A 144,179-nucleotide genomic window follows, 5' to 3' on the forward strand; every position below is an offset into this window, starting at 1 on the left:
CTATGACCCTCCTCCAAGCCTCAGTTAGGTACTGTGCCCGGACGAGCGTACACAATAAGGAAGGATTTTGAATCCCGGGTAAGACTCATACCAGCCACACCAATCACACCGTACAACTCGTGATATGAAACACAGTTAACAGTATGAAACAATAGAGCCTCTCAACAGATGGCTCAACAATAACCCGATTTAGTTAACAATAACTATGTACAAGTATTGCAGATAAACCGCACTTGGGATGGGCGCCCAGCATCCACTACGGACTACGAGAAATAGAATTACCGGTGAGTAAATTCTTATTTTCTCTAACGTCCTAGTGGATGCTGGGAACTCCGTAAGGACCATGGGGATTATACCAAAGCTCCCAAACGGGCGGGAGAGTGCGGATGACTCTGCAGCACTGAATGAGAGAACTCCAGGTCCTCCTCAGCCAGGGTATCAAATTTGTAGAATTTTGCAAACGTGTTTGCCCCTGACCAAGTAGCTGCTCGGCAAAGTTGTAAAGCCGAGACCTCTCGGGCAGCCGCCCAAGATGAGCCCACCTTCCTTGTGGAATGGGCATTGACAGATTTTGGCTGTGGCAGGCCTGCCACAGTATGTGCAAGCTGAATTGTACTACAAATCCAACGAGCAATAGTCTGCTTAGAAGCAGGAGCACCCAGCTTGTTAGGTGCATATAGGATAAACAGCGAGTCAGATTTTCTGACTCTAGCCGTTCTGGAAACATATATTTTCAGGGCCCTGACAACGTCTAGCAACTTGGAGTCCTCCAAGTCCCTAGTAGCCTAGGCACCACAATAGGCTGGTTCAGGTGAAACGCTGACACCACCTTTGGGAGAAACTGGGGACGAGTCCTCAATTCTGCCCTATCCATATGGAAAATCAAATAAGGGCTTTTACAAGACAAAGCCGCCAACTTTGATACTCGCCTGGCAGAAGCCAAGGCCAATAACATAACCACCTTCCACGTGAGATATTTCAGATCCACGGTTTTTAGTGGTTCAAACCAATGTGATTTTAAGAAACTCAACACCACGTTGAGATCCCAAGGTGCCACAGGAGGCACAAACGGGGGCTGACTCTGCAGCACTCCTTTTATAAATGTCTGAACTTCAGGTACTGAAGCTAGTTCTTTTTGAAAGAAAATCGACAGAGCCGAGATCTGTACCTTAATGGAACCCAATTTAAGGCCCATAGTCACTCCTGCTTGCAGGAAATGCAGAAATCGACCTAGTTGAAATTCCTCTGTTGGGGCCCTTTCGGCCTCACACCGTGCAACATATTTTCGCCATATGCGGTGATAATGAGTTGCTGTAACCTCTTTCCTGGCTTTAGTAAGCGTAGGAATGACTTCCTCCGGAATGCCCTTTTCCTTCAGGATCCGGGGTTCAACCGCCATGCCGACAAACGCAGCCGCGGTAAGTCTTGGAACAGACAGGGCCCCTGCTGCCGCAGGTCCTGTCTGAGTGGCAGAGGCCATGGGTACTCTGATATAATTCTTGAAGTTCTGGGTACCAAGCTCTTCTTGGCCATCCACGAGTATCGTTCTTACTCCTCGCCTTCTTATTATTCTCAGTACCTTTGGTATGAGAGGCAGAGGGGAGAACACATAAACCGACTGGTACACCCACGGTGTTACCAGAGCGTCCATAGCTATTGCCTGAGGGTCCCTTGACCCGGTGCAATATCTTTTATAGCTTTTTGTTGAGGCGGGACGCCATCATGTCCACCTGTGGCCTTTCCCAATGGTGTACAATCCTATTGGAAGACTTCTGGAGGAAGTCCCCATTCTCCCGGGTGGAGGTCGTGTCTGTTGAGAAGATCTGCTTCCCAGTTGTCCACTCCGGGAATGAACACTGCTGACAGTGCTAACACACGATTTTCCGCCTATCGGAGAATCCTTGTGGCTTCTGCCATCGCCATCCTGCTTCTTGTGCCGCCCTGTTGGTTTACATGGGCGACTGCCGTGATGTTGTCTGATTGGATCAGTACCGGCTGGTTTTGAAGCAGAGGCCTTGCCGGCCTCAGGGCATTGTAAATGGCCCTCAGGTCCAGAATATTTATGTGTAGGGAAATAACCTGACTTGACCAAAGTCCCTGGAAATTTCATCCCTGTGTGACTGCCTCCCAGCCTCAAAGGCTGGAATCCATGGTCACTAGGACCTAGTCCTGTATGCCGAACCTGCGGCCCTCTTGAAGATGGGCACTCTGCAGCCACCACAGTAGAGATACCCTGGTCCTTGGAGACAGGGTTATCAGCCTATGCATCGGAAGATGCGATCCGGACCACTTGTCCAACAGGTCCCTCTGAAAAGTTCTTGTATGGAACCTGCCTAATGGGATTGCTTCGTAGGAAGCTACCATTTTTCCCAGGACTCGCGTGCAATGATGCACCGCTACCTATTTTGGCTTCAGGAGGTCTCTGACTAGAGATGACAACTCCTTGGCTTTCTCCTCCAGGAGAAACACTATTTCTGGTTTATGTCCAGAACCATCCCCAGGAACAGTAGACGTGTCATAGGAACCAGCTGTGACTTTGGACTGTTTAGAATCCAACCATGCTGTTGTAGCACTTTCCAAAATAGTGCTACCCCGACTACCAACTGCTCCTTGGACCTCGCCCTTATAACGAGATTGTCCAAGTACGGGATAATTACAACTCCCTTTTTTTGAAGGAGTATCAACATTTCAGCCATTACCTTGATAAAACACCCTCGGTGCCATGTACAGTCCAAACGGCAGTGTCTGGACTTGGTAATGGTAATCCTGTACCACAAATCTGAGGTACTCCTGGCGAGGATGGTAAATGGGGACATGCAGGTAAGCATCCTTGATGTCCCAGGATACCATGTAATCCCCCTCGTCCAGGCTTGGAATAACCGCCCTGAGCGATTCCATCTTGAACTTGAATTTTTGTGTTCAAGGATTTTAAATATAAAATGGGTCACACCGAACCATGCGGTTTCGGTACCCCGACCCGTGTGGAATAGTAACCCCGTCCTTGTTGAAGTAGGGGCACCTTGAGTATTACCTGCTGGGAATACCGCTTATTAATTGCCTCTAGCACAGCCTCCCTGCCTGAGGGAGTTGTCAGCAAGGCATATTTTAGGAAACGGCTGGGGGGAGACATCTCGAATTCCAGCTTGTACCCCTGAAATACTACTTGAAAGAAACAGGGATCAACCTGTGAGCGAGCCCACTAATTGCTGAAATTTTTGAGACGGCCCCCCACCGTACCTGGCTACACCTGTGGAGCACCCGCGTCATGGTGTGGCCTCACAGGAGGCGGGGGAAGAATCTTGATTCTGGGAACAGGCTGACTGGTGCAGCTTTTTTCCCTCTACCCTTGTCTCTGTACAGAAAGGAAGCGCCATTTGACCCGCTTGCTTTTCTGAAGCCGAAAGGACTGTACCTTTGTCTGTGAGGAAACCTGAGGTAAAATTATTTCTTCCCAGCAGTTGCTGTGGATACGAGGTCCCAGAGACCATCCCCAAATAATTCCTCACCCTTATAAGGCTCTCTATGCGCTTTTTAAGTCAGCATCACCTGTCCAGTGACAGGTCTCTAATACCCTCCTGACAGAATGGACATTACATTTATTTTGGATGCCAGTCGGCAAAATATCCCTCTGTGCATCCCCCATATATAAGACGACGTCTTTAATATGTTTTTATGTTTGCCAACTAGTATCCCTGTTTGACAGGGTCACCGACCACGCTGCAGCAGCACTATCTGCAGGTCTCAGTTTAGTACCTGAGTGTGTAAATACAGACTTCAGGATAACCTCCTGTTTTTTATCAACAGGTACCTATTAAAGTGGCCGTATCCTAAGACGGCAGTGCCACCTTTTTTGACAAACGTGTGAGCGCCTTATCCACCCTAGGGGATATCTCCCAGCGTAACTTATCCACCTGGCGGGAAAGGGTACGCCATCAGTAACTTTTTATAAATTACCAGTTTCTTAACGGGGGAACCCACGCTTTCACACACTTCATTTATTCATCTGATGGGGGAACAAAACACTGCCTGTTTTTTCTCCCCAAACCTAAAACCCATTTTTAGAGGTGCTTGGGTTAAAGTCAGAAATGTATAACACATTTTTTATTGCCGGGATCACGTCACGGATGTTCCTAGTGGATTGTGTATATGTCTCCACCTTGTCGACACTGGAGTCAGACTCCGTGTCGACATCTGTGTCTGCCATCTGAGAGAGCGGGCGTTTTTGAGCCCCTGATGGCCTTTGAGACGCCTGGGCAGGCGCGGGCTGCGAAGCCGGCTGTCCCACAGCTGTTACGTCATCCACCCTTTTATGTAAGGAGTTGACACTGTCGGTTAATACCTTTCACCTATCCATCCACTCTGGTGTCGGCCCCACAGGGGGCGACATCACATATATCGGCCTCTGTTCTGTCACCATATAAGCCTCCTCATTCAACATGTCGACACAGCCGTACCGACACACCGCAGACACACAGGGAATGCTCTAAACGAGGACAGGACCCACAAAAGCCCTTTGGGGGGACAGAGTAAGAGTATGCCAGCACACACCAGAGCGCTATATATATATACAGGGACTAACTGAGTTATGTCCCTAATAGCTTTTATATAATATACTGTATACAGTGCCAATTTTAATGCCCCCCCTCTCTTTTCCCTCTTACTGTACTGTAGAATTGCAGGGAAGAGCCAGGGAGCTTCCCTCCAGCCGAGCTGTGAGGGAAAAATGGCGCCAGTGTGCTGAGGAGATAGGCTCCGCCCCTTTTTCGCGGCCTATTCTCCCGTTTTTTATGGAATTCTGGCAGGGGTATTTACCTCATATATAGCCCCTGGGGCCATATATTGAGGTATTTTAGCCAGCCAAGGTGTTTTTATTGCTGCCTCAGGGCGCCCCCCCCCAGCGCCCTGCACCCTCAGTGACCGGAGTGTGAAGTGTGTGAGAGGAGCAATGGCGCACAGCTGCAGTGCTGTGCGCTACCTTGGTGAAGACAGTCTTCATGCCGCCGATTTTCCGGACCATCTTCTTGCTTCTGGCTCTGTAAGGGGGACGGCGGCGCGGCTCCGGGACCGAACATCAAGGCTGGGCCTGCGGTCGATCCCTCTGGAGCTAATGGTGTCCAGTAGCCTAAGAAGCCCAATCCGGCTGCAAGCAGGCGAGTTCGCTTCTTCTCCCCTTAGTCCCTCGCTGCAGTGAGCCTGTTGCCAGCAAATCTCACTGAAAATAACAAATTCTAAGACTATAACTTTCTAAGAGCTCAGGAGAGCCCCTAGTGTGCATCCAACCACGGCCGGGCACGAAATCTAACAGAGGCTTGGAGGAGGGTCATAGTGGGAGGAGCCAGTGCACACCAGGTAGTCTAAGATCTTTCTAGAGTGCCCAGCCTCCTTCGGAGCCCGCTATTCCCCATGGTCCTTACGGAGTTCCCAGCATCCACTAGGACGTTAGAGAAATATTATTAATATCGCCAAATAAGTGCCCCCCCTCTCTGTTTTTACCCTGTTTCTGTAGTGCAGTGCTGGGGAGAGCCTGGGAGCCTTCCTAGCAGCGGAGCTGTGTAGGAAAATGGCGCTGTGTGCTGAGGAGAATAGGCCCCCCCCCTTTTCGGCGGGCTTCTTCTCCCGTTTTTCTGACAACCTGGCAGGGGTTAAATACATCCATATAGCCCCAGAGGCTATATGTGATGTATTTTTAGCCAGAATAGGTACTTTCATTGCTGCCCAGGGCGCCCCCCCCAGCGCCCTGCACCCTCAGTGACCGTTGGTGTGAAGTGTGCCGAGAGCAATGGCGCACAGCTGCAGTGCTGTGCGCTACCTCATGAAGACTGAGAAGTCTTCAGCCGCCGGTTTCTGGACCTCTTCTCTCTTCGGCATCTGCAAGGGGGTCGGCGGCGCGGCTCCGGTGACCCATCCAGGCTGTACCTGTGATCGTCCCTCTGGAGCTAGTGTCCAGTAGCCTAAGAAGCCAATCCATCCTGCACGCAGGTGAGTTCACTTCTTCTCCCCTAAGTCCCTCGTTGCAGTGAGCCTGTTGCCAGCAGGACTCACTGAAAATAAAAAACCTAACAAACTTTTTCTAAGCAGCTTTTTAGGAGAGCCACCTAGATTGCACCCTGCTCGGACGGGCACAAAAACCTAACTGAGGCTTGGAGGAGGGTCATAGGGGGAGGAGCCAGTACACACCACCTAGTGGTCAAACTTTTAATTTTGTGCCCTGTCTCCTGCGGAGCCGCTATTCCCCATGGTCCTGACGGAGTCCCCAGCATCCACTTAGGACGTCAGAGAAATAACATGTGCAGAGTGAGTTAGATTTGGGTGGGTTATTTTGTTTCTGTGCAGGGTAAATACTGGCTGCTTTATTTTTACACTGCAATTTAGATTGCAGATTGAACACACCACACCCAAATCTAACTCTCTCTGCACGTTATATCTGCCTCCCCTGCATTGCACATGGTTTTGCCCAGCTGCTAACAAAGTTCCTATTGCGATCAACTCAGAATTACCCTCACTGTCTAAACGACATGTAGAATACTTAAGTGTCCTGTAAATGCACAGCGCTGATGATGCAGGCGGCTTTACGGGGGAGGCATCACCCAGCAGTCCCAGAATCAGCGCAGCTGTGTGTAATGGCGCCCAAACGCTGACAGGGAGTGAGGGAGACAGAGATGCAGCTCCAGGATGGGAACATTTACTCTAAATAGCGCCCAGGGGCTGGGGGAGGAGCTACAGGCCAGAGCCTTATGCCATTGCTGGACTTCACCACCGGGTGCTGCAGGCCATAATAAAATGGATTATAGCCTAATCTGACCTGTGCCCTTGCCCTAGTGGTCTAGTGGGGTCCCTGTACAAACAGTGTCCACGCCAGCGTGCGCGGCCCGTCTCCTAATGGACACGTCAGATCGCAATTTCCAGCAGATCCCGCCTGGGGGACCCTCTTACCTGATCCCTGAGTGCGGCCACGCGATCCCGGAGAACTTCGGTTAGTGTGTGCGCCCTGGGTGAAGAACCGGAGCCTCCACTGTGAGTACCCAGCAACCAGGTACGCGGGAGTATACAGCGCCGCTGGGGGAGGTGATGGAGCTGCAGCAGGAGATATCAGAATGATATCTAGCACTAGAGTGCCTCTGCTGCAGCCCTTGAAGTCTTCTATCTTTAATATAGCTCTTCTTAGGGCTGCTGGAGCAGCCCTGCCTGTTAGCTGCCTGCACTGCAGGCACCAACTTACAAACTAAGCTCCTGTGCACGGAGGCGGGGTTATAGAGGCGGCGGCGCCGAGCATCTTGGGAACAGTTAAAGCTTTTAGCCTGTTGGTGCCACGGATCAAGATCCTACTCTACACCCCGATGTTATTCCCTGTGGAATACAGTGTACCCCGCTGCAGAAAAGAAGCTGCGATTGGCCATTTGTTCCATGTTGTTGACGATATTGCCAGCATGGTATAGGTTACGCCAGCTTGTAGACATCCAAGCAGCTACATGTTGATAAACACAGAGTAGTGATGCGAGACTGGTGCAGGAGGATTGTGGCCTCAGATAGAACTGTATGTGAAACACAAGTTCATACATCTAGCTTATTAAGAATGCTGCCCGTGGGTGTGGGGTGTCCTGTAAGAGCTGGGCACAGGAACAGTAAGAAGTGCAGCAATATCCCATGGGCATCAGAAACCCAATGACCAGGAGCAGGACAGTAAATTCCCACGGTGAGTTTCCCGCACTCTATCTGCCATATACTTCAGTACCATAATGCTCCACCTGCAGAAACGTTCCTGCATTGTCAGAGTGTAAATGCACAGATGGGGATCAGCAGCAGGCAGAAGAGCCATTATACATTACACTCAGCCGCATCTATGGTTCTATGGACGGCAATACCAAACATGAAAAATATTCTAAACCTGCCCCATTTCTTGCATAGGACAGTGTTGTACGTAATGTGAGAAATGAGAACGCTGACCATGGCTTGATGGAAAACCTTATATCACCCAGTTCTGTATCGGTGCCGTCACCTTCTCCTGACATAATATTCTGTGTGTTACACTTGTGCTGCAACCGATGTTCTTTAATAACTCTCTTGATTACATATGGCATTTTGCTTTCCCTTCGTTTTCATTTCTGCACCCCATCTATACATGCAAAACCCCAAAATATTCTAGGCTGGCCAGTGTTAGATGCCATTAATGGAGACTGAAAATAAATACAGACTCCATTTGGACTAACCACCTTCATTTAATCTAAAAACTGGATGGGATTAATTTTACATGTACGTTTAGCGGTGCATGCCTGATCAGATGCAATAGTATGTACTGTTCGGTATGGGGTGTTCGGTTTTTGCAAAGAAACACACTGCATACCATTTTCCTTCCTAAAAAGCTACAGGTAAGTACATAAGCATCACATCATGTTGCCTTTCTCCATCTCCTCTTTTCAGTCTCTCCATTTCAGTTCAATGTTATGAACACAGAATATCTGCTCTATAACAGGTTCCGTTCTTGTCAGTTCTTTCACAACTCAACAAAAACAGCCGTTACCAAAAAGGATAAAACTCGGAGTTCCGTTGCCAGGGATACTAGCTTTAGTAATATTTACATCCAGATAGTGCGCACCATCCAGAACCAGAAACTGCATCAATCAGACCAACTGCAGAAATGTTTCTATATGCTTATAGGGCCTCATTCAGATGTGGCTGCAAAGCAACCGAACTACATAAGTCGGTCAATGTTTTCATACTGTGCATACATCTGAGCCGCACTGCGCACATGCAGCGTTTAAATTGCTATGGCTGGCGCAACAAAGGCTTAGCCGCAGAGTGAGTGACAACAAGACAGCGTTTGGGGGTGATAACGGGGAGTTCTTGGGCAAACACAGGAGGGTCATGGCCATTCAGATGCTGTTTTCTGGGCATGCATAAATTAGCAGTTGTGATCAGATTCGAAAGGACAGCGTTCTGCGTTCCTGGAAAACAGCTCAGCCTGCGCGTCTACAGAAGCATTCAGACTCTGAGTCATGACCCTGTATTCGGCAATGGTATAGGTATTTCTGCAGTTGTAAGCCATCGGATGGAAAGGATTAGATAGCAGTGGGCACCCCTATGCGCAGGTCAGCTTCTGCCCATATTAGCATATAGTCGTAATTGCGGACAGCAAAAAATAGCAACACCAAACGCATCTACAACCATATCTGAATGAGGCCCATTATGCCGTCATAGGAAGGCGATACGCCAAACTCAGTGTTACACTATTCCCCGTGCACATTGTCATTAGGACACAAACCAATAATAAAAGGAATATAAGCAGAGGAGAGCAACAAAGGTAACTACAGTAAGCGGCAAGCACTGCACTCACACCTACTATCTCCATTGACACATTGCACTGTTCTATACCAAGAATTTATCTTATAACGACTCTCAATTATTACATTATGTGCGCTTACATACAAGACCTCTACATTGTGATTTTCAACATACAGATTGATAACCTAATAAGAGCCAACCACAGGACTTAAACAGGTTTTTTTATTGAAAAACATAAAAATTATTCTCAAAAAGCAAAAAAACATATTTAACAAGCCAACAACAAAAACAGGGCAGAGCAATAGAAACTTGCACCCGTGACGGCAGCTTGATGAAATCCTGGAAGAATCCATAACAGTATTTTTCAGCTTGGTGGGATGATAATTAACTCCGCCTGTGGTTATTACACCTGTTTCCTACCTACAGATTCCCCCGTGTGGACAGGTTTAATGATGACGGCACCAGAGGACAGCTATGAAATCAGAGTTTGGCCAGGGATGTGCAGAAGTGGTGATGTATTGTTAGGAAGAGGAGGAGGCGGCGGCATCACACCAAACCCCACTCATTCCATAGAGACCTGATAGAAGACACTTCCTTCTTCATTCCCAGACTGAGCTCTCGGAATGACTACAATACAGCAAGATACCAAAGTGGGAATTTAACAGAGCAGCCCTTCACTCTCCCAGGCAGGCACCTAGAGGCTGAATAGAGCCACTGGATTTTACAAAGTACTGCTGTGTTGGTCCAAAAGTCACAAATCTTCCCATTACATAACCACGTCATCCACTGTGCATCTTCCCCTGTTATTTGGCGCCCAAGCAGTCAACAATGCCGCTACTCTTAATCCCGTCAAAGAAAAAGAAGTTATTGTGTGGTGTATCTCTTTGAGACAGGGCCTGGAGGTGGAGAGATAAATACTAGGTCACTAAAAACACACGGTCATATGTTATGTATTTATTCTGTGCATGTGTGATCTTACCTTCACTATCTCCTGTCCCAAAACTCCTCCCACTACGGCACAGACAGGCGCCATTTCAGAAAAGCAATAGCTGGAGAAAAAGATTACAGAAGGTTATGCATGTATTATGGTATAATTAAATGATTAAGTCACGTAGCAGTAATAACTACCATGGGAGTAGGATTTACAAGACTTATGGCGCTAAATGCATCCTCTCTGTACAGTACAAATAACATCACATATCTGGTCTTTCTTTACTCTCACACCCTCCTGACCCTTGGCCAACATTGCTGGGTGATCATATCATACAACCCACTAAGAACCTAGCAATCTGGTGGACCATTATGCAACAGGTTGTATCTATCCTTGTGTATCAATGCCTATTTCCCTATAGATTGTAAGCTTGCGAGCAGGGCCCTCCTACCTCTATGTCTGTCTGTCTTTGCCCAGTTTTGTTCTATTACTGTTGTTCTTATTGTAAAGTGCAACAAAAATAGGATTTTAGTACCTACCGGTAAATCCTTTTCTCCTAGTCCGTACAGGATGCTGGGGACTCCAAAAGGACCATGGGGTATAGACGGGATCCGCAGGAGCTTGGGCACACTGAAGAGACTAACTGGGTGTGAACTGGCTCCTCCCTCTATGCCCCTCCTCCAGACCTCAGTTATAGGAACTGTGCCCAGGAGAGACGGACATTTCGAGGAAAGGAATTTTGTTTAAACTAAGGGCTACAACATACCAGCCCACACCACAAACATACCGTACAACCGGAGTAACAGTAAAACAGATAACAGTATGAATTTAACTGCAGCAACCAGCTAAAACCACAAATACACAACCTGTGTGTAAACCAATGCAACTAATAAGAACACACTGCAAGCAACCGTCCGCACTGGGATGGGCGCCCAGCATCCTCTACGGACTAGGAGAAAATAGGATTTTACTTACCGGTAAATCTATTTCTCGTAGTCCGTAGAGGATGCTGGGGACTCCGTAAGGACCATGGGGAATAGACGGGCTCTGCAGGAGATAGGGCACTTTAAGAAAGCTTTGGATTCTGGGTGTGCACTGGCTCCTCCCTCTATGTCCCTCCTCCAGACCTCAGTTAGAGAAACTGTGCCCAGAGGATATGAACAGTACGAGGAAAGGATTAATGTAAATTAAGGGCGAGATTCATACCAGCCACACCGTATAACTTGTGATAAACTACCCAGTTAACAGTATGAACAAGTAACATAGCCTCGGTTCAAGACCGACCAACTATAACATAACCCTTATGTAAGCAATAACTATATACAAGTCTTGCAGAAGAAGTCCGCACTTGGGACGGGCGCCCAGCATCCTCTACGGACTACGAGAAATAGATTTACCGGTAAGTAAAATCCTATTTTCTCTAACGTCCTAGAGGATGCTGGGGACTTTGTAAGGACCATGGGGATTATACCAAAGCTCCCAAACGGGCGGGAGAGTGCGGATGACTCTGCAGCACCGATTGAGCAAACAGGAGGTCCTCCTCAGCCAGGGTATCAAACTTATAGAACTTTGCAAAGGTGTTTGACCCCGACCAAGTAGCAGCTCGGCACAGTTGTAGTGCCGAGACCCGTCGGGCAGCCGCCCAAGAAGAGCCCACCTTCCTAGTGGAATGGGCCTTAACCGATTTAGGCAATGGCAATCCTGCCGTAGAATGCGCCTGCTGAATCGTGTTACAGATCCAGCGAGCAATTGTCTGCTTTGAAGCAGGAGCGCCAACCTTGTTGGCCGCATACAGAACAAACAGAGCTTCAGTCTTCCTGATCCTAGCTGTTCTGGTCACGTAAATCTTCAAAGCTCTGACCACATCCAGGGACTCCGAGTCCTCCAAGTCCCGTGTAGCCACGGGCACGACAATAGGTTGGTTCATATGAAAAGATGAGACCACCTTGGACAGAAATTGAGGACGAGTCCTCAACTCTGCCCTATCCACGTGAAAAATCAGGTATGGGCTTTTATATGATAAAGCCGCTAATTCCGAAACACGCCTTGCAGAAGCTAAGGCCAACAACATGACCACTTTCCAAGTGAGGTATTTCAACTCCACTGTTTTGAGTGGTTCAAACCAAGGTGACTTGAGGAAACTTAATACCACGTTAAGATCCCAAGAAGCCACCGGAGGTACAAAGGGAGGCTGAATATGCAGCACTCCCTTCACAAAAGTCTGTACTTCAGGAAGAGAAGCCAATTCTCTTTGAAAGAAAATGGATAAGGCCGAAATTTGGACCTTTATGGACCCTAATTTTAGGCCCAAATACACTCCCGTTTGAAGGAATTGAAGCAGACGGCCCAAATGGAACTCCTCCGTAGGAGCAGCTCTGGCCTCACACCAAGAAACATATTTCCGCCATATACGGTGATAATGTTTCGATGTCACATCCTTCCTAGCCTTGATCAGGGTAGGAATGACCTCCTCCGGAATCCCTTTTTCAGCTAGGATCCGGCGTTCAACCGCCATGCCGTCAAACGCAGCCGCGGTAAAAGTCTTGGAACAGACAGGGCCCCTGCTGCAGCAGGTCCTGCCTTAGAGGAAGAGGCCACGGATCTTCTGTGAGCAACTCTTGCAGATCCGGATACCAAGTCCTCCTTGGTCAATCTGGAACACTGAGAATTGTTCTGACCCTTCTTAGTCTTATTAATCTCAACACCTGGGGTATGAGAGGCAGAGCAGGAAACACATAGACCGTTCTGAACACTGATGGTGTCACCAGAGCGTCTACCGCTACCGCCTGAGGGTCTCTTGACCTGGCGCAATACCTCTTTAGCTTTTTGTTGAGACGGGACACCATCATGTCTATTTGAGGCAGTCCGCACCGATCCACGATCTGTGTGAAGACTTCTTGATGAAGCCCCCACTCTCCCGGATGCAGGTCGTGCCTGCTGAGGAAGTCCGCCTCCCAGTTGTCCACCCCTGGGATGAACACTGCTGATGGCCTTACGCCCAGCGTAGAATCCTGGTCGCCTCTGCCATGGCCACTCTGCTCCTTGTGCCGCCTTGGCGGTTTACATGAGCCACTGCCGTGATATTGTCCGACTGAATCAGAACCGGTTTGTTCTGAAGCCACTCCTCCGCCTGGCGTAGGGCGTTGTAAATGGCCCTTAACTCCAGGACATTGATGTGGAGACAAGTCTCTAGGCTTGACCAAAGATCTTGGAAATTTCTTCCCAGTGCGACAGCCCCCCAACCTCGGAGGCTCGCGTCCGTGGTCACCAGGATCCAATCCTGAATGCCGAACCTGCGACCCTCTAGGAGGTGAGCAATGTGCAGCCACCACAGGAGAGATACCCTGGCCCTGGGAGACAGGGTGATCCGTTTCTGCATATGTAGATGGGAACCGGACCATTTGTCCAATAGGTCCCATTGGAAAGTCCTCGCATGGAACCTGCCGAAGGGGACGGCCTCGTACGAAGCCACCATCTTCCCCAGAACCTTTGTGCAATGATGCACCGAAACCTTTTTTGGCTTTAAAAGGTTCCTGACCAGGGCTATGAGCTCCTGAGCCTTCTCCACCGGAAGAAAAACTATTTTTTGGTCTGTGTCTAGAATCAGGCCCAAAAAGGTCCGACGCGTTGCAGGTACTAGCTGGGATTTCGGTAAATTAAGAATCCAGCCGTGCATCTGCAACGTCTTCACGGACAGAGACACGCTGTCCAGCAACTTCTCCCGAGATCTCGCCTTTATAAGGAGATCGTCCAAGTATGGGATAATTGTGACTCCCTGCTTGCGCAGGAGCACCATCATTTCCGCCATTACCTTGGTGAAAATTCTCGGGGCCGTGGAAAGACCAAACGGTAACGTCTGAAATTGGTAGTGACAATCCTGTACTGCAAATCTCAGAAACGCCTGGTGAGGGGGGAAAATCGGAACATGAAGGTACGCATCCTTTATGTCCAGGGACACCATCCAATCCCCTCCCTCCAGGCTGGCGATGACCATTCTGAGCGATTCCATTTTGAACTTGAACCTCTTCAAGTACAGGTTCAGGGATTTTAGATTTAGAATGGGTCTGACCGAACCGTCCGGTTTCGGTACCACAAACAGGGATGAATAATAACCCTCTCCTTGCTGGAGATGAGGAACCTTGATTATCACCTGTTGAATGTACAATTTGTGAATTGCCGCTAACACTAGCTCCCTCTCTGACGGGGAAGCCGGCAGAGCCGATTTGAAAAACCTGCGAGGGGGCATGTCTTCGAATTCCAGTCTGTATCCCTGGGAAACAATCTCTATTGCCCAGGGATCCACCTGTGATTGAACCCAAACGTGGCTGAAAAGACGAAGACGTGCCCCCACTTGATCTGACCCCGGAGAGCCCCAGCGTCATGCTGTGGACTTTGCGGAAGTAGGGGAGGACTTCTGCTCCTGGGAACTAGCTGAGTGCAGCTTTTTTCCCTTGCCTTTACCTCTGGCAACGAAGGACGATCCTCGTACCTTCTTGTTTTTATTGGAACGAAAGGACTGCATTTGATAATGTGGTACCTTCTTAGAATGCTGCGGGGGAACATAAGGCAAAAAATTTGATTTACCGGCCGTAGCAGTAGAGACTAGGTCCCTCTCGGACCTAGTCTCTACTGCTACGGCCGGTAAATCGAATTTTTTGCCTTCTCCAAACAACTCCTCCCCCTTGTAAGGCAATGACTCCATATGCCGCTTTGAGTCGGCGTCTCCCGTCCACTGTCGTGTCCACAACAGCCGCCTAGCAGAAATAGACATAGCGTTTATTCTAGAGCTTAGTAAACAAATGTCTCTCTGAGTATCCCTCATATACAAGGCAGCATCTCTGATATGCTCCATGGTCATTAGAATGGTATCCCTATCTAAGGTGTCCATCTCCGTAGATAAGGAGTCTGCCCATGCCACGACAGCACTACAAACCCAGGCCGACGCCATGGCCGGCCTAACTATAGTTCCTGAATGTGTGTAAATGTGCTTCATGGTAATTTCCTGCTTTGTCAGCGCCTTGTCTACTTTAGGCGCAGATTCCCATCGTATCCCATCCTTCTGTGGAAAAGGATACGCCATGAGAATCCTTTTGGGAACATGGAGTCTCCTATCCGGAGATTCCCAAGCCTTCTCGCATAATTTGCTTAGCTCAAATGAGGACGGAAACGTGACCTCAGGCCTTTTCCTCTTTATACATGTGAACCCTCGTGTCAGGGACAGGGGGTTCCTCCGTGATATGCAAAACCTCTTTTATGGCAATAATCATGTACCTAATACCTTTTGCCACCTTCGGCTGTAATTTTGCATCCTCACAGTCGACACTAGAGTCAGTATCTGTGTTAGTATCTGTGTCAGCGACCTGGGATATGGGGCGCTTTTGAGACCCTGAAGGTCCTGGCACCACAGGGACAGGCACGGACTGGCAACCTGACTGATCCCTAGCTTCAGCTTTGTCTAATCTTTTATGCAGGAGATTTACATTTGCATTCAAGACATGCAGCATATCCAACCAGTCCGGTGTCGGCGTTGCCAACGGCGACCTGGCATTCAAGCACTCCCCCTCCACATTAAGCGAGCCTTCCTCATCAAACATGTCGACACACACGTACCAACACACTGCACACACCCAGGGAAACTTTTTCTGAAGACAGTATCCCCTGAAAGGCCCTTTGGAGAGACAGAGAGAGAGTATGCCAATACACACCCCAGCGCAACAACCTGGAGACCAACACAGAATGCTTTTCCCCAGCAGCGCTGTATTATACTTTATCCGCCAATTATGTGCCCCCCCCCCCCCCCTCTCTTTTTAAACTCCCTTCACCGTGTGTAAGCAGGGGAGAGTCCGGGGAGCTTCCTCTCAGCGTTCTGTGGAGAGAGAAATGGCGCTGGTGAGTGCTGAGGGAGAAGCCCCGCCCCCTTGGCGGCGGGCTTCTGTCCCGCTCAAAATCGTGTAAAATGGCGGGGGCTCAATTATATACATGTACAGTGCCCAGCTGTACATGTATATACCTATTTGCCATCTAAGAGGTGTTATTATTGCTGCCCAGGGCGCCCCCCCCTGCGCCCTGCACCCATACAGTGACCGGAGTGTGTGAGGTGATGTGGAGAAATGACGCACAGCTGCAGTGCTGTGCGTTACCTCTGTGAAGCTGAAGGCTTCTGCCGCCTGAGACGTCTTCTTGCTTCTGTTCTTCTGGCTCTGTGAGGAGAACGGCGGCGTGGCTCCGGGGGTGGATGCACAGGACGAACCTGTGTTCACCCCCTCTGAAGCTAATGGTGTCCAGTAGCCAAGGAAGCAGATCCTATCAGTTAAGTAGGTCTGCCCCTCTCTCCTCAGTCCCTCGATGCAGGGAGCCTGTTGCCAGCAGTGCTCCCTGTGAAAAAGTAAAAATCCAAACAAAAATGCTTTCTGTAGCAAAGAACTCAAGAGAGCTCCCTGCAGTGCGCCCTTCATCCTCTGGGCACAGTGTAAAACTGAGGTCTGGAGGAGGGACATAGAGGGAGGAGCCAGTGCACACCCAGAATCCAAAGCTTTCTTAAAGTGCCCTATCTCCTGCGGAGCCCGTCTATTCCCCATGGTCCTTACGGAGTCCCCAGCATCCTCTAGGACGTTAGAGAGAAGGATTTACCGGTAGGTACTAAAATCCTATTTTCTCTTACGTCCTAGAGGATGCTGAGAACTCCAAAAGGACCATGGGGTCTATACCAAAGCTGCAACACGGGCGGGAGAGTGCGGACGACTCTGCAGCACCGACTGAGCCAACATGAGGTCCTCCTCAGCCAGGGTATCAAACTTGTAAAACTTAGCAAAGGTGTTTGAACCCGACCACGTAGCTGCTCGGCAAAGCTGAAGTACCGAGACCCCTCGGGCAGCCACCCAAGATGAGCCCACCTTCCTGGTAGAATGGGTCTTCACTGACTTCGGCACCGGTAGCCCAGCAGAAGAATGAGCTTGCTGAATCGTACTACAAATCCAGCGTGCAATAGTCTGCTTCGAAGCAGGATGACCAATCTTGTTGGAAGCATACAGGACAAACAGCGCCTCTGTTTTCCTGGCCACCGCCGTTCTGGCGACGTAGATCTTCAAAGCTCTCACAACATCAAGAGACTTTGGAACTGCCACAGCATCTGTAGCCACAGGAACCACAATAGGTTGGTTAATGTGAAATGAAGAAACCACCTTTGGCAGAAATTGTTGACGAGTCCTCAATTTCGCCCTATCCGAATGGAAGATCAAGTACGGACTCTTGTGTGACAAGGCTGCCAACTCAGACACCCGCCTGGCAGACGCCAGAACTAACAACATGACCACCTTCCAAGTGAGACATTTTAACCCAACCTTACGTAAAGGTTAAAACCAGGAAGACATAAGAAACTGTAAGACCACGTCAATGTCCCATGGTGCCACCGGGGGCACAAACGGAGGATGGATATGCATCACTCCCTTCACAAAAGTTTGAACCTCAGGGAGAACCGCCAATTCCTTCTGAAAGAAGATAGATAAAGCCGAAATCTGCACCTTGATGGAACCCAATTTCAGGCCGGCATCTACGCCTGCCTGAAAAAAATGGAGAAACCGACCCAAGTGAAATTCTTCCGCAGGAGCAGCTTTAGTCTCACACCACGAAACATACTTTCTCCAAATACGGTGATAATGTTTCGCCGTAACTTCCTTCCTCGCCTTAAAGAGAGTGGGAATGACCTCCCCGGGAATACCTTTGCGAGCTAAGATTTGGAGCTCAACTTCCATGCTGTCAAACGCAGCCGCGGTAAGTCTGGAAACACGCATGGTCCCTGCAATAATAGGTCCTCCCTTAGAGGAAGTGGCCAAGGATCTTCCACAAGTAATTCCTGAAGATCTGGATACCAGGCCCTTCTTGGCCAATCTGGAACAACAAGAATCGATTGCACTCTTGCTCGTCGAATGATTCCCAGCACCTTTGGAATGAGAGGAAGCGGAGGGAACACATACACTGACTGAAAGACCTACGACTTCTTTCTTCTGGCTTCTGTGAGGGGGGTGACGGCGTGGCTCCGGGAACAAGCAGCTAGGCGCACCAAGTGATCGAACCCTCTGGAGCTAATGGTGTCCAGTAGCCGAGAAGCAGATCCCTTAAACTAAGAAGAAGTAGGTCCTGCTTCTCTCCCCTCACTCCCACGATGCAGGGAGCCTGTAGCCAGCAGGTCTCCCTGAAAATAAAAAACCTAACAAAAGTCTTTTCTAGAGAAACTCAGGACAGTTCCCCTAGTGAGTGTCCAGTCAGTCCTGGGCACAAAGTCTAACTGAGGTCTGGAGGAGGGGCATAGAGGGAGGAGCCAGTTCACACCCAGTTAAAGTCTTTTCAGTGTGCCCAAGCTCCTGCGGATCCCGTCTATACCCCATGGTCCTTTTGGAGTCCCCAGCATCCTCTAGGACGTAAGAGAAATATGCTGCGCTATATAAGAAACTGCTAATAAATAAAAAATAAATGGTTAAACCTCTAACCAGGGTTTCCCAAACTCGGTCAGTACAGGTTTTACGGCTATCCCTACTTGTACACAGAAGGTATAAGCAAATTGACTGAGGTACTAGTTAAGTCACCTGTGCTTAAGAATGGATATCCTTAAAACCTGGATTGTTAGGGTGCCTTGAGGATGGAATTTGGGAACCACTATCTTATCCCATAACCTGCGGCAGCCTTTGGCCAATAATTAATGCAATGTGTTATTACCATTTGTCTTGCTGTTCCCGGGGCCCTTGTTTGTGGGGAGATTACATATGTACAGCTGGACACAATTACTGGTATTTTAGCTGCGAGTGACACTTTACGCCCGATGCACACAGCTGGTATGAGCAGAGGATCTCTTATGTGAGACATTATTACCATATAATATTACTGTCTGCAAATCGGCACCATCCTCAGAAATCGTGGGTTTAGAAACAAGGTAACCATGCTTTGCGATGCATTGTACCACAAAGAATTCCTAGTGTACGCGAGTACACCTGGCCAATAAATCTGATTCTGAGAATAACTATATACAGTCATCTCGAAATATATACATTAGACAAACACAAATGGAAAATAAAACACATATATACATACATACATACATACATACATACATACATACATACACATACACTAGTTACCAGCCCGTGAAAATGACAGAGCTACTTGGAGCCAGGGCTCTGTCGTGCTAAGGTGTGTAGGTAAATGTGTGAGTGTGCCTGAACGGAGCAACACTTGAATTGCTCCGTCGGGCGCCATCTAGTGGCTGCCGGCACACCATAGATGAGAGGAGCAGCGTTGGCCTTTTATTGTATAGGATTACAGGTTGAGTATCCCTTATCCAAAATGCTTGGGACCAGAGGTATTTGGGATATCGGATTATTACGTATCTCCTATATATTTGCCTTAATTTGTGACTCTGTGCTCGTAACGCTGGGCGGAGTCACAGAGCTGGGCGGAGTCAACTGCATCTGCTGCAGGGAGCTACCCCATACCCAGCGCCAGCAGCAGTCAGGTGCAAGACCCTACCTTACAGTATAGGAGGTGAGGATGGCCACTAGCGGCCGGCTGCTGTGCCTGTCCCCCCCCCCTCCCTCCCTCCCCAAATCACCTGTGACAGCGGGCTGTGTGCTGTGCAGAGCGGGGGCCGAAAAGGGGGCGGAGCTATGGCGTCACGAGGGGCGGAGCTACACGGAATAGAGGGGCGGAACTACACGGGACCAGACGCTGAACAGTGGTGGAATCAGCATTGCAGTGACGGCCAGCCAGACTTGGTAAGTGGAGGGTGAGAGAGAAATGTGTGTGTGTGTGTGTGTGTGTGTGTGTGTGTGTGTGTGTGTGTGTGTGTGTGTGTGTGTATATATATATATATATATATATATATAGTGTGTGTGTGTGTGTGTAGTGGTGTGTGTGTGTGTGTGTGTGTGTGTGTATATATATGGTGGGGTGTGTGTGTTTGTATATATGTGTGAATTGTGTGTGTGTGAGGTATGTCTGTGTGTGCGCACTTTATGGACGCCACTGCTGGGGGGGCCATTACATGCAAGGACGCTACTACTATAGGGGGGGCATTACGTATAAGGACGCTACTACTATAGGGGGGGCATTACGTATAAGGACGCTACTACTATAGGGGGGGCATTACGTATAAGGACGCTACTACTATAGGGGGGGCATTACGTATAAGGACGCTACTACTATAGGGGGGGCATTACGTATAAGGACGCTACTACTATAGGGGGGCATTACGTACAAGGACGCTACTACTATAGGGGGGGCATTACGTATAAGGACGCTACTACTATAGGGGGGGCATTACATATAAGGACGCTACTACTATAGGGGGGGCATTACGTATAAGGACGCTACTACTATAGGGGGGGCATTACGTATAAGGACGCTACTACTATAGGGGGGGCATTACGTATAAGGACGCTACTACTATAGGGCGGGCATTACGTATAAGGACGCTACTACTATAGGGGTGCATTACGTATAAGGACGCTACTACTATAGGGGGGCATTACGTATAAGGACGCTACTACTGTGGGGGGCATTACGTATAAGGACGCTACTACTATGGGGGGGCATTACGTATAAGGACGCTACTACTATGGGGGGGCATTACGTATAAGGACGCTACTACTCTAGGGGGGGCATTACGTATAAGGACGCTACTACTATAGGGGGACATTACGTATAAGGAGGCTACTAATACTGGGGGGCATTACACATAAGGACGCTACTACTGGGGGGGGGCATTATGTATAAGGACTCTATTACTTCTGGGGGGCATTATGTATAAGGACGGTGCTACTACTACTGGGAGGGCATTACATGTAAGGATGCTACTACTACTGGGGGGGCATTATGTATAAGGACGGTACTACTACTGGGGGCACATTATGTATAAGGATGCTACTACTACAGGGGTGGCATTACGTATAAGGACGCTACTATTACTGTTGGGGGGCATTACATATAACTGCTACTACTACTGGGGGGCATTACGTATAAGGACGCTACTACTACGGGTGGGGCATTACGTATAAGGATGCTACTATTACTGTTGTGGGGCATTACATATAACTGCTACTACTACTGGGGGGGCATTATGTATAAGGACACTACTACTATTGGGGGGGCATTATGTATTAGGACGCTACTACTACTGGGGGGGCATTATGTATAAGGATGCTACTACTACTGGGGGGGCATTATGTATAAGGATGCTACTACTACTGGGGGGGCATTATGTATAAGGATGCTACTAATACTGTTGGGGAGCATTACATATAACTGCTACTACTACTGGGGGGGCATTATGTATAAGGACACTACTACTATTGGGGGGGGCATTACGTATATGGACGCTACTACTATGGGTGGGGCATTACGTATAAGGACGCTACTACTACGGGTGGGGCATTACGTATAAGATGAATAAGATTGTGCTACATTGTGGCGTAATTTTAAATGGGGGTACTACTGTGTGGCCATGCCCCTTAGTTGTGAGACCACACCACTTTTCCCGATGCACAACAAAGGAATATGGGAGGGCGCAAAATTCATAGTTTGCAGGGGGGCGCCGAACACCCTAGCACCGGCCCTGGCCACCAGTAGCAAAAGTACACCACGGCCACTGACACTATCTGCAGGGAGGGGAACAGCGCTGATATGGAGGGTACTTGCAGGCAGCGAGTCGCCGCCCGCAGCTCCTCTCCCACCTACACACCATACCTGCCGCCTGACACCCACACCCCAGGGAGAGGGCGCTAGCTCAGGCACCGCTAGATCAGCATCTGCAGCATACAGACAAGGGCTGCCATGCTCAGCGGCAAGCGGTGCGGAGCATGTGCAGCGGGACAGCGCCAGGACGGGACACGCACTAATCAACATTGCTGCTGGGCCGGAGCTCCCTCCGTCTGCAGCCTAAGGACGCGCGCCGCACCTCTCCAGGGAAACACCATGCCTGCCCGCCCACAGGGCTCCGGACGCTTACCTATGCTCCGCGATCACAGCAGCTGACGCTGCCATGCAGGATGGAGGAATGACGCCCGTCAGACGGGGCGGACAGTGTGCGGCGGAACGGGGCCAGGAGGGAATGCTGACCACGACCCATTGCTGCTGGGTCTGAGCTCCCTCCCTCTGCAGTCACCATCTCACAGCAGCAGCCTGGAGGTTAGTGGCCACCACGACCCGCACATCCTTACCTCACACATACCTCACATATACCTCACCAGAGGCGTAACTAGGGTAGGGCGAGTGGGGCACGTGCCCTGGGCGCCCTGGCAGGCCCAGGAGAGGGGGGCGCCGCCGGCGTCCAGGGCATCATGCCCCACTCGCCCCGTTAACCCTAAATGTGAGGGGAGGAGAGAGCGCAGCGTCTCTCCCTCCCCTCACCGCCGCTGGGAGCACTAGCAGCGCTGCTGGCCGTGTCCGGTCTCCGGCGCTAGCCAATCAGGGCTTGCGGACCGGCTCCTGATTGGCTGCCGGTCCGCGAGCTCTGATTGGCTAGCGAACCGGCGCCAGACAGCCGCCGGCGTCCAGAGACCTGGAGCAGCAAGGGGAAGGAGAGGCGCTGCGCTCTCCTCCCCTCACAAGAGGTTAGTGACGGGGGTCCGGCGGCGGCACGGGGGGCCTGGCACTGTGGGGCATGTAACAGGCACTGTGGGGCATTGTATCCAGCACTGTGGGGCACTGTAACTGGCACTGTGGGGCACTGTAACTGGCACTGTGGGGCACTGTAACTGGCACTGTGGGGTATGTAACTGGCACTGTGGGGCATTTTATCCAGCACTGTGGGGCACTGTAACTGGCACTGTGGGGCATGTATCTGGCACTGTGGGGCATGTATCTGGCACTGTGGGGCATGTATCTGGCACTGTGGGGCATGTATCCGGCACTGTGGGGCATGTATCCGGCACCGTGGGGCATGTATCCGGCACCGTGGGGCATGTGTCCGGCACTGAGTGGGGCATTGTATCCGGCACTGAGTGGGGCATTGTATCCGGCACTGAGTGGGGCATTGTATCCGGCACTGAGTGGGGCATTGTATCCGGCACTGAGTGGGGCATTGTATCCGGCACTGAGTGGGGCAATGTATCCGGCACTGAGTGGGGCAATGTATCCGGCACTGAGTGGGGCAATGTAACTGGCACCGTGGGGCAATGTATCTGGCACCGTGGGGCAATGTATCTGGCACCGTGGGGCAATGTATCTGGCACCGTGGGGCAATGTAACTGGCACTGTGGGCCATTTTCAGTGGCCACACCCCTTCTGGTGTGTGGCCACGCCCATTTTTTCGCAGCGCCCCTGGACCCCTCCCCATCCCCCGCCCCTCCACCACCCGTGGCACCCCTACCCACTGCGCCTTCGGACCCCCTACCCCACCCGCAGTGTCTTCCAAACCCCTCCCCCATCTGTAGCAGCCCCTCCCCCATCCGCCACACCCCGCATCTGGCTCTCCCCCGCCCGCTGCACCTTTGGATCCCCTACCCCACCCACGCAGCAGGCCCTTCCCAATCCGCATCGCCTACACCATTCGCAACAGCGCCGCACCCGCCACTCCCCCACCCATGTTACCCCCGCATCCACCCCTCCACCACCCACCGTGCCCCCTGGACACCTCCCCCATCCACTGCACACCCGCACCCACCCCTTACCCATCTGCAGCGCCTTCGGAACCCCTCCTCCATCCGCAACAGCCCTGCAGCTGCCATCCCCCACTTGCAACACCCCTGCTCCTACCCCACTCACAGTGCCTTCATACCCCCTCCCCCATCCGGGGTCCCCACTCCCCAAACCCCTTCCTGTTGCAAGGGACTACGCCCCCTCCACCATCGGACGCCCTATCATTGTGCAATATTCAAACACTAACAAAACTAGGAATGCAGGTAATACTCCATATATTGAACCCCAGAAAGGCGTGCAGGGGTTAAGGGGGCGTAGCCCCTTCCGACGGTGTGAAGAGCGCCCGTAGGGCGCGATGAAGCACCTAGTTTTGGAATAATTGCAAACCATAATGAGATATCATGGTGATGGGACCCAAGTCTAAGCACAGAATGCATTTATGTTTCATATACACCTTATACACACAGCCTGAAGGTCATTTTAGCCAATATTTCTAACAACTTTGTGCATTAAACAAAGTGTGTGTACATTCACACAATTCATTTATGTTTCATATACACCTTATACACACAGCCTGAAGGTCATTTAATACAATATTTTTAATTATTTTGTGTATTAAACAAGGTTTGAGTACATTGAGCCATCAGAAAACAAAGGTTTCACTATCTCACACTCACTCAAAAAATTCTGTATTTCGGAATATTTGGATATGGGATACTCAACCTGTATAACTTTTGCTCACATTAGCTATAATTCACATATCTGAACAATTGCTGAGTGCCCCCGTCGTAAGATGGCAGATGGTAATGACGGGTGTTCACCAACATGAACACAGCAGGACCATCAGTAGCAGGCCAGGGGCCTGGGGACTAGGAGGTTCTGCATCCCAATAGCTGGAACTCTGCATTCACTGCAAAGTCTGTAAAACAATCATGATCCAACCAGCATGTCTGTATTACACATTGGTTGGCAACTGGGCAACGCAATAATGTGCAAGTGTCACACAGACATCGGGATGTAATGGAGTTCGAGATTGCCAGAGGTGTGGTATGCTAATGCCACTACACTGCCCTTCCCTGGTGTACATCCAGGCAGCTGTATGTGCAAGGACTGAGGGGCCCAATGCAAGCCTCCATCAGTGGTATATCTGTGACTGTATGCTAATGCCACTACACTGCCCTTCCCTGGTGTACATCCAGGCAGCTGTATGTGCAAGGACTGAGGGGCCCAATGCCAGCCTCCATCAGTGGTATATCTGTGACTGTATGCTACTGCCACTACACTGCTCTTCCCTGGTGTACATCCAGGCAGCTGTATGTGCAAGGACTGAGGGGCCCACTGCCAGCCTCCATCAGTGGTATATCTGTGACTGTATGCTACTGCCACTACACTGCCCTTCCCCTGGTGTACATCCAGGCAGCTGTATGTGCATGGACTGAGGGGCCCACTGCCAGCCTCCATCAGTGGTATATCTGTGACTGTATGCTACTGCCACTACATTGCCCTTCCCCTGGTGTACATCCAGGCAGCTGTATGTGCATGGACTGAGGGGCCCACTGCCAGCCTCCATCAGTGGTATATCTGTGACTGTATGCTACTGCCACTACATTGCCCTTCCCCTGGTGTACATCCAGGCAGCTGTATGTGCATGGACTGAGGGGCCCACTGCCAGCCTCCATCAGTGGTATATCTGTGACTGTATGCTACTGCCACTACACTGCCCTTCCCCTTGTGTACATCCAGGCAGCTGTATGTGCATGGACTGAGGGGCCCACTGCCAGCCTCCATCAGTGGTATATCTGTGACTGTATGCTACTGCCCTTCCCTGGTGTACATCCAGGCAGCTGTATGTGCATGGACTGAGGTGCCCACTGCCAGCCTCCATCAGTGGTATATCTGTGACTGTATGCTAATGCCACTACACTGCCCTTCCCTGGTGTACATCCAGGCAGCTGTATGTGCATGGACTGAGGGGCCCACTGCCAGCCTCCATCAGTGGTATATCTGTGACTGTATGCTTCTGCTACTACACTGCCCTTCCCCTTGTGTACATCCAGGCAGCTGTATGTGCATGGACTGAGGGGCCCACTGCCAGCCTCCATCAGTGGTATATCTGTGACTGTATGCTACTGCCACTACACTGCTCTTCCTTGGTGTACATCCAGGCAGCTGTGTGTGCAAGGACTGAGGGGCCCACTGCCAGCCTCCATCAGTGGTATATCTGTGACTGTATGTTACTGCCACTACACTGCTCTTCCCTGGTGTACATCCAGGCAGCTGTATGTGCATGGACTGAGGGGCCCACTGCCAGCCTCCATCAGTGGTATATCTGTGACTGTATGCTACTGCCACTACACTGCCCTTCTCTGGTGTACATCCAGGCAGCTGTATGTGCAAGGACTGAGGGGCCCACTGCCAGCCTCCATCAGTGGTATATCTGTGACTGTATGCTACTGCCACTACACTGCCCTTCCCTGGTGTACATCCAGGCAGCTGTATGTGCATGGACTGAGGGGCCCACTGCCAGCCTCCATCAGTGGTATATCTGTGACTGTATGCTACTGCCACGACACTGCCCTTCCCCTGGTGTACATCCAGGCAGCTGTATGTGCATGGACTGAGGGGCCAATTGCCAGCCTCCATCACTGGTATATCTGTGACTGTATGCTACTGCCACTACACTGCCCTTCTCTGGTGTACATCCAGGCAGCTGTATGTGCAAGGACTGAGGGGCACACTGCCAGCCTCCATCAGTGGCATATCTGTGACTGTATGCTACTGCCACTACACTGCTCTTCCCTGGTGTACATCCAGGCAGCTGTATGTGCAAGGACTGAGGGGCCCACTGCTAGCCTCCATCAGTGGTATATCTGTGACTGTATGCTACTGCCACTACACTGCCCTTCCCCTGGTGTACATCCAGGCAGCTGTATGTGCATGGACTGAGGGGCCCACTGCCAGCCTCCATCAGTGGTATATCTGTGACTGTATGCTACTGCCACTACACTGCCCTTCTCTGGTGTACATCCAGGCAGCTGTATGTGCAAGGACTGAGGGGCACACTGCCAGCCTCCATCAGTGGTATATCTGTGACTGTATGCTACTGCCACTACACTGCTCTTCCCTGGTGTACATCCAGGCAGCTGTATGTGCAAGGACTGAGGGGCCCACTGCCAGCCTCCATCAGTGGTATATCTGTGACTGTATGCTACTGCCACTACACTGCTCTTCCCTGGTGTACATCCAGGCAGCTGTATGTGCAAGGACTGAGGGGCCCACTGCCAGCCTCCATCAGTGGTATATCTGTGACTGTATGCTACTGCCACTACACTGCCCTTCCCTGGTGTACATCCAGGCAGCTGTATGTGCATGGACTGAGGGGCCCACTGCCAGCCTCCATCAGTGGTATATCTGTGACTGTATGCTACTGCCACGACACTGCCCTTCCCCTGGTGTACATCCAGGCAGCTGTATGTGCATGGACTGAGGGGCCCACTGCCAGCCTCCATCAGTGGTATATCTGTGACTGTATGCTACTGCCACTACACTGCTCTTCCCTGGTGTACATCCAGGCAGCTGTATGTGCAAGGACTGAGGGGCCCACTGCCAGCCTCCATCAGTGGTATATCTGTGACTGTATTCTACTGCCACTACACTGCCCTTCCCTGGTGTACATCCAGGCAGCTGTATGTGCATGGACTGAGGGGCCCACTGCCAGCCTCCATCAGTGGTATATCTGTGACTGTATGCTACTGCCACGACACTGCCCTTCCCCTGGTGTACATCCAGGCAGCTGTATGTGCATGGACTGAGGGGCCCAATGCCAGCCTCCATCAGTGGTATATCTGTGACTGTATGCTACTGCCACTACACTGCCCTTCTCTGGTGTACATCCAGGCAGCTGTATGTGCAAGGACTGAGGGGCACACTGCCAGCCTCCATCAGTGGCATATCTGTGACTGTATGCTACTGCCACTACACTGCTCTTCCCTGGTGTACATCCAGGCAGCTGTATGTGCAAGGACTGAGGGGCCCACTGCCAGCCTCCATCAGTGGTATATCTGTGACTGTATGCTACTGCCACTACACTGCCCTTCCCTGGTGTACATCCAGGCAGCTGTATGTGCATGGACTGAGGGGCCCACTGCCAGCCTCCATCAGTGGTATATCTGTGACTGTATGCTACTGCCACTACACTGCCCTTCTCTGGTGTACATCCAGGCAGCTGTATGTGCAAGGACTGAGGGGCACACTGCCAGCCTCCATCAGTGGTATATCTGTGACTGTATGCTACTGCCACTACACTGCTCTTCCCTGGTGTACATCCAGGCAGCTGTATGTGCAAGGACTGAGGGGCCCACTGCCAGCCTCCATCAGTGGTATATCTGTGACTGTATGCTACTGCCACTACACTGCTCTTCCCTGGTGTACATCCAGGCAGCTGTATGTGCAAGGACTGAGGGGCCCACTGCCAGCCTCCATCAGTGGTATATCTGTGACTGTATGCTACTGCCACTACACTGCCCTTCCCTGGTGTACATCCAGGCAGCTGTATGTGCATGGACTGAGGGGCCCACTGCCAGCCTCCATCAGTGGTATATCTGTGACTGTATGCTACTGCCACGACACTGCCCTTCCCCTGGTGTACATCCAGGCAGCTGTATGTGCATGGACTGAGGGGCCCACTGCCAGCCTCCATCAGTGGTATATCTGTGACTGTATGCTACTGCCACTACACTGCCCTTCTCTGGTGTACATCCAGGCAGCTGTATGTGCAAGGACTGAGGGGCACACTGCCAGCCTCCATCAGTGGTATATCTGTGACTGTATGCTACTGCCACTACACTGCTCTTCCCTGGTGTACATCCAGGCAGCTGTATGTGCAAGGACTGAGGGGCCCACTGCCAGCCTCCATCAGTGGTATATCTGTGACTGTATGCTACTGCCACTACACTGCTCTTCCCTGGTGTACATCCAGGCAGCTGTATGTGCATGGACTGAGGGGCACACTGCCAGCCTCCATCAGTGGTATATCTGTGACTGTATGCTACTGCCACTACACTGCTCTTCCCTGGTGTACATCCAGGCAGCTGTATGTGCAAGGACTGAGGGGCCCACTGCCAGCCTCCATCAGTGGTATATCTGTGACTGTATGCTACTGCCACTACACTGCTCTTCCCTGGTGTACATCCAGGCAGCTGTATGTGCAAGGACTGAGGGGCCCACTGCCAGCCTCCATCAGTGGTATATCTGTGACTGTATGCTACTGCCACTACACTGCCCTTCCCCTTGTGTACATCCAGGCAGCTGTATGTGCATGGACTGAGGGGCCCACTGCCAGCCTCCATCAGTGGTATATCTGTGACTGTATGCTACTGCCACTACACTGCCCTTCCCCTGGTGTACATCCAGGCAGCTGTATGTGCATGGACTGAGGGGCCCACTGCCAGCCTCCATCAGTGGTATATCTGTGACTGTATGCTACTGCCACTACATTGCCCTTCCCCTGGTGTACATCCAGGCAGCTGTATGTGCATGGACTGAGGGGCCCACTGCCAGCCTCCATCAGTGGTATATCAGTGACTGTATGCTACTGCCACTACATTGCCCTTCCCCTGGTGTACATCCAGGCAGCTGTATGTGCATGGACTGAGGGGCCCACTGCCAGCCTCCATCAGTGGTATATCTGTGACTGTATGCTACTGCCACTACACTGCCCTTCCCCTGGTGTACATCCAGGCAGCTGTATGTGCATGGACTGAGGGGTTCACTGCCAGCCTCCATCAGTGGTATATCTGTGACTGTATGCTACTGCCACTACACTGCCCTTCCCCTGGTGTACATTCAGGCAGCTGTTTGTGCATGGACTGAGGGGCCCACTGCCAGCCTCCATCAGTGGTATATCTGTGACTGTATGCTACTGCCACTACATTGCCCTTCCCCTGGTGTACATCCAGGCAGCTGTATGTGCATGGACTGAGGGGCCCACTGCCAGCCTCCATCAGTGGTATATCAGTGACTGTATGCTACTGCCACTACATTGCCCTTCCCCTGGTGTACATCCAGGCAGCTGTATGTGCATGGACTGAGGGGCCCACTGCCAGCCTCCATCAGTGGTATATCTGTGACTGTATGCTACTGCCACTACACTGCCCTTCCCCTGGTGTACATCCAGGCAGCTGTATGTGCATGGACTGAGGGGTTCACTGCCAGCCTCCATCAGTGGTATATCTGTGACTGTATGCTACTGCCACTACACTGCCCTTCCCCTGGTGTACATTCAGGCAGCTGTTTGTGCATGGACTGAGGGGCCCACTGCCAGCCTCCATCAGTGGTATATCTGTGACAGTATGCTACTGCCACTACACTGCTCTTCCCTGGTGTACATCCAGGCAGCTGTATGTGCAAGGACTCAGGGGCCCACTGCCAGCCTCCATCAGTGGTATATCTGTGACTCTATGCTACTGCCACTACACTGCCCTTCCCCTTGTGTACATCCAGGCAGCTGTATGTGCATGGACTGAGGGGCCCACTGCCAGCCTCCATCAGTGGTATATCTGTGACTGTATGCTACTGCCACTACACTGCTCTTCCCTGGTGTACATCCAGGCAGCTGTATGTGCATGGACTGAGGGGCCCACTGCCAGCCTCCATCAGTGGTATATCTGTGACTGTATGCTACTGCCACTACACTGCTCTTCCCTGGTGTACATCCAGGCAGCTGTATGTGCATGGACTGAGGGGCCCACTGCCAGCCTCCATCAGTGGTATATCTGTGACTGTATGCTACTGCCACTACACTGCCCTTCCCCTGGTGTACATCCAGGCAGCTGTATGTGCATGGACTGAGGGGCCCACTGCCAGCCTCCATCAGTGGTATATCTGTGACTGTATGCTACTGCCCTTCCCTGGTGTACATCCAGGCAGCTGTATGTGCATAGACTGAGGTGCCCACTGCCAGCCTCCATCAGTGGTATATCTGTGACTGTATGCTAATGCCACTACACTGCCCTTCCCTGGTGTACATCCAGGCAGCTGTATGTGCATGGACTGAGGGGCCCACTGCCAGCCTCCATCAGTGGTATATCTGTGACTGTATGCTTCTGCTACTACACTGCCCCTTCCCCTTGTGTACATCCAGGCAGCTGTATGTGCAAGGACTGAGGGGCCCACTGCCAGCCTCCATCAGTGGTATATCTGTGACTGTATGTTACTGCCACTACACTGCTCTTCCCTGGTGTACATCCAGGCAGCTGTATGTGCATGGACTGAGGGGCCCACTGCCAGCCTCCATCAGTGGTATATCTGTGACTGTATGCTACTGCCACTACACTGCCCTTCCCTGGTGTACATCCAGGCAGCTGTATGTGCATGGACTGAGGGGCCCACTGCCAGCCTCCATCAGTGGTATATCTGTGACTGTATGCTACTGCCACGACACTGCCCTTCCCCTTGTGTACATCCAGGCAGCTGTATGTGCATGGACTGAGGGGCCCACTGCCAGCCTCCATCAGTGGTATATCTGTGACTGTATGCTACTGCCACTACACTGCCCTTCTCTGGTGTACATCCAGGCAGCTGTATGTGCAAGGACTGAGGGGCCCACTGCCAGCCTCCATCAGTGGTATATCTGTGACTGTATGCTACTGCCACTACACTGCTCTTCCCTGGTGTACATCCAGGCAGCTGTATGTGCAAGGACTGAGGGGCCCACTGCCAGCCTCCATCAGTGGTATATCTGTGACTGTATGCTACTGCCACTACACTGCTCTTCCCTGGTGTACATCCAGGCAGCTGTATGTGCATGGACTGAGGGGCCCACTGCCAGCCTCCATCAGTGGTATATCTGTGACTGTATGCTACTGCCACGACACTGCCCTTCCCCTTGTGTACATCCAGGCAGCTGTATGTGCATGGACTGAGGGGCCCACTGCCAGCCTCCATCAGTGGTATATCTGTGACTGTATGCTACTGCCACTACACTGCCCTTCTCTGGTGTACATCCAGGCAGCTGTATGTGCAAGGACTGAGGGGCACACTGCCAGCCTCCATCAGTGGTATATCTGTGACTGTATGCTACTGCCACTACACTGCTCTTCCCTGGTGTACATCCAGGCAGCTGTATGTGCAAGGACTGAGGGGCCCACTGCCAGCCTCCATCAGTGGTATATCTGTGACTGTATGCTACTGCCACTACACTGCTCTTCCCTGGTGTACATCCAGGCAGCTGTATGTGCAAGGACTGAGGGGCCCACTGCCAGCCTCCATCAGTGGTATATCTGTGACTGTATGCTACTGCCACTACACTGCTCTTCCCTGGTGTACATCCAGGCAGCTGTATGTGCATGGACTGAGGGGCCCACTGCCAGCCTCCATCAGTGGTATATCTGTGACTGTATGCTACTGCCACGACACTGCCCTTCCCCTTGTGTACATCCAGGCAGCTGTATGTGCATGGACTGAGGGGCCCACTGCCAGCCTCCATCAGTGGTATATCTGTGACTGTATGCTACTGCCACTACACTGCCCTTCTCTGGTGTACATCCAGGCAGCTGTATGTGCAAGGACTGAGGGGCACACTGCCAGCCTCCATCAGTGGTATATCTGTGACTGTATGCTACTGCCACTACACTGCTCTTCCCTGGTGTACATCCAGGCAGCTGTATGTGCAAGGACTGAGGGGCCCACTGCCAGCCTCCATCAGTGGTATATCTGTGACTGTATGCTACTGCCACTACACTGCTCTTCCCTGGTGTACATCCAGGCAGCTGTATGTGCAAGGACTGAGGGGCCCACTGCCAGCCTCCATCAGTGGTATATCTGTGACTGTATGCTACTGCCACTACACTGCTCTTCCCTGGTGTACATCCAGGCAGCTGTATGTGCAAGGACTGAGGGGCCCACTGCCAGCCTCCATCAACGCTGAAACACTAGTTGGTGCGTCTTTAGACACGTTATTGGAGCATCATGGAAACGTGCACCAGCACTATGGTAGGGGCAGTATCTCCATCTGGGTATAGCCTGGGGAGCAGTGAGCATCTGTCGGCAACCACTTTCAGCGACACTTTCATAATTCGGACCGTCTCTGTGCAGTCAGCAAGGCAGCTCATCGTCACCTCAATACATTATACATACACTTCTGTATGTGTGTGTCTGAAATCGCTTCTGCAACTCTGTACGAACGTAATTGGGACATATGCGCAGTGCGACTTAGAAGCACGCAAAGTAAAATAAATAAAATAGCTCATCTAGATCAGACCATGGTAGTGCGTGCTATCCAGAATCCACAGCAGACCTGGGCTTCCTGCGGCGTCATTTGTGTCCTTCACTTCCAGCAGAGCTCCCGATTCAGAGGTGGGCGCAACATCCATGTTGTACGCTGCGGAGCTATGTTGGCACTGCGCATGTGTGAGAAGGCGCACTGTGCCGTGGTGGTCTTGCGGCAGTTGCAGTGAGGACTGTTTCGCAAAGTGAACGACAAACAAGAACAGTCTGTGGGAGTACGACTGCAATCCTGTACATAGTTACATTGTTTCTGGCGTCCTTCTGTTATGCTGCGCGTGCACAGGGTCACTCGGAAAGGCTAAATATAGACGACGTGCGTCCAACGGTTGAGTCTTCGTATACAAGCTGCGGATTTCAGTTGCCACCGGTGTGCGTCTCCGTACAAAACATGGCGGCTGCCATGTTAGTACATTATCGCGCAGCCGTTCCGTACTGAATTGCAACTGCAAAGCCACTGGCGTCCATATCCGAATCAGGCCCACAGCAACGGACAGGGCCGGAGGACAATCTCATTTAGGGGTCTATTCATGAAGCAGTGAAAAGTGTGGAGAAGTGATCCAGTGGAGAAGTTGCCCATGGCAACCAATCAGCTGCTACGAGTCATTTTATAGAAGTCACTTGACAAATGTTACTTCAACACTGATTGGTTGCCATGGGCAACTTCTCCTGTGGCTCACTTCTCCACTCGTTTTACGGCTTCATGAATAGACCCCATAGAAACAAACCGAACCTGTTTCAGATATGCTTTAGTTTGCATGCATACGTGTAACGTCAGTGTTTACCTTGCAAAGTCTTCTGCCAGCATATCAGGGTTCACTCCCAGAGAGTCCAGCAGGTCATTGCGGATCTGCAGCAACAGATCACAGTCCTCCTGGAAAGTGTTAGGCTGAGGGTCTCTTCCCTTGTCAGTGCGGAACTTCATTATCACTGGGGGGGAGACAGGGAGGGTGAAATCATTAGGCTGTAGGCAGGTTACCAGCATATACAGATGTCAGGGCGGGTGAGCACTAGAAGCGCAGACACATCCCCACGGGGAAAGGGTGACCTCAGTGATAAAGGGACACAAGACCACATTGTTACTGGAATTAGACGGATCAGAAACAGAACGCGTCCCACTACAAGAGCTGTATGTTGTGCTTGGAACTGGTGATTGTTTTCAGCATATACCAGACGGTAAACATAAAACTACGGCTAGGAAAGATCACCCATTTTCTACTGCAGATATAACCAGGGTGATGACAGACTGACAGATAAGGAAATACACAATAAATACAGTTCAGAGGAACATAAAGGTGAATAAAGCAGCTTGCGTTTCTATTCCTCTCTCCTGCACTGCCCCCTGCTGGCCACAGGGAAACTGGCAACACAAATGCTGATGATACACAGAGATTTCATACTAAGCCCTACATTATTTATGAACAGTTTCTTATATTGCACAGCAAACTCCATTGTGCTTTACAAATGGAAACTGATAAGATAAAAAAAAACACTTCGAAAGAACAGTAAAAAAAAAGAAAAAAAAAGCAAGACTGGGTAATAACAGATAGTCAGAGGTAGGACATTTCGCTGGTTAATGTACCAGATCTACAAATAGATTCAGTATGGTATCACGATGGACGGAATGCGGGCGGTCAGAATCCAGACAGCCCCTCCAAAAGTACCTTAACCCTACCTTGTGGGTGCCTAACCCTCCCTTCCCCACTTGGTGGCTAACCCTAACATCCCCTTCCAAGTACCTAACCCTAAACCCCCCTTCCCGGTATCTAACCATAACCTTCTCGTCCCTGCACCCTAACCTCACCCCCACCACTGCGTTTTATTCACTGCAGAATCATACTTGGAAAGTATTTGGCAATGCAGTACTCATTCATTTTAAAAGCTGGCCACAAACATTTGTAAAGTAAAAATAAGAATTTACTCACCGGTAATTCTATTTCTCGTAGTCCGTAGTGGATGCTGGGTACTCCGTAAGGACCATGGGGAATAGACCGTCTCCGCAGAGACTGGGCACTCTTTAAAGAAAGATTAGGTACTACATCTGGTGTGCACTGGCTCCCTCCCTCTATGCCCCTCCTCCAGACCTCAGTTAGGGAAACTGTGCCCGGAAGAGCTGACATTACTAGGAAAGGATTTGGAATCCAGGGTAAGACTCATACCAGCCACACCAATCACACCGTACAACTTGTGATAAGTATACCCAGTTAACAGTATGAACAATAGCTGAGCCTCATTTAACTATATACAAGTATTGCAGAAGTCCGCACTTGGGACGGGCTCCCAGCATCCACTACGGACTACGAGAAATAGAATTACCGGTGAGTAAATTCTTATTTTCTCTGACGTCCTAGTGGATGCTGGGTACTCCGTAAGGACCATGGGGATTATACCAAAGCTCCCAAACGGGCGGGAGAGTGTGGATGACTCTGCAGCACCGAATGAGCAAACTCAAGGTCCTCCTCAGCCAGGGTATCAAACTTGTAGAATTTTGCAAACGTGTTTGACCCCGACCAGGTAGCAGCTCGGCAAAGTTGTAAAGCCGAGACCCCTCGGGCAGCCGCCCAAGAAGAGCCCCCTTCCTCGTGGAATGGGCTTTTACTGATTTAGGATGCGGCAGTCCAGCCGCAGAATGTGCAAGTTGAATCGTGCTACAGATCCAGCGAGCAATAGTCTGCTTAGAAGCAGGAGCACCCAGCTTGTTGGGTGCATGCAGGATAAACAGCGAGTCAGTATTTCTGACTCTAGCCGTCCTGGAAACATAGATTTTCAGGGCCCAGACTACGTCCCGCAACTTGGAATCCTCCAAGTCCCGAGTAGCCGCAGGCACCACAATAGGTTGGTTCAAATGAAACGCTGATACCACCTTAGGGAGAAATTGGGGACGAATCCTCAATTCTGCACTGTCCATATGGAAGATCAGATAGGGGCTTTTACATGACAAAGCCGCCAATTCTGACACACGCCTAGCCGAAGCCAAAAACATGACCACTTTCCACGTGAGATACTTCAACTCCACGGTCTGAAGTGGCTCAAAACAATGTGATTTTAGGAAATCCAACACTACGTTGAGATCCCCAGGTGCCACTGGAGGCACAAAAGGGGGCTGAATATACGGCACTCCCTTAACAACGTCTGAACTTCAGGTAGCGTCTTTCCTAGCCTTTAACAGCGTAGGAATCACTTCATCTGGAACGCCCTTTTCCGTTAGGATCCGGCGTTCAACTGCCAAGCCTTCAAACGCAGCCGCGGTAAGTCTTGGAACAGACAGGGCCCCTGCAGTAACAGGTCCTGTCTGAGAGACAGAGGCCATGGGTCCTCCGAGATCATTTCTTGTAGTTCTGAGTACCAAGTTCTTCTTGGCCAATCCGGAACTACGAGTATAGTTCTTACTCCTCTCTTACTTACTATCCTCAGTACCTTGGGTATGAGAGGAAGAGGAGGGAACACATAAACCGACTGATACACCCACGGTGTCACTAGTGCGTCCACAGCTATCGCCTGAGGGTCTCTTGACCTGTCGCAATTCTTTTTTAACTTTTTGTTGAGGCGGGACGCCATCATGTCCACCTGTGGCCGTTCCCAACGGTTCACAATCTGCGTGAAGACTTCTGGATGAAGTCCCCACTCTCCCGGGTGGAGGTCGTGCCTGCTGAGGAAGTCTGCTTCCTAGTTTTCCACACCCGGAATGAACACTGCTGACAGTGTTAGCACGTGATACTCCACCCATCGGAGAATCCTTGTGGCTACTGCAAACGCCATCCTGCTTCTTGTGCCGCCTTGTCGGTTTACATGGGCGACAGCCGTGATGTTGTCTGACTGAATCAGCACCGGCTGGTTTTGAAGCAGGGGTTCTGCTTGACTTAGGGCATTGTAAATGGCCCTTAGGTCCAGAATATTTATGTGTAGGGAAGTCTCCTGACTCGACCATTGTCCTTGGAAGTTTCTTCCCTGAGTGACTGCTCCCCAACCTCGGAGGCTTGCATCCGTGGTCACCAGGACCCAGTCCTGAATGCCGAATCTGCGGCCCTCGAGAAGATGAGCACTCTGCAGCCACCACAGCAGAGACACCCTGGCCCTCGGGGACAGGGTGATCAGCCGATGCATCTGAAGATGCGATCCTCACTTGTCTAACAGGTCCCACTGAAAGTTCCTTGCATGGAACCTGCCGAAGGGAATTGCTTCGTAAGAAGCTACCATCTTTTCCAGGACTCGCGTGCAATGATGCACCGACACCTGTTTTGGTTTCAGGAGGTCTCTGACCAGAGATGACAACTCCTTGGCCTTCTCCTCCGGGAGAAACACCTTCTTCTGTTCTGTGTCCAGAAACATGCCCAATATCAGCAGACGCGTCGTAGGAACCCGCTGCGACTTTGGGATATTCAGAATCCAGCCGTGCTGTTGTAGCACTTCCTGAGATAGTGCTACTCCGATCAACGACTGCTCCTTGGACCTCGCCTTTATAAGGAGATCGTCCAAGTACGGGATAATTATAACTCCCGTCTTTCGAAGGAGTATCATCATTTTGGCCATTACCTTGGAACACACCCTCGGTGCCGTGGACAGACCAAACGGCAACGTCTGGAATTGGTAATGGCAGTTCTGTACCACAACCTTGAGGTACTCCTGGTGAGGTGGGTAAATGGAGACATGTAGGTAAGCATCCATGATGTCCAGTGACACCATAATATCCCCCTCTTCCAGGCTTGCAATAACCGCCCTGAGCGATTCTATTTTGAACTTGAACTTCCTTATATAAGTGTTCAAGGATTTCAAATTTAGAATGGGTCTCACCGAACCGTCTGGTTTCGGTATCACAAACATTGTGGAATAGTAACCTCGTCCCTGTTGAAGGAGAGGAACTTTGATTATCACCTGCTGGAGGTACAGCTTGTGAATTGCCGCCAGTACTACCTCCCTTTCCTTGGGAGTAGCAGGCAAGGCTGATTTGAGGTAACGGCGAGGGGGAGACGTCTCGAACTCCAGCTTGTATCCCTGAGATACCTGTAGAGCCCAGAGATCCACCTGTGAGCGAACCCACTGGTCGCTGAAGTTCCGGAGACGGGCCCCCACCACACCTGGCTCCACCTGTGGAGCCCCAGCGTCATGCGGTGGACTTAGTGGAAGCAGGGGAGGATATTTGTTCCTGGGAACTGGCTGTCTGGTGCAGCTTTTTCCCCTCTACCCCTGCCTCTGGGCAGAAAGGACGCGCCTCTGACCCGCTTGCCTTTCTGAGGCCGAAAGGACTGTACTTGATAATACGGTGCTTTCTTAGGCTGTGAGGGGACCAGAGGTAAAAAAAGTCGACTTCCCAGCTGTTGCTGTGGACACGAGGTCCGAGAGACCGTCCCCAAACAATTCCTCACCCTTATAAAGCAAAACTTCCATGTGCCTTTTAGAATCAGCATCACCTGTCCACTGCCGAGTCCATAATACTCTCCTGGCAGAAATGGACATTGCATTAATTCTAGATGCCAGCCGGCAAATGTCCCTCTGTGCATCTCTCATATATAAGACTACGTCTTTAATATGCTCTATAGTTAGCAAAATAGTATCTCTGTCAAGGGAATCAATGTTATCTGACAGGGAATCAGACCATGCTGCTGCAGCACTACACATCCATGCTGAAGCAATAGCAGGTCTCAGTATAGTACCTGAGTGTGTATACACAGACTTCAGGATAGCCTCCTGCTTTCTATCTGCAGGCTCCTTTAAGGCGGCCGTATCCTGAGACGGCAGTGCCACCTTTTTTGATAAGCGTGTGAGCGCCTTGTCCACCCTAGGGGATGTCTCCCAGCGTAACCTATCCGTTGGCGGGAAAGGGTACGCCATTAGTAACCGCTTAGAAATCACTAGTTTCTTATCTGTAGTGTATACTGCAGGGGAGAGCCTGGGGAGCGTCCTTCCAGCTGAGCTGTGAAGAGAAAATGGCGCTGGCTGTGCTGAGGAAGATAGCCCTGCCCCTTCAGCGACGGGCTTCTCCCGCTTTTTATAATGTTAATGGCGGGGGTTTTTGCACATATACAGTGTTATACACTGTATTATGTGCTTTTTGTGCCAAAAGGTATACAACTTGCAGCCCAGGGCGCCCGCCCGCCCCCCCCCCCCCCCCCCCCCAGCGCCCTGCACCCACCAGTGACCGGAGCGTGTGGTGTGCTGTCGGAGCAATGGCGCACAGCTGCAGTGCTGTGCGCTACCTTATTGAAGACCGGAGTCTTCAGCTGCCGATTTTCTCCCGGAATCTTCCGTCTTCTGGCTCTGCAAGGGGGACGGCGGCGCGGCTCCGGGAACGGACGATCAAGGTCGGGCCCTGTGTTCGATCCCTCTGGAGCTAATGGTGTCCAGTAGCCTTAGAAGCACAAGCTAGCTGCAAGCAGGTAGGTTTGCTTCTCTCCCCTAAGTCCCTCGTAGCAGTGAGTCTGTTGCCAGCAGATCTCACTGAAAATAAAAAACCTAACAAATACTTTCTTTATAGTGAACTCAGGAGAGCCCACTAAGTGCATCCAGCTCAGGCCAGGCACAGATTCTAACTGAGGTCTGGAGGAGGGGCATAGAGGGAGGAGCCAGTGCACACCAGATGTAGTACCTAATCTTTCTTTAAAGAGTGCCCAGTCTCCTGCGGAGCCCGTCTATTCCCCATGGTCCTTACGGAGTACCCAGCATCCACTAGGATGTCAGAGAAAGTAACATTTAAATACATTAATGCTGGTTGCTGCATGTAATGTCATCACTGCGTGCACTGCCGTCTATAACCACCGCAGGCACTGCCATCACTGCTGTATATAACCACTGTGTGCACTGCCATCACTGCTGTCTATAACCACTGCGTGCACTGCCATCACTGCTGTCTATAACCACTGCGTGCACTGCCATCACTGCGGTCTATAACCACTGCGTCCACTGCCATCATTGCATCCCTGCTGTCTATAACCACTGTGTGCACTGCCATCACTGCTGTCTATAAACACTGCGTGCACTGCTTTATATAACCACTGCGTGCACTGCCATCACTGCTGTCTATAACCACTGCGTGCACTGCCATCACTGCACCCCTGTTGTCTAACACCACTGTGTGCACTGCCATCACTGCATCCGTGCGGTCTATGGGCCTAATTCAGACCTGTTCGCTGTTGTATGGATCTCAATGCGCACGCGCAAGGATAAACTGCGAAAGAATGGTCCGAAAATTTAGAACGATAAGTGTACGCAAGGTGACTGACAGGAAGTGGACGTTTGTGGGTGGTAACAGACCATTTTCTGGGAGTGTCAGGAAAAACACAGGCGTTCCCAAGCGTTTTCAGGGAGGGTGTGTGGCGTCAGCTCCGGCCCCAATCAGCCCGTTTGTATGGCACTTTAGGAGTAAGTCCTGGGCTGCGCAGACTGGAAAAAAAATCACTCGATGGTGAATGAGTTGCAAACGGATTTGCAGATGTCCGCTCTCTGGCAAATTTTCCACACGGCGTACACATGCATTCACACACTTGCTCGGGGTGGGTTTTCTCTGTCTGTGGGCGATGGCTATCTGATTGCATGAGCGGGGGCCATGCTGCATTCGGCAGCACGGCATCATTAACGACATCTTCTTACACGTTCAAAAGATCTGGGGATGTCGTTAGCGACCCACGGGTGCGCCCATAGTCATTGTCATCGTTCATACACCCCTAACAATTTGAACAAGTGGTTGTTCCCATCGTCTGGGAACGCCCACATCATTAGTCAAATCTATCCGTGTGTATGCAACGTTAGGTGGCAGGAAATCCATATGTAGCATATGACAGAATAGGATTTAATTACCTACCGGTAAATTATTTCTCGTAGTCCGTAGAGGATGCTGGGGTCCACATTAGTACCATGGGGTATAGACGGGTCCACTAGGAGCCACTGGCACTTTAAGAGTTTAATAGTGTGAGCTGGCTCCTCCCTCTATGCCCCTCGTACAAGACTCAGTCTAGAAACTGTGCCCGAGGAGACTGACAACTTCGAGAGAAGGATTTTACACAGATAGTGGCGAGATTCACACCAGCTCACACAAACAAGGCAAACCAAGCTAATTAGCTTCAAAACTCAGCAACAGCTGAATAACATTACTGAACCCAGTAACAACGCAGTACTTAACTAAGAACAAAGTAGTACTGAATCAAGTAACCACTGCAGGATAACGAAGCACTGGGCGGGCGCCCAGCATCCTCTACGGACTACGATTAAAGGATTTACCGGTAGGTAATTAAAATCCTATTTTCTCTTACGTCCTAGAGGATGCTGGGGTCCACATCAGTACCATGGGGATGTACCAAAGCTCCCAGAACAGGAGGGAGAGCGCAGAGGCTCCTGCAGAACTGATTGACCAAACTTAAGGTCCTCAGAGGCCAAAGTATCGAACCTGTAGAATTTTGCAAACGTGTTCGACCCAGACCAAGTAGTCGCTCAGCAAAGCTTCAAAGCAGAGACACCCCGGGCAGCCGCCCAGGAAGAACCCACCTTACGAGTAGAGTGGGCCTTAACAGAGTTTGGACACGGCAGTCCTGCCATAGAATACGCATGCTGGATAGTGAACCTGATCCAGCGAGAGATCGTCTGCTTAGAAGCAGGACACCCAAGTTTCTTGGGATCATACAGGACAAACAGAGTCCAATTTTCTGTGAGGAGCAGTCCTCTTCACATAAATTTTCAGAGCCCTTACAACATCCAAGGACTTTGACGGAATTGAGTAGTCAGTAGCGACTGGCACCACAATAGGTTGGTTGATATGAAAAGCCGACACAACCTTTAGAAGGAACTGCTGACGTGTCCGGAGCTCAGCTCTATCTTCATGGAAGATCAAGTAGGGACTTTTACAAGACAAAGCCCCCAACTCAGACACATGTCTAGCAGAAACCAAGGCCAACAAAGTGACAGCCTTCCATGTGAGAAACTTGACCTCAACCTCCTGTAGAGGTTCAAACCAGTCCGACAGGAGGAACTGCAACACCACGTTAAGATCCCAGGGTGCCATAGGCGCCATAAAGGGAGGCTGGATGTGCAAAACCCCTTTCAAAACAGTCTGAACCTCAGGGAGGGACGGCAGCTGTTTCTGGAAGGAAGTGGATAAGGCCAAAATCTGAACCTTTACGGATCACAAACGCAGGCCCATATCCACACCTGCTTGCAGGAAGAGGAGAAACCGTCCCAGTTGAAACTCCACCGTAGGAATCTTCTTGGATTCACACCAAGACACATACTTTTTCCAAATGCAATGGTAATGTTTAGACGTAACTCCTTTCCTAGCCTGTAGGAATAACCGTGTTCGGAATACCCTTCCGAGCTAATATCTGGCGTTCAACCTCCATGCCGTCAAACGTAGCCGCGGTAAGTCTTGATAAGCAAACGGCTCCTATTGTAGAAGATCCTTACGAAGAGGAAGAGGCTTTGGATTTTCCAGCAGTAGATCCAGCAGATCCGCGTACCAAGCCCTCCTTGGCAAGTCCGGAGCAATGAGGATTGCCTGAACTTTTGTACTCATTATGAGTTTTAGAACTCTTGGAATGAGTGGAAGTGGAAGAAACACGTACACAGACTGGAACACCCACGAAGTTACTAGGGCGTCCACCGCCACTGCTTGTGGGTCTCTCGACCTGGAGCAGTACCTCTGAAGTTTCTTGTTGAGACGTGAGGCCATCATGTCTATTTGAGGTACGCCCCAACGACTGGTCCCCTCCATGAACACCTCCAGATGGAGGCCCCATTCTCCTGGATGGAGATCGTGCCTGCTGGGGAAGTCCGCTTCCCAGTAGTGCACTCCCGGAATGAAGATCGCTGAAAATGCCGAGTGCCTTTCTGCCCAGAGGAGGATTCTTGTTACTTCTGACATTGCAGCTCTGTTCTTCGTTCCGCCCTGTCGGTTTATGTAGGCCACCGTCGTTACATTGTCCGACCGCACTTGAATGACGTGATTTTGCAGAAGTTGTGCGGCTTGTAGAAGACCATTGTACACGGCTCTTAGCTCCAGGATGTTTATTGGAAGAAGGGATTCCCGACTTGACCACCTCTCTTGGAAGGTTTCCCCTTGGGCGACTGCACCTCAACCTCTGAGACTCGCATCCATGGTCAGAAGGATCCAGTTCTGAACCCCGAACCTGTGGCCCTCCAGAAGGTGAGGCAGTTGCAGCCACCAGAGGAGTGAAATCCTTGCTTTTGGCGACAGACGTATCCTCTGGTGCATGTGTAGGTGAGATCCCAACCACTTGTCTAGGAGATCCAGTTAGAATAATAGAGCCTGAAATCTTCCGCACTGTACAGCCTCGTAAGAGGCAACCATCTTCCCCAGAAGGCGAATGCACTGATTAACAGACACCCGGGTTGGCTTCAGGACATCCCGGACCACTGTTTGAATCACCAATGCTTTCTCCTCCGGTAGAAACACTCTCTGTGTCGAGGATCATTCTCAGGAACGACAATCTCCTTGTCGGCTCCAAATGTGACTTCGGAAGGTTCAGGATCCAACCGTGCTCCCTGAGTAGATGAGCCGTGAGAGCAATGGACTAACAACTTCTCCCTGGACGATGCCTTTATCAGCAAGGCGTCCAGATATGGAATTATGTTCACCTCCTGTCTGCGGAGAACCATCATCTCTGCCATCACCTTTGTGAACACGCTCAGTGCCGTGGAGAGGCCGAATGGCAGCGCCTGGAACCGATAGTGACAGTCCAACAGTGCAAATCTGAGATAAGCCTGGTATGGCGGCCAAATCGGAATGTGGAGGTACGCATCCTTGATATCCAGGGATACCAGAAACTCCCCCTCCTCCAGACTTGAGATCACCGCTCTCAGAGACTCCATTCTGAATTTGAACTCCCACAGATAAGGGTTTAACGATTTCAAGTTCAAAATCGGTCTGACCGAACCATCTGGTTTCGGTACCACGAAAAGGTTTGAATAATACCCTTTGGTTTGCATATGAGGTGGAACAGGGACAATGACCTGTGACTTTTCCAATTTTTGGATGGCGTTCTGTAGGATAGCCCTGTCTGCCAGCAAAACTGGCAAGACTAATTTGAAGAATCGGTCCGGCGGAAGTGCTTGAAACTCCAGTCTGTAGCCCTGGGACACAATATCCTGTACCCAGGGATCCAGGCCGGACGACACCCAGACGTGGCTGAAACGTCTGAGCCTCGCACCCATCAGCCCATCTTCCAGGCTTCGCGGACCACCATCATGCTGAGGATTTTGAGGAACCAGAAGCCGGTTTCTGGTCCTGGGAGCTTGCGGGTGCAGGCTTTTTGAATTTTGCAAGTCCACCTCTAAAGAAGGCTTGGACTTTGTCTTAGCGGTCCGAAAGGACTGCGATGTAGATGAAGAAAAGGGTTTCTTTGTAGAAGGTGCAGCTGAGTGAAGAAAAGGTGACATACCCACGGTTTCCGTGGAAATCCACGCATCCAGCGCTTCCCCAAATAGAGCCTGACCTGTGTAGGGTAGGTACTCCACACTTCTCCTGGATACCGCGTCTGCAGACCTTTGGCGTAGCCAGAGACCCCTGCGAGCTGAGACAGACATGGAAGACACCCTTGCAGTCAGCTAACCCATGTCCTTCATGGATTCCACCATGAACCCCGCAGAATCCTGTATGTTACGTAAAAACAGTTCAATGTCACTTCTATCCATTGAATCCAAATCCTCAAGTAACGTGCCTGACCACTTTACTATAGATTTAAAAATCCATACACAGGCAATAGTGGGCTGCAATGCCACCCCTGAAGCAGTGTATATGGATTTGAGCGTAGTGTCAATCTTACGATCCGCCGGTTCTTTTAACGCGGTAGACTCAGGGACAGGTAAAACCACCTTCTTCGACAGTCTGGAAACAGATGCGTCAACTATGGGTGGGTTTTCCAATTTTTTTTCTATCCTCCCAGGGAAGGGAAAGGCAACCAAAACCCTTTTGGGGATCTGGAATTTTTTTCTCTGGGTTCTCCCAGGATTTTTCAAATAAAGCGTTTAATTCTTTAGACACAGGAAAGTTTAGCGAGGCTCTTATTGTCTGTGAAGTAAGCCTCCTCAACCTGCTCAGGAGTTGTCAGAAATGTTTAACACATCTCTAATAGCCTCAATCATGAGCTGCACCCCCTTAGCCAGGAATGCCGCCCCCTCAGCACATCCCCATCACCATATACTGTGTCAGAGTCAGTATCCGTGTCATCTTGCATAATCTGGGCAAGTGCACGTTTTTGTGGGTATATGCTAGGGGATTTTGAAGGAATAGGGACAGAACCTGACCAAACTGCCATAGACTTCTTTAATACCCGAGTTTCAGTCTCAGTATGAGCAACCCTAGTAGAGATCTGAGAGGTTCCCTGGACATGGCTATGTGAGAAACAAACACACACACACAGGAAAATGTCAGACACAGTTTCCCCCCAAGTATGCCACAAAGAAACACAGAACTTGGAGCCAGCACACACACAGCGCTTCCAAATGTAAATATATTCAACTACCTGGCGCTGACTGTGTACCTTAATAAACTACACAGTAATTTTACAGCCTCCTCACCTTCTACAACCCCCTGGTACCGAACAGGATACCTGGAGTTGCTTGGAGGGACAGCCTTCCCTGTCAGCGTCTCTGTACTGGATCTGCAGGCAGGAAAATGGCGCTGAAGGCTGCTGGGTCCGCTCTGAGGAGAAGCTTCGCCCCCTGAACATGGCGCTGCTTCCCACACTTTACATCCTTATACTGGCCTGAAGTATGGTGCAGGCAGCGTTACCGAGGTCCCTGACAGCGTGAGTGACCAGTGTAGGGCATAGGCGCTGGTTCAGGGCGCCCTCATAGCGCCGCACAGTGTACCGTCGAGCCTCCGGAGCGCAGTTAATACCGCGCTCCCACCCTGTCGCCGCCATCTTCACACCGGCTCCCCGCTTGTCAGGGGGGCCGGTGACTCACTCGCCACCGGAATCTTCTGGTTGTTATGGGGTGGCGGCATGCTGCGGGAGTGAGCGGTCGCCTGGGGCGGCTAACGATCATCACCCTCAGAAGCTCAGTGTTCTGTCAGCGGAGATAGTGGTTCGAACCCCTCAGGGCGGACACTACTCCCCCCCTAAGTCCCACGAAGCAGGGAGGCAGCCTGCCTGTGCCTAACTCACTCTTAGAAAAAAATAAAAACTAAAGAAGCTCTAGGAACTCCCCTAGCTGTGACCAACTCCTCCGGACACATTTTCTAAACAGAGTCTGGTAGGAGGGGCATAGAGGGAGGAACCAGCCCACACTATTAAACTATTAAAGTGCCAGGGGCTCCTAGTGGACCTGTCTATACCCCATAGTACTAATGTGGACCCCAGCATCCTCTAGGACATAAGAGAAAAATAAGTTCCATACAAATTGTATTTTCCAGACAGTACAGAGGGCTGTGTATCCGAAACAAGAGGGTCCCTCTGACCATGCAATTATGTTGCACTCAATCTTCTGTCATCTCAGCGCTATCATTCTGCTTAACTTAGCCAAACGATGTGTAATTCCCCATTACCTAATATACACCAGGATGCATTTCTCAGTTGATTCGGTGACTGGCACTTACCAGCTCTACCTAGACCCTTCCAGTTCGGCATCGAGGGCGATCTTTAAACGCACATTGTTAAGAGCTGAATCTTATAACAGTGATCTCTTGTTATATAACTATTGTTCCCATTAAGCTGTGCTACATAAGCGATTTTTAATTGCTGTGTAGAACGATTATCTCTTTCAATTACTCAATGTTCGGAAAAGCGAATAATTGCTAATCCCAGGAGATGTTAGCGGATTCTGGTCAGGAAACACTCATTGGAAATTAAAAGGAAGTCTTCATTTTTCTCTGGATCATTAATCTTAAAAAGATCAACCGCAAAAAACGGAACTGAATGCCACGGCTTTGGCTTTACTGCACACGATTTAAATATCCTGTGATCTCCCATGCTATGGAAGCACTCCCTGACCAGCTGCCTAGGATTAGAAAGTCATGGCCCTGTTAATCTATGGATAAGAATGACTGCCTAAAGTTTATGTAATAAGGTGCGTCTCAGAAAACAAGGGATCATCATGTAGTGAGATGACCCCAACATACGGCCTGATATAGAGATCTATGCGGATGCCTTCACAGCTGCGCCAAAATATGCATTTTACGCTGCCACCGGGAGATTTGTATGGAGACAAAACAATAAAATAAATTCAGTGTACAGAATAGGCATTGTGTCTCATATTGTTTCTAATGAGTTGTGCTTCACTAGTGATCACTGATCGCTTTAATACTGATGCGTGAAAAGAGGAGAAAGTGTCCTCATCAGGTAACCAGGAAATACGGGATTACAAATCCCAGGCATTATGTGACGTAGACAAATACAGTGGCATAACATAACAGATACAGGTTACCCTTAGGGTCAACTTAAACCCAAAATTGAAATAAAAAGTAGATGCTGCAAGTGTGAGACAAATGTTGGGAACAGCATAAAACATGACAAGATAAAAGAAAAAAAAAAAAAACAGAAAGAAAACAGGATACGTTTACATATAAAAACACACAAGCACCTGTTGTCTCAATATTTCCACGTGTAAAACAAATTCCATATTTCAGCCTGCAGCCTCTTTACATTCCTGCTACATGCGCATCTGTTCCGTGGCCAGACAATATTCATTGTTACAGAACAGGTTAAAAAAAATTCCTTTCCAGGACACAGACCCGAAGCTAATAAAGAAAACGTGTAGGCTGGTAGGGAGTGGTGGCATCTGTTCCACAACTTCCCCTAAGGCTTGGGTGACCACAGTGTAAGGGGATCTGCAAATAACACTGCTTTATCGGGCTCGCCTTACCAGCGAGTGCTATTCCCTTCTCCCCATCTCATGCACCGTACATCACTGCCTGATCCTAATACTCTCTGTATACCACGTGTAGCTGGCACCTTATTATTTTATATGAATCTATAGAACGCACAAGGGCCCTCATTCCGAGTTGTTCGCTCGCTAGCCGCTTTTCGCAGCAGTGCACACGCTAAGCCGCTGCCTACTGGGAGTGAATCTTAGCTTAGCAAAATTGCGAACGAAAGATTCTCAAAATTGCGATTAGAAATTTCTTAGCAGTTTCTGAGTAGCTCGAGACTTACTCTGCCATTGCGATCAGTTCAGTCAGTTTCGTTCCTGGTTTGACGTCACAAACACGGGTGGTCTTCAGTATGCCGGCGGTCGGGCTCCCGGCGACCAGCATACCGGCGCCGGGAGCCCGACAGCCGGCATACCGACACTTATTCTCCCTCGTGGGGGTCCACGACCCCCCTGGAGGGAGAATAAAATAGTGTGGCGAGGGGCTCATTTGCGCTCGCCACACTGTTGGTAAGCCGGCGGCCTGCTTCCCGGCGCCAGTATGCTGGTCGCCGGGAGATTGTAGTGAACCCCACAAACACACCCAGCGTTCGCCCAGGCACTCCCCCATTTCTCCAGCCACTCCCGCGTTTTTCCCAGAAACGGTAGCGTTTTTTCACACACTCCCATAAAACGGCCAGTTTCCACCCAGAAACACCCACTTCCTGTCAATCACATTACGATCACCAGAACGAAGAAAAAACCTCGTAATGCCGTGAGTAAAATACCAAACTTCTTAGCAAATTTACTTGGCGCAGTCGCAGTGCGAACATTGCGCATGCGCAATTAGCGGAAAATCGCTGCGATGCGAAGAAAATTACCGAACGAACAACTCGGAATGAGGGCCAATGTGTTCATCCGCCCATAAGAACAATCATTCGGAAATGCTGCACACATTTCGTGTGACCTGCGCATTTCTGTGACTCCTGGTGCCAGGTAGGCACATTTTAACACAAGCTAACACTAGAGGCACAGAACGGCTAAACTTGCTGGTGACAGTATACAGACCATGCATAGCCAGAGATGGAAAGGAATGCACATAGTCAGGACCCCGCCCGCAGGTCACAGCCAGCAGAGGAAGGCGAGAATAGCACAGCAGGTGCATACCGCACCCTAAGGGCGCCCTCAGGCCTCCCTGCTGTCCAGCTGCTGCGTGGGGGGTGAGTGTGCCCAAAACAAAGGCAGCAGACAGGAAGTTTTATAAATAAGGGCAACTATTAGGAAGTGGAAGGACCCTCCTAGCATCACACATTTTAAAGAGCTGCAGAAATTAGGCAGGAATCCCCATTAACAGAAACCTGAGCCCGGCCAAATGTCAATCATACAAATACATACAGAAAACAGAGAGGGGCCAGGTCTGAGTCAGACGGCTCTTTTCTCGCACGCAAATATAGAGCGTTAGCACACAGCTCATGTGCATCTTTGTATTGGACTGAGATATGCAGAGTCAGACGGATCTTTACCGGATCTTGCTTTGCGTCAAACGGGCACTATGGGGGTGACAACACCACAATCGCACACAACTGTTCTATGTTGTGAGAGAGTCAAGGGAATATCATAGCTGCGTAATTCTGAGTCATGCATATGGATAAAGGAAGCCGGTCGCAGGCGGATTTCTGTCACCTAACAGTGGGTAGGTGCATCTGCCGGTACTAATGGTGACAGCTGCGGCTGTAGACAAAATAACAGTGGGCGGAGCAGCTTCCTGCTTGAAGCCGCAAGGATGCTCATATTAGCCCTGCGGAAACTGCCATTAGCATTAAATAGTACAAGAGGCTCCTGCAGCATCACACATACACAGCAGACTCAGAATCAGTCACATGGCGTGACAGGCCAGATACAGCGCAGGCCAAGGAATCTGGAAAAAAAATAAAAAAATAAGAATTTACTTACCGATAATTCTATTTCTCGTAGTCCGTAGTGGATGCTGGGAACTCCGTAAGGACCATGGGGAATAGCGGCTCCGCAGGAGACTGGGCACAAAAGTAAAGCTTTAGGACTACCTGGTGTGCACTGGCTCCTCCCCCCATGACCCTCCTCCAAGCCTCAGTTAGGATACTGTGCCCGGACGAGCGTACACAATAAGGAAGGATTTTGAATCCCGGGTAAGACTCATACCAGTCACACCAATCACACCGTACAACCTGTGATCTGAACCCAGTTAACAGCATGATAACAGAGGAGCCTCTGAAAAGATGGCTCACAACAATAATAACCCGATTTTTGTAACAATAACTATGTACAAGTATTGCAGACAATCCGCACTTGGGATGGGCGCCCAGCATCCACTACGGACTACGAGAAATAAAATTATCGGTAAGTAAATTCTTATTTTCTCTGACGTCCTAGTGGATGCTGGGAACTCCGTAAGGACCATGGGGATTATACCAAAGCTCCCAAACGGGCGGGAGAGTGCGGATGACTCTGCAGCACCGAATGAGAGAACTCCAGGTCCTCCTCAGCCAGGGTATCAAATTTGTAGAATTTAGCAAACGTGTTTGCTCCTGACTAAGTAGCTGCTCTGCAAAGTTGTAAAGCCGAGACCCCTCGGGCAGCCGCCCAAGATGAGCCCACCTTCCTTGTGGAATGGGCTTTTACAGATTTTGGCTGTGGCAGGCCTGCCACAGAATGTGCAAGCTGAATTGTACTACAAATCCAACGAGCAATAGTCTGCTTAGAAGCAGGAGCACCCAGCTTGTTGGGTGCATACAGGATAAACAGCGAGTCAGATTTTCTGACTCCAGCCGTCCTGGAAACATATATTTTCAGGGCCCTGACTACGTCCAGCAACTTGAAGTCCTCCAAGTCCCTAGTAGCCGCAGGTACCACAATAGGCTGGTTCAAGTGAAACGCTGAAACCACCTTAGGGAGAAATTGAGGACGAGTCCTCAATTCTGCCCTGTCCGTATGAAAAATTAGGTAAGGGCTTTTATAGGATAAAGCCGCCAATTCTGAGACACGCCTGGCTGAAGCCAGGGCCAACATGTGATTTTAGGAACCCCAAAACTACATTGAGATCCCAAGGTGCCACTGGAGGCACAAAAGGAGGCTGTATATGCAGTACCCCCTTGACAAACGTCTGAACTTCAGGAACTGAAGCCAGTTCTTTCTGGAAGAAAATCGACAGGGCCGAAATTTGAACCTTAATGGACCCTAATTTTAGGCCCATAGATAGTCCTGTTTGCAGGAAATGCAGGAAACGACCCAGTTGAAATTCCTCTGTAGGGGCCTTCCTGGCCTCGCACCACGCAACATATTTACGCCAAATACGGTGATAATGCTGTACGGTTACATCCTTCCTGGCTTTGATCAGGGTAGGGATGACTTCCTCCGGAATGCTTTTTTCCTTCAGGATCCGGCGTTCAACCGCCATGCCGTCACACGCAGCCGCGGTAAGTCTTGGAACAGACAGGGTCCCTGCTGGAGCAGGTCCCTTCTTAGAGGTAGAGGCCACGGGTCCTCTGTGAGCATCTCTTGAAGTTCCGGGTACCAAGTCCTTCTTGGCCAATCCGGAGCCACGAGTATAGTCCTTACTCCTCTCCTTCTTATGATTCTCAGTACCTTGGGTATGAGAGGCAGAGGAGGGAACACATACACTGACTGGTACACCCACGGTGTTACCAGAGCGTCCACAGCTATTGCCTGAGGGTCCCTTGACCTGGCGCAATACCTGTCTAGTTTTTTGTTGAGGCGGGACGCCATCATGTCCACCTTTGGTTTTTCCCAACGGTTCACAATCATGTGGAAGACTTCTGGGTGAAGTCCCCACTCTCCCGGGTGGAGGTCGTGTCTGCTGAGGAAGTCTGCTTCCCAGTTGTCCACTCCCGGAATGAACACTGCTGACAGTGCTATCACATGATTTTCCGCCCAGCTAAGAATCCTTGCAACTTCTGCCATTGCCCTCCTGCTTCTTGTGCCGCCCTGTCTGTTTACGTGGGCGACTGCCGTGATGTTGTCTGACTGGATCAGCACCGGCTGACCTTGAAGCAGAGGTCTTGCTAGGCTTAGAGCATTGTAGATGGCCCTTAGCTCCAGGATATTTATGTGAAGTGATGTCTCCAGGCTTGACCACAAGCCCTGGAAATTCCTTCCCTGTGTGACTGCTCCCCAGCCTCTCAGGCTGGCATCCGTGGTCACCAGGACCCAGTCCTGAATGCCGAATCTGCGGCCCTCTAGAAGATGAGCACTCTGCAACCACCACAGGAGAGACACCCTTGTCCTTGGTGACAAGAGTATCCGCTGATGCATCTGAAGATGCGACCCGGACCATTTGTCTAGCAGATCCCACTGGAAGGTTCTTGCGTGGAATCTGCCGAATGGGATTGCTTCGTAAGAAGCCACCATCTTTCCCAGGACCCTTGTGCATTGATGCACTGAGACTTGGCCTGGTTTTAGGAGATTTCTGACTAGTTCGGATAACTCCCTGGCTTTCTCCTCCGGGAGAAACACCTTTTTCTGGACTGTGTCCAGGATCATCCCTAGGAATAGAAGTCGTGTCGTCGGGATCAGCTGTGATTTTGGAATATTGAGACTCCAACCGTGCTGGCGCAGCACTATCTGAGATAGTGCTACCCCGACTTCCAACTGTTCCCTGGATCTTGTCCTTATCAGGAGATCGTCCAAGTAAGGGATAACTAAAACTCCCTTCCTTCGAAGGAGTATCATCATTTCGGCCATTACCTTGGTAAAGACCCGGGGTGCCGTGGACAATCCAAACGGCAGCGTCTGAAACTGAGTGACAGTTCTGTACCACAAACCTGAGGTACCCTTGGTGAGAAGGGTAAATTGGGACATGTAGGTAAGCATCTTTGATGTCCAGAGACACCATTAGTCCCCTTCTTCCAGGTTTGCAATCACTGCTCTGAGTGACTCCATCTTGAATTTGAACCTTTGTATGTAAGTGTTCAAGGATTTTAGGTTTAAAATTGGTCTCCCCGAGCCGTCCGGCTTCGGTACCACAAATAGTGTGGAATAGTACCCCTTTCCGTGTTGTAGGAGGGGTACCTTGATTATCACCTGCTGGGAATACAGCTTGTGAATGGCTTCCAATACTGCCTCCCTGTCTGAGGGAGACGTCTGTAAAGCAGACTTTAGAAAACGGCGAGGGGGAGACATCTCGAATTCCAATTTGTACCCCTGAGATACCACCTGAAGGATCCAGGGGTCCACTTGCGAGTGGGCCCACTGCGCACTGAACTTCTTGAGACGGGCCCCCACCGTGCCTGAGTCCGCTTGTAAAGCCCCAGCGTCATGCTGAGGACTTTGCGGAGGCGGGAGAGGGCTTTTGCTCCTGGGAACTGGCTGTTTGTTGCAGCCTTTTCCCTCTCCCTCTGCCACGGGACAGAAATGAGGCGCCTTTTGCCCGCTTGCCCTTATGGGGCCGAAAGGACTGCGCCTGATAATACGGCGTCTTCTTAGGTTGAGAAGCTACCTGGGGTAAAAATGTGGATTTTCCAGCAGTTGCCGTGGCTACCAGGTCTGATAGACCTACCCCAAATAACTCCTCCCCCTTATAAGGCAATACTTCCATGTGCCTTTTAGAATCCGCATCACCTGACCACTGCCGCGTCCATAAACCTCTTCTTGCAGAAATGGACAGATGCGCTAACTCTTGATGCCAGTCGGCAAATATCCCTCTGTGCATCACGCATATATAGAAATGCATCCTTCAAATGCTCTATCGTCAGTAATATACTGTCCCTATCTAGGGTATCAATATTTTCCGTCAGGGAATCCGACCACGCCAGGCCCGCACTGCACATCCAGGCTGAGGCGATTGCTGGTCGCAGTATAACACCCGTGTGAGTGTATATACATTTCAGGATATTCTCCAGCTTTCTATCGGCAGGTTCCTTTAGGGCGGCCGTATCAGGAGAGGGTAGTGCTACCTGTTTAGACAAGCGTGTGAGCGCTTTATCCACCCTAGGGGGTGTTTCCCAACGTGCCCTATCCTCTGGCGGGAAAGGGTACGATGCCAATAACCTTTTAGGAATTATCAGTTTTTTATCGGGGGAAACCCACGCCTCATCACACACTTCATTTAATTCCTCGGATACAGGAAAAACTACAGGCAGTTTTTTTTTCTCACCAAACATAATACCCTTTTTAGTGGTACTTGTATTATCAGAAATATGCAATACATTTTTCATTGCTTTAATCATGTAACGTGTGGCCCTAGTGGAAGTCACGTTTGTCTCCTCATCATCGACACTGGAGTCAGTATCCGTGTCTGTGTCTGCCATTTGAGGTAACGGGCGTTTTAAAGCCCCTGATGGCGTTTGAGACCCCTGGACAGGCACAAGCTGAGTAGCCGGCTGTCTCATGTCGTCAACTGTCTGTCATAAAGAGCTGACACTGTCACGCAATTCCTTCCATAAGCTCATCCACTCAGGTGTCGACTCCCTAGGGGGTGACAACTCTATAATAGGCAATTGCTCCGCCTCCATCTCATTTTCCTCCTCAAACATGTCGACACAATCGTACCGACACACCGCACACACACAGGGAATGCTCTGATAGAGGACAGGACCCCACTAGCCCTTTGGGGAGACAGAGGGAGAGTATGCCAGCACACACCAGAGCGCTATATATAGACAGGAATACCACTATAAAATGTGCTTTTCCCTTTATAGCTGCTGTTAGTATCAAAACTGCGCCAAATTAGTGCCCCCCTCTCTTTTTTACCCTTTTCTGTAGTGCAGGACTGCAGGGGAGAGTCAGGGAGACGTCCTTCCAGCGGAGCTGTGATGGAAAATGGCGCCCGTGTGCTGAGGAGATAGGCTCCGCCCCCTTCTCGGCGGCCTTTTCTCCCGCTTTTTGGTGAGTTCTGGCAGGGGTTAAAATACATCCATATAGCCCTGGGGGTTATATGTGGTGTATTTATGCCAGCCAAGGTGTTTACATTGATGCTCAGGGCGCCCCCCCCTAGCGCCCTGCACCCTCAGTGACCGAAGTGTGAAGTGTGCCTGAGTAACAATGGCGCACAGCTGCAGTGCTGTGCGCTACCTTGTTGAAGACTGATGTCTTCTGCCGCCGATTTTTCCGGACCTCTTCTTGCTTCTGGCTCTGTAAGGGGGCCGGCGGCGCGGCTCTGGGACCGAGCTCCGAGGCTGGGCCTGTGTTCGGTCCCTCTGGAGCTAATGGTGTCCAGTAGCCTAAGAAGCCCAAGCTGGCTGCAAGCAGGCAGGTTTGCTTCTTCTCCCCTTAGTCCCTCGATGCAGTGAGCCTGTTGCCAGCAGGTCTCACTGAAAATAAAAAACCTAAAACTAAACTTTCACTAAGAAGCTCAGGAGAGCCCCTAGTGTGCACCCTTCTCGGCCGGGCACAAAAATCTAACTGAGGCTTGGAGGAGGGTCATAGGGGGAGGAGCCAGTGCACACCAGGTAGTCCTAAAGCTTTACTTTTGTGCCCAGTCTCCTGCGGAGCCGCTATTCCCCATGGTCCTTACGGAGTTCCCAGCATCCACTAGGACGTCAGAGAAAAAGCCTCAGCAAACTACTGGGACTTCCGCCCTTGGACTCACTCAGAGGGTCTGCCCAGCCGCAGTTCCCATCATCCTTTCTCCATGAATGTTACAGGAAATCCAAATTTTCCCGTTTGAATAGCTTCCATGTCACAGAGTTACCTGCATGTTAGATGGAGACTGCTGTCCAGCAACTTTGGTGTTTCATTCCAGGCCATCACGCAAAGCAGCCCCCATGCACTACCAGCCCCAGCTCCCCCCAGCTCCACAGTCATAATAGGTCCGGTTTCTTATACTGGGCCACAGCTTACTTTCAGCAGACTAGTACATGTGGGAGGGTGCGGGCACCACTCTTTTTCCAGGGAGACTTGTCAATAAAAGGATAATAACATCAACAACAAAGATATGAAGAAATTAAACTTTCACAGTTATTTTGTACAGCCATACAATATTTTATATTAAACTGCAAATTTGCATATGTTCCTACCGCACTCACGGAAAGCACACAAGATATGAAATAACTAAAAACAAAGCACCATGCAACTGAGCATCAAACAGCGGGCAACCACTTATAGGGAGGAATTCAACTGCCAGCAACTTGTTTGCCCAGGGGAATTTGCATGATACCCACTGCAGCGAGCAAATTTGAACAAAAGGGGTGCGAATCGGGCTGCCGCAATGGCAATTCACTCCCTACGTCCACAAATGAATTCCTCCCATAAACCAAGACAAGAATGCACAATGCTCTCCGCCAATAAAGAAAAGAAAAGAAAAAAAAAAAAACACTGCAAAGGTCTTAAAAAGCAAAGCACAATTGAGTGTTTAAATCAAAAACTGCAAGACACATCCAGCAGTCTGAAATGAAATACTCAATGGCTGCTGAGGTGGGCCAAAAAGCTGAAACAGCAAAGCATAGCATGATCCAAAACCAGCATGTTAGTCATTCCCATCTTTTAACATTCACTTGTGTGTTTATTTTGTGCTCAGAGCATGTGTTACTTACGAGACTGCAAATCAGTCACCAAGACATATTAAGCAGTAGGTTTTTTTCCTTCAGTCCTTCCTCTGCACATAAAATATGCTATCTTAGCCAATCAATCAACTTATACCTAGGCATGGGATATTTAGTTCTAGACCAATCCCCCCTCTTCTTGCCCCCCCTAAAAATTGATTTATTAATACAACGGTACAAGCAATACTAATGGGCAAAACCATGTGCACTGCAGGGGGGGCAGATAATGTGCAGAGAGAGTTAGATTTGGGTGGGGTGTGTTTAAACTGAAATCTAAATTGCAGTGTGAAAATAAAGCAGCCAGTATTTACCCTGCACAGAAACAATATAACCCACCCAAATCGAACGCTCTCTCTCTCTGCACGTTATATCTGCCCCCAGCCCCCTGCAGTGCACATGGTTTTGCCCATTAGAGAACAAATTTGCTGCTGTGATCAGGTCCGAGTTAGGCCCATAGTCCCACAGGCTGAGTCTTATGACCATTACTATGACCATTAATACTAGTAAACAACTCCAGCTACTAATACAAGGTTAACTATGAAACATGGAGAGTTACTGAACTGAATGATCCCTAATGTTCGCTTAGTGAATCAGAACCCAGCAGCCCCCCCATCAGCCTTCCTTCTATACAGAGCCCCAAGCTAGCAGGCACTGCGTTGGGAAGGGTTGGCGGCTAGTAGGTACGTAAGAGAAGACATTACTACCTTGCAAGAGGAAGAAGTCAGCTGGAGTTTTCTTGAGCGCAGCTTTTGCTTTTTCGCCGTTCCAGTCAATTTCCAAGACGTCCTTCAACTGGCAGAACTCTATTTTCTGACAAGGACAAAAGCAGAGAAGTTTGGAGTCGCAGTGGGAATGTTTCTCAGAGAAAAGTTGAACTTACTGTCATTCCAACCACCCGCCTCCCTCCTTTCCACGCACCCCCACCCCCCCTCCGAGCGCTTTAAAACATTTAGACAGCGAGAGGAACATTGATTGGGGCCGCTGCAATGTCACTTGTGGATAATGAGACTGAGTGTTCCAGCTGCTAAGGACATCGTGCTCTACTTTCCCAGCAAACTTTTTTTGTTTTTTTCTAACTTTACTCACCTAGAATTTTTATTGTGTGTGACAAATTCCTGGACAGTACAACACTGCCTTATACATCACCTCGGCATCCCAACACTTACAGCAAAGGGAGCTCCGCACATTGCTTACCGATTATACAACTCCACTACCACTGTGTACAAGTCGTTTACCACAGAGGAGGGGTCCTAGGGTCATGGTTATTCAGAAGTATTCTTGTGTCAGGAGAAGAATTAGGCAAACACAAGTACAACTGCCATAATATAGTGTTGCATTTTAGAAAACTCCATCTTCACCACATATAAAACAGACGGATGCCTAAGGAATGTAATTTATCAGGATATACACGGTCGAGTCACATTGTTATGACCTCCTCCTACATTTGACGTCGGCCGCACGTAGCCCATGAAGTAAGTCACGTGTAGTGAGCGGTCTTTATGGGTATGTAAGGTGTGCAATAGGCCGTCAGGCACACATCACTCATTGCGGTCATGGGTAAAAGGGGCGATTTATCAGAGTTACAAAAAGGGATGATAATCATCGGCATTCGGGCCAAGGATGGCAGAATTTCTGAAACAGCGCAGATAGTGAACATTGCGAATAACAGACATGGACAAACTGTGGAGCACCACGTGCCATTGGTGTGAGAGACGAACGTCGCTACGAAGATGCATGAGAGCTGACAGACACGCTACAGTGGAGCAACTCACAGTCAAAATGAACCTGGGGGCTACCAGACGTGTGTCTAAAGTGAAAGTTCAGCCCATCTAGCTGCTGTCCGTGCGGCACGCGGCGGTGATTTGACTGTATAGTAATTCTGTGACCTACTCTGTCTCCTGGGTTCCTCCCACCCCTAGGAGGCTGTGCAGCAGGGAATAGGACACCTGTGTGTGATGGAAACTTACTGGTAATGCAAACTTCCCACAAAATCACTTCATGCGGTTCTACCGCATTGTATATGAAATGGGTTGTGTAGAGGGGTGTAGTACAGTATGCCGGCTCCCGGCGACCAGAATACCAACGCCGGGAGCCCGACCGCCAGCATACCGGCAGCGTGGCGAGCGCTAAGGAGCCCCTTGCGGGAGAATAGCTGTCGGTATGCCGGGTGTCGGAATTCCGGCGCCGGTATGTGCGCCGGGATCCCGACATTCGGCATACTGAAGACCACCCGTGTAGAGAATGCCGGGGTCAGAATACAGGCAGGGGAAGTATACTTACTGTCCCCAAATGTTCTCCTAACCCTCCCTCCCCACAGTCTAAACCTAACCTCCCCCTCCCCACTACCATGGCTTATCTCTCCAGTGCCCTGGTACTTGCATGTTCGACATCCTGGCGGTCGGTATCCCGGCACCAGGCAGGTGACCCTATTCAGGATGCTGGTGTCGGCATTCCGAGTAGTGTCAGGATCCCGGTGTCTGTATTTCGTCTGCCGGGATCTTGACTGGATCGCATTTGAAATGTATTTCTAACCAGCCAACAGAAGTTAACAATACCTGCAGGCAACAGGACAATAAACCCTACCTCTCAATCTTACTGCTTAGGCATTAGCATTACCCCAGAGTTGTCCTTTGCACCAAATATTCTGTACCCAAATCATGTTATACACATCTAAGAAACACAGCCAGAATATGCCAATATCTTACATAAGACACTACTAAAACTTAATTTTTACACTCATTACCTCCTGCATTAATTACTGCAATAGTCTCCTTACCGGCTTTCCCCTTAACAGACGTTTACTCCTACAATCTATTCATCAGACCAGTTTGCTTTATATGGAAAAACTATTATTCACTATATTATATTTAACATATTTAGGGTGGGATGTATTAAGATACATCGCCGCCCCTCGCAGCGACACTAATATTCGATTAGCATCGCAAAGCGATGACAGAGGCTCCCTGCAATACCTGTGAGAAAGTTTGCAGGGGGTCTCTGTGGGGTCTGTCACCTCGCAGCCCCGGGAGGTGACGTGTGCTGGGAGGCCCCAGGCTCCTCCTCCTCCCCCTTGCAGCCGGAAGGAGACATGGCTGTGATGCGGAGGAGGTGGAGGATCATGGAGCTGCACCGGGATGCTGCCTAGACACAGGTGAGGGAGGGCGCGGGGGAAGGGGAGGCGGCAGGTGTGGCGGTGTGAAAGAATCCCATAGGCTTCTATAGGGTATTGCCATAAAAAGAAGCAGATACACTCAGCGTTGAAAACCCGGCAGCGAGGCTATAGTACATAAAAAAATGCGGTAAACCCCCTGAAAACGGGGGTTTTACTGAATTTTCCCTTTAGTACATCCCACCCTTGGCGTTTATCAGCCATGAAGCTCTCCAACTGTTGTGAAACTACAGATCCCAGCATGCCCTATCAGAGTTTTGCTATTAAGGAATGCTAAAACTGTGGCAGTGCTTGCTGGGATGTGTAGTAAGTTTCACACCAGCTGGAGAGCCACAAGTTGGCCAGGACTGCTACAGAAGAGCTATGCTTGCAGGGAGATGGGTAACGGGACAATGTGAACCATCTTATGAGAACTGTATATGAAGATCTGCGAATCCCACAAGACGCTGTGCACATTAGATAGACGTGTACCTTAGGTTTACGGGCTCATTCTTTACACAACGCTGACCTAATCCTGAAGTTTCCCACACAACAATGGCTCCTCTGTCCCAGCTAATATCAGCCCCCAGGAAGAGTGACCTTTTGACTTGAACTCTGTGGATTTAAGTACTTTGGACCTAGACAGTCTGTGAACTCCATACATCTTTACAAACAGTTCTACTTGAAACTAAATGAAACCTTATTCTGGATGACAGTCGCCTGGAGGAAAGGCTGCACAAACTTTGTTCTCTGCGACCCTGAACACACCTTACTGGGAAAGGTGAACTGATGTCATCACTAATGACACTTGCAAGATTAAGGTCAAGATGAACTATAAATGAAGCTTTTCAACAGGATACAGACAGAAGGGAATCACCGCCGACCACAGTAATAATTGCACCCTCTCATTAGGCTGTGAAATGACAATAGTAAAGAATATATATATATATATTACAAATCACTTTGCCCGTCAAAATCTGTGACTTTTACTTTATTGCAAGCATAAGACTTTCAGTTTCCTCAAAATAAAGTATTAAGAAAGATTACATAAGCGACTCAATGCATCAAAGCCGCATAAGTATCCATTACCTACGCTTCAGGTTTCTTGCCAGTCCTTTCACAAATCATTATCCCCTTTTCAAAATTGCTTTAGAGGTTACAAAACATGGCTGCCAGTCAGACTCATTTCCTCGGTCATGTGAAGGCAGAGGAAAAGGGGAATGAGGGGCATCTCTTACAGTACTTTGGGCAGAGCTCAGATAGGATTTGCAAAGCCTCTGCTCATTGCATCATGGGCCTGATTCATACTGTGTTTGAATGCAAACTGAATGGTTTGCATACAAACACAAAGTTTGGAGTCCGCCCAGGCATGATAATCATTATGCGCAGAAAGGGTCTCGCAATGTCGCTCACAGCCACATGATTGACATCAGCTGCAGCGTTTGGGCGGCGGCACAGTTTTTCAAAATTTTAGCGTGTCGCACCCATTTTGAAGACATGACGGTCCAGGGTCTACATTGTTGGTTGGCCGGTGCCTGTAAAAATCCTCAGACGCAGCACTTGGATACTTGTTAATGCTAACGGGAGGCGTCAAGCTCCTACAGACGCCTCCTGCTGCATTAGAATATTAAATGGACGGAATTGCACAGACGCTTCCATGCAGCTGTGCAATTCCATGGAAACATGTACCATGTGACTGGTTGTCATGGTAGTCAGTGAAGAATTATAAATTATTACAAGCAGCCTAAAGAAACAAACTAAGGGTAAATGGTAAATATCAAGTTATTTCTAATAGCCTGCCACAGCGATTTATAGGCCTGAGTCAGAGTTGTACGCAATGCCTATGTGTACGGAAATTATTGGGCGACCTCGTAGGCATCACAGACACAATGCGCATGCGCGACAATTAACTAGCGACAATGGATGCAGAGAGTATTTATTTGCAAAGTGATTAGTGGGCATTGACAGTTTGTGGGAGGTCATAAGGAGGCGCTGCAAAAATGCAGGCATGTCACAACCTTTTGCAGGGGCAGCCTGCGACTGCACTCCCAAACATGGCACCAGCCTCTCCGTTCCCTACGGACTTCATCACGTCCATAGTTACTCAGGACTGAGACAATCCAATGATCCGCGACTGAGGCGGTGTCTTTGTACGCAGTTGCTTGGATCTGTGAAGCCGCCGTTGGGAGCCTCCATACAAATCCTGCAGCTGAGATATTTGCACTGGATCTGCATAGGGTATCGCAGCTGAATGCATTAGCATACAACACTGAATCAGGCTCTATGCCAACACACATTTTTTCATGGGATTGCAACTTTTACAAAGGTTATTTGCACACTGGGGGGGTATCTATTACACAGACAGGGGTCCATCCCTATGCGGCCCCAGTACTGTCAGGCACCTAAAGCCAAAACTCATGCGAGCTGCAAAATGACATAAGGGCCGAGATCTATAGCACTTCTCGAAATGCTGCCCAATCAGGAGCTGGTGTTCTATCCGTGCATCCATGTTCTACACTTACACATGCAGTTCTAACCAGCTTCAATGCAACTAACCAAATCAAGTGGATTCTGCTTTAGTTACATGGCAAAACCTGTGCAGACCCCCCCAGGGGAGAAACCCCAAACTGCGTAAGATTCTCCTAGACACACAGACACGTCTCACCCAATATTTGTCTCTTTAGAAAAGAAGGGAGACTTAAATCTCATGAAAAAACATAAAATATAACATTCAGTTTCTCCGTCATTATTTAGGTCACTCGGTACAAATTACAAGACTTTCTACTTGAACGCTCCACATTTGTAATTATCTTTAACAACATTGTTACATGGTGTAATAAAGCGCAGCGCTACCACACTAAATGCCCTAAGCATGCCCCTCTATGTGTTCTAATCCTGTCACTCCGGAAAACCCTGCACCCTGCATGGCTAACACTAGTGAGTATGATACGCTCCACAGGACCGTCAGTCTTCTCAAGTGCGCTAGTACCGAGGGAGGTAGGACCCCGCTGAGACATTAAGCTAAATTGCAAAATGTTCAGACACTATTGTGTTCTTCCAGGCTGTGCATTTGCTCACCAGTAGGGAATAAAACACACATCCCCCAAAGCATTTTCTAATTTAAATATGTCACTTTGCAAAGTCTGTCAAGTAAAAAAACGAACTCCCATTTGCAACACTTAAGCGTTTGCAAGCACCTAAGGCATCCTAATTTATGTCAGTGAGGAATAAATTAATGCAGGGGGCGGGACTGCTCCTAGCACCACCAGAAGATTACACAATGATGTCACCATACAGTATACCTTTCCTGCAGTCTACAGAGAAGGGAAAAGCGCAGTATGCAAGCAGTATACATTTCTCTCTCCCATCTCTAATCTGCAAGAAATGAACAGCTTCACGTGAAATATCAATACTTCAGGATTAATATCTAGAATCGCCGTGACAAAGATTTCTGTATTTATTTTTAAAACAATTATTTTCTGGCTGGATAAATACTTTAAGGGCTGCTGGGTCAGTTCTTGAGCAAGATATGATGAACGTTGCTTCCCGACAATTATTACAGAGGTGTCGGCTCAGCCTAAAAGATAGCAGGCCGGTATGCGCGGGTAATGCAAGTTCCGACACCTGCAGCTGTCGAAATGCCCATACAGCACAACAAGGACAGAGCTGTACCTGGCTGTGGTGGCTACCGGCTCTGGACTGCGCTGGGGATCTCGCGTGAGTAGCGAGATCCCGTGCTACTCACGCGTGGGATCTCCCCGAGATCCCTTCCTGCTTCTCCTCAGTAGTGAGGCGAAGCAGGAAGTGTTATAGCTGCACTATGCATGCCGTTATAATGCATCTGTCCCAAATGGCGGTACTCAAATGATATATTACTCCCTCTCTCCTTTCTAAAATGATCCCAGTTATCGTGCATATCGCGCCCATAGTAATCAGGTTTAGCTGCGTAAAGGATTGGGCACCGGGGTAGTGAGCTGAAATGATACCATTCCCCACAGCAGAAACAGAACAGGTGTGGAAGGAGGTGGAAAGAATTGAATACTGCTTTATCCGTCTCCACTTTATCTCCTGTTAAGTACATTTGGGCCTCACTCTCTTGGCGCACACCAGGGATATCAACATGTGGCCCTCCAGCTGCTGTGGAACTACATATCCCAGCATTCCAATTGTAAAGCGCAACGGAACTTGCTGCGCTATATAAGAAACAGTTAATACAACAATACTAATAATAAATGGCCTGCACAAATTTTGGTATTAGGGCATGATAAACCTGTGGCAGGGCATGCTGGTATGTTCAGTCCCCCCCATGTTGAACACCCCCCAGAGTAGACATCATGGCTGATGCAGAGCAGTATGAAAGTCTGGAGAATGTATTTTGCGGCTCTCGATACGGGCGATGCAATGTCATACCTAACTCCAACGCACCACCCCTTGTGGCATAAGGGGCTGTAACGAGACACCTGAAGTTCAGAGGCGGTGTGCAGAGTTATACGTATGCCCAATTACGTAAGTATTCAGATGAATGCACCAGCCCTATGTGCACTGACAGTAATGAAGGCTATTAAACCAAGCACACAGACATGGGTGGTGCGGCTGTAGAGAAATACACTGCTCAAAAAAATAAAGGGAACACTAAAATAACACATCCTATATCTGAATGAATGAAATGTTCTTATGAAATACTTTGTTCTTTACATAGTTGAATGTGCTGACAACAAAATCACACAAAAATGATCAATGGAAATCAAATTTATTAACCCATGGAGGTCTGGATTTGGAGTCACCCTCAAAATTAAAGTGGAAAAACACACTACAGGCTGATCCAACTTTGATGTAATGTCCTTAAAACAAGTCAAAATGAGGCTCAGTAGTGTGTGTGGCCTCCACGTGCCTGAATGACCTCCCTACAATGCCTGGGCATGCTCCTGATGAGGTGGCGGATGGTCTCCTGAGGGATGTCCTCCCAGACCTGGACTAAAGCATCCGCCAACTCCTGGACAGTCTGTGGTGCAATGTAGCGTTGGTGGATGGAGCGAGACATGATGTCCCAGATGTGCCCAATTGGATTCAGGTCTGGGGAACGGGCGGGCCAGTCCATAGCATCAATGTCTTCGTCTTGTAGGTACTGCTGACACACTCCAGCCACATGAGGTCTAGCATTGTCTTGCATTAGGAGGAACCCAGGGCCAACCGCACAAGCATAGGGTCTCACATGGGGTCTGAGGATCTCATCTCGGTACCTAATGGCAGTCAGGCTACCTCTGGCGAGCACATGGAGGGCTGTGCGGCCCCGCAAAGAAATGCCACCCCACACCATTACTGACCCACTGCCAAACCGGTCAGGCTGGAGGATGTTGCAGGCAGCAGAACGTTCTCCTTGGCGTCTCCAGACTCTGTCACATGTGCTCAGTGAGAACCTGCTTTCATCTGTGAAGAGCACAGGGCGCCAGTGGCGAATTTGCCAATCTTGGTGTTCTCTGGCAAATGCCAAACGTCCTGCACGGTGTTGGGCTGTAAACACATCCCCCACCTGTGGACGTCGGGTCCTCATACCACCCTCATGGAGTCTGTTTCTGATCGTTTGAGTAGACACATGCGCATTTGTGGCTTGCTGGAGGTAATTTTGCAGGGCTCTGGCAGTGCTCCTCCTGTTCCTCCTTGCACAAAGGCGGAGGTAGCGGTCCTGCTGCTGGGTTTTTGCCCTCCTACGGCCTCCTCCACGTCTCCTGATGTACTGGCCTGCCTCCTGGTAGCGCCTCTATGCTCTGGACACTACGCTGACAGACACAGCAAACCTTCTTGCCACAGCTCGCATTGATGTGCCATCCTGGATGAGCTGCACTACCTGACCCACATGTGTGGGTTGTAGGGAGGTCATACAGGCACGTGGAGGCCACACACACTACTGAGCCTCATTTTGACTTGTTTTAAGGACATTACATCAAAGTTGGATCAGCATGTAGTGTGATTTTCCACTTTAATTTTGAGGGTGACTCCAAATCCAGACCTCCATGGGTTAATAAATTTGATAATTTTTGTGTGTTTTAGTTGTCAGCACATTCAACTATGTAAAGAACAAAGGCCCTCATTCCGAGTTGTTCGCTCGGTATTTTTCATCGCATCGCAGTGAGAATTCTCTTAGTGCGCATGCGTAATGTTCGCACTGCGCATGCGTCAAGTAACTTTACTAAGAAGAAAGTAATTTTACTCACGGCTTTTTCGTCGCTCCGGAGAACGCATTGTGATTGACAGGAAATGGGTGTTACTGGGCGGATGTACGGCGTTTTAGGGGCGTGTGGCAGGAAACGCTACCGTTTCCGGAAAAAACGCAGGCGTGTCTGGAGAAACGGTGGGAGTGCTTGGGCGAACGCTGGGTGTGTTTATGACGTCAGCCGGGACCGAAAAGCACTGAATTGATCGCACAGGCAGAGTAAGTCTGGAGTTACTCAGAAACTGCTAACTCGGTTTTGATCGCAATATTGCGAATACATCGGTCGCACATTTAAGATGTTTAGATTCACTCCCAGTAGGCGGCGGCTTAGCGTGTGTAACTCTGCTATAATCGCCTTGCGAGCGAACAACTCGGAATGAGGGCCAAAGTATTTAATAAGAATATTTCATTCATTCAGATCTAGGATGTGTTATTTTAGTGTTCCCTTTATTTTCTTGAGCAGTGTATATACATCCAAATCTCCATATTTGTTTACATGCACTTAACAAGGAAGCTATTATGTGTCTTTCATTCAACTCTGCATTGTCCCCAATTTGTTCCTGTGGGATGCGTTTAGCATCCTGGTGATCGGGATGCCAGCAGTCATGTGACCGACACAGAAAATCCTGATACCACTCGGGAGACCGGCGCCGGAACACCAAAAGACTGAAAGTAAGTATTGGGGTTCTAGTTAGGTCCTGGGGTGTGGGGGAGGGGTTAGGTTTAAGCACTAGGGGGGACGGGACAGGACTTCCCCCTCTGATAACGGGATCTTCATTGTCGGGATGCCGCTGTCGGTCATGTGATAGCCGGCATCCCAATCACCGGTATTTAATACTGAACCCGCTCCCGTAGTATTGGTAACAAGTCGGACATGCATTTAATGAGCAGATTGAGTGAATCCTATTGGTTGGGTGTTTGGGGTTTATAGTGCAGGTATGGCTGGAAACTGAACCTTGCAGGATACCACATTCAATAATCATCCGCCATCTAGAATTTCCATTCATATGAAACACTGCAATCGGTGACGTCTACAACAAAGCCATCAAATACAGAACTGTCCGGGAAACAGCCCCCTTTGTGCAGCCAATGTCCAAAGCAAAGCCTGCTCTTATATTTATTGGTTACCTTCTTTATCATTGTGCTCTCTGCAGAATCTAGTTTTGATTTTTTATTTTCTGGACCATCTTCAACCTCCCGACTGGCTTTAGTTACTTTTATCTTCTCCCTGAAACAATTTTTTTTTTATTAATAGGATTATACGATATAATATTTTGTCACAGGCATTCACAACCCCCCAAATCTTCCAAAATATGAAGTAGTGCTGACCATAACATACATTACTTTTGGAAACACCGCATGGGAAGAAAGAGCAGCTGCACCCAGATGTTGCTATAGACAGGGGCTAAAACCTGGCCACACGCGTTGCAATATCCTTCCCGGCATCCGGCAGTAGGACTGATATTGCATTCTCTCCAGCAGAAATAAGCAACCGTACTGTAGAATAATTAGAGGAAAGCCAGAAGGGTCGTCTGACAACTACCAGCCCCTGGTGATGGCAAACGTGATGCAGTCTTAACAGTAATAGAGTCACTCTGCTGTCAGGGGGAGGAGTAACAGGGCCAGATTGTGACTGGCCAATCAGATCTTGCAGAGTTACATAGGGCAATGATAACTAGTTACATCTGAAAGAAATAAAGGAAAACTACATTTGCTTTTGTCAACTGTATCCAGTCTTAAAAACAATAGATCAATAAGGAAATATACACGGTCTATGTGCCATCCACTTAATTCTAAGTTACAGCATGGAGAGCGTAGGGCTCCATTCCTACAGTATAGAAATGTAAACACGTTTCGCACAATGCTGTGCCAACACTCAGGATGGAATAAATTAACAAGAGCTTATTTGTATTGAAGGTGTCAGTAATCACAGCGGAAGGTGAAGTTACATAGGGCTGTATCACGGGACCAGACTGTGAACAGCTTATGTCAATAGTTACAACACATTTGGGTCTAAAGTTCCGGCTTACGGTCATTAGGCCGACCACTATTGGTCGACATGCATTAGGTCGACATGGAAAAAGATCAACATGAGTTTTTCACAATCCCCCCCCCATTTTTTTTTACTTTTTCATACTTTATGATCCACGTACACTACGATTGGGAATAGTAACCTGTGCCGAGCGCAGCCGTAGCAGAGTGAGGCCCCTTGCCCAAAGCATGGCAAGCTAACACTGCGCACTAATTGGGGTTCCCCATCGCTTTCCGAAGAAAACGACACCAAAAAAAGTAAAAACAAAACTCATGTCGACCTTTTTCCCATGTCGAACTAGTACATGTCAACCTAGTGACCATGTCGACCAATAGTGGTCAACCTAATAACTGTCGACCAAAGTCTTGTCGACCTAATGAACCATACCCGAAATTTCCTCATGTCTGACCTCCACACGGACACACATGCCATTCTGGGCCTAATTTACAATTAGTAGCACTTGGACATGCTGGGAAGGAGTTCCAATACTGGAGACTTGTACCACACAGTTACAGTGCAGATTCACTTTTTCTGCAAGATTACTCCCAACCCTAAACCTGCCTGCACAATTTCTATTCGCAAATGGCTTTGCCAAGGAGCAATACTGCACCTTCTAGCTGCATTTTCTCCTAAATGAGAAAAGGAGGCCTTCCATGTGCCTACTGCTAGTCAATATCCAATATGAGGCCCTGAGTATCAGGCGTCCAGTGGAAAAGCCCATGGTTTTACACCAGACTCAGAATACATTAATGCAGATAGTGTACTTCCATGACTGTGAAGCTTAGGGGCAGAGGTCACAAGGCTCCAAGTGATAATACTACACAGGTATAAGCTTGCTTGTCTTACTCGCAGCACCGAGATCTATTCCTACCATAATACTCGGATATGTGTGCCGTGAAACTCTGCTCTGTATTGGTTCTGCCCTTTAGTTTCAAATCTGATTAAAAGCAAGCGGTTTATCTGGACGGGATTTGCTGTACTGTGTTCTATTAAAAGGTACCCAAACATACAGTTCCTCACCAGCGCAAGCTACAGGCCAGCTCCCAGTGACACACTTAACATGATAAATAGAATGTAACAGTCCACACAATAATATAAAGGCCCATATAGACGGGAGAGATGTGTGCTGAGCGATGCAGGGGAGGACGGGGGGGGCGCTCATTTCACCCAGCGGGTGAAATGAGCGACGTGCTAGATTGGCCTGCATGCATGCCAATCTAGCAGCGGCGATAGCGATGTGCGGGGCCGCACATCGCGATCGCTGAGGGGGGTACACACGAGTGATCTGTGCTTAAAATCTAAGCAATCTAGTCAGATGGCTTAGATTTTAAGCATGGATCTCTCTGTGAGTACCCCCCTTTAGAAATGTCAAGGTTTTATTTTTTATTCTACAGTAGGATTTATACAATAGACTCTTATTTTTAGGTGCAATCAAATTTGAATGAAGCGATGAGCCCACAGCAAAGTCAGTTTAGTACTTTACCCAAACCCGTCCTTCCTAGGCTGGTGTCACATGGCCACGGGGTGCTACCGCTTTTCCAGCTAGCACACACACTGCTCTAATTGTTCCCAGGTTGACAAATTTAAGCCAAGGTGAATACGCCACCCCTTCCCGTTTAAGCTGTGGAGTCTCCGTATACATCACATGTAAGCACATATGACTAGGGAGGAGAGCTCTCCCTCCACGTTGACTTTGGCAATGACCGCCAAGGTTTTCTTGGCTATAAAAGCGATCTGTTGCACAGCCAACAATCCCATTCTCAGTGTTCTCCAGGTGTGTCACCTGCTGCTGCCTGCAGTATATAGTAATGCCGCTTTCATTCAGCTTCCAGGTTAATCCCTAATCCAAATCCTTAGGGCCCTCCTACATAGCCCATTTGTTTATGAGTCAGTAGGAGAAACTAAGAACATGCGTCTGGTACTGAAGAGAAGTCATCCAGATTCACCAAGGTATACTCAGAAACACCATTAGCAGCTATCCCTGTGTCTGCAGAGTAGCAGTAAATGGCTGTGTACAGCTGCACACTGCAAACCTTCACAACCCTACATCACTTATTTAAAGAAAACACACCCAGGAGCGCTGAAAGGGACCAGTATAAAGTACTTTATCTTCCCCTGAGGGCCCTGCAGTGGTAACTAGCTGAGAGAGGAAAGGGCAGAGCTGGACTGTTGGGAGTGGAGAGGGAGTACATGGACCAACAGCTCACGCTCCCTACACTGCACTTCCAGCATCTGCATTTGCAGAGCAGTCTGGATATGGGTCCATAAGAAGCAGTTGTATCTGGGCCAGGGAATCCTTTTAGATACAGCACCTTACTCATAAGTTTTAGAGCCTGCATGGAACTCTCTAATTATACTAGAACGCAAAGCGCTGCAGCATCTTCACTTACTCAACAAATTCATGCTCTCCCAGGTCAGCAAACATGGATCCGTGATAACCAAAAACATCGCCCATGAAGAACTTGATGTTGTGTTTGTGGCAGATTTGGTCCACTTTCACTAGCAGGTCCCGGGGACAGCAGGTTAGACATACCTGGGAAGGGAAAGAACACAGAATAAGTCATGCTTCGTATATACACTGTGCAGCTGTTTTAAGTAATAAGTAGTTTTTAACGGAAACACAGATTCTCCGACACGTATGGGTAAAACATGGATGTGTACACTAGAAGACTGCACTCCTGAAGTGGAAACCCGATGCAATCTCCCAATTCCAGTTAGTGGTCCAAACAACTTTCTGGTCTTCATGAGTTACATGACTGCACACAGCAGCAACACACGTGTGTTTCTGATGTGGTGCAGACTCATAAGAGAGCTTCTAAATCCAGCTGTTTCCAAAGCAGCACTGATGTGGGAATAAACACAGGAACCCAGACAGTACAGGAAGGTGCTAGAGGGAAAGTGAGTTTAGAATGTCATTTGTCAGTTAGATGAGCCACTGACAGTACAGGACGGCTCTCAAAACAGGTGTGGTTCATCAAATTGACAGTATCTAGGTCGACAATGTTTAGGTCGACCCCTATAGGTCGACAGTCACTAGGTCGACATGGATGGAAGGTCGACAGGGTTTCTAGGTCGACAGGTCTAAAGGTCGACATGAGGATTTTTAAAAAAAATGTTGGTGTCGTTTTCTTCGTAGAGTGACCGGGATCCCAAATTAGTGCACCGCGTCCCCTCGCATGGATCGCTTCGCTCGCCATGCTTCGGGCATGGTGCCTTCGCTCCGCTACCGCTTCGCTCGGCACAGATTACCGTTCCAATCGTAGTCCACGTGGATCGTTAAGTATGAAAAAATTCAAAAAATAAATAAATAAATAATGTGAAAGTCATGTCGACCTTTAGACCTGTCGACCTAGCACATGTCGACCTAGAAACCCTGTCGACCTTCCATCCATGTCGACCTAGTGACTGTCGACCTATAGTGGTCGACCTAGATACTGTCGATCTTCAGACCGGATCCCCTCAAAACATATGAGGAACGCATAGTTCTGATGGATACGGAGTCAAGACAAAGCACCCGCCTCCGAAACGCTCTTGCAAACTGAATGGACAAACTAATAAAATGTGTCCCAGGTGAGAAACTTATCCACTGAATCTAATGGCTAAAGCTTTCATGGTGATATGGGTAGCACAAATTTACCACTGTGTGCCCAGTAACAATTACCTTTTTGGAAGCCGCCAGATAGACCAGCTGCCATTTCCGGAAAATCCTTCTACCATACACTGCGTGGCCAGTCCAGGGCTACCAGGATGACTGGGACATCTTATATTTTTACTTTCGATAGTACTCTCGGGAGCATTGTCGCTGGAGGGGAGTAGGGAATGAGACCTAAGGCACCAACATGGCATCTACGAGAAACACCCTCAGATCCCCGTTTCTGACTCTTTTATACCTTGTGGTTAAACCCTGATGACAGAGGGAACTCTTAAAAATTTTAATTTTTGCCATTTTAGACATGAAAAGTCAACATTCCAACAGCTGAAAACTGTTTATCAGATGTTAACTGTTTATGCTCTGTAAAAGGTAATAGATTTGTAAGAATTCTTTGTACATACCGGTTAACTACACAGTGCAAGGCTCTGTGCAGACACAAGGGGGTTTATTTCCAAATCTTCTCATAGTGTTTATGCCCGATAACTGAAAGGGCAATGCTTTTATGGATAAGAAACGGCTAGTAATAGCTTTAACTATCAGACATAAATTATCATGCCTCTAATCTGCCACATTTGCAGCAGAGCTGGGAGTCGGAAATGGGTAGTCTCTCAGGATGACTGGAACAGGGCCCTTTTTTGCACCCGTGTATCCACCGCTTCCGTTGGCTTTCAGCAGATTCGATTATTTATTTTTGCACAGAGCTTACTTGACGCCAGTTAGATTGGTGAGGTTTTGGGGGGAGGGCTTCTGACGTCTGCCCTAAGTGTCAGTCAGCTTCAGGTACCTTTTGGCATTTACTATGGGAATGCCTGGTGGAACAATCCTTTCGGGTTCAGGTCCTTGGGGTGCTATTTGACACTGGTATTTCATCCTCCATTCTTACTCTGGGATTTTGTTGACTTGGGGTTCTAGGTGATGATGCTCTAGAGAACTACAGTTTACAGTATGCTTTAAATCTATGTACGCTGGCCAAGGTCTGCATAGCAAGACGCTGGATGGTCACTGCAGGCCCTGACTTTCAGGCATGGTTATCTCTAGGTAATATCACGGTGCAACATGAACAATATTTGTATATTGTTGTGTCAAAGTCGAAAAATATTGTAATGCATATGCTTTGTACTAACCCCATGCACATGTCCGCTGCTCGTGCACTCAGTCCGCCGTGCGTGCACATATCCGCAATTTGCGTAGGATCGCTCCGGCGATCCTACGCGTGATATGGGTATTTACGGCGGAGTTTGTGTGCGCGTAGAGGGTTATTAGAACATTACATATTTAACCCAAATAGTGTACATTTTAGATATAACTCCCTTGCACCACATCAGCGAGTATTAATAGTTTAAACAGTTCCAGGACTTAGGGATTCGCCTTTGCATGATAGGAAGGGTCAGATAAAGGCTGGAAGGTGATGTCTAGTATCCAGCTGTAGGGTATTTTGAGGGTAACATTCCGGTGTTGGTTAGAGAAAGATCGCATGTTCCAGCGTATAGTTATGTGCAAAAGTAGAATATAGATATTAACTGTATTTACTGTATATTATGTATGCGGCGGGAATCCAGAGGATACCACCCACAAGAGCAGTTGGGGAAAGACATCGCCCATCTATTCAAATCAACCTATGACCTCTTCTGTAATGAAAAGACACATCTCTGTGTCCAATGGACAATGAGATTACAGTGACCATTGTATTGTGTATGTAAGTTGTGTATAAAAAAACCGTTGTTGCCTGGCCGGTCAGAAGACTCTGAACGCTTTCTACCTGACAAGCGGAGGACCGGCCGGGTTGCGCTTGCGAACATTCTCACGTACGTACATTCTCTGTAGCCATTATTCTGTTTTAGATTTATCTTGTTAGCCTGTAGTGTATGATTTGTACTGTTTTACCTTTTGAAATAATCCACGGTAGCCTTAGAACCCTGTGGTTTCAACTACAAATCGGTGTTGTGTCTTCACTACGGGTACTTTATACCGTCAGCGCTACTTAAGGTTTAAGGTATAACATCGTTGCAGTACTTTGCTGCTAAGGGTTTAAAGTGTAATCAAATCATTACATTGTATCATTAACAAGGTTTAAAGGTTATCAATTGTGTGTGCGCTGTGTGTACTCTGTACACTCAGCGCGGCGTGTGTACGCCAAGTACGTACCACGTGCAGGACTCTGTACGCAAATAGCGTACAAAGTGCGTAGCACGTGTATTCAGTCTAGCGGCCATAGCGGCTCCACGGTAATAGTGTATCTAGAGGTATAGCTTTTCGGTCTAAGGTAATATCGTCATTATCAATTGGGAGCTCGTCCGGTTCTTCCTCATACCCGCAGCCTAGAAGGTTTTCGCAGACTTTATCTATCAGCAAAGGGCTGAAAGGTATACCCCGTAAACCTTCTCTTGGTTGGTGTATACACTAGTGCTGATTAGATAAGCGTCTGCCCTGCATGGTTTGAAGGGATGCTGGAGGGATCCGTAAGGTAAGAACGCAAAAGCTATTTTTAAAATCTGCAAATTTCTGTTTGGCGCCAAATGCGCACACAACACACACATACACCTGTATTTTGTACTTTGTATATCTGCTCGCATTATTGCCATAAGCATTGATTACTAGATTCATTTTTGACCTGTACTGAGAAAATTTGTTGCTATTTAGTTAAAATATAGAGTTAATAGTTAAGGAAGTAAGTGTAAGACGCACACGCAGCCTGGCCTAGTTGTAAAGGTTTATACAGTAGAAACTGTGTGTTGTGTTAAGTGAGCGATTATAGTTAAATATCGCTTACATTTCTAGAAGTGTGGAATTTGTAGTACTGTGGACATACGGCCTTTGGACACGTGTCTCGGACAAAATACGGGACTGCGTACGCAACGTAAAGGCATACACACGTGGCGTGTTCACGCAACGTGCGTAAAAGTACGCCCGCCAAGTACAAATCACACAATAGCATTGTTTTAGTTTAGGCGCGAGACTGTAGCCACGCGATAATAGCACAAATTGATCAGTTTCCAATATTTAGTTTAAAAACCTTTTTTACTGTATTACCTCTGGAACTAAGACTGTTTTATCTGAATGAAAGTTAATTTTCTGTACAGAAAAACCAAAGTGTATATGAGTGAACGAGCGTGAGTGTGCAAACAATAAAGGTTTTGTGGACCCAGGGAATTCGGGATCCCGTAGGAGACCACACCAGGTGAGTGGACACTTGGTGGCGTGAGAGTGGCTTGCTCACGTTAACATTGATTAAGGTACAAAAGGAGCAAAGTAGTAGATATCGCAGACCAAAGGTCAGCGAAGGTATAGAGTACCGCAGACCAAAGGTCAGCGAGGTTTTTGTTTAGAGAGCGCAGCCCAGGTGGTTGGCGTAGAACCCATATAGGCCCGTTCAGATACGCTCCGGCTGAGGTTTCGCAGCCTGAAAAACGATTCCATTGGTCGCACGGCGGATGAGTAACAGTTACCTATACGCTGTGCGATTGGACCGCGCGTTTGTGGGTGCAAAACTTAGCTCAACGTGATACCCTTTTACGACCTTTGCGTAAAATCGCGGGATCATAAGCGCTAGGTGTAGCACACGCAACGTGATTTGTGTAACAATTTTTTTGTTTTAAGGGAGTTTTCGCTGGTCACTCAGGAAATCTCCAAAGACCAATATTTACTGGGAAGGGTAAGTCACTCCCACACATTTCCAGTAAATAGAGGTTACACAGGGGCCCTAGGTTGGGTACGTACCGGCGCTGACGACAGTGTTTAGGTGTATTGGCCAACGTGGGCGTGAATGGGTGAGAGCACTCGTTGAACTTTCACCATTGCCTTATAATTGAGTATTTTGGTTTTTTGTAGGAATTAGCTGAGAAGGCAATACCTGCAAAAGATGGGGGCCAGTTGCTCAAGTAAGGGACGATCAACCAGGGTTCAGGTTGATATTCCGCGGCCCAAGGGGTCGGCGAGGTACATAATGTGTGAGAAACATGGATCACACGCAGAGGTTTTATGCAATGAATGGGAACGTATGACTGCGGAAGATAGGGAACCATTCCCTAAGGTAGGCTGTTTTAATCCAGAGGTGTTGCAGAATTTAAGGATTAGGATAGGTCTGTTAAAATCCCGAAAAGAAAGGATCAGACACTCAAACTGTTTACATTTATGGCAACGAGAGAGTGATATGCAAAGGGAACTAGCTCACGCAGCCGGTTCCAACCCTAGCAGGAAACTGATTGCAACTGCACCACCACCACCACCGTTTATTACAGGGGAGAAAGTGGCTACAGACAATGGCATACTAATATATGATAAGAGTGAACTTGATAAATGTATTAATGCTAACCCGTGCAAGTTGTATCCCATCTTAAACTTCCCTCAGGACTGCGATCAAGAAGATGAGCCCAGCACGATATCGGCACTCTCTCTAGCAGCCACCATACAAGACACAGAAGTGGGCACGGCCCAACCAGTAAGAACAGTAGCAAAGGCCCCTAGCGGAGGGACAGGTGAGGTCGTGTCCACAGGTAAGTACGGTACAGTACATTATGCAGAGACAATTGCACGTCACATTGTAGAAGCAACTCAGAATGATGTAATTGAACTAAATCCTGTCAGGGTGATCGCAGTCCCCAATGGGAAGACTGACGCTCAGGGAATCACTCCCGTCAGGAACATTGCTATGCATTGTCCTTGGTCCCGGACAGAATTGAGGACAATTATGTCTGAATTTCCCGATTCCAGAAAGGATCTAGCCGCATGTCAGAGGTTTATCAGAGAATTAGGTAACGCCACCGAACCCACAAACAAAGATTGGCGGACAGTGCTACGGGCATGTTTGCCCTCCAATATTGACCCTGTGAAATTCATTGCTGATTGTAAATAAGACGCAGAAGTACCTCTCACTGATGAATACACTCAGGAGAATGTACGACAGATCAATCTGCACTTAGGAGTATATTTCCCTACTGTTGTCAAGTGGAATAAAATCTTTTCCATAAGACAAAAAGAAGGTGAAGCTGCTTCTGAATATTTCCATCGAGCACTGCAGGAAATGGCTAGATACACTGGGGTCGAGGACATTAAGGAAAATGTACATCATAGAGAGGTAGCTGTGTCCATATTAATGGACGGCTTGAAAGAAACGTTGAGAACAAGGGTACAAACCACTCAACCTAACTGGAGAGGTATTTCGGTGGCTGCATTAAGAGAGTCCGCTATCGAGCACAATCGAATCATTATTAAGCACAGGGAGTCACAGGGGGATAAGCTGATGACCGTAAGTATCAAAGCCCTGACAACGAAGCCACATCAGCCAAAACCCCAGACCCCTGATGGTAAGTCGTATGTAGTAAAATGTTATAATTGCCAGAGGGAAGGACATTACGCACGGAACTGTAATTATAAAAGCACACATAGCGTATATCGACCCCCTAGACCAGAACATGACTCACAGCATAACACCCGTAATTGGGATCAGGGACCGCATAGGAGGAATTATGAGACACACGCAGGGGAAACAAGCAGGTACCCACCTAGGAGGGACTGGCAGACCTCTGGAAATTCTCAGCTACCCCCCTCGCATATTGTAGCTGCCAGCGCGCTGCGGGAGGGTCACAACATACAATAGGGGATAGGCCACACCTGTAGTTTGCAGCCAGTGAAGTTGATTGCTAGCCTTGGAAATGAACCCGAGGTTACAGTTGATGTAGCTGGTAGATCACTACCTTTCCTTGTAGATACAGGGGCGGCCAGGTCAGTGTTAAATTCAACGGTAGGTATGAAAACCACGGGTAAAACAATTTCAGCAATGGGGGTAACAGGAGTAGTGCAACACTACCCTTTAAGTAGACCAGCGCAGATTACGATAGGGCCTTTGCAGACCAAGCACTCCTTTTTGCTAGCTGCATCGGCTCCGACTAATCTACTTGGGAGAGATTTATTGTGCAAGATGAGGTGCGTCATGTATTGTACTCCTGAGGGTGTCTTCTTAGATATACCCGAGAATCACGTTCAGGAAGTGCAGGATATGTTAGACACCCCACAAAGGTTGATGTCACACTCTGCTGTTATAGACAGGTGTCCATCCAAGGTAGAGGAAATGATCTCCCAGATAACGGAATCCTTCTGGACCAAAGATGGACAAGACACTGGATTGATGGCAAATGTAGCTCCTGTAGTAGTGCAAGTAAAAGATGGTAGGATAGCTCCAAAAATCCCACAGTATCCTCTGAAGCCAGAGGTGGAATTAGGAGTATACCCAGTCATAGAGCGCTTGCTACAACAGCGCATCCTAGTTTGGACGTCCAGCACTGCCAATAGTCCCATCTTCCCTGTGAAAAAGAGTGGGGGGAGGGGTTACAGGCTAGTGCAGGATCTAAGGGGGATAAACAAGATAGTTGAGAGCCAATTCCCCGTAGTGCCAAATCCAGCTGTCATCCTCATGTAAATTCCCCCTACTGCAAAATTTTTCACGGTCATTGACCTCTGTTCTGCTTTCTTTTCGGTCCCTCTGCACCCTGACAGCCAATATTTGTTTGCATTTACATACAGGGGAGTACAGTACACCTGGACTCGCCAACCCCAAGGTTTCATTGACAGCCCAAGTATTTTCTCCCAGGCTTTGCATGACTGTTTACAATCCTTTCAACCTGAGAGCGGATCAGTATTAATACAGTATGTAGATGACTTACTGCTGTGTTCAGATTCACTTGAGTCATCCTTGAAAGACCCGAAACAGCTTCTGTTTCACCTTTCTAATACAGGACACAAGGTTTCAAAGGATAAGTTACAGTTGTGCCAGACCAAAGTAAAATATTTGGGACATTGCTTGACACAAGGACTGAGACATCTCACCGCTGATAGAATACAGGCGATTCGCGACATGACTCTGCCACAAACCCAGCAGCAGATCCGCACTTTCCTTGGAATGTGTGGGTACTGCCGAAACTGGATCCCAGGGTTCTCCATACTGGCTTTACCTTTGCAGGAAATGGTCTCCTCGAACAAACCAGATCGGATCTCTCACACAGATGAGTCCGAACTGGCATTTGAGAGACTTAAACAATGCCTGTCACAGGCACCTGCATTAGGCATGCCAGATTATGGGAAACCTTTTGAGTTGTACGGCACGGAAAGTGCTGGGTGTGCGGCAGGTGTCCTAACCCAGAGACATGGTGATGCCAGCAGGCCGGTAGCTTACTACAGTGCACAGCTGGACACCGTAGCACGGTCTCTACCCACATGCTTGCGAAGTGTTGCAGCGATAGCCTTGCTAGTGAGTAAAAGCGAAGATGTAGTGTTGGGACACAACCTGACCATCTATACACCTCATGCAGTATCAGCCTTACTGAACTCTGCCCAAACCAGACATGTCTCATCAGCACGGTTTACAAGGTGGGAATTAGCACTAATGGCCCCTGTAAACATCACCATAAAGAGATGCAGCGCACTAAATCCTGCAACTTATCTCCCAGGTGTGCCTGGACAGGCACAAAGGGTGGAGGATGAGAATGATGGTGAAGGAGGATTTAGTACAGACACTGACACACATGATTGTATGGAATATCTGAACCAAACTTTCACTGCAAGACCCGACATTAGTGACAACCCACTGGAAGGCGTAGATTTTACTTTTTACACTGACGGTAGTTGCCACAGACAGACGGACTCGGGAGACTTGTGTACTGGATACGCAGTCGTAGATGACAAAGGTATCATAGAAGCTGAACCCCTGGGCCCACCGCACTCGGCACAAGTTGCTGAGCTGGTCGCCCTAACCAGAGCGTGTGAATTGGCTAAGGGTAAGTCAGCCAATATATATACAGATTCTAGGTATGCCTTTGGAGTAGTGCATGATTTCGGGGCCCTATGGCGCCTTAGAAATTTCATGACGGCAGCTGGCACACCTGTAGCGCATGCATCCCATATAAAAAGGCTTCTAACAGCGATACAGGAACCTGACAGAGTGGCTGTTATCAAGTGCAAAGCCCACACTTACAGTCAATACCCAGTGTCACTTGGTAACAGCCGGGCAGACGAAGCTGCTAAATCAGCAGCCAGCACCCCCATACAGACAGATATCACACAACTGATGGTATTCAATACCGTCAACACACAAAAATTAAGTGAAATGCAAAATGTGTGTTCTCCACAGGAAAAGCCAGTCTGGAGGTCAAAAGGATATGGCCAGGAGTCCTCAGGACTCTGGACAGGGTAAGCCAGTAGCCCCCAGAGCATATCTTCCAAGCTTAGCTGAGGCAGCACACGGTCTGACTCATCTGGGCAAAGAAGGTATGTGTAAGCTGGTGAGAGCCTACTGGTATGCGCCAGGATTCTCTTCTCATGCGGGTAAGAGAGCAACAGACGGCCCTTTTCAGGTAATACAAATTGATTTCATACAGTTGCCACCCTGCAGAAATTTAAAATATGTGTTAGTTTGTATTGACGTGTTTTCAAATTGGGTAGAAGCGTTCCCCGCTGCCACAAATACTGCTACGTTCACTGCAAAGAAAATTGTGCAGGAATTTGTGTGCAGATATGGTATCCCTAGGATAATTGAAAGCGATAGGGGTACCCATTTTACAGGTGAAGTCTTTCAGGTTATGTGCAAACTAATGGGAATTAATAGTAAGCTGCATATTCCGTACCGCCCACAGGCGAGTGCGAAAGTGGAAAGAGTAAACAGCACTATTAAGAACAAGCTGAGCAAAGTGATGGCTGAAACTGGATTGTTATGGCCAGAAGCTTTGCCACTTGTATTGTACAGCATCAGAACCACTCCCAGGTCCCCCCTTAACCTATCACCCTTTGAGATTCTTTTTGGTCGACAACCCCACGTAATGATTGACCCCCAGGATGATTTGAAATGCAATAATGAGGTGACTGTAAAATATATGGTTAAGATGAGCCAGCAGTTGAGGAATCAAAACCGAAATCTAAAATTGGTGATTCCTGACCTACCAAACAGTAATTGTCATGACATTGAACCTGGGGATTATGTAATGATTCGAAATTTTCTACGCTCAGGTTGCCTCATTAACAGGTGGGAAGGACCGTACCAAGTCTTACTAACCAGCACGACAGCATTAAAGGTTGCCGAGAGAGAGACTTGGGTCCACTCGTCCCACTGTAAGGTCGCTGACCCAGAGAGAGCCCGTGACAAAGAGCAGAGTGTAGAGGAAATCGTATCACTGGAGTGCCTGTTCCGGGAAGGTTGAGAGGCAGGACTGTTGTCACGGCACCTGAGCACAGCGAACTACAAGACCAGAGGCGGTTGTCGCACCAAATTTTTTTTTCCTTTTTATTATTTTCTCCATCTCCCATTACCCTCCTTTCCCCCCCTTCCTTGCTCCTTTTTCTCTCCCCTTAACAAGATGGACTTACCCCAAGAGACTGCATTCCGAGTTTTCCTGTTGACCCTGTTGTTGACCAGAGCAGTCTGTTTCAGTGAGAGTACCAGAGAGGTCGAGAAAGGATCTGGAATGGGTTCTGATGGCAAGGACGAAGTTGTAGAATTCCAAGAGCAACACATCCACCGAGCAAAGGCGAGTATCAGAAAACGATCTGGTAGTCAAGAAACTAGGAGGCACTGTGAAGGGTTATTGGCTGAGGAAAATTGTATTTGTAGAAACTGTGAAAACATAGTTGAGGACGGGTGCATCCAGAGATGTCAGTCCAGCCTTAATATCAACGTGGACCGTCATCCATTGAGTGATTATCACTCATTAGTGGGTAAGGTTTTAAACCAAACAGAATGTTGGGTGTGCTCACAAGTACCTCAAGGTCAGAGCAAGTCAGGACTAGTACCGTATCCTTTAACAATAGATGAGGTACTTGAATTACAGGGTGGGAGACCGGTGGACAAGAAATTTAATATTTCTAGGCCCCCTAGTTTGAAGCTCCACCAATATCACGTGGATAGATCCTTAGTATGTTTCAACATTTCCAATTCCCGAAAGCCGGGAAATTGGGAAGTGACATGGAATAACCAAACCATGGCATTTTCACACAGAGCCGACAGAATGCCCGTAGACTCAGAACTTATACGCCAAATAGCAGACGGTGGAAGGTATTTTCGGTATAGGTATACTCTAGGAAGTAGGACCATGCGGGTTGGAGAAGTATCACCAGGGTACTGTGCGCATATCATACAGCCTGATACGTGTACTGAACAGATGAGAGAGTTAGGGATAGGATTTTTCACTTGGAAGGTTTGCAATATGGTAATGTCATATTCTGTCCCATATGTTCTCCCCGATGATGCATATTTCATATGCGGGAGGAAGGCGTATAAGTGGCTTGCCCCAAACTCAGAGGGATTGTGTTACATTGGAAGAGTGTTGCCAGAAGTTATGACCATAACCCATAATAAGATGAAAGACGTTCACCGCAATGCTCAAGCTCCTTACACTCACACTCACTATGAACACATCGTTAAGAGACGCCTTATAGATAGGACAGAGCACGCAGCCTCCGATTTGATCCACAAATCCACCGGGATTCAATTCCTTCTCGCGTTAGACATCACCCGTACCGCCAGAGGAATTATAAATTATAGGTATATCCACGCGCTAGCGAATCTAATAGATAATATCACCGAGATGTATGATGACACCTTCAGGTATACAGGGAGGGAGTTGCAAGCTTACAAAACGGAACTGATCCAGCACAGGATGGTTCTAAATTATATCACAGCGGTGACAGGCGGGTACTGTGTCACCTTGGCAACTCAGTATGGTGTGAAGTGCTGCACGTACATCACAAACAACACTGATGACCCAACAGAGGTCATAGATCAAAAGATGGACGATATCTTGCAATTGAAGTGGGAGTTCCGAAGGAGACACAACCTTACCCTTACTGCTGTGAGTAATGAACTGACCGGCTGGGTCTCATGGTTGAACCCACGCAATTGGTTCTCAGGTTTAGGAGAATGGGCTTAAAGTGTTATCGTGAGTGTAGGAAAGTTTCTCCTTTGTATCCTGGGAGTTGTCATAATGATTGGTTTGATATTTAGATGTGTTCGAATTTTAACGCAGCGCAAGTGCGGTACCAAAGTGATGAGTTTGAGGAGTGGGGGCACTGGTACAGCAACTGATTTCATTTATGACCCATCAATAGAGACAATGTTGTGATAAGACGTGATTCCACGGTCCGTTTCTTTCACCCGTTTCTCCTTTGTTTTCCCTCAGCAAAAAAACACCCATCCGGAGAAGACTTCAATCAACACCCAAGAATGATTACGAAAATGTTATGTGAATGTATTGTACATATGTGTCTTATCTTCATCTCTACAACCTTCAGGTAGTGACACACATAGTCGACAAGTGATACCCACATATTAGCATTCACATGTGTTCCCCCCTCCATGTATCATCAACTATAAAAAGAGCTCGGTAGTGTTTGTTGGCCCACTTACAGACCCTTAATACGGGATGAGAAGGATTTAATGTATACTTCGCAATACCTCGAAGCTTATCTAGAACATATACGGCACAATGATACATGCCCCTCAGACATGGATTTCATACATACATGCTTTTACTATCCCACTAGGTCACACATTTCCCGTCTACACCTCTCCTCCTACCATCCAATTATTTTATGGATAATGTATTGTATATTTTTATCCAACCATCTGTAGATATTGTATTGTATATTTTTCTGTTTAATGTTTAGATAGTGGCAGTTATTGATGACTGCCAAAGGGTGGACTGTCAAAGTCGAAAAATATTGTAATGCATATGCTTTGCACTAACCCCATGCACATGCCCGCTGCTCGTGCACTCAGTCCGCCGTGCGTGCACATATCCGCAATTGGCGTAGGATCGCTCCGGCGATCCTACGCGTGATATGGGTATTTACGGCGGAGTTTGTGTGCGCGTAGAGTGTTATTAGAACATTACATATTTAACCCAAATAGTGTACATTTTAGATATAACTCCCTTGCACCACATCAGCGAGTATTAATAGTTTAAACAGTTCCAGGACTAAGGGATTCGCCTTTGCATGATAGGAAGGGTCAGATAAAGGCTGGAAGGTGATGTCTAATATCCAGCTGTAGGGTATTTTGAGGGTAACATTCCGGTGTTGGTTAGAGAAAGATCGCATGTTCCAGCGTATAGTTATGTGCAAAAGTAGAATATAGATATTAACTGTATTTACTGTATATTATGTATGCGGCGGGAATCCAGAGGATACCACCCACAAGAGCAGTTGGGGAAAGACATCGCCCATCTATTCAAATCAACCTATGACCTCTTCTGTAATGAAAAGACACATCTCTGTGTCCAATGGACAATGAGATTACAGTGACCATTGTATTGTGTATGTAAGTTGTGTATAAAAAGCCCATTGTTGCCTGGCCGGTCAGAAGACTCTGAACGCTTTCTATCTGACTAGCGGAGGACCGGCCGGGTTGCGCTTGCGAACATTCTCACGTATGTACATTCTCTGTAGCCATTATTCTGTTTAGATTTATCTTGTTAGCCTGTAGTGTATGATTTGCACTGTTTTACCTTTTGGAATAATCCACGGTGGCCTTAGAACCCTGTGGTTTCAACTACAAATCGGTGTTGTGTCTTCACTTTCCTGCAAGGGTTTTAAAGTGTATTTATCTGTATAAGGTGTTTAAGTATTGATAAGGTGTACGCACTACGGGAACTTTATACCGTCAGCGCTACTTAAGGTTTAAGGTATAACATCGTTGCAGTACTTTGCTGCTAAGGGTTTAAAGTGTAATCAAATCATTACATTGTATCATTAACAAGGTTTAAAGGTTATCAATTGTGTGTGCGTGCGCTGTGTGTACTCTGTACACTCAGCGCGGCGTGTGTACGCCAAGTACGTACCACGTGCAGGACTCTGTACGCAAATAGCGTACAAAGTGCGTAGCACGTGTATTCAGTCTAGCGGCCATAGCGGCTCCACGGTAATAGTGTATCTAGAGGTATAGCTTTTCGGTCTAAGGTAATATCGTCATTATCAGTTCATAGAGCAGAATCTAAATATGATAAGATCTGGTCCAGATGGCTCTCCTCAAAATTGCCCCCCCCCCCCCCCCCCCCTTCCCATATTATATGACATCTATTCTGAGCTGTACCTATTTTATTCCTGACCCCCTACAGCCATACTGCAGAATATTTGACTCACTTCAAGGATGCCTATTTCTGCAGTTACTCTGTTTCCTCTCCACCATTTGACTGTTCTATTCATTTGTCGCTTTGAGGTGTGTGTCTTTACACTATATTTTCTTTTATTTTTTTGCTGCGACTTGTACAATATACAGTATGAATATGTCTTATCTCTGGATATTGTTTTCCATAATGTGATACGACTTGTATGTCACCGTTTCTGAGCGGCTGTATAGTCTGTTTACTAATCTATTTTTTTATTATTGTTCTTCATTATTTATTTTTTGTATTGTGTGTTATTTGACCGACTCCCTCGGCACAAATTCAAAACTGAGGATGATTAGGGATAGAGGTGGAGGAGCCTGTTTCACTTCTTAGATTATTGAAAGTGCCAGCTCCCTGCAAGCCACTATCATCACCCCACAGTCTGCAAGTTGTGCCAGTGTCCCCTAGTGGCTGACAGAAAAATAATAAAAAGTATTCAATTTAAAAAAAATAAATAAATTCTAATATATATATATATATATATATATATATATATATATATATATATATATATATATATATAATCAACTGCACCGCAATGCTTTGTACATAAAACCCACGTTCCCTAAACTAAGATCACGGCTATTGCATGCAACGCTCTCCTGGGCGCTTTTATACACAATCAGGTTGCCAGAATACCAGAATAAAGATAGAATCTTCTTATTATACCAGGCAAAGGAGAGAAAAACAATCTCCCCCAATGCAGCTTCCTGTTACTCTCAATTTCCTCCTAGACACAAAACACTGGCACTGAGCAGAAGGGAACTCATTATCAAGGCAGGCGCCCCTGTCAGCACTCCAACAGCACGGACGCGGGAAGCCGGGCTTCCTCTTATGGTAAATGGTCAATGTGCAGCCACTATTGTTTTCACTTGCCAGTCCTGTACATGTGTTTATTATTTCCCTGCTTGTTCACATCTGCATTGCATGGAGTCTCTTATAACAGAACCTGACATCCGAATACTTCAGTAAGTCCAGGGGAACAGCAGCACCCGCCATGTATATGAAACAGAGACCACACACCTGACATGCCGTTTGTGATGCCTACAGCACTCTCTGCACACTTGCTGATCTGGTCTATTCTCTATTGTACAACACGCAGTCCCACCAGAGAATAACGGATCTAGGAGAGTAGCCACAGGCAAGCCAAAACACGCCAGGGAACTCATTTTATTTTCTGAAGGCAAACAACTGAGGGCCGCGAATCAAACTGTGCTCTGCATATGGTTTAAGAAATGCATTAACTTTTGAGAACTTGTTTTTTTTAAAGGATTAGGGCATCCTGACTGGCAGTAATTACTATAAACTAAGCAGCCATTATAGGACACATTAACACTCTTGGTCACAGAAACCTTGTCTTATCCTGATCATGTTTGTGTGGCCACTGCAACTACAGAAGCTGCCAACATAAAACTAGTAGATGGTTTCTAGCATATAAAATAGCCATGCAGGAAAAACTTGACACAGCGGAAAGGCACGCAATTTTGTGCAAACATGTGCTAAGAATAATCATCGTTTATTTGACTTTCTGTATTCTTATTGCTTAGAGTGTGCACCTGCATTTTCTTTTTCCTGCAAGGTACTACAAGTTTCAGCATGGTAGAACCTCTTAGGTTTAAAATTAGGGCGTTCAGTCCAAGCCCTCCCCCCCTGCTAAAGGGCACACAAGCTAGTTATACAACAGTGAAGACGACACAGTCAGAGTCCAGTGTTGTAGGTCAGGTGTATGGGGACTAAACTTGAAGTAAACAAACATTCTCCCACTGAGGTTTTCACCAACTGTCCCACTAGAAAAGATCATGCCGCTGCAGCTATACGCTGCTTGTGTTCATATCAAAGAGAAAAGTAAAGAAAGATAACAAATAGTATATGGACATTTTGTTATAATAGCGGAGGGCAACATTTGCCACTTGTGCATTCTACTCCAGATAGTAAAGGGTATTATGATCGCTATGATTTGTGGTGGAAAAGTCTTCCCTGTACAATAGTGACAGCAGTAAGGGGTGTTACAAAAGATACTCACTGCATCAAACTGGTTAAAGAAGTCCTCTGGTTTCTCCTCAATGTTCTCAGTGTCCACTTTCACATCAACCATAGGATTGAGATTCTGCGCCCGCTCCAGAGAAGCCTCTGCCCGGTTACGACCAAGAGATCCAGTCGGTATGAGGAATTGAGCGCGCGAGTCCTCCTCAGACACCTGATGACCATAAAAGAATGCAACATATGCTGTGACTACATGTATGTACACTCCCGACGTGCTTCTATCCACTGAGTTACAATTATTACACGTGAGGTTACAATAATGGTCTAAGCCAGAGGTTCCAAACATGGTCCTCAAGGCACCCCCAACAGTCCAGGTTTTAAGTTTATCCATGCTTGGCCACAGGTGACTTAATTAGCACCCAGACAATTTGATTTACCCATCTGTGCTGAGCCACGGATATACCTAAAACCTGGACCTTAACAACTGAATAAAGCATCATAAGTGTCAATAGCTCTTGAGATCTGGTAAGAAAAAGCGAAGATATGGATTGAAGACAAGTAGGCCTCAGCTTAAAAACAGGAACATAGGAAAAAAGAATCAGCAAACTTTGGGATTTAATAAGGTGAGAGACAACAGAGGTGTTTCCAAAATTTGGCCCTCAAGTCAGCCTAACAGTCCAGGTTTTAAGTCTATCCAAGCTTAAGCACTGGTGACTTAATTAGTACTTACGTCCGTTTGATTTAAGCATCTGCGTTTAGGCATGGATATCTTTAAAACCTAGACAAGGGTATCTCAAGGATTAAGGTTGTAAAAATCTGCAAAATATTATTATTCAAGGGAGACTTCTAGAGAAGAGGTTCTCAACTCCAGTCCTCAAGTACCAACTACAGGTCATGCTTTATGGATCACTTAATCATGCACAGATGAGTTGATCTATTTTGCTGGGTCAGTAACTATCCCACCCGTTTTCCACAGACAAAAATCCTCAAAACTTGACCTGTTGGGGAAACTTTAGGTTTGCGGTTGAAAAACGCTGTACTAGAGGAATTTCAGAAGACCTCTATGTTTTTTTAATGCATGAGTTTACCCAGCCCCGTGCCCTGCAGTGCTACCCACACAGCAGCATAGTACAGGCCACACCAGTACAAATGACTGGATCCTGGCGGGCAGGATACCGTCGCTGGCTAACGGGCTATTCCCACTCGTGGGTGTCTGACACCCATAGAGTGGAAATAGAACCTGTGGCGAGCATAGCGAGCCACCGAGCCTGCAAGGGGACACTTTGCGCTTGCCTGCTGCAGGCATACTGACAATCGGCATACCATTGTCTGTATACTAACAGCAGGCATCCCGATCGTCATTAAATCCTACCGATCCAGTAGTAAGAGGAAAAGTGGCTACGAACAAATGATGCCACAAAACGACTTGGGTTTTAGTCTTCATGTAAATGTTACAGTTCTCATTTTAGAGACTCTTGTCCTCTCACACTATCACAACAGAGAAGAACCTTTCTTAGTGACCCCCTGAGATTTGGGAATGATAATAGGTCTTCTGCTGGAAGGCATGCAATGATGCATGACTGACACTGGGAAGAAATGACAGCCAACACCGAAATAGCCACAGCCCTGATCCTATCAGGTCTACTAACTTATTACTGACCAGCTCCTCTGCTGCTGATATATAATAAAGGACATAAAGGAAAGCTGGGAACGGCAAAGCTATCCCTAACATGTAAATGACCAGTATGAATGGGGATATCCAGAGGATGGAAATGCTAAGTACAAAATTGATTTGACCTAAAATGAAAGCAGCAATACAGTAAAGTATATACCACTCAGTTAGTATAATCTTACTGCAAATTATCTTTTTCTCAAAATACAAAAAACCATTAGACTATAAGTACTCAAGAGCAGGGCCCTCATTCCTCTCATCTTACCGGCTCACACCTCGTCCAATTATGCATCCTTGTATCATGCCTCTAGTGCATGGGTCTTCAACCTGTGGCCCTCCAGCTGCTGTGGAACTACACATCCCAGCATGCCCTGCCTCAGTTTTTAGCATGCATTAATAGCAAAACTGTGGCAGGGCATGCTGGGATGTGTAGTTCCACAGCAGCTGGAGGGCCACAGGTTGAAGACCCATGCTCTAGTGTATGCTTTACACCATGTGTATATTATATACACCTTACCTATTACCTCCTGTACAATGTTATGTTTCTTTAATGTACTATATGTTGCCTGTTGGCCCTCCAAGCCTTTGTGTTAAAATAGGATTTTGGTACCTACCGGTAAATCCTTTTCTAGTAGTCCGGAGGATGCTGGGGTTCACATTAGTACCATGGGGTATAGACGGGTCCACCAGGAGCCATTGGCACTTTAAGAGATTGAGTGTGGGCTGGCTCCTCCCACCACACTCAGTCTAGAAACTGTGCCCGAGGAGACGATTAGTGGCAAGATTCATACCAGCTCACACATACAAGGCACGTCAAGTCAACTAGCTTTAACCACTCAGCAACAGCTGAAACATTACTTACAAATTAACAATGCAGTACTCAACTAAAACGAAGTTGTACTGAACCAAATAACATTTGCAGGAAAACGAAGCGCTGGGCGGGCGCCCAGCATCCTCTACGGACTACAAGAAAAGGATTTACCGGTAGGTACAAAAATCCTATTTTCTCTTATATCCTAGAGGATACTGGGGTCCACATTAGTACCATGGGGATGTACCAAAACTCCCAGAAAGGGAGGGAGAGCGCGGTGGCTCCTGCAGAACTGATTGACTGAACTTCAGATCATCATAGGCCAAAGTATCGAACTTGTAAAACTTTGCAAACGTGTTCGACCCAGACCAAATTGCACCTCGGCAAAGTTGCACTGCCGAGACACCCCGGGCAGCCACCCATGAAGACCCCACCTTACTAGTAGAGTGGGCCTTAACAGAGTTTGGACACGGCAGTCCTGCTGTAGAATAAGCGTGCTGGATAGTGAATCTGATCCAGCGAGAGATCGTCTGCTTAGAAGCAGGACACCCAATTTTCTTGGGATCATATAGAACAAACAGAGAGTCTGACTGTCTGTGACGAGAAGTTCTCTTCACATATATCTTAAGAGCCCTTACGACATCCAAGGACTTTAAAGTAAAGTAATGGAGGAGTCAGTAGCCACGGGCACCACAATAGGCTGGTTGATATGAAATGCCGACACAACCTTCGGAATAAACTGCTGACGAGTCCGGAGCTCAGCTCTATCTTCGTGGAAGATAAAGTAAAGGCTTTTACAGGATAAAGCCCCCAGCTAAGGCCAACAAAGTGACCGTCTTCCATGTAAGAAATTTGAGCTCTTCCTCCTGTAGAGGCTCAAACCAATCGGACTGGAGGAACTGCAACACCACGTTTAGGTCCCATGGCGCCGTAGGCGGTACAAAGGGAGGTTGGATATGCAGAACTCCCTTCAAATAGGTCTGAACCTCAGGGAGGGCAGCCAAATGTTTCTGAAAGAAAATGGATAGGGCTGAAATCTGGACATTCACAGATCCCAAACTCAGACCCATATCCACTCCTGCTTGCAGGAAGAGGAGGAAACGTCCCAGTTGAAACTCCACCATATGAAACTTCTTGGAGTCACACCAAGAGACATTTCTTCCAAATACAATGGTAATGTTTAGACGTTACCCCTTTGCTAGCCTGTATGAGGGTAGGAATAACCTTTTTCGGAATGCCCTTCCGAGCAAGAATCAGGCGCTCAACTTCCATGCCGTCAAACGTAGCCGCGGTAAGTTTTGATAGGCGAACGGCCCCTGCTGCAGCTGGTCCTCCCAAAGAGAAAGAGGCCTCGACTCTTCTTGCAGTAGATTCAGAAGGTCCGCGTACCAAGCCCCTCTTGGCCAGTTTGGGGCAATGAGGATCGCTTGAACCCTTGTTCTCCTTATGAGCTTTAGGATTCTTGGGAAGAGTGGGAGTGGTGTAAACACGTACACTAACTGGTACACCCACGGAGACACCAGGGCGTCCACTGCCACTGCCTGTGGGTCCCTCGACCTGGAACAATAACGCCAAAGCTTCTTGTTGAGACAAGAGGCCATCATGTCTATTTGGGGCAAGCCCCAAAGATCTGTTATTTCCCCACGCTCCTGGATGGAGATCGTGTCTGCTGAGGAAGTCTGCTTCCCAGTTGTCTACTCTTGGAATGAAGATGTCTGACAGCGCCAACGCGTGCTTTTCTGTCCAGAGGAGTATTCTTGTCACCGCTGACATTGCCGCTCTGCTCTTCGTTCCGCCTTGTCGGTTTATGTAAGCCACTATTACGTTGTCAGACTGCACTTGAATGGCTTGACCACCGTCATTGGAAGGTTACTCCTAGAGTGACTGCTCCCCAGCCCCGGAGGCTCGCATCCTTGGTTAGAAAGGCCCAGCCCTGAATCCCGAACCTGCGGCCCTCCAGAAGGTGAGGCAATTGGAACCACCAGAGGAGTGAAATCCTCGCCTTTGGCGACAGACGAATTCTCTGGTGCATGTGGAGGTGAAATCCCGACCACTTGTCCAGGAGATCCAGTTAGAAGGTCCGAGCGTGGAACCTCCCGTACTGGAGAGCTTCGTAAGAGGCCACCATCTTTCCCAATAGGCGAATGCATTGATAAACCGACATCCGGGGTGGCTTCACGATATCCCGAACCATAGTTTGTATCACAAACGCCTTTTCCCGTGGAAGAAACACCCGCTGCACTTCCGTATCCAGGATCATTCCCAGAAATGACAACCTCTGGGTTGGTTCCAAATGTGACTTTGGAAAGTTCAGAATCCAACCATGACTCTGGAGCAGTCGCTTTGTGAGAACAATGGACTGCAGTAGCTTCTCCTTGGACGATGCCTTTATCAGCAGATCGTCCAGATATGGAATGATGTTCACCCCTCGCTTGCAGAGGAGAATCATCATTTCCGCCATCACCTTGGTAAACACCCTCGGTGCTGTGGAGAGGCCGAATGGCAGGGCCTGGAACTGGAAAGGACAGTCCAGCAATGCGAAGCGGAGATAAGCCTGATGCGACAGCCAGATCGGAATGTGGAGGTACGCATCCTTGATATCCAGTGATACCAGGAATTCCCCCTCTTCCAGACCTGATATCACCGCCCTGAGAGACTCCATCTTGAACTCCTTTAGAAAGGGGTTCAATGATTTTAGGTTCAGATGAGCCATACCGAACCATCCAGTTTCGGTACCACAAAAAGGTTAGAATAGTAACCTTTGCTCAGCATGAGAAGTGGCACTGGCACAATGACCTGTGCCTCCACCAGCTTTTGGAAAGCGTCTTGTAGTACCGTGCTGTCCTCCAACAGAGTTGGTAAGCCTAACTTGAAAAAGCGATGAGAAGGGAGACTTTGAAATTCCAGCCTGTATCCCTGAGACACAATATCTATCACCCAGGGATCCAGGCTGGACAATACCCATGACTGAAGTGTCTGAGTCTCGCTCCCACTGGCCCCACCACCGGGGCGTGCAGTCTACAGTCATGCGGAGGACTTACGCGTACCCGAAGTAGGCTTTTGTTCCTGGGAATCTGCAGCCTTTGCAATCCATGCAGTAGCAATAGTGGGACGTAATAAGGCCCCTGAAGCAGTATACATTGATTTAAGCATGTTATCAATTTTCCTATCAGCCGGCTCTTTTAAGGCGGTAGATCCTGGACCAGGTAAAACCACCTTCTTTGAGAGTCTGGACACAGAGGCATCAATAATCGGCAGGTGTCCCATATTTTCCTATCCTCCTCAGGGAAAGGAAATGCCACCTGGACCCTTTTAGGGACCTGGAATTTTTTCTCAGGGTTTTCCCATGCTTTTTTAAAAGGATCATTCAATTCCTTTGACGCAGGGAAGGTTAGCGAGGCTTTTTTATTTTCAGTGAAAAAAGCCTCCTCAATCTGCTCAGGTGTGGTATCATTAACATTCAACACATCCCTGATAGCCTCTATCAACAATTGCACCCCCTTTGCAAGAGATGAGGAACCCCGCAACACATCCCCATCACCATCTGTAGTGTTTGACAGAATCGGTATCAGTGTCGTCTTGTGTGACCTGCACAAGCGCACGTTTGTGGGGGTATATAGCGGGGCGTCCTGAGGTACCAGAAACAGGCCATACTGCCATAGAGCTCTGTAATACCTGGGTTGCAGATTCATTACTTGCAACCCTGTCAGAAATCATAGATTTGATAGAGGAAAACAACGCTGGTTCCCTTGCTGGTATCTGTGCTAAACCAGTGCTATCCTGATTACATGGAATGGGATCATCCTGGGAGGATAAATCCTCTGCAGCATATGACACAGTGTCCCTAGACATAGCTAAGGAGACCACCAAACACTCCACACACACACACACACACACACACACACACACACACACACACACACACACACACAGGTGGGGGCAGACAGAGTTTCCCCCGCAAGAATGGCAAGAGAGACACAGAGATCGGAGCCAACCCACACCACAGCTCTTTCCGTAAAGGGAGACCCCTTACCAGCGCAGACTGTGTCCTTTAATAGGAGACACAGTCGTTTTACAGCTTCCCCTCCCTTCTACAACCCCCTGGTACCGTGTACTGATAGCTGGAGTTGCTGTGGAGGGACCTGTTCAACCCAGCGCTGTGCAGGCAGGAAAATTGCGTTGGAACGCTGCTGGGTCCGCTTTAAGAAGCTCCGTCCCCTTAATGGCGCCGTCTTCCCGCTCTTCACAGGTTATACTGGCCTGAGGAGAAATGTGCTGGCTGAGATCCGCGGACCCCAACAGACTTGCTGACCAGTGTGGGGGTAAGCGCTGGCCCAGGGCGCCCCTCACAGCGCCGCACCATGTGCCTCTGGACCTTCATAGGAACGCAGGTATTACTGCGCTCCCTCCCCGTTGCCGCCATCTTCACACCGGCCCCCCGCTTGCTAGGGGGGGGTCGGTGTCTCACTCACCACTCTTCAATTCTCTAAGGGGTTGGCGGCATGCTGCTGGGGCGAGCGGTCCCCTGTGGTAGTGAACGATCAGACCCCTCTGGAGCTCAGTGTCCAGTCAGCGGAGTCAGTGGCTCAGACTCCCCAGGGCGGACACTGCTCCCCCCCTTAGTCCCACGCTGCAGGCAGCCTCCTGTAAAATAATAAACTCTAAACTAACTTTAACTAGAAAAGCTCAGGAGAGCTCCCCTAGCTGTGACCGGCTCCACTGGGCACATTTTCTAAACTGAGTCTGGTAGGAGGGGCATAGAGAGAGCAGCCAGCCCACACTCTCAAACTCCTAAAGTGCCAATGGCTCCTGGTGGACCCCTCTATACCCCATGGAACTAAAGCGGACCCCAGCATCCTCTAGGACGTAAGAGAAATAGCATTTAATTCCTTTGACGCAGGGAAGGTTAGCAAGGCTCTCTTATTTTCAGTGAAAAAAAGCCTCCTCAACCTGCTCAGGTGTGGTATCAATCTTCAACACATCCCTGATAGAGGCTATCATCAATTGCACCCCCTTTGCAAGAGAGGCAGACCCCCGCAACACATCCCCAGTACCGTCTGAGGTATCAGAATCTGTATCATCTTGCATGACATGAATAGGGTGCATCAAACGCCCCATGAATTTTTAAAAGTAAGAAAAATGATTTGTCCCCATGCTACATTTTTTTTAATTGTTAAGGATATATTGCATACCAATTTTGAAGAATCTGAGATTATATTTATGTGGCCCACCATGCCCCTGAAGATTAAAGATTTCTATTAATTTCTATTTTTCTATTTATTTTATTTTATTTCTAGTTATTTCCATAAAATGCATATTTATTTTATCTGAAAAAGAAATAATGATTTGATTAATGATTTGGATGGGAACAGCCACGATAGGCCCATGAGGCTTCATGCAGGCCTTTCTTTTAGTGATGTGCACCGGACATTTTTCGGGTTTTGTGTTTTGGATTCGGTTCCGCGGCCGTGTTTTGGATTCGGACGCGTTTTGGCAAAACCTCCCTGGAAATTTTTTGTCGGATTCGGGTGTGTTTTGGATTCGGGTGTTTTTTTACAAAAAAACCCTCAAAAACAGCTTAAATCATAGAATTTGGGGTCATTTTGATCCCACAGTATTATTAACATCAATAACCATAATTTCTACTCATTTCCAGTCTATTCTGAACACCTCACAATATTATTTTTAGTCCTAAAATTTGCACCAAGGTCGCTGAATGACTAAGCTAAGCGACCCAAGTGGCCGACACAAACACCTGGCCCATCTAGGAGTGGCACTGCAGTGTCAGACAGGATGGCACTTCAAAAAAAATAGTCCCCAAACAGCACATGATGCAAAGAAAAAAAGAGGCGCAATGAGGTACCTGGAGTGAAAATATATATATCAAGTATATATACAGGTGCTGTGATGGGTGGCTTATCCTAGCAGCTGAATAAATAAGGGGTAGTCAAACCCTTGCGGAAACAAGATGAGAGAGGAAAAATATATACAGCGCTAATTGACACAATGAGATCTAAGCAAATGTGTATTTAATAATAATTTAAAAAAGCTTATACAAATAAAAAAAGTATCAATCTGAAATGAATATATATATATAAAATCTATATCTCACTATTGGATCTTTGGTGGACTTTGAGACCTAATTAATACTAGCACCAACTAATATGCAATGGCACCAAATGGCATATATATAACCAGCACAAATACAGTCATGAATACGGACCAAGTGTATAATAATTCATCCAATTGGATGTGGTTACCAAGTCTGTGTTCCGTTTAAAGAGGCTCCCATAGATGTAAATTCGTGTAGCAACGGCAGCAATAGTTGGAGTCCTGGTTCACAGTTCAATGGATGCTCCGTGTTCCAATGAGTGGGTTCTCCTATAGAAATGGTAGGCGATGGCAGTGCCAATGTGGAGTCCTGGTTCACGGAGACAAATGAAGTGCAGGGTCCTGACTGTAGATGGTGGTGCAATGGTGGTGCTGGTCAGCAAAAGTCCACACAAGGTTGTGTGGACTTTTGCTGACCAGCACCACCATTGCACCACCATCTACAGTCAGGACCCTGCACTTCATTTGTCTCCGTGAACCAGGACTCCACATTGGCACTGCCATCGCCTACCATTTCTATAGGAGAACCCACTCATTGGAACACGGAGCATCCATTGAACTGTGAACCAGGACTCCAACTATTGCTGCCGTTGCTACACGAATTTGCATCTATGGGAGCCTCTTTAAACGGAACACAGACTTGGTAACCACATCCAATTGGATGAATTATTATACACTTGGTCCGTATTCATGACTGTATTTGTGCTGGTTATATATATGCCATTTGGTGCCATTGCATATTAGTTGGTGCTAGTATTAATTAGGTCTCAAAGTCCACCAAAGATCCAATAGTGAGATATAGATTTTATATATATTCATTTCAGATTGATACTTTTTTTATTTGTATAAGCTTTTTTAAATTATTATTAAATACACATTTGCTTAGATCTCATTGTGTCAATTAGCGCTGTATATATTTTTCCTCTCGCAATGAGGTACCTGTGTGACTAAGCTAAGCGACCCAAGTGGCCGACACAAACACCTGGCCCATCTAGGAGTGGCACTGCAGTGTCAGGCAGGATGGCACTTCAAAAAAAATAGTCCCCAAACAGCACATGATGCAAAGAAAAATGAAAGAAAAAAGAGGTGCAAGATGGAATTGTCCTTAGGCCCTCCCACCCACCCTTATGTTGTATAAACAGGACATGCACACTTTAACAAACCCATCATTTCAGCGACAGGGTCTGCCACACAACTGTGACTGAAATGACTGGTTGGTTTGGGCCCCCACCAAAAAAGAAGCAATCAATCTCTCCTTGCACAAACTGGCTCTACAGAGGCAAGATGTCCACCTCCTCCTCATGGTCCGATTCCTCACCCCTTTCACTGTGTACATCCCCCTCCTCACAGATTATTAATTCGTCCCCACTGGAATCCACCATCTCAGGTCCCTGTGTACTTTCTGGAGGCAATTGCTGGTGAATGTCTCCACGGAGGAATTGATTATAATTCATTTTGATGAACATCATCTTCTCTACATTTTCTGGAAGTAACCTCGTACGCCGATTGCCGACAAGGTGAGCGGCTGCACTAAACACTTTCGGAGTACACACTGGAGGGGGGGCGGGGGGGGCAACTTAGGTAAAATAAAGCCAGTTTCTGCAAGGGCCTCCAAATTGCCTCTTTTTCCTGCCAGTGTACATACGGACTGTCTGACGTGCCTGCTTGGATGCGGTCACTCATGTAATCCTCCACCATTCTTTCAATGGTGACAGAATCATATGCAGTGACAGTAGACGACATGTCAGTAATCGTTGGCAGGTCCTTCAGTCCGGACCAGATGTCAGCACTCGCTCCAGACTGCCCTCCCAGCGGGTGGGCTCGGAATTCTGAGCCTTTTCCTCGCACCCCCAGTTGCGGGAGAATGTGAAGGAGGAGCTGTTGACGAGTCACGTTCCGCTTGACTTGACAATTTTCTCACCAGCAGGTCTTTGAACCTCTGCAGACTTCTGTCTGCCGGAAAGAGATACAACGTAGGTTTTAAATCTAGGATTGAGCACGGTGGCCAAAATGTAGTGCTCTGATTTCAACAGATTGACCACCCGTGAATCCTGGTTAAGCGAATTAAGGGCTCCATCCAAAAGTCCCACATGCCTAGCGGAATCTCTCTGTTTTAGCTCCTCCTTCAATGTCTCCAGCTTCTTCTGCAAAAGCCTGATGAGGGGAATGACCTGACTCAGGCTGGCAGTGTCTGAACTGACTTCACGTGTGGCAAGTTCAAAGGGCATCAGAACCTTGCACAACGTTGAAATCATTCTCCACTGCGCTTGAGTCAGGTGCATTCCCCTTCCTTTGCCTATATCGTAGGCAGATGTATAGGCTTGAATGGCCTTTTGCTGCTCCTCCATCCTCTGAAGCATATAGAGCAGAGCTGGCCAAACCAGTACTCGAGATCTACAAACAGTTCACATTTTCCAGACCACCTAGCTGGTGCATAGGTGTAGTCATTACTAATTAAGATGTGCTGCATTCATTCCTAAGTGACAATTCTACAGATCTCCAGGAGGCCTGAAAAACGAGAACTGTTGGTAGATCTCGAGGACTGGTTTGGCCAGCCCTGATATAGAGGGTTGAATTCCACCTCGTTACCACCTCTTGCTTCAGATGATGGCAGGGCAGGTTCAGGACTGTTTGCTGGTGCTCCAGTCTTCGGCACGCGGTGGCTGAATACCGAAAGTGGCCCGCAATTCTTCGGGCCACCGACAGCATCTCTTGCACGTTCCTGTCGTTTTTTAAATAATTCTGCACCACCAAATTCAATGTATGTGCAAAACATGGGACGTGCTGGAATTTGCCCAGATGTAATGCACGCACAATATTGGTGGCGTTGTCCGATGTCGCAAATCCCCAGGAGAGTCCAATTGGGGTAAGCCATTCTGCGATGATGTCCCTCAGTTTCCGTAAGAGGTTGTCAGCTGTGTGCCTCTTATGGAAAGCGGTGATACAAAGCGTAGCCTACCTAAGAACGAGTTGGTGTTTGCGAGATGCTGCTACTGGTGCCGCCGCTGCTGTTCTTGCTGCGGGAGGCAATACATCTACCCAGTGGGCTGTCACAGTCATATAGTCCTGAGTCTGCCCTGCTCCACATGTCCGTGGTTAAGTGGACATTGGGTACAACTGCATTTTTTAGGACACTGGTGACTCTTTTTCTGACGTCTGTGTACATTTTCGGTATCGCCTGCATAGAGAAATGGAACCTAGATGGTATTTGGTACCGGGGACACAGTACCTCAATCAAGTCTCTAGTTGCCTGTGAATTAACGGTGGATACCGGACACATGTTTCTCACCGCCCAGGCTGCCAAGGCCTGAGTTATCCGCTTTGCAGCAGGATGACTGCTGTGATATTTCATCTTCTTCGCAAAGGACTGTTGGACAGTCAATTGCTTACTGGAAGTAGTACAAGTGGTCTTCCGACTTCCCCTCTGGGATGACGATCGAATCCCAGCAGCAACAACAGCAGCGCCAGCAGCAGTAGGCGTTACACTCAAGGATGCATCGGAGGAATCCCAGGCAGGAGAGGACTCGTCAGACTTGACAGTGACATGGCCTGCAGGACTATTGGATTTCCTGTGTAAGGAGGAAATTGACACTGAGGGAGTTGGTGGTGTGGTTTGCAGGAGCTTGGTTACAAGAGGAAGGGATTTAGTGGTCAGTGGACTGCTTCCGCTGTCATCCAAAGTTTTTGAACTTGTCACTGACTTATGATGAATGCGGTCCAGGTGACGTATAAGGGAGGATGTTCCGATGTGGTTAACGTCCTTACCCCTACTTATTACAGCTTGACAAAAGCAACACACGGCTTGACACCAGTTGTCCGCATTTCTGTTGAAATAATTCAACACCGAAGAGGTGATTTTTTTTGTATTTTGACCAGGCATGTCAATGGCCATATTCATCCCACGGACAACAGGTGTCTCCCCGGGTGCCTGACTTAAACAAACCACCTCACCATCAGAATCCTCCTTGTCAATTTCCTCCCCAGCGCCAGCAACACCCATATCCTCATCCTGGTGTACTTCAACAGTGACATCTTCAATTTGACTATCAGGAACTGGACTGCGGGTGCTCCTTCCAGCAATTGCAGAGGACGTGCAAATGGTGGAAGGCGCAACCTCTTCCCGTCCAGTGTTGGGAAGGTCAGGCATCGCAACCGACGCAATTGGACTCTCCTTGGGGATTTGAAATTTAGAAGAACGCACAGTTCTTTGCTGTGCTTTTGCCATCTTAACTCTTAAGTTTTCTAGCAGGAGGATGAGTGCTTCCATCCTCAGGTGAAGCTGAACCACCAGCCTTGAACATAGGCCAGGGCCTCAGCCGTTCCTTGCCACTCCGTGTCGTAAATGGCACATTGGCAAGTTTACGCTTCTCCTCAGACGATTTTGATTTAGATTTTTGGGTCATTTTACTGAGCTTTATTTTTTTGGATTTTACATGCTCTCTACCATGACATTGTGCATCGGTCTTAGCAGACGACGTTGATGACATTGCATCGTCTCGGCCATGACTAGTGGCAGCAGCTTCAGCACGAGGTGGAATTGGATCTTGATCTTTCCCTATTTTACCCTCCACATTTTTGTTCTCCATTTTTTAATGTGTGGAATTATATGCCAGTAATAGATCAACGTATAATACTGGTGGTCACTGGTCAGCAAAACTCTGCACTGTACTCCTCCTATATAATATACTGGTGGTCCCCAGTCCCCACAATAAAGCAGTGTGAGCACAGATATATGCAGCACACTGAGCACAGATATGGAGCGTTTTTCAGGCAGAGAACGTATAATACTGGTGGTCACTGGTCAGCAAAACTCTGCACTGTACTCCTCCTATAATATGGCTGGTCCCCAGAATAAAGATATTTGCAGCCCCCTGAAACAAAGTGAGAGGACGCCAGCCACGTCCTCTCACTATCATATCCAATGCACGAGTGAAAAATGGCAGCGACGCGCGGCTCCTTATATAGAATCCGAATCTCGCGAGAATCCGACAGCGGGATGATGACGTTAGGGCGCGCTCGGGTTAACCGAGCAAGGCGGGAGGATCCGAGTCGCTCGGACCCGCGAAAAAAAAGGTTAAGTTTGGGCGGGTTCGGATCCAGAGGATCCGAACCCGCTCACCACTACTTTCTTTGTTATGTTCTTAAATCAATGTAAGACACGCATTCATGGCACACATTCAAAAGTTGGCTTCGTTTTGCTAAAGTTAGTTGTTTTGTATAATACAATACAGACAAGTTTTGGGTGTGGAGGTGGACCACCTAAGTTAAATCGTACATCAAAAAAAATTTGCAGTTGTTTCTATGCTAAAAAGGTATATTTTAAAAATAGGGACAGCAAGCATTCCGAATGTCGGGGCGTTTGATGCACCCTAATGAACAAGCGGGGGTATATAGCGGAGCGTCCTAAGGTACCAGAATAAGGCCATACTGCCATAGAGTTCTGTAATACCTGGGTTGCAGATTCATTGCTTGCAACCCTGTCAGAAATCTGAGAAATCCAAGATTTGATAGAGGAAAACAACTCAGGTTCCCTTGCTGGAATCTGTACTAAACCTTTGCTATCCTGATTACATGGAATGGGATCATCCTGGGAGGACATATCCTCTGCAGCATATGACAGTGTCCCTGGACATAGCTAAAGGAGACCACAAAACAATACACACACACACACACACACACACACACACACACAGGGGAGGACAGAGTCCCGTCCCCCCCCAACCAAAGGGAGACCCCTTGTCAGCGCCGACTGTGCACCTTAATAGGATACACAGTCGTATTGCAGCACCCCTCCCTTCTACAACCCCCTGGTACCGTGAGAGATAGCTGGAGTTGCTGTGGAGGGACCTTCTTTCTCCTGATCAGCGCTGTGCAGGCAGTAAAATGGCGCTGAACGCTGCAGGGTCCGATCTGAGGAGAAGCTCCGCCCCCAAAATGGCGCAGTCTTCCTACTCTTCTTCTGATTATACTGGCTGAGATCTTGGGACCCCGACAGGCTTTGTGACCAGTGTAGGGTGTAAGCGCTGGCGCAGTGTGCCCCACAATGTACCGCTGATCCATCCCGGAGCGCAGTTAATACTGCGCTCCTACCCTGCTGCCCCCATCTGCACACCGGCCCCCCGCTTGCTAGGGGGGAGTCGGTGTCTTACTCGCCACAATCTTAAGCTCTGTATGGGGGTGGCGGCGGCATGCTGCTGGGGTGAGCGATCCCCTGTGGCGGGGAGCGATCTATCCCCTCAGGAGCTCAGTGTCACTACTCCCCCCCCCCTTAGTCCCACGCTGAGGGGAGGCTGTTGCCAGCAGCCTCCCTGTGAAATAAAAAAACTAAAATAACTTTTTACTAGAAAAGATCTGGAGAGCTCCCCTAGCTGTGACCGGCTCCTCTGGGAACATTTTCTAAACTGAGTCTGGTAGGAGGGGCATATAGGGAGGAGATAGCCCACACTCTCAAATTCTTAAAGTGCCAATGGCTCCTGGTGGACCCGTCTATACCCTCATGGTACTAATGTGGACCCCAGCATCCTCTAGGACGTAAGAGAAATAAAAATAGGATTTTGGTACCTACCGGTAAATCCTTTTCTCGTAGTCCGTAGAGGATGCTGGGGTTGTAATGAACCAAACAACATTTGCAGGAAAACGAAGCGCTGGGCGGGCGCCCAGCATCCTCTACGGACTACGAGAAAAGGATTTATCGGTAGGTAATTAAAATCCTATTTTCTCTTATGTCCTAGAGGATGCTGGGGTCCACATTAGTACCATGAGGATGTACAAAAGCTCCCAGAACGGGAGGGAGAGCGTGGAGGCTCCTGCAGAACTGATTGACAAAACTTCAGGTCCTCAGAGGCCAAAGTATTGAACTTGTAGAACTTAGCAAACGTGTTCAACCCAGACCAAGTAGCTGCTCAGCAAAGCTGCAAAGTAGAGACACCCTGGGCAGCCGCCCAGGAAGAACCCACCTTACGAGTTGAGTGGGCCTTAACAGATGTTGGACATGACAATCCTCCCGTAGAATATGCATGCTGGATAGTGAACCTGATCCAGCGAGAAATCGTCTGCTTAGAAGCAGGACACCCAAGTCTTTTGGGATCATACAGGACAAACAGAGCCCGTTTTTCTGTGACGAGCAGTCCTCTTCCCATAGACCTTCAAAGTCCTCACAACATCCAAGGACTTTGCTGCAATTGAGGAGTCAGTAGCTACTGGCACCATAATAGGTTGGTTGATATGAAAAGCAGACACAACCTTTGGAAAGAATTGCTGACGAGTCCTGAGCTCAGCTTTATCTTCATTTAAGAATAAGTAGGAGCTTTAACAGGACAAAACACCCAATTCCGATACCGGTCGAGCAGAAGCTAAGGCCAACAAAGTGACAGCCTTCCACGTGAGTTATACTCTAAAATCACCCCACGTGCATAGTCCCCGGCACCGCCGTCAGACTTACTTCTGTTGCAAAAGGAGGCCCGCTGGATACACCGGCTTAATACGGTGGCTCCTAACGGCCTCAATGAGACATTGTCTCTTACCTGTTTCTTGTAAAGCATTAAGTTGTATTAGGTATAAAATAGAATACTTATTTATAATTACTAACGGTAATTTTGGAGCTTTAAGATAATTGTCTTTGGCAGAAACTATCCATATTGGGGCATCTATAAGTACATAAGATGTATTGTATATTAGTAACAATGTTTCTGGGTTTGCAAATGAGTCCGTTTTGTATTACTGTTTCCATGGTGATGGTTTTTTCACTGGTCGGGAAACGTCATCACATTGACTCCATTTTTGTCTCTAAGTGATGACGAACCCGGAAGTAAGTCTGACGGCGGTGCCGGGGACTATGCACGTGGGGTGATTTTAGAGTATAAAGGTAAGATTGTTTTACATTACATTTTGTATCTTCTGATGACGGCTGATTAAAACCGAAACGTTAAGTTAAAGCAGAACCAAGTGATCTCAGTTTTTGCATTCATAAATCCGAGAGTGCCGCCGTTACCTGCATCTACATTGCTACCAAGCCTGGAGGGCACCCGGTGAGGTGATATTTGTTATTGCTTTGAGTGCCGAATATTCTCTACATATATTCTTGGGCTCGTCCACCATAACGAAGCTCTATTAAGGCACCGCCATTGGTCATTTGCCACAAGCATCATATTGATCACTTCATCATTTGATTCGTCTGTCAGTAATACATCATGGACACTTTGCATGAAGATATACCTGGATTCCGACAAACGCGTTTGACACGGGGGGAATTTCTTTCACTGTCGGACATTGATGCTGAACGCATTCTCATTAAAGACAAATTTAAATCAACCACAGCAGAGGATTCTGCGTAACAGTTGTTTGCACAATTACTGAAATTAAAAAATAGAGAAACTGATTACTACCTACATGGGGTCTGTCTCTCAGATTATTATCGCAACAGGATGCTGCCTAGAGGATTCCGGATTCGCAACACCCCCGCAATAGGGAGATATAATCCGGAGTTCTGCCGTAAATGGGCCGCAGTGCTCAACAAGGCTTCTTTTGATCTCATCCTGCTGGTGGTGGAAGAAGACACAAGGGAGTTGGAATAGACCCGTGTAAAAATAAGGGAATTGGAACTTACTACCTTATCGATCTTGAGTGCTGACAGTAATGGTGACTGGTTGTCCAAACTAACGCAACAGGTTGATAAATATAGATCAGACTTAATTAAATTCAAAACCAAGAAACTTGCTACGGTCACAAAAGACTATGTGGAAAATAAAGTCTACATGTGGGCTAATAATCAATCTGTCAAAACCCACCTTTACCGACAGAGGCCGCACAGAAGAACTCGCCGCTTCCTGTTGGAAGGGGAGACTTCCAGTGGAACCTCCAATAGCGAATCTGACGCAGTTTCTTCACAACGACGTCCCCGGGAACAGCATGCCCCTTTAGGGGTGAAAACCAGGGCCCAACGGGAAGGGCCGGCCGAGCAAGAACCAGACGAGGCAGGCAGTGCCAAAGGGAAGGGAGGAAAAGGAACAAAGTCCAAGAAATAGTGCATAATTTGTCTTCACGGACATTAACGGATGCTGAAATCAGCATATTATCCAAGGGACTGAACTTTGTACCTACTAACCCACATAGGACATTTGACAGTAAGGTAGATTTATGTAGATTTAATAGGCAATTACGTCTTAGAGAATTTTTTAATTCCAAGCCTGATGTATCAAGGATTGAGGATTGCCCTGTAAGGCCCAAATCAACCTTTGATCCATATTCTACCAATGCAGATATAAAGGTATTTACCAAGACTATGTCTGATTGTATTGATACTTGTACTGTAAGCAGTAAACCTCATGTTTCTAACATTACACCGGCTGAACGTGAGGCTTTACGTAACCTTTCGGGATATCCTGACATCACTGTGCGCCCCGCCGACAAGGGGTGTGGCATAGTGGTACAGGATCTTGCCGACTATAAGTTGGAAGCATATAGACAGCTAGAGGACACCTCTGTCTACACCAGACTGGAATCTGATCCTACGAGCAAATATGCTAGTGAACTTAATTTGTTACTTGAGAAAGCTGTAACAGAGGGTATTATTTCTAGCAGCACTCATTCAGCACTTATGGTTACGGCACCCTGTGTGCCAGTTTTTTACACGATCCCTAAACTTCATAAAGATTCGGTCCGGCCTCCGGGACGGCCGATAATATCAGCTAGGGGTTTTTTGTACTCTAATGTATCCAAATATGTTGATCATTTTCTGCAGCCAGTGATACAGAATGAGGCAACCTACTTAAAGGATACCTCTACATTTTTACAAAAATTACGTGAGGTGGATAATATTCCAGATGCTTGCTGGTTATGCACGGCGGACGTTGTCAGCCTGTATACCAGCATCCCGCATAACCATGGTCTGGAAGCAGTGAGCAACCTCATTAATGGTAATTCCAAATTTACTGGTCCTGCAATTCAATTTTTTATGAGCCTGATACAGCTTATGTTACATAGGAATTATTTTTTATTCAATAATGAATTTTTCCAACAAATAAAAGGCTGTGCAATGGGATCTTGTGCCGCACCGGCATATGCTAATGCCTTCATGTTCTGTGTAGAACAGGCATTATTTTTCTCTAATCCCAAGTACAAGTCCAATATAGTCATGTACACTCGTTATATCGACGATGTGTTCATGTTATGGACAGGGTCACGTGAGGCGTTTGTAGACCTGATGCATCAGGTTAATTTATTGGATGATTCCATTAAATTCACGTTTGATATACAAGCGGAGACTATCAATTTCCTGGATGTAAAAATTGTTAGAAAAGATGGCATATTTATTACATCTATTTATCATAAGCCGACTGATGTTAAAAGTCTATTGTTGGCCTCCAGCCACCATCCGAAACCTTTGAAGAATGGGCTCCCGTACTCGCAGTACCTTCGGGTACATCGTATTTGTAGTAGTGCGGAGGAAGAGCATAAACAAATGGAATTAATGACTTCAAAATTCCTGGAGAGGGGCTACAACAGTGAACTGTTACGATCGACTAGAATGAAGGCCATGTCTCAACTTAAAATTCCCGTTGTTGCAATAGGTCCTAAAAAATAAACACAAGACAACACTGTTGTTTGTGTGACTGAATATACTACATCTAGTCAAATTCTCAGTAAAACAGCTAAAAGAATATGGCCCATAATACAGAGTGATCCTGATCTCTCTAGTATTAGTTCTAGTAAATTGATGCCGTGCTATAGGAGGGGTAGCAATATACGAGATGTTGTTGTACACAATGACATCTCACGACCCATTGCCATTGAGACAGCCACATTTCTAACAAGAAAACCAGGTAATTATAAATGTACCGGGTGCGTTACCTGCCAGTACCTAGAAACATTGTTACTAATATACAATACATCTTATGTACTTATAGATGCCCCAATATGGATAGTTTCTGCCAAAGACAATTATCTTAAAGCTCCAAAATTACCGTTAGTAATTACAAATAAGTATTCTATTTTATACCTAATACAACTTAATGCTTTACAAGAAACATGTCTCATTGAGGCCGTTAGGAGCCACCGTATTAAGCCGGTGTATCCAGCGGGCCTCCTTTTGCAACAAAGTCTTCTGTCTGTCTCCTCCCCGTTTAGATAAGGGGACTTGCTCCAACATTTTGTACCGTAAGGTAGCAAGACTGTGTTGGTGTGCTTTAAAATGTTTTGCTACTGGCTGGTCCACTTGTTTACCCTCAAATATTTGTTTTATAGCACTCCTGTGCTGGCTCATACGTTCCTTAAAGAGGCAGGTCGTCTTACCTATATAGTAGAGCCCACATGGGCATTTGATGCAATATACTACAAATTTACTTGTACAGGTAAGTACTTGTGTAATTTTAATCTTAATCCCAGTGTGCGGATGTTTTATATAATCACCAGTTTCTGGGTTTGCAAATGAGTCCGTTTTGTATTACTGTTTCCATGGTGATGGTTTTTTCACTGGTCGGGAAACGTCATCACATTGACTCCATTTTTGTCTCTAAGTGATGACGAACCCGGAAGTAAGTCTGACGGCGGTGCCGGGGACTATGCACGTGAGGTGATTTTAGAGTATAAAGGTAAGATTGTTTTACATTACATTTTGTATCTTCTGATGACGGTTGATTAAAACCGAAACGTTATGTTAAAGCAGAACCGAGTGATCTCAGTTTTTGCATTCATAAATCCGAGAGTGCCGCCGTTACATACATCTATCCATCTATATATAAATCTATATCTATAAATCTATATCTATATATCTATATCTATATATCTATCTCCCGGACACAATTATCCCCCCAGGGTACAGAATATGGTATCCAGACTGCAGGTCGACAACAAAAAGGTCGACACCTTAGGTTGCCACCAATTGGTCGACACGCCTTAGGTCGACGTGGACAAAAGGTCGACATGAGTTTTTCACAATTTTTTTCCTTTTTTGGAACTTTTTCATACTTAACGATCCATGTGGACTACGATTGGAACGGTAATCTGTGCCAAGCGGAGCGGAGGCACCATGCCCGATGCATGGCGAGCAAAGCGAGCCATGCGAGGGGACGCGGTGCACTAATTGGGGTCCCCGGTCACTCTACGAAGAAAACGACACCCAAAAAACTCATGTCGACCTTTTTCCATGTCGACCTAAGGTGTGTCGACCAATTGGCGTCGACCCAAGGTGTCTCGACCTTTTTGTTGTCGACATGGAGTCCCAGACCCCAGAATATAGTGATAGCAAGTGTACCCCGCTGCAGAAAATATTATTATTGTTATAAAACAACTAAAATATTTTGCATAAATATATGTAAAAGTTTCATGCTCTTGTAAAATAAAAAAAAACCGTAAACTGAAATATGGAGAAATATTTGGTCTCTGCACAGTAGATGTCCTGTCACTATTCCAAATGAAGGATGCAGCAGCAATTTAGTTTAGTGGCTGCAAAAAGTCTAATAGCTTAAACATGACTGCAGAACAAACGGCAAATACAACATAAAACACAATCAGATGCAACAAGGTAAAGTAACTTCTGCACATATACTTTTTATTAACTGTCATTTTTGATAAAGGCAACTTGTGTTTAAGCTTAATTGCGCTTTAAAACTGTAATCGATAAAACAGAAAAACTACCCGAATACAGATGCTCTAGTGCCACCTTGTGGTGAACAGCAAGTACAGACCCACACAATAGTACATGAAGATTAGGTGTACAGTAGGAGTTCTCTATTGTACTGCAATACCAAAATTTCCTCGCTTGCTGGAGTCAGCACTAGGCATTGATTTTTCCAATCTGATTTATTGTTACTGGGATTGTATACCACAACTCCTAACTACTCTGAACAAGACTTGCCATTTACACATCAGTACTGCAGCAAGTAGCACCTGGCACTGTATATATGACAAAACTCTACACAAGTGAGCACCTGTCCATCTTTACCCAACGCTAAGGATTTGATAAATAACGGATACACTGGTCGATACCAGTGAAAGATATGAACGATCTCGTTCATTAATGAACAAGATACCATTCATATCTTTCAGTGTGTAGGCACCAGCGATGAACGATGCGCGGCCCCGCGCTCGTACATCGCTGGTGCCGACTCTTTTAAACATGCAGGCCAATATGGACAATCCCTTCCATATTAGCATGCATTGCTATGGAGACGGGTGGAGTGAAGAAACTTCACTCCCCCCGTCAACTCCCCCACCCCGCCGGGTCGCCAGTCTGCCGTATCGACGGTCGGGCAGCGGGTCGCCGAGTCTGTAGGGCCCATAAAAGTTACAGGGTTTGTTTATATAAAAAAAAAAAAAACAACAATACTCCCTCTTTAGTTACAGACCAACTCATACGTAGCAGTATGGGGAGGGAGTCATCGTTGTTATATGGCAATATCTGTCCATGCACACCAATTCCATGCCCGCAGAGAATCGAGATTTCAGAGCTACTCAGGAACCAGGCCAGGCTAGGTAAAAGGCAAGGGCCAACAATTATAGTATAATGTTCTCCATCACAGGGAATGAGTAATCTCTGCATTGCTGCACTGAGAGTCTTCACATGTCATAAGTACATCTACACAAAAATACTCAACTTTATTTGGGTCTCCTACCATGCCAAGACTATGCAGTCGATACAAATAGCTACAAGGGGGTGTGTGCTTATGCAACTGCAACTTAACTCACACCCTTCACAGCCCGATCTCACCCTGGACCCAACAATTTTTTTTACGCAACCCTAAGGGGCTGCCAACTACTTTCATTGAGTACGGAGCTAACAAAAGTGCAGTATATAGCCGGTCAGACTATCAAGGCGAGTCTGATTGAATCCACCATTATATATTTTTCTATTGCTGTCTACATGTGTGGGCCATAACTACCTTGAAGAATACATATTTTTTTATTTTATCATTTATACCCAGATTTAGTTTATCTGTACTGTTAGTTTCAGCAACATAACAGGTGTTACAATGCGACATATGATGTTGAGCTAGGCAGCAACCTCAGGAATCAGACAATGTCACCAACATGGTTTCACAAAGCGCAGGAAGCCCATGGCTCCTAAACACAGCACAGACTAACCAACTACAGACCACTATACATCTGTGCACCCATGGACCATGAATATCCCAGCCTACCGACACTGCCCATCACAGTCATTAGAAAACTCCAGGAACGTTTATTATTTATTTTATAAAAACCCTAAAATTAGTAAAATTTCAGTGAAAGCTCAAAGAGTTCAAGAGCCTTGAGTTGTCCCTTAGGATGGGTTTGGTTTGAGTGACTGGTGGACGGGATGCCGGCTGTCACAATATCGATGCAGGCATCCCAGTCTTGAAAATCCCGACCGGGGCAAGGTAAGTATGTCAGCCCCTCTCCTCTACCCCTTCCGTCTCGCAGCACAACCCTAATACACAAATTCCAAGCCTTCCTCCCTGCAGCCTAACCCCTCCCCCTTAGTGGATAAACGTAATCTCCCCACCTTGGTGCCTAACCCTCACTACCCGCAGCCTTACCTTAAACCCCACCCCACCCACCAACCCTCGCAGCCTAACCCTAACTTCCCCCTAGGTGGTGTCTAAGCCTAACCCCCACCACCCTAATCTGGCCGCTATATTTAAAGTGGGAATGCAGACTGTTGGGATTCCAGCACCGGTCTCCTCAACCTGTCGGCATTTCGACTGCCGGTATCGTAACCACATCACCTTAGGACCATTTATAATAACCCTTCAAAATTCAGACTTCACATCTACCCTATATACACTGGTGGCTCAGTGGGGTAATGAAGAATTAAACAGAGAAACATAAGTGTCTGGTGGACAGGGATATGTTGCTGTACACCACCTCTATTATAGCAGTGCATAATTATTATCCTAAAGATTATTAGTCCAATAGGCAATAAATAATGCAATACCATTACAGGTGCTAAATGTTCTTGCTGTAGGTCAGCAGCCCTGTTCCTAGGCACCACATTGTAACCCATTATCAAGGTTGCCTTTCATCCACAGCCTGCATGCAGAATTCCACCGTACTTACTATGGAGGCCCCCACAGAAGTTTGGCCTGTTGTACAGTAAATGCAGCTTGCACACATCAAATGAAAGAACGTTTTGACCGCAAAAAGTAAAACAGAGCCACAGGCTCTCTAAGAACTCAGTTTGAGTCTCATCTCCCACCTGGCGATGGTCCAGCAAGGTCAGCCCCTTCACTCCTGCTAAGATTAGGTTTTTTGCCACTTCGGCCCCAAGGCCTCTGAGCCCAACCAGAAGTACTCTAGATGTTCGAAGCCTGAAAAACAAAAAGGCAGCTTGAGGAATGTGGACTATACATATGATCCAAATCACTCATCTATAGTTTAGAGCTTATTGGAAAAATGTCCCATGGGGTGAGGGGTATATCACCTGGGGTGCAATAAAATAACGCATCTGTACAGAAATAATAAGAATTTACTTACCGATAATTCTATTTCTCGTAGTCCGTAGTGGATGCTGGGAACTCCGTAAGGACCATGGGGAATAGCGGCTCCGCAGGAGACTGGGCACATCTAAAGAAAGCTTTAGGATCACCTGGTGTGCACTGGCTCCTCCCCCTATGACCCTCCTCCAAGCCTCAGTTAGGATACTGTGCCCGGACGAGCGTACACAATAAGGAAGGATTTTGAATCCCGGGTAAGACTCATACCAGCCACACCAATCACACTGTACAACTTGTGATCTGAACCCAGTTAACAGCATGATAATAGAGGAGCCTCTAGAAAAGATGGCTCACTACAACAATAACCCGAATTTTTTGGTAACAATAATTATGTACCAGTATTGCAGACAATCCGCACTTGGGATGGGCGCCCAGCATCCACTACGGACTACGAGAAATAGAATTATCGGTAAGTAAATTCTTATTTTCTCTGACGTCCTAGTGGATGCTGGGAACTCCGTAAGGACCATGGGGATTATACCAAAGCTCCCAAACGGGCGGGAGAGTGCGGATGACTCTGCAGCACCGAATGAGAGAACTCCAGGTCCTCCTCAGCCAAGATATCAACTTTGTAGAATTTTACAAACGTATTTGCTCTTGACCAAGTAACTGCTCAGCAAAGTTGTAAAGCCGAGACCCCTCGGGCAGCTGCCCAAGATGAGCCCACCTTCCTTGTGGAGTGGGCATTTTAAGATTTTTGGCTGTGGCAGGCCTGCCACAGAATGTGCAAGCTGAATTGTACTACAAATCCAACGAGCAATCGTCTGCTTAGAAGCAGGAGCACCCAGTTTGTTGGGTGCATACAGGATAAACAGCGAGTCAGATTTTCTGACTCCAGACGTCCTGGAAACATGTATTTTCAGGGTCCTGACCACGTCAAGCAACTTGGAATCCTCCAAGTCCTTAGTAGCCGCAGGTACCACAATAGGTTGGTTCATGTGAAATGCAGAAACCACCTTAGGTAGAAAATTTGAGGACGAGTCCTCAATTCTGCCCTTTCAGAATGAAATATTAAGTAAGGGCTTTTATATGATAAAGCCGCCAATTCTGACACCCGCCTGGCTGAAACCAGGGCTAACTCGTCACTTCCATGTGAGATATTTTAAGTCCACAGTGGTGAGTGGTTCAAACCAATGTGACTTTAGGAAACTCAACACAACATTGAGATCCCCAAGGTGCCACTGGAGGCACAAAAGGAGACTGTATATGCAGTACCCCTTTTACAAATGTCTGAACTTCAGGCACTGAAGCCAGTTCTTTTTGGAAGAAAATCGACAGGGCCGAAATTTGAACCTTAATGGACCCTAATTTTAGGCCCATAGACAGTCCTGTTTGCAGGAAATGGAGGAAGCGACCCAGTTGAAATTCCTCTGTAGGGGCCTTCTTGGCCTCACTCCACGCAACATATTTTCGCCAAATGCGGTGATAATGTTTTGCGGTTACGTCTTTCCTGGCCTTGACCAGGGTAGGGATCTTCAGGATCCGGCGTTCAACCGCCATGCCGTCAAACGCAGCCGCGGTAAGTCTTGGAACAGACAAGGCCCCTGCTGGAGCAGGTCCTTTCTTAGAGGTAGAGGCCACGGTTCGTCCGTGAGCATCTCTTGAAGTTCCGGATACCAAGTCCTTCTTGGCCAATCGGAACCACGAGTATAGTTCTTACTCCTCTCCTTCTTATGATTCTCAGTACTTTTGGTACGAGGGGCAGAGGAGGGAACACATACACTGACTGGTACACCCACGGTGTTACCAGAGCGTCCACCGCTATTGCCTGAGGGTCCCTTGACCTGGCGCAATATCTGTCTAGTTTTTTGTTTAGACGGGACGCCATTATGTCCACCTTTTGTTTTTCCCAACGGTTTACAATCAGGTGGAAGACTTCTGGGTGAAGTCCCCACTCTCCCGGGTGAAGGTCGTGTCTGCTGAGGAAGTCTGCTTCCCAGTTGTCCACTCCCGGAATGAACACTGCTGACAGTGCTATCACATGATTTTCCGCCCAGCGAAAATCCTTGCAGCTTCTGCCATTGCCCTCCTGCTTCTCGTGCCGCCCTGTCTGTTTACGTGGGCGACTGACGTGATGTTGTCCGATTGGATCAATACCGCCTGACCCTGAAGCAGGGGTTTCGCTTGACTTAGGGCATTGTAAATGGCCCTTAGTTCCAGAATGTTTATATGAAGAGATGTCTCCAGGCTTGACCATAAGCCCTGGAAATTCCTTCCCTGTGCGACTGCTCCCCAGCCTCGCAGGCTGGCATCCGTGGCCACCAGGACCCAGTCCCGAATGCCGAATCTGCGGCCCTCTAGAAGATGAGCACTCTGCAACCACCACAGGAGGGATACCCTTGTCCCTGGTGACAGGGTTATCCGCTGAAGCATCTGAAGATGCGACCCGGACCATTTGTCCAGAAGGTTCCACTGTGCGTGGAATCTGCCGAATGGGATTGCTTCGTAGGAAGCCACCATTTTTACCCAGAACCCTTGTGCATTGATGCACTGAGACTTGGTTCGGTTTTTGGAGGTTCCTGACTAGCTCGGATAACTCCCTGGCTTTCTCCTCCGGGAGAAGCACCTTCTTTCTGGACTATGTCCAGAATCATCCCTAGGAACAGAAGACAAGTCGTCGGAACCAGCTGTGATTTTGGAATATTGAAAATCCAATCGTGCTGCCGCAACACTACCTGATATAGTGCTACACCGATCTCCAACTGTTCCCTGGATCTTACCCTTATCAGGGAATCGTCCAAGTAAAGGATAACTAAAATTCCCTTCCTTCGAAGGAATATCATCATTTCGGTCATTACTTCAGTAAAGACCCGGGGTGCCGTGGACCATCCCTACGGCAGCGTCCGAACTGATACAGTTCTGTACCATAACCTGAAATACCCTTGGTGAGAAGGGTAAATTTTGACATGAAGGTAAGCCTCCTTGATGTCCCGAGACATCATGTAGTCCCCTTCTTCCAGGTTTGCAATCACTGCTCTGAGTGACTCAATTTTGAATTTGAACCTCTGTATGCAAGTGTTCAAAGATTTTAGATTTTAAAATCGGTCTCACCGAGCCGTCTGGCTTCGGTACCACAATAGTGTGGAATAATACCCCGTTCCCTGTTGCAGGAGGGGTACCTTGATTATCACCTGCTGGGAATACAGCTTGTGAATGGCTTCCAAAACTGCCTCCCTGTCAGCGGGAGACGTCGGTAAAACAGACTTTTGGAAACGGCGAGGGGAATACGTCTCGAATTCCAATTTGTACCCCTGAAATATTATCTGAAGGATCCAGGGGTCTACTTGCGAGTGAGCCCACTGCGCACTGAAATTCATTGAGAACGAGACCCCACCGTGCCTGAACTTGTAAAGCCCTAGCGTCATACTGAGGGCTTGGCAGCGGCGGAAAAGGGTTTCTGTTCCTTGGAACTGGCTGATCTCTGCAGCCATTTTCCTCTCCCTCTGTCACGAGCAGAAAAGAGGAACCCTTTTGTCCGCCTGCCAACCAGGACTGCGCCTGATAATACGGCGTCTTATTTTGAGAGGCGACCTGGGGTACATCCCCTCTTTTAAGGCAATACTTCCAAATGCCGTTTGGAATCCGCATCACCTGACCACTTTACTGGAATAATTGGACAACGCACTTATACTTGATGCCAGTCGGCAAATATTCCGCTGTGCATCCTGCATATATAGAAATGCATCTTTTAATTGCTCTATAGGCAATAATATACTGTCCTTATCTAGGATATCATATTTCCAGTCAGGGAATCCGACCACGCCAACCCAGCACTGCACATCCAGGCTGAGGCGATTGCTGGTCGCAGTATAACACCAGTATGTGTGTAATTACATTTTAGGATACGCTCCTGCTTTCTATCAGCAGGATCCTTAAGGGCGGCCATCTCAGGAGAGGGTAGAGCCCTTGTTTTTACAAGCGTGTGAGCGCTTTATCCACCCTAGGGGGTGTTTCCCAACGCACCCTAACCTCTGGCGGGAAAAGGTATACTGCCAATAACTTTTTAGAAAATATCAATTGTTATCGGGGGGAAACCCACGCATCATCACACACATCATTTTATTTCTCAGATTCAGGAAAACTACAGGAAGTTTTTCCTCACCAAACATAATACCCCTTTTTTTGGTGGTATTCATATTATCAGAAAAGTGTAAACTTTTTCCATTGCCTCAATCATGCAATGTGTGGCCCTATTGGAAATCACGGTTGTCTCTTCACCGTCGACACAGGAGTCAGTACCCCTGTCGGCGTCTGTATCTGAGGTAACGGGCGCTTTAGGGCCCCTGTATGAGACGTCTGGACATGCACAAGCTGAGTAGCCGGCTGTCTCATGTCAACCACTGTCTTTTATACAAAGCTGACACTGTCACGCAATTTCAACAGTACATCCACTCAGGTGTCGACCCCCTAGGGGGTGACAACACTATTTCAGACACTCTACTCCGTCTCCTCATCATTTTTCTCCTCATACATGTCGACACCAACGTACCGACACACAGCACACACACAGGGAATGCTCTGATAGAGGACAGGACCCCACTAGCCCTTTGGGGAGACAGAGGGAGAGTTTGCCAGCACACACCAGAGCGCTATATATATATATACAGGGATAACCTTATATAAGTGTTTTTCCCTTTATAGCTGCTGTATTGTTATATACTGCGCCTAATTTGTGCCCCCCTCTCTTTTTTAACCCCTTTCTGTAGTGTAGTGACTGCAGGGGAGAGCCAGGGAGCTTCCCTCCAACTGAGCTGTGAGGGAAAATGGCGCCAGTGTGCTGAGGAGATAGGCTCCGCCCCTTTCTCGGCGTCCTTATCATCCTTTTTCTGTATGTTTTGGCAGGGGTTAAATGCATCCATATAGCCCAGGAGTTATATGTGATGCATTTATTTTAGCCATATAAGGTTTTTTTATCGATTTATTGCGTCTCAGGGCGCTCCCCCCCCAGCGCCCTGCACCCTCAGTGACCGGAGTGTGAAGTGTGCTGAGAGCAATGGCGCACAGCTGCGGTGCTGTGCGCTACCTTATCTGAAGACAGGATCGTCTTCTGCCGCCGATTTTTCCGGACCTCTTCGCTCTTCTGGCTCTGTAAGGGGGACGGCGGCGCGGCTCCGGTGACCCATCCAGGCTGAACCTGTGATCGTCCCTCTGGAGCTAATGTCCAGTAGCCTAAGAAGCCCAATCCACTCTGCACGCAGGTGAGTTCGCTTCTTCTCCCCTTAGTCCCTCGATGCAGTGAGCCTGTTGCCAGCAGGTCTCACTGAAAATAATAAACCTAAACTAAAACTTTCACAAAGAGCTCAGGAGAGCCCCTAGTGTGCACCCTTCTCGTCGGGCACAGAAATCTAACTGGGGCTTGGAGGAGGGTCATAGGGGGAGGAGCCAGTGCACACCAGGTGATCCTAAAGCTTTCTTTAGATGTGCCCAGTCTCCTGCGGAGCCGCTATTCCCCATGGTCCTTACGGAGTTCCCAGCATCCACTAGGACGTCAGAGAAAGTAAATGTTACTGGACACTAGCAGTACTATAGTTATGTTAATTTCCTCTTTGTGGAAAGGACCAGGATGTGCTATCAAGTGAGGGCACAAATGGTCTTCTGCCCTTACAGCATTTGTTTTCTCCAATTTCCGTTTGTTCATTATTTTGTTGTAGTTATGCTGCATTAGACCCTTGCTGTCTCGCTTTGCTCTCCACAGATTACTGGGGCAGATGTATTAAGCCCGGAGAAGGCATAAAGAAGTAATAAAGCGGTGATAAGTGCAAGGTGATAATGCACCAGCCAATCTGCTCGTAACTGTCAATTTACATATTGTAGCGGATTGGCTGGTGCATTATCACCTTGCACTTATCACTTCTTTATGCATTCTCCAGGCTTAATACATCTGCCCCACTATTTCAAATAGTTTGAGACATGGACCCAGTGACTTATGGAAAAAGTCCTCTCGTCAAAGGGAAACTATACGCTACCATGCACTGGGATGCGGTCAACATCCCGCTGGACGGGATCCCGGCGGTCGAAATACCGACGCCCGAATCCCGACCGCCACAATCCCGACATATTCTCCTTCCATGGGTGTCCACGACACCCATAGAGGGAGAATATAATAGTGTGCCGAGCGTAGCGAGGCTCCGTGTCCGCAGCGTGGCGAGCGAAGCGAGCCCGGAAGGGGCTGCGTTCCGCTCGCCACCCCTGTCGGGATTGTGTGGTCGGGATTCCGGCGTCGGTATTTCGACCGCCGGGATCCCGTCCAGCGGGATTACGTACTGATCCCCATGCACTATAGGACTCAGGGATGTCCATGATGGTAGATAGAGATGAACAAATCAATTTGACTTTATTCTTTGCACCATGATCAGACCTCAAAACGGGCAAAATGTCATATCCCTGGAATTTCCACAAATTGGATCACATAATTTATAGTCGATCCAAAACAGGCGAGATCCGAGACTTCTGGAAACATTATATTTTTGCTGTTTTTTTTCCAGATCTGAATCACTCATCCCAACGTGCAGGAGAATTTATCAGTACAGTAAATAAGTGTAGTATTAGCACAGTAAATAAGTATAAGTAACTATAGTATAATAAATAACCACTGAACTAGAATAATGAGTATAGCATTATTATATAAGCATAGTAAGAGTATACAATTATACCATATAGCAAAACTTATAAGAGGCCCAGGGGACAGTGTCTCCTCCATGTGCCCAGCACGAGTATTGGGATCACCTTCTCTGTGCTTCCAGCCCCCAGAGGCGGATCTGCCGGTCATACTGCGCGGCCTCCTCCTCACTGATCACCGCCTCCTCCTTCTCCACCATCTTCTCCCGTTGCACACTCACACTCAGCCTCACACTCACGCCGAATGAATGGAGGACAACAGGGGGCGGGGGCAAACGACGTCACTACCCGCGGACGACCCGCCACGTGACCTTCTCCTTTCCGCCTCACGTGAGCCCCAGGAGCCGCTGTAATTGGATAAGGCTCATGACGCGTTCGCTATATAAGGAAGTCTGCTCTCTGTATCGCCGGTCTGTTGCTGTGTGTGGCTTCGCTGGTTGTTGTGGAACTTTCGTTAGTTCTTGCGTAGTTGTGTGTGTGACTGCGAGGTGCTGCTGCTGAGTGGGCAGATGGCCCCTCTGCGCAGCAGTACTATGTCACATACACGCTGCTGTGGTATCTGTGCTACCTAGTAAGGCGGGGGCAGCCCGCAGACATGCAGTCACTGCTTCCACTCAGCAGCATGAACAACAAAGTGGCTTGTGCACTACAGAATACTATAGCAGTGTGTGCACCCTGACACAACAGCACAGTGCAAACAACAAAAGTGTTAAGTAAACATAATAGAAAAAAATGAATGAAGATCAATCCCATCACTGACAGATCTCTGCAGCACAGAATGGAAGAAGTGCTGGGAACAAACGTCATGCAAATGTAGAAGTTCGGTGGGAGGGGGGGAGAGAATGAAGCGATATGCGTGGCAGCTGCTGTCTTTCATTGCTTTTAAAAAATTGCTATACCTACCAAAATACATAGGCCCTCATTCCGAGTTGATCGCTCGCAAGGCGATTTTAGCAGAGTTACACACGCTAAGCCGCCGCCTACTGGGAGTGAATCTTAGCTTCTTAAAATTGCGAACGATGTATTCGCAATATTGCGATTACAAACTACTTAGCAGTTTCAGAGTAGCTTCAGACTTACTCGGCATCTGCGATCAGTTCAGTGCTTGTCGTTCCTGGTTTGACGTCACAAACACACCCAGCGTTCGCCCAGACACTCCTCCGTTTCTCCGGCCACTCCTGCGTTTTTTCCGGAAACGGTAGCGTTTTTATCCACACGCCCATAAAACGCTGTGTTTCCGCCCAGTAACACCCATTTCCTGTCAATCACACTACGATCGCCGGAGCGAAGAAAAAGCCGTGAGTAAAAATACTATCTTCATTGTTAAATTACTTGGCGCAGTCGCAGTGCGAATATTGCGCATGCGTACTAAGCGGAATTTCACTGCGATGCAATGAAAATTACCGAGCGAACGACTCGGAATGAGGGCCATAGTGATTACCTCCCAAAACGAAGTAGTTGGCTTGTAGTCATCCAGAGCATCAACAAACACTGGGGCTTTACTAAGCCTTCATACAGTTAAACAGTTGACGGAGCCAATCAGCTCCTAACTGTCATGTTACAGGCTGTAACCAGCCAATCAGCTCCCAAGTGTCATGTTACAGGCTGTTTGAAAAATGACAGCAGCTGGTTGGTTGGTACTTTATCTCTATCCACTTCATCTCTCTCCAAGGCTTAGTAAATATACCCCCCGTATCGGGATCCTGGAGCGCCGGTGACGGGAGACCGACAAAAGAGCATCTCGTGCTGCTATAATGAGCTACCATCATGTTTAGCTGTACTGCCGATGCGCGTGAAATGCTTTAGCACTTGTCAGTCTACCCATGCCGGCAGTCCACTTACTGTTTGTCGTTATTCTAAAGGTGGGTACACACTATTAGATATATCTGCAGATCAATTGATCTGCAGATATATCTATGTACGGATCGGGCAGTGTGCTGTGCATACACACAGCCCGATCCGTCGGGGGACTGACGTCATGAACTGGGCGGGCGGGCGCTCGCGCCCGCCTAATTCACCTGTCAATCACCGCCGGCCGCCGCAGCATGTGTATGGGCGGTCGGACGACCGCCCCGTACACACACAGCGACGCGCCAATATATCGTTAGATATATTGGCTGTCGGCTGTGCTGCGCGGCCGACGCGATACGTCTGTGAACGACGGAGTTCACAGACGTATCGCCTGTACACACTGGCCGACGGTCCCGCGATGTATCGGCCGTTCAAGAGAACGGCCGATACATCGACCAGTGTGTACGGGACTTAAGTGTTGACAAGACATATGTATCACAGTGCACACATATTACACAGCACTTTACAGTTCAGTCATTCACATCAGAGAGCATTTAGAGTAGCGCATCTACGCAATGTACTCTAAACTGTGATGGCTTCCTCCAGGCCCCACAAGAGCTATGAGGTACAGAGGGAGCCACCTGGCAGCAAACATAGGGGGTTATGCAGGTTTGTTAGCAAACCAACAAAAGCAAACTAATGGGCATAACCATGCTGCAGTGCAGGTGGGGAAGATGTAACGTGCAGAGTGATAGGGCTGTGACACACGCGCCGGCTCCCGCCGCAATGTGTCCTTTCACACAGCACGGCCCCGGCACGGCTGCTGGGTTGCACCCGGAAATATCCACTGCTAGGTCCGGCTGCCGGGCCGGGGCCGTGCTGTCTTTGTAGTCAGTGAACCGTGTGTGTGAATGAGAGCTTTCACACACAACGGGTTTTTCTCCTTCATCCACTAGGGGCCACTGGAGCGTAGTTACAATGGGGAAATAGTAGGCAGTAATTGGGAGCTGGCACTTTAAAATTCTCACACTGTGGCTAGCTCCTCCCCTACTATCTCCCCTCCAAGCCAGTCTTAGTTAGTGCCCGAGGGAGCTGGTTCACTTGGGTTTTAGCTGAAGAAATTTTTTTATTTTTTTCATTTTTCTTTCTTACACACACAGACTGGCAGTTATGCCACTGCCAATCTGCACCGCGGGAGCTGCCGGCGGGGTCCCATCGCAGCTGCTTGCGGCTCGGGATGGGCCCCGGCTGAGGGAGACACTGTGCTCTCCTGAGCTGGCCGGACACCGCTGCGTGCGGCGCGTGTCGGGGCCGCTTCACCAGCAGAAGATTCCGGCAGCATGGCAGCGGTAAGTCTTAAAAGGGGCCGGACACCGCTGCGTACGGCGCGTGTCGGGGCCGATCTGTCGAGCAGTGTAAAGTGCCGCACCTGACGGAACTACAGGACAGCGGTGAGTACAATCTCCTCCCTCCTCCAGACTGATTTATTATTTTACACTGTCAGTTTTAGTGGTTTAATGGTGCATTATGTGGTGGTTGGACGGATCCCCTATACTCCCCAGCCATAGACAGGCTGGAGGGTATCAAAGGCACACTTTATATTTTAAACATTAGTGGGAGCTTCAGCCCGCTCTGTAAGCGGGCTCAGCGCTCTCCGCTCCCCGGCTGCAGCAACCAGGCAGCCGGGTGATACACGCTTCCCGCTTATTTTTACAGCAGCAGCGGGTTTAAATTTGAATTGAGCGCCGAAAGGGGAGGGGCCGGAGCTAACTCCCGCTCCGTACGGCGGGCTCAGCGCTCTCCGCTCCCCGGCCGCAGCATACAGGCGGCCGGGCAGATACAGGGCGCTTCCCGCTTAGTGAACAGCAGCGGGTTTCATTTTGAATTTGGCGCCGAAGCGGGGGGGCGGAGCTAACTCCCACTCTGTACGGCGGGCTCAGCGCTCTCCGCTCCCCGGCCGCTACAGCACCGCTTACAAGTCCTCCGCTCCGCGGGCCGCTACAGCACCGCTTACAAGTCCTCCGCTCCCCGGGCCGCTACAGCACCGCTTACAAGTCCTCCGGTCCCCGGGCCGCTGCAATTAGGTTATTTTACAGGTAACAAGGTGGGGGTGAAGCTTATTCCCGCTTTGCTCAGCGGGCTCCCGGCGGCGGCTCGCAGCGCTCATTGTCAGGCAACAGATCCTGTCTCAGGCGGATTTTAGTTTTTTCTGTGCAGGGAGATGCTGACATATTTATTTTATCTCACCTTGGCTACATTCCTCCCTGCAGGGGAGTCCTCTGCCAGGCATTTCATAAAGGCTGTAGATCAGGGAGCCTGCTCTATAACAGGAGCTGGGGCTCAGCTCATTAATGATTGAAATCTGGTATGCAATATTTATTTACCCTACAGTATTTCACATAGACAGTATTTATCTACCCTGTTGGGTTCACTGTGTGAGTGTGTGACAACAATGGCGCACAGCTGCAGTGCTGTGCGCTACCTTCATGAAGACTGAAGAGCCTTCTGCCGCCTGTTTCCGGACCTTCAATCTTCAGCATCTGTAAGGGGGGTCGGCGGCGCGGCTCCGGGACGAACCCCAGGGTGAGACCTGTGTTCCGACTCCCTCTGGAGCTAATGGTGTCCAGTAGCCTAAGAATCCAATCCATCCTGCACGCAGGTGAGTTGAAATTCTCTCCCCTAAGTCCCTCGATGCAGTGAGCCTGTTGCCAGCAGGACTCACTGAAAATAAAAAACCTAAAAAACTTTTTCTAAGCAGCTCTTTAGGAGAGCCACCTAGATTGCACCCTGCTCGGACGGGCACAAAAACCTAACTGAGGCTTGGAGGAGGGTCATAGGGGGAGGAGCCAGTACACACCATGTGATCCTAAAAGCTTACTTTTTGTGCCCTGTCTCCTGCGGAGCCGCTATTCCCCATGGTCCTGACGGAGTCCCCAGCATCCACTTAGGACGTTAGAGAAAATAAGAATTTACTTACCGATAATTCTATTTCTCGTAGTCCGTAGTGGATGCTGGGCGCCCTTCCCAAGTGCGGATTGTCTGCAATACTTGTACATAGTTATTGTTACAAAAAAATCGGGTTGTTATTTGTTGTGAGCCGTCTGTTCAGAGGCTCCTACGTTTGTCATACTGTTAACTGGGTTCAGATCACAAGTTATACGGTGTGATTGGTGTGGCTGGTATGAGTCTTACCCGGGGTTCAATATCCTTACTTATTGTGTACGCTCGTCCGGGCACAGTACCTAACTGAGGCTTGGAGGAGGGTCATAGGGGGAGGAGCCAGTACACACCATGTGATCCTAAAAGCTTACTTTTTGTGCCCTGTCTCCTGCGGAGCCGCTATTCCCCATGGTCCTGACGGAGTCCCCAGCATCCACTACGGACTACGAGAAATAGAATTATCGGTAAGTAAATTCTTATTTTACCCTACAGTATTTCACATAGACAGTATTTATCTACCCTGTTGGGTTCACTGTGTGAGTGAGTGTGTGTGTGTGTGTGTGTGTATGTATATATATGCATACAATACCATATATGGGGGGTAAAACCACTTCCGCAATGTTTTATAATAACAAAATACCGAAAACATCTGGTGCACCTAAATTAGCGGTACACTACATACAGGGCGGGGTGTTGCCTTCCCTTTATTATTCCTTGGTGTCACTGGGTACTAATGATATTGGTAATTTGGGGAATGTGTATATATGAGACAGTGTGGCTCAGCACACTAATCCCCTAAACACCCAACCACAGAGGCCTGGGTTCAAGTACCTCCACAGATACTTTAAGGCATCAGACAAATAGCGCTGCGGCTCAGTACGCTAGTACGCTAGTAGCGGGTATCTGAACAGGGGTTGAATCCCTAAAAAAAAAAAAAAAAAAACTTTAAAGGGAGTTCCTATAGCCTAGTGGCTAAGACTCCTGTCCCACAGCGCAGCGCTACTGGTTCAGGTCTCCGCTGCTCCAGAAAGTTTATTTGAATCGTGTCGGTCACTACACATTATAGTGCAGACCTTACATAGGGCTCTTTATTTAACCCACCTTTTCTCCTTTTGTTTGTCTCACCTGGGATAGTCAAAGAATTCCCTCTTAGGTGTGAAGTATGCGGTGGAGCCATCTGCTTAGCCCTCCACGCACCTGCAGGACACTTCTGTTTGAACAGCTCAGATTATACAGGTTTATAAATGAACCTTGATAACCTTCCAGGTTACACGACTCGGCGGTGGAAAGGCCTCTCTGGGAGGAGGCGAGAGATGTCCCGGATACGGAGGATGTCTGTTTTCGGTGCAGTCTGAACCAGTGTCTCAGAATATCCAGGTGCATTATACAGCAGTTCGTCTGATACTGCAGGTAAAGGAGGCGGACACGTCAGGTCCATCAGGGTTCGACGCCGATGACGAAATGGTCCAGTTTCTGATGGGCTGGGCAGGCTCCGGTAGGCGGCTTGCAGACACCCGAATACACAATTTCAGGTATAAAACAATGTTGGTTTTCCTATCCTTTCACCGCAGACGGAAGGAAATGGCATCAGAACCTCTCCAGGTATACCCCTCAATGTATCACCGGTCCAACAAGCTGCCGTTTTCCTGAGGCAACATTGCTCAGGTATCCATCGAAGCATATACGGCAGCGGGGTTCTACCTTGTCCGGAGCAGGTAGGTTGTGGAACAATTGTCCTCTAGGTTACAATTTCGCATCAGGATCAATTGATACTTTTGGACAGATCAGAATCACGATTCTGCTTTATGTTCTTTTGAGGTCTCCACATCTGCAGACTCGGAACCTGCATTTTCGCTTGGGCTGTCTTAACCCGACGACCTCTGGGGCTGCGACAGTGACAGGTGAACATGAAATCCTACGGGGCAGATGGTTCAGGGGAAGGAACTTTCTGCAGGATTTCTTGAACCATTGGAGGTAAGTCCACTTTTCTTTCTCCTACTACTGCCCCAGCTCCAAGACGGACCTTTACCGGTCTTTCCTTTAGATCTTTCCGTACCCTTTCAAGCTTTCGACTCCACATGGGCGATATCTCCGTCGCCAGGGGATCTCAGGGTAACAGGCTGAAGCAGAGGTTCAGCATCCTCGGTCCAGTCTGATTTTAGGTCATCCTATACACCCACTACAGGTTAGACCTTCCTACCACCTGGAGGGTCCCAGGGTAGGCGCAGGTCGGTGGTCCTACGGGGAGTACTGAGAAGGCTTGGGCGGTTACAGACTAGATTTTGGAGTACAGCCGTCTCAGGAGTCCTTCGGCATGGGTCGGCCGATTTACGATGACAAGAGAGTCATACTGCAGGCGGCGCGCCATATGCTTCTAACCGCAAAGGGTGTTGATCCCTGTTTTTCACATATCATTTGAATCGGGACAGTTCTCAGGCCTTTGTTTTCTTTTCACGTTCCGAAGCCAGTTGGCTCGGCCAGGCCTATTTTGGCCTTAGAATCCTTTCAGTCTGTGATTGCTAGTTTTGAACAAGAAAGGGGGTTTTACGCGTCCCTTGTCTTCAGGGATGCCTGTTTACTCATTTCCGTTGGGTTTTTCCTCATCGGGCTTTTCTCAGATTCGCATTACAGGATACTCATTTTCACTGTCAGTCCTTTCCATTCAGTCTCTCTTCCGCTCCCACAGGGTTCAGGAAGATCACAGAATAACTCTTTTTCAAGGGCAGGAAGTGACGTTGGTTCCCTAATGGGACAATCTACTGCTACTATCCCACTCTGTACATTAGGTGGCTTCTGATTATCCGGAGGATCCAGGAGTTTCTGGTTCGACACGGATCCAATTTATGCTCCTCGTATACGTTTCTCAACACGGTCCGTCAGAGGATTTTTCCTTCCTCTGCACCAGGTACTCTATTTCTTAAGTCAAGTTGCGACGCAATGAATGGTCGCCTACATTCCCCTCTGAGCGAAGGACAACAATCTTCTTTCCAGGTCGAGCCGCCAGGTCAGACTCCCGGGTGAGGGGACATTTCCCGGAGTTTTGTCAGCTGGTCCGCTGTTGGCGGAGATTTCGGATCGACCTCAGGGCGTTCTGACTGACTCTTTAACCCTTTACTACTCTCGGACGTGAGCTCTGGCGGCAGTAGCCGAGGATGCCCTCAGGGCTCCTGGGAGTTTCTGGTTATTCTATCCTGCCTCCTTTTCTATTTCTACCTCACTTTCGGTAACACAGGACGGGAATATGCGCGCTAGTCCTCTCGGTGGCTCCGGTTGGGCCACGCATGACTTGAAGATACAGCTACACCTGTTGTCAGTACAGGAGCCTTGGCTCCTACCTCGACTAGACTGTCTACTTCAACAGGGTCCTTTTCTTTGTTCATCTTAAACTGGTTTCGTTTAACCGTGTGACTGTTCACGAGACCTCAGAAGGGAGGAGTTCCCTAGTTCGGTTATGCCTACCGGGCCCCGATTTCAGAAGTCTGTTACCTCTTCTCGCTTTTGCCGCTTTTGGAAAATCTTATGGGACATAGTGAGGATAAAAGGGGTTTTCCCCTTCTTTCAGTTACCATTCAGCCGTCATCTTTGGTTTCTCTGGGAGGTTTTGCTCGGCTGCGCTTCAAACCACATTGACCTGAATTTTAGGTCTCTGCCCTTTCGGTTTTCTTCCAAAAGAGATTAGCCTGGCGGCCGTAAGTTCGGGCTCTCTTTCAGGAAGTACTCTATTGGAAACTCCCCTGGCTGAGCTTCGGCCTCAGCGGTCGTTTCTTCCAGAGGGGATGTCCGTTTTTCATATAAATCTGACACTAGTGTTTTTCGGTCCTCTTTGAAGGTTGTCTGGCTCGCCGACTCTCTCTACAGAGGTCTTAGGCTATTCGACGAAGTGTTTTCTTCTTTGTTCTGTACGATGCTCCCGTACTAAATAGACGGGGTCCCAGCATACACTGGTCCGTTGGATACATCTGACCATCAGACAGTCTTCTTGGCGGTTGCTCGGGAGCCTCCGTTTTCCATTTCAGCGCACTTTACGCGCGTTGTGGAACCTTCGTGGGCGACTGCCCGTGGGGTCTCCATGAATACTTTATGTTGGGCGGCTACTTGGTCGGACCGACATTCGTTTTGTCAAATTCTACAAGTTTGACACTTTCGCGGCCTCTGCATCACAGTTTGGCAGAGCGGTTTTCCAGGACTCTCAGCGCTCTCCCACCCGTTTTGGGAGCTCTGGGACGTCCCCATTGTAACTACGCTCCAGTGGCCCCTAGTGGATGAAGGAGAAATCAGGATTTTGGTACTTACCGATAAATCCCTTTCTCCGATTCCACAGGGGCCACTGGACGCCCGCCCAGCGCTGTTCCTCCTTGTTTTTTGCTTAACGGTTTGCAGATCACCATATGACTGCTTGTTGAGTTCGGGCTAGCCTGTTTTTTGTCAGGTTCTGTTCCAGGTTTGGTTTGTGTTATCCTGGTTTACAGGGCGTCATTAACCTCCTCTACCTTAAGGTTTGTTTATTCCAGCTCTCCTCGGGCACAGTTTTACGTAGACTGGCTTGGAGGGGAGATAGTAGGGGAGGAGCTAGCCACAGTGTTAGAATTTTAAAGTGCCAGCTCCCAATTACTGCCTACTATTTCCCCATTGTAACTACGCTCCAGTGGCCCCTGCGGAATTGGAGAAGGGGATTTATCGGTAAGTACCAAAATCCTGATTTTTCCAAACCGTGTCTGCTGCTGCGCATGCGCACAGCATTACACACTGCTCAAAGTGGTTGTGCGTGAAAGACTCTTCCGGATGGCAAAAAGCCGGACAAAGTTTGTCCGGCTTTTTGCCATCCGGGGAAAATTGGAGCGTGTGTTATAGCCCTTACATTTTGGTCAGTTACCGTATATACTCGAGTATAAGTCGACCCGAATATAAGCCAAGGCACCTTATTTTACCACAAAAACCTGGGAAAACCTATTGACTCGAGTATAAGCCTAGGGTGGGAAATGCAGCTCTAGCCGTACACAGCCCTCAGTGCCAGATATGCCCTCATCCTGCCAGATATGCCCCCACAGTGCCAGATATGCCCTCATGCTGCCAGATATGCCCCACAGTGCCAGATGTGCCAGATATGCCCTCATGCTGTCAGATATGCCCCACAGTGCCAGTTACTTACCCTCTGTCGCTCCTGCGCTGTCTTCTGAAGGAGGGACAAGGAGGGCACAGTGCGCGGCTCTCCTGTGTCCCTCCTGCATCTCCGGTGGCAAAGGAAGTGCCGGTTCGTGCACTTCCTTTAACACACGCCGCTGCCGCCGGAGACGCAGGAGGGACACAGGAGAGCCGCGCACTGTGCCCTCCGTGTCCCTCCTAAATACTGACTCGAGTATAAGCCGAAGGGGCTTTTTCAGCACAAAAAAAAGTGCTGAAAAAGTCGGCTTATACTCGAGTATATACGGTATATTATTTCTGTGCATGGAAAATACTGGCTGCTTTAGTTAGATGCTACAATTTAGATTTCAGTTTGAACACACCCCACCCAAATCTAACTCTCTCTGCACATGTTACATCTGCCCCACCTGCAGTGCAGCATGGTTTTGCCCATTAGTTTGCTTTTCTTGTTTGCTGACAAACCTGAATTAGGCCCATAGCTCGGTGCAGAAGCAAAGCGCGGAGATTATGCTGTCTCCTAGGTAAACAAGATCACAAAGAAAGAGTCATTGTCAATATTTGGTAAAGCAACAAAGTGGTAATGGGGGTCATTCCGAGTTGTTCGCTCGGTAAAAATCTTCGCATCGCAGCGATTTTCCGCTTAATGCGCATGCGCAATGTCCGCACTGCGACTGCGCCAAGTAAATTTGCTATGCACTTAGGAATTTTACTCACGGCATTTTCATCGTTCTGGCGATCGTAATGTGATTGACAGGAAATGGGTGTTACTGGGCGGAAACAGGCCGTTTTATGGGCGTGTGGGAAAAAACGCTACCGTTTCCGGAAAAAACGCAGGAGTGGCTGGAGAAACGGGGGAGTGTCTGGGCGAACGCTGGGTGTGTTTGTGACGTCAAACCAGGAACGACAAGCAGTGAAATGATCGCAGATGCCGAGTAAGTCTAGAGCTACTCAGAAACTGCTACGAGGTGTGTAATCGCAATATTGCGAATACATCGTTCGCAATTTTAAGATGCTAAGATTCACTCCCAGTAGGCGGCGGCTTAGCATGAGCAAATCTGCTAAAATCCACTTGCGAGCGAACAACTCGGAATGACCCCCAATGTTGTGTGCACTATACCAATCACTTCACTGATCAGATTAAATACTCCGATCCCTGGAGCCTTTATCCGATCAGTATGACCCTCGTACACTCTGATATGGAAATAGCTCAGTGAGTGTGTATGTATGTGTATAGTGTACACACACAAGCTAGGTGTAGGGTATTGGTGCAGGCAGGTCACGTGTATGACTCCCGTTTCTCCAGCCCTGGGTAGGTAGCAACTTGTGCGGGCACAGGCAGGTAGCTGACATTCTAGGGCACAAGGCGGGTTTCAGTGACTGAGCAGCAGCAGTGAGGCTTAGACCTCCTGATCCCATGATGCGGCTCCTCTATATGAATGGGAGTTCGGCACCGGATATTTTAAACAGCACATAATGCGGCCATACATCAACGTCGCGATTCCCTAATGCCGATTGGAAGCAAAACCACTTCGATGTTAGGTGATCCATCAAAGAACCTGGGAAATTCAGCGGAGCTCAAAACATTTTTGGACGGAATCTGCGAACTAGGGATTTCCAACATGTTGGATTTTTATGATCCCGGCATCGGTAGGGATTGGACCTCATGACCCCCTAGCCCAGTGGTTCCCAAACTTTTTTGAATCACGACACCCTAGAGTACTCCTAGGCCAAAAGTTTCTTACAGAGATGTCATTCTTAGGTTCAGTTATGTGGTCAGGGACAGGATTTTTCTCTGTTTGTCCATATATTTTATTATTGGCAGTCATAAACACTGGTTTTGCCTATTTCATTAACCCTAAATAATTTGAATTGATCCTGGACTACCAATGCAAGTCAGCCCTGAAAGTGCCCTGAGGCAGTGCCGTAACTAGACATTTTAGTGCTGTGTGCAAGAAATGGCATCAGTGCCCCCCCCTCCTCCCTAGGGACATGGCTTCATGGGGAAGGGGTGTGGCCACAAAATAATACCAATTCATATTACGGTGCACAGTAGTCTCCATTATTCAAATTATGCCACACAGTAGCACCACTACACCAGGAGAGCCCTTTTTACACATTACGGCAGACAGCGTCCCCTTTTTACACATTACGGCAGACAGCGTCCCCTTTCTACACATTACGGCAGAGTCCCCTTTTTACACATTACAGCAGACAGTCCCCCTTTTTACACATACGGCAGACAGCGTCCCCTTTTTACACATTACGGCAGACAGGGTCCCCTTTTTTTACACATGACGGCAGACAGCGTCCCCTTTTTACGCATTACGGCAGACAGCGTCCCCTTTCTACACATTACGGCAGACAGAGTCCCCTTTTTTACACATTACGGCAGACAGCGTCCCCTTTTTTACACATTACAGCAGACAGTCCCCCTTTTTACACATTACGGCAGACAGCGTCACCTTTTTACACATTACGGCAGACAGCGTCACCTTTTTACACATTACGGCAGACAAAGTCCCCTTCTTTACACATTACGGCAGACAGTTCCCCTTTTTACACATTACGGCAGACAGCGGCACCTTTTCACACATTACAGCAGACAGCTTCCCCCTTTTTTACACATTACGGCAGACAGCGTCACCTTTTTACACATTACGGCAGACAGAGCCCCCTTTTTACACATTACAGCAGACAGCGTCACCTTTTTACACATTATGGCAGACAGTGTCACCTTTTTTACACATTACGGCAGACAGCGTCCCTACACATTACGGCAGACAGTTCCCTTTTTTACACATTACGGCAGACAGCGTCCCCTTTTTACACATTACAGCAGACAGCATCACCTTTTTTACACATTACGGCAGACAGCGTCCCCTTTTTTACACATTACAGCAGACAGTCCCCCTTTTTACACATTACGGCAGACAGCGTCACCTTTTTACACATTACGGCAGACAGAGTCCCCTTTTTTACACATTACAGCAGACAGTCCCCCTTTTTACACATTATGGCAGACAGTGTCACCTTTTTACACATTACGGGTCTATGTGTGTCAGTGTGTGGGTGCTCTGTTTACAGTGCATTGTGTGTGAGTGTGGGGTTGGAGAAAGCTCTTCTTACATGTGGGCTGGAGCCAGGAAATAGAGCAGGTCACAGAGAGCAGCAAAGCCGGCCAGCCCCCCTCCCTCTTACCTAGGCCTACTGACTGGCGCTGGTGTCCGGGATCAGCATCTGAGGAGCAGGTAGAAGAGCTGTTCCTCCTCTGTCATAATGTACTCTGCAGCGCCAAACACCGTGCGGGGAGAGAGTGCCAACAGAAGCCGGGAAGCTAAGCTCGTCGTCGCACCTTGCAGAAATAAACTCAAGGAGGCGGAGCTGAAAGCATTTCCCTGACAGCGGAGCAATTACAGAGAGGCCGGCTCTGACGAACGCGATGCCCGGCCTCTCACTGTGCTGCATGTGGCTGGGTTATTTCATAGTGGACGGCAGCCGCGGCACCCAGCAACTTTATTCCTGATTCGGCCAGTGTAGGGAGGAGGAGCACGGCCACCAAGGATAGGATGGGGCCAGTTTACCAGCAAGTCATGGAGACAGTGCAGCAGTACTGCTGCTGATCTCCATTAAAAAAAAAAGAAAAAAAAAGGGCCAGCAGCAATCACTGACAGGCTGGCCAGTCGGGAGCACACAGCGCACTATGCGCTCCCACCGCAAGTGCGCTGTGTGCAAGGCACACTTAGCACATACCTAGTTACGGCTCTGCCCTGAGGAACCCAAAGGGTGTCACGGCACGCAGTTTGAGAAACACTGCGCTAGCTTTACGGTTTTGTACTGGGGAGTGGACTTCAGTTAACAGTCCTTTATTAAGAAACGGATTTACCCCCATGAAAAACAGCGCTGGCTCAGGTAGAGAGAAACTTAGTAAGATTGATCCCATAGTTAGTAGTGCAGCTTTAATGAACCACTAAACCTAAAATAACTAATAATATCAATGTCTGATATATTTGTAAACTTAGGTCCATATGGCAATTTTCACTTCCATGCTTTTGCCAGGCATTTTTAAAATAAAAATGTTCACAGAACATTATCCTTTATTATAAAGACAAATCAGGATGGAAGTTTTATAAGTAAGAATTGTGGAGGAATAGATTATAACTAACAGCAGAATTTACTTTCAGTAGTTCCATTGTAGCTATACTGTACATTAGTCTCTCTGTTTGCAACGAATCTCTGAACACGCACCACCCTGCAGAGGCTGTAGTTGTCCCCACACGGCCGCCCTCCCTGAAGTCATTACCTGTATGCAAATTCTCTCTTAGAGTCCTTCAACCTCAAGTGGAGATGCAACTGAAGGCCTAATTCAGAGGTGGACGCAAATCCTCTCTTTGGGGGTCATTTAGACCTGGCCGCTAATGCGACCCACAGCACAGTTTGCAGATGGAGGCAAACTGCGCATGGTCAGTGGCTGCATTGCGGCTGCATGGGCACAAACATTGTGGTCGCATCCCCGATGGAAGCAACCACAATGTGATTGACAGCGGCTGGCGTTCGTGGGACCGCAACGTGGGGGAGGCAGGGCGGGCCAACCGGGGGCAGGCCGGGACCATTTTTGGTGCGGCTGCATGAAGTTACACGCAGCCGCTCCAATAAAAACAAAAAGGCGGCAGGCTTGACAGTGCAGCCGGGCTGCGCTGCCAGGGGTCAACCTTAGTTCCGATGCGTCTGCAGTCTAATTGCGGATGCATCGGGAGGCGTGCTGGGCGGCCTTGCCCTGTGCTGGGTGGCCCCCAGCATACACAGCCAGATCTGCGTCCATCTCTGAATGAGCTCCTTTGTATGCAGTAGAACTGAGAAGATATACTAATGCTGCAGCCTCTTTTTTACAGAGGCGCCGACCGCTGACTTCTCAAATCCACTGCTTGAATACAAAGATGCAACATCAGATGCACATCGGTCGCACCATTGAGCTTCTGCCCAACCCTATGGTTTATCAGAATGTCTGTCAGAACTAAGACGGAGTTGTTGACTTCAACATGCCCCAGAAGAGGTTGCAACAAGCCTGCGTTTGACTCAGCAACCTCCCACCCACCCCCCACCCCCACCGTTACCTCTTGTCATGTTAAATACAGAAAGGAGGATTACAAATTATATGGGATCTAAGGTGTGGTGATTACCTGCAGGAATAATCACCAATAATGTTTTCAAGTGACTATATATATATAATTATATATATATATATATATATATAAATAATATTTTGTATTATTTTAGCCTAGATGTGACAAAATGGCTGACAGGCAATGTCCTGCATTTAACCTCCATACATCCAGGCTGGGGGAGATCTGCAGACCATAAAGTATGAGATGTGCAATGACCAGACCAGAGGTTATAAGTACTGATAAGAGGGAGAATCATAGTTGCGAGAGCAGCCAGTCGGCTCAGCAGGGGGGCGGGCATGCCGGGCAGTGAGCTGATGTGAGGAGGGGGCGGACCGGAGGCGGCACGGGGGCGGCCGGAGGCGGGTCAGAGGAGGGACGGGGCGTGGCTGCTGGATCGCGTCATGCAAGCCATGCCCCCCACTGTGCAATGCCGCAATTACCGGCATTATACAGTGGGGGGCGTGGCTTGCATGACGCGATTCAACAAGAATCGCATCATCGCCTGCCCGGACTGCCCACTTCACTCGCTAAGTGGGCAGCCGGGCAGGGGGGGACCCCTGTAATCGGGAGACTTGCCTGCTCTTCCAGGGGGCCGGGAGGGTCACCCGATTTTCGGGAGCCTCCCGGCCATTCCGGGAGAGTAGGCAAGTATGGGGAGAATTGTATATTGTCCAAAATATAAATTATCTGTAGCCTGGATCCTGACATGATCATTGTAGCCTATGATGGGAACTTTACGGTCTGCGGTTAACTGCAAGGTTAATTGGGGTCACTTTCATGGTGTGTGTGTTTTGTTTTTATTTGGGTATTTTTGTTGTTGTAGAACCACAGGTACCAGCGGGCCCGTTATTTCCACGCATGCTGGTACTTGTGGTTCTCCAAGTACCAGCTTGCGGGGGAGGCTTGCTGGGACTTGTAGTTCTACGACAAAAAAAATATTCTTTTTTTACACAAAGGCTATCAGCCCCCCATCCACCGCCCAGGGATGGGGGGACAGCCTCGGGCTTCACCCCTGGTCCTTGGGTGCCTGGAGGGGGGGACCCTTGATTTAAGGGGTCCCCACTCCTCCAGGGAACCCCGACCAGGGGTGACTAGTTGGGGCGGTAATGCCACGATCGCAGGGACCTATATAAAAGTGTCCCCCGGCTGTGGCATTATCTTCTCGGCTAGTGGAGCCCAGTGCTGGTTTTAAAAATACGGGGGACCCCTACGTCTTTTGTCCCCCATATTTATGGAATCAGGACTGGCCCAAGAGCCCGGTGCTGGTTGACTAAATACGGGGGAACCCCAGGTAATTTTCTCCAACGTCCTAGTGGATGCTGGGGACTCTGTAAGGACCATGGGGAATAGACGGGCTCCGCAGGAGACATGGGCACTTTAAGAAAGAATTTAGATTCTGGTGTGCTCTGGCTCCTCCCTCTATGTCCCTCCTCCAGACCTGAGTTTGAATCTGTGCCCGGACGAGCTGGGTGCTGTTCAGTGAGCTCTCCTGAGCTTGCTGTAAGAAAGTATTTTGTTAGGTTTTTTTATTTTCAGGGAGCTCTGCTGGCAACAGACTCCCTGCATCGTGGGACAGAGGGGAGAGAAGCAGCCCTACTCTCTGAAGATAGGTCCTGCTTCTTAGGCTACTGGACACCATTAGCTCCAGAGGGATCGTACACAGGATCTCACCCTCGTCGTCCGATCCCAAAGCCGCGCCGCCGTCCCCCTCGCAGAGCCGGAAGACAGAAGCCGGGTGAGTATGAGAAGCAAAGAAGACTTCGAAATAGGCGGCAGAAGACTCCGTTCTTCACATGAGGTAACGCACAGCACTGCAGTTGTGCGCCATTGCTCCATACACACCTCACATACTCCGGTCACTGTAAGGGTGCAGGACGCAGGGGGGGCGCCCTGGGCAGCATATGGACCTCTGTTGGCAAAAGTAGACATATATACAGTACAGTTGGGCACTGTATATATGTATGAGCCCCCGCCAAAAAGATATGTATTTCAGCGGGACAGAAGCCCGCCGTCGAGGGGGCGGGGCTTCTCCCTCAGCACTCACCAGCGCCATTTTTTCTCCACTGCTCCGCTGAGAAGAAGCTCCCCATGCTCTCTCCTGCAGATCACGGTAGGAAAAGGGTAAAAAGAGAGGGGGGGCACATAATTAGGCACTAAAAACACAAATACAGCAGCTACTGGGTTAACATTAAGTTACTGTGTTATTCCTGGGTTATATAGCGCTGGGGTGTGTGCTGGCATACTCTCTCTCTGTCTCACCAAAGGGCCTTGTGGGGGAACTGTCTTCAAAAAGGGCATTCCCTGTGTGTGGTGTGTCGGTACGCTTGTGTCGACATGTCTGATGAGGAAGGCTATGTGGAAGCAGAGCGGGAGCAAATGAATGTGGTGTCTCTGCCGACGGCACCGACACCTGATTGGATGGATATGTGGAAGGTTTTAAATGATAATGTTAATTCCTTACATAAAAGGTTGGAAAAAGCTGAAGCCTCAGGACAGTCAGGGTCCCAACCCATGCCTGATCCTATGTCGCAGAGGCCGACAGGGTCTCAGAAGTGCCCACTATCCCAAATTATTGACACGGATACCGACATGGATTCTGATTCCAGTGTCGATTACGATGATGCAAGGTTACAGCCCTTACAGAGCCAGAAGACAGAAGAGGTCCGGAAAATCGGCGGCAGAAGACGTCCTGTCTTCAACAAGGTAGCGCACAGCACTGCAGCTGTGCGCCATTGCTCTCAGCACACTTCACACTCCGGTCACTGAGGGTGCAGGGCGCTGGGGGGGGGCGCCCTGAGACGCAATAAAAACAACTTGGATGGCAAAAAATGCATCACATATAGCTCCTGGGCTATATGGATGAATTTAACCCCTGCCAGAATACACAGAAAAACGGGAGATAAGGCCGCCGAGAAGGGGGCGGAGCCTATCTCCTCAGCACACTGGCGCCATTTTCCCTCACAGCTCCGTTGGAGGGAAGCTCCCTGGCTCTCCCCTGCAGTCACTACACTACAGAAACGGTTAAAAAAGAGAGGGGGGCACTAATTACGCGCAGTATTAAAAATACAGCAGCTATAAGGGGAAAAACACTTATATAAGGTTATCCCTGTATATAAATAGCGCTCTGGTGTGTGCTGGCAAACTCTCCCTCTGTCTCCCCAAAGGGCTAGTGGGGTCCTGTCCTCTATCAGAGCATTCCCTGTGTGTGTGCTGTGTGTCGGTACGTTTGTGTCGACATGTATGAGGAGAAAAATGATGTGGAGACGGAGCAGATTGCCTGTAATAGTTCAACCTGAGTGGATGAACTGTTGGAAGGAATTATGTGACAGTGTCAGCTCTGTATAAAAGACAGTGGTTGACATGAGACAGCCGGCTACTCAGCTTGTGCCTGTCCAGACGTCTCATAGGCCGTCAGGGGCTCTAAAGCGCCCGTTACCTCAGATGGCAGATATAGACGCCGACACGGATACTGACTCCAGTGTCGACGGTGAAGAGACAATTGTGACTTCCAGTAGGGCCACACGTTACATGATTGAGGCAATGAAATTTTTTTACACATTTCTGATAATACGAGTACCACCAAAAAGGGGTATTATGTTCGGTGAGGAAAAACTACCTGTAGTTTTCCTGAATCTGAGAAATTAAATGAGGTGTGTGATGATGCGTGGGTTTCCCCCGATAACAACTGATAATTTCTAAAATGTTATTGGCATTATATCCTTTCCCGCCAGAGGTTAGGGTGCGTTGGGAAACACCCCCTTGGGTGGATAAAGCGCTCACACGCTTGTAAGAACAAGGGCTCTACCCTCTCCTGAGATGGCCGCCCTTAAGGATCCTGCTGATAGAAAGCAGGAGGGTATCCTAAAATGTATTTACACACATACTGGTGTTATACTGCGACCAGAAATCGCCTCAGCCTGGATGTGCAGTGCTGGGTTGGCGTGGTCGGATTCCATGACTGAAAATATTGATACCCTAGATAGGGACAGTATATTATTGCCTATAGAGCATTTAAAAGATGCATTTCTATATATGCGTGATGCACAGCGGAATATTTGCCGACTGGCATCAAGTCTAAGTGCGTTGTCCATTTCTGCCAGTAGAGGGTTATGGACACGACAGTGGTCAGGTGATGCGGATTCCAAACGGCATTTGGAAGTATTGCCTTATTAAGGGGAGGAGTTATTTGGGGTCGGTCTTTCAGACCTGGTGGCCACGGCAACAGCTGGGAAATCCACGTTTGTACCCCAGGTCGCCTCTCAACATAAGAAGACGCCGTATTATCAGGCGCAGTCTTTTCGTGGGCAAGCGGGCAAAAGGTTCCTCATTTCTGCCCCGTGACAGAGGGAGAGGAAAAAGGCTGCAGAAATCAGCCAGTTCCCAGGAACAAAAGCCCTCTCCCGCCTCTGCCAAGCCCTCAGTATGACGCTGGGGCTTTACAAGCAGAATCAGGCACGGTGGGGGCCCGTCTCAATGAATTTCAGCGCGCAGTGGGCTCACTCGCAAGTAGACCCCTGGATCCTTCAGGTGATATCTCAGGGGTACAAATTGGAATTCGAGACGTCTCCCCCTCGCCGTTTCCTAAAGTCGGCTTTACCGATGTCTCCTTCTGACAGGGAGGCAGTTTTGGAAGCCATTCACAAGCTGTATTCCCAGCAGGTGATAATCAGGGTACCCCTCCTGCAACAGGGAACGGGGTATTATTCCACACTGTTGTGGTACCGAAGCCGGACGGCTCGGTGAGACCGATTCTAAATCTAAAATCTTGAACACTTACATACGGAGGTTCAAATTCAAGATTGAGTCACTCAGAGCAGTGATTGCGAACCTGGAAGAAGGGGACTACATGATGTCTCGGGACATCAAGGATGCTTACCTTCATGTCCCAATTTACCCTTCTCACCAAGGGTACCTCAGGTTTATGGTACAGAACTGTCACTATCAGTTTCAGACGCTGCCGTATGGATGGTCCACGGCACCCCGGGTCTTTACCAAGGTAATGGCCGAAATGATGATACTCCTTCGAAGGAAGGGAATTTTAGTTATCCCTTACTTGGACGATTCCCTGATAAGGGTAAGATCCAGGGAACAGTTGGAGGTCGGTGTAGCACTATCTCAGGTAGTTTGCGGCAGCACGATTGGATTCTCAATATTCCAAAATCGCAGGTGATTCCGACGACTCGTCGTCTGTTCCTAGGGATGATCCTGGACACAGTCCAGAAAAAGGTGTTTCTCCCGGAGGAGAAAGTCAGGGAGTTATCCGAGCTAGTCGGGAACCTCCTATAACCGAGCCAAGTCTCAGTACATCAATGAAAGGGTTCTGGGAAAAATGGTGGCTTCCTAAGAAGCAATCCCATTCGGCAGATTCCACGCAAGAACTTTCCAGTGGGACCTGCTGGACAAATGGTCCGGGTCGCATCTTCAGATGCATCAGCGGATAACCCTGTCACCAAGCACAAGGGTGTCTCTCCTGTAGTGGTTGCAGAGTGCTCATCTTCTAGAGGGCCGCAGATTCGACATTCAGGACTGGGTCCTGGTGACCACGGATGCCAGCCTGCGAGGCTGGGGAGCAGTCACACAGGGAAGGAATTTCCAGAGCTTATGGTCAAGCCTGGAGACATCACTTCACATAAATATCCTGAAGCTAAGGGCCATTTAAAATGCTCTAAGCTCAGCAAGACCTCTGCTTCAAGGTCACCCGGAGTTGATCCATTCGGACAACATCACGGCAGTCACCCACGTAAACAGACAGGGTGACACAAGAAGCAGGAGGGCAATGGCAGAAGCTGCAAGGATTCTTCGCTGGGCGGAAAATCATGTGATAGCACTGTCAGCAAGTGGGGACTTCACCCAGAAGTCTTCCACATGTTTATAAAACTCGACAAGTATTGCACCGGGTCATGGGACCCTCCGGCAATAGCTGTAGACGCTCTGGTAACACAGTGGGTGTACCAGTCAGTGTATGTGTTCCCTCCTCTGCCTCTCATACCCAAGGTACTGAGAATTATAAGATGGAGAGGAGTAAGCACTATATTCGGGCTCCGGATTGGCCAAGAAGGACTTGGTAACCGGAACCTCAAGAGATGCTCACGGAGGATCCGTGGCCTCTACCTCTAAGAAGGGACCTGCTCCAGCAAGGACCCTGTCTGTTCCAAGACTTACCGCGACTGCGTTTGACGGCATGGCGGTTGAACGCCGGATCCTGAAGGAGAAAGGCATTCCGGATGAAGTCATTCCTATCCTGATCAAAGCCAGGAAAGATATAACCGCAAAACATTATCACCGCATTTGGCGAAAATATATTGCGTGGTGCGAGGCCAGTAAGGCCCCGACGGAGGAATTTTCAACTAGGTCGATTCCTACATTTCCTGCAAACAGGAGTGTGTATGGGCCTGAAATGGGGGTCCATTAAGGTTCAAATTTCGGCCCTGTCAATTTTCTTCCAAAAAGAACTAGCTTCAGTCCCTGAAGTTCAGACGTTTGTGAAAGGGGTACTGTATATACAGCCTCCTTTTGTGCCCCCAGTGGCACCTTGGGATCTAAATGTAGTTTTTGGGTTCCAAAAGTCACATTGGTTTGAACCACTTAAATATGTGGAGTTAAAATATCTCACATGGAAAGTGGTCATGCTGTTGGCCCTGGCCAGGCTTGCCTACCCTCCCGCATTCAGCGGGAGGCTTCCGATTTTTAAAAGAGCCTCCCGCTGCCCCGCATACCTTGTCCGCCCTCCCGGATTTTAAGGTCCGTCATTAAAAATCTGGACTGCGCATGCGCAAGTCCAGGGAGACGGGGGGCGGGGCCTGCACGGGAGACTTCAGGCAGCCACCGCAGGGTTGTGTGCAGCGTCAGCGTCAGCCGTCCTGCTGTGCACACTGAGAGGCCGTCTGAAGCAGTGTTTTGCTTCCCTGTGCCTAGCCCCTCCCACCTCACTCAGCAGCGTGTACCAGCACCACAAGCAGCAGCACTGGCTTTCCTCTCACTGCTCTTCGGCTCTCACTGGGTGTTCCTGCACTGTGCTGCCCTCCCACACAGCTCCCAGTCCATACAGGAAGGAGCAAGATTGCCAGGTGGGTGCAGGGCTGCAGAGTGTCATGGGGGTGGGGGGTGTAATGTGGCACTGCGTGTAATATTGCACTGGCTGTAATATGGGGGTAGGGCTGTGTATAATAGTATGTAATCTGGTACATGGTGTAATATGGGGGAGGGGGGTATGTATTCTGTTTGTAATGTGCTGGGTGTAATATGGGAGGGGCTGTGTATAATGTAATGTACTGGGTGTAATATGGGAGAGGGGGCCTGTATATAATGTAATGTGCTGGGTGTAATATGGGGGGGCTGTGTATAATGTCATGTGCTGGGTGTAATATGGGGGGGCTGTGTATAATGTGCTGGGTGTAATATGGGGGAGGGGACCTGTATATAATGTAATGTGCTGGGTGTAATATGGGGGGGGGCTGTGTATAATGTCATGTGCTGGGTGTAATATGGGGGGCTGTGTATAATGTGCTGGGTGTAATATGGGGGAGGGGACCTGTATATAATGTAATGTGCTGGGTGTAATATGGGGGGGCTGTGTATAATGTGCTGGGTGTAATATGGGGGAGGGGACCTGTATATAATGTAATGTGCTGGGTGTAATATGGGGGGCCGTGTATAATGTCATGTGCTGGGTGTAATATTGGGGGGGGGGGGCTGTGTATAATGTGCTGGGTGTATTATGGGGGTTGGCTGTGTATAATGTCATGTGCTGGGTGTAATATGGGGGGCTGTGTATAATGTCATGTGCTGGGTGTAATATGGGGGGCTGTGTATAATGTGCTGGGTGTATTATGGGGGTTGGCTGTGTATAATGTCATGTGCTGGGTGTAATATGGGGGGCTGTGTATAATGTCATGTGCTGGGTGTAATGGGGGGGGGCTGTGTATAATGTGCTGGGTGTATTATGGGGGTTGGCTGTGTATAATGTCATGTGCTGGGTGTAATATGGGGGGCTGTGTATAATGTCATGTGCTGGGTGTAATGGGGGGGGGGCTGTGTATAATGTGCTGGGTGTATTATGGGGGTTGGCTGTGTATAATGTCATGTGCTGGGTGTAATATGGGGGGCTGTGTATAATGTCATGTGCTGGGTGTAATGGGGGGGGCTGTGTATAATGTGCTGGGTGTATTATGGGGGTTGGCTGTGTATAATGTCATGTGCTGGGTGTAATATGGGGGGCTGTGTATAATGTCCTGTGCTGGGTGTAATATGGGGAGGTTGGGATTGGGTGACCGGCGGTTGGGATCCCATCGTTCAGCATACCGACGCCAGGGTCCTGGCTGCCAGAGTGCCGGCAGTGGGGTGAGCGCAACAAAGCTCCTTGCTTGCTCGCTGCGCTCGCCACAGGTTCTATTCCAAGTCTATGGGTTTTGTGGACACCCACGAGTGGGAACAGTCCCTGTTAGTCGGAATGCAGACTGTCGGGATTTCCAGCGGTTAGGATGCCGACCGCAGGTAACATGATTACATCCCATATGGAGGAGCTGTGTGCGCTATGTGTAATGTGGTACTGGGTGTAATATGGGGGGGGGGGGGGGGGAGCTGTGTATAATGCAATGTAATCTGATACTGGGTGTAATATGGGGGGGGGGGGGGCTGTGTATGTTTATGTCATAACTCCCAAATGTCCTGATTTTGGCTGGACAGTCTAGTTTTTCGCGGACTGTACCGCTGTCCCACCCACAGAAGCCAGCAGACGCACCGGAAGGAGCACAAGACGCCAGCACGGAGAATACGCGTCCAGCTGCAAGGAGACCAGCCACGCACAGACCGCTCAACACAGCACAGCACCCGGCATCACAGACGCCTGTCACGGATCCACAATATACAGGTAGATTACAGGGACAGTTAGCGTGTGAGGGTTGTTGAATGGCAAAAAATGGACTCCAGCAATTATTCATATAAACATTGATTTTATTCATTTTTTAAATGTATTTATTTCATTTTTATTTATTTAATTTTAATATTTTGTTTTTTTCTTCTTTTAATCTCTATTCCTTTTTTAACGTTTATTCTTCTCTTTCCTCTTCTTAAATCTTCTTAAGGCATTGCTATTCACAGCGCTTTGTTTCCCATTTATCAGTGTCCCGCAGTTGGCAGACCCTCTCTCACGCTGCTATGCTTAGCAGAGCAGCAGTGAATAGACACTGTCCGCATGTGCACAGCGTCTATTCACCGGCAGAGAGGACGCAGGACATGACCAGCAACTCACAGAGTGCTGTTCATGCCCCCATAGTAACAAAAACAGGGGCATGGCTTGTAGTCGTGGCACTTCCTGTGAGGCCACACCTCTATCAACGAGGCCATACTCCTAATTTTGGGTGCGCGCCTACGGCGCGCACAGATGTCCCTCCAATATTGTAAAGTACTGGGTATAATATGGGAGAGGGGGTGTGTGTATAATGTAATGTATTATGGTGCTGTGTGTACTAGATGTAATACGTATATATACAGTATGTAAATATGGGTGCAGTAGTGTGTATGTGTATATATATATATATATATATATATATATATATACACTGTACACACACATACATATATACACAAACCCACACCAGTGTATGTAGATTTCATTTTTGTCCATCTCTTCTCACAAATGTCTCTCAAATGTACATGGTACATTAATATATCGTGCACCTACTGTATATTATTACTCTTTTTTTTTCTTTTTTCTTTTTTGCTGCTTTTAGTAGTATAGTTTTCACCTGCCATTGCAGGACACACCCCAGATTGCAATAAATACGCCCATAGGTGGAGCTAGAAATGCCCTTGGGGCGGAGCTAGAGACGTACCTCAACGGCGCATTCTGCTGCCGCTTGGAATCTCCCTGAAACTAGTTTTCAAAAGTAGGCAAGTATGGCCCTGGCCTGGGCCAGGTGCGTGTCAGAATTGGCGGCTTTATCCTGTAAAAGCCCTCATCTGATTTTCCATTCGGACAGGGCGGAATTGAGGACTTGTCCTCAGTTTCTCCCTAAGGTGGTTTTCAGCGTTTCACCTGAATCAACCTATTGTGGTGCCTGCGGCTACTAGGGACTTGGAGGACTCCAAGTTGCTAGACGTTGTCAGGGCCCTGGAAATATAGGTTTCCAGGACGGCTGGAGTCAGAAAATCTGACTCGTTGTTTATTCTGTATGCACCCAACAAGCTGGGTGCTCCTGCTTCTAAGCAGACTATTGCTCGTTGGATTTGTAGTACAATTCAGCTTGCACATTCTGTGGCAGGCCTGCCACAGACAAAATCTGTAAAAGCCAATTCCACAAGGAAGGTGGGCTCATCTTGGGCGGCTGCCCGAGGGGTCTTGGCTTTACAACTTTGCCGAGCAGCTACTTGGTCAGGAGCAAATACGTTTGTAAAATTCTACAAATTTGATACCCTGGCTGAGGAGGACCTGGAGTTCTCTCATTTGGTGCTGCAGAGTCATCCGCACTCTCCCGCCCGTTTGGGAGCTTTGGTATAATCCCCATGGTCCTTACGGAGTCCCCAGCATCCACTAGGACGTCAGAGAAAATAAGAATTTACTTACCGATAATTCTATTTCTCGTAGTCCGTAGTGGATGCTGGGCGCCCATCCCAAGTGCGGATTGTCTGCAATACTGGTACATAGTTATTGTTACCAAAAAAATCGGGTTATTGCTGTAGTGAGCCATCTTTTCTAGAGGCTCCTCTGTTATCATGCTGTTAACTGGGTTTAGATCACAAGTTATATGGTGTGATTGGTGTGGCTGGTATGAGTCTTACCCGGGATTCAAAATCCTTCCTTATTGTGTACGCTCGTCCGGGCACAGTATCCTAACTGAGGCTTGGAGGAGGGTCATAGGGGGAGGAGCCAGTGCACACCAGGTAGTTCTAAAGCTTTACTTTTGTGCCCAGTCTCCTGCGGAGCCGCTATTCCCCATGGTCCTTACGGAGTCCCCAGCATCCACTACGGACTACGAGAAATAGAATTATCGGTAAGTAAATTCTTATTATACACATTAAGGTACCTTACTGAGGCCGGCAATCGTGTCGGCTTGGGTGTGTAGTGCTGTAGCAGCATGGACGGATACCTTATCTGAGGAACTTGATACCTTAGACAAGGATACTATATTAATGACCCTGGGGCATATTAAAGACGCTGTCCTTTCTATGAGAGATGCTCAGAGAGACATTAGCCTACTAGGTTCTAGAATAAATGCTATGTCGATTTCTGCCAAAAGGGTCCTGTGGACTCGGCAATGGACAGGTGATGCCGACTCAAAAAGGCACATGGAGGTTTTACCTTACAAGGGTGAGGAATTGTTTGGGGAGGGTCTCTCGGACCTGGTCTCCACAGCTACGGCTGGAAAGTCAAATTTTTTGCCATATGTTTCCTCACAGCCTAAGAAAGCACCGTATTACCAAATGCAGTCCTTTCGATCACAGAAAAACAAGAAAGTCCGAGGTGCGTCTTTTCTTGCCAGGGGCAGGGGCAGAGGAAAGAAGCTGCACAACACAGCTAGTTCCCAGGAACAGAAGTCCTTCCCGGCTTCCACTAAATCCACCACATGACGCTGGGGCTCCACAGGCGGAGCTAGGCCCGGTGGGGGCGCGTCTCCGAAATTTCAGCCACAAGTGGGTTCACTCCCAGTTGGATCCCTGGGCAATAGATATTGTGTCTCAGGGATACAAGCTGGAATTCGAAGAGATGCCCCCTCACCGATACCTCAAATCGGCCCTGCCAGCTTCCCCCTTGGAGAGGGAAATAGTGTTAACTGCAATTCACAAATTGTATCTGCAACAGGTGGTGGTCAAGGTTCCCCTCCTTCAACAAGGAAAGGGTTATTATTCGA

General features: G+C 48.4%; 1 protein-coding gene across 2 annotated transcripts; it reads right to left on the bottom strand.

Moving 5' to 3' along the window:
• Window positions 1-9,483: 9,483 nt before the first annotated feature.
• On the bottom strand, window positions 9,484-117,600 carry SAE1 (SUMO1 activating enzyme subunit 1). Of its 2 annotated transcripts, none has more exons than XM_063937643.1 (9): window positions 117,404-117,600; window positions 110,380-110,491; window positions 86,654-86,827; window positions 70,224-70,366; window positions 66,930-67,029; window positions 57,147-57,252; window positions 33,904-34,048; window positions 10,259-10,328; window positions 9,484-10,175 (listed from the first exon to the last, which is right to left on the bottom strand). In XM_063937643.1, exons 1-9 carry the CDS (start codon window positions 117,493-117,495, stop codon window positions 10,083-10,085), a joined length of 1,035 nt encoding a protein of 344 aa, XP_063793713.1. In that variant the 5' UTR covers window positions 117,496-117,600; the 3' UTR covers window positions 9,484-10,082. The 2 variants fall into 2 exon arrangements, with proteins under 2 accessions (XP_063793713.1, XP_063793712.1); XM_063937642.1 differs by having other exon boundaries at window positions 117,331-117,559.
• Between the last annotated feature and the right edge of the window lie 26,579 nt (window positions 117,601-144,179).

This window comes from Pseudophryne corroboree, chromosome 8 (genome assembly GCF_028390025.1).
Source record: "Pseudophryne corroboree isolate aPseCor3 chromosome 8, aPseCor3.hap2, whole genome shotgun sequence".
In the NCBI taxonomy this organism is placed as follows: domain Eukaryota; kingdom Metazoa; phylum Chordata; class Amphibia; order Anura; family Myobatrachidae; genus Pseudophryne; species Pseudophryne corroboree.

Coding starts and splice junctions, on each gene's coding strand:
- SAE1 (XM_063937642.1), bottom strand. CDS start 117,446: ATGACCGGCAGATCCGCCTCTGGGGGCTGGAAGCACAGAGAAGGTGAT. Junction 110,492..117,330: donor CTTATAAGTTTTGCTATATG/GTATAATTGTAT, acceptor TTTGTTTTTCAG/GCTTCGAACATCTAGAGTAC. Junction 57,253..66,929: donor AGAGCACAATGATAAAGAAG/GTAACCAATAAA, acceptor TGTCCTTGTCAG/AAAATAGAGTTCTGCCAGTT.